Below are 124,108 nucleotides of genomic sequence, written 5' to 3' on the forward strand. Positions count from 1 at the left end.
TTGACCTTTGACCCATGACCCCTAAATTCCCTACATTATCACTGCCAGTCAGTATATGCATACATACTAGATTCCATGAAGATACCTTGAAATATTTGTGAGATATGGAGAAAAAAGTGAAATTTTAACATTTTCACTTGACCTTTGACCTCATGACTCAAAGCTCTCTCTGGGAAATCTTTATTTGGTACAGTGGAAACTCGATATAACGAGATGGTCGGGACCGAGTCATTTTCCTCGTTATAGCCGATATCTCGTTATATCAGTAGGCATAAAAGAAGGCATAAAATAAAGACATTAATTTGCACATGTGGGGCTACCCATCATATTTCAATCAATACTGATAACTTGATAATGTGTGTGAGGGAATTACTCACCTTTATGGGTAAGAAGATGTTTTTCGCCAAGGAAATCCAATATCAAGAATGTGTTTCTTATTAATTGTAGATGTTTGAATTTGTAAATTTATATAGCTTGCGATTGTATCAAGATCGTCTGTGGATTGGTATGTGGTTATCGTATGTATGTGTGTTGTGTGGAAAGCTTGAGTATGGTCTGCACAATGCTGTGTGTGTATGTGACACATTCTGTATGTACATTATGACTGCGTGTGTGTGACGACGGGGAATTCCCTAAGTAGAAGGCCAATCACAGCATCAGATTGCCTCACACCTGCTAAACGTCATGATGATGTCATGTATACATATGGCCGTCCCACGCGTACCACATTTTCTGCATGTATCAGTGTGCGTGCACACACACACTTTACACGTACAACATGCAGTGCTAGCTGGAGTGCACTGAAAAAAAAAATGATTATGAGTGTACAAGACAGTTTTTGGCGCATCAAGCTTTACAAGCTTGGAAGATGATAGCACAGGCGAAGTAAGCTTTACCGAAGGCATTTTGCTTTACCTCGCTATAGCAGGTTTGATTTACTATGTTTTTCTTTGTTTGGAAGTCACAAAATTTATCTCGTTACAGCAGTTATTTCGTTATAGCCGATCTCGCTATAAGAGTAGCATTTTACATAGACTTGTGTGGAAGGAAATTTGGGACCGAGAGAATTTCCTCGTTATAACCGATATCTCGTTATAGCAGTGTTCGTTATACCGAGTTTCCCCTGTAGTTCACGAATACACCAAGTTTCAAGAAAATACCTCCAGGCATTGCATAGATATAGGGGAAATACTGAAATTTTGAGCATTTGACCTTGACCTTTGACCTTGAGCATGTGCGCCTAAAAGTTGATAGGCACAACTTCGCCCACTCATACATTATATACATGCCAAGTTTCATTAGGATATAACAGTTTTTTAGATACGCTGTCCACAAAATTGATTACGGATGGAAGGACGGACAGGCGGACGGACGGACGGACAACCCGAAAACATAATGTCTCCGGCGACACTTCGTGGCGGAGGCATAAAAATACTGAATGCTATATGAAGTGGTCTGTTCTTTAGCAAAGAACGCACTCATTTTTGCGCATATTAACCTACATGTAACATGCAATATTAATCATATCAAACATCATAGTAATGATAGCATTCCAGATTTTATTGGAAAATTCATCAACAATAATTATACATATTTTTTTTTCCATCGGACACATGCACTAATTTAGTAATTATTCAAATCATACCTCAAAGTGGGATTGGTCAAAATGACAAAAGTCTGACATAAATCAGGCAATTCCTGAATATTTTTCATTGTCATACAAAGACTAGAGGAAATGTGTGAAAAACAAGCTCAAAAGGGATTTGTTATAAACAGCTACATGCTTAAGGACATCCAGTCACCCAAAACAGCCAGTGCTAGTCATCCCTTTTTCACCTCTATTTTCTGGATTCTACATTTCATGACATGTGACTGCATCACAAAACAAACAAACAGTGGCACACCCTGATTTTACATGAGGACTCAAAATTGGTGAAATGGGTCAACCTAGCCAGTCTTAAGATTTCTATATTTTCTGGAAGAGCAATTCTTTTATATAATCATAAAGTTTGGTCTCATAAAATGAATGGAAAATTGTGATTTTTTTTGCAATTTTTCCTACATGTTCTTGTAGAGTAGTGTGATTACAAATGTTGTAGTGGCCCCTTTGGATTTCTTAAAAACCCTCTACATACACTAATATTATTACTCTTATTTTAAAGAACAATGCTACTTTGAAAGTTAATTTCACTGATGACTAGAATTTGCTTTATGAGTGTGGAAAATTTCAGTTTAATTCAATAAACTCTTCATTGTGGTTTACTATGGAGTTCTACATCCTGGTCTTGTCCCATTCATTACATGGAGTGCAGAGTGGCAAGGATAAAACACTTAAATAGATCCTAAATTTTTCTCTTTTCTCAGTAAACAATATTCTGGAGTGTGTACTTTCTATCCATTATTTAGAAAGGTTAGGAAACTCCATAATGTATTGAGTGATCTGCCCTTAACTATTAAAAGATCCATGTCTGGTGACTTTTAGGTTGTTTTGTGATGCAGGGTCACATATTACTCTAGCCTCAATGTTTTTAATATATCATTAATATTAGTTTATTCATTTGAACCAAGTTCACATGAGAATTTGAACTGTCAACTGCAACTACACCTCTACTAATGGCTGAAAAAGCAGTATACATTATACAAGGCAATTTGTGACTACACTGCCACATCTCAAAAGCCAAAACGTACAAAGTTATTATCAAAGTTGCACATATGTGAAATTGACTAGGTGCGTAACTCCAGCTGCACTAAATATTACAAGCGTAATGAGAACTGCTTATAGTACAGTGTATAAATGAATAATTTCCTAGTTGCCATTTTGATGAACCAAGTAATTCTGGAGTAATGCAAATCTGAAATGAAAAAAAAAAAAACCAAACACTTCCTTATATTAGTAATTAAACTTGTTTGTCTGAAGAGCCATAAACCTCTAATGAATGCAGTCAAGTTAGCATTGGACATGCCTATTAGAACTAAAAAAAAAATGAATTCAATCTGAATTCAATGCACAATGAAAGCCTTGTTTAGTTAGTCCACTAAGCCAAGGATTCAGTTTTTGACTGAATGTTGTGTGGACTAAATTTCAATTACCAAGAGACTAAACCAAGTGCATGTCACGTAGTCTCAGCATGCCAGTGTACCACTTTATTGGGTACTCCGCTTAATTTATGCACAGGCTGAACCGTTCAGATGCAAGTTACAGTAGGCCCTATACTTGAATATCTTTTACAGTTTCCCACAAAATATCTTTGAAATGGGTCGAAATATAAATTCTGTAGAAACTCTGACGTGCTGAGAAGTGAAAGAGTGCTTAGTGTCATATTTTAACATCTTGAATATGCAGTGTATGATTGATTACCTAGGTAGCCATTATCTCTACAAAGTATATGCATTTACGCATGCTGTATAGAAACCCTCGACCAGCATTATACACTATTCAAACTACACACACAGTGACACACTGATCACTACACATGTCAAGTTAACTCTTTCAAGAAACAAAGGATGAGCTTGCTCCACAAGCTTTAAAACTGGGTAAGAAATGCTCAGCCCAACACTACCTGATCATGTTGAGACGACTTACTGTATATTATTTAATCAAAAGAAGGGTGGAATGAACAAGTTTGGAACAAATTCAAAAAGTAAATGAAATTTTATTTACAGCAATGTAATCTCTGCCCCATTTAGCCACATGAAAATTTGTAGCATCATTTTGCTGTTATACTTGGGTATTGATAGAAAACCACATACCGATACTTGTATACGAAGAGTACAATGAGCATACACTACTATGATACTTGGAACGTGCAATGTGATGCATGTAAACAAACTGACAATGGGTGTACCATACTATACTCTGCAATCATAAGAGGAAAAATCAGCAAGTAAGAGGTGGCAGTCAATTTCTGATGCATGAAAATACAATATCTGGCTTAATATATTTACTTGGCTAGAAAAATGGAGAAGTACATGCTGTGTGATATGAAACTAGTGTACACACCAAATATGCTGGTGCTTGATGATCACTTGTACTTGGTCTACAAAACTTGAAATTTGGAAAAGTACAGCACTTCAAAAAGTACGTCTATACTGCAAAGAGTATGACACATTTAACTGGCAAATCATAATTAAAAAGCCACTGTGCACAATTCAGTGCAACTGTATTCTTGATCACTGCATTTAAGAAATTTCATTGGTTGTTTTCCATGTATATATGTGAAGATAACCTGTACAAGTTGCAATATACTCAAAAGGAATATCACTTTCATATACAGCAAAGAGATATTTTGGAAGATGTATTCACTTGACAGTGACATAATTTTCTTGTATTTTACTATTAAAAAAAAATAAAAAAATCTACTTTCCTATATTAAAGCAATCTATGCATTGAAGCAAATACTGGTGACAAATCTATTCATCTCACACCTATTTCAAAGTACTTTTTTTTTAAATCTTGCGAGACTTGAGGTATCAAAATAGACAACATATCTTAATGTGATTATGTTTCAATGATGCAGCAAATAGACACTTATGAACACACATTCTGTGTGCCAAAAAGAAGTAAACAACTATTTCATGGTCAGTTCACACTCAATTGAAGGAAAATGGGATTTTATGGATCGTAACTCCTGTTATCATAGTGAAATATGTGTCAATGATAGTCTTCTGCTCCAGTAAAATGAAATTATCTATAACAGCAGTACTACATCATCACAATCATCGACTAATGTTAATTTATTTTAAGAGCAACTCTGGTCAATGCCACCACCTGGAAAAGTATATGTTCATACTAAGTTTACTTGTCTCAGATTTTTATTTCTTTCTGTTTTTTCACACAGTGTGTGGGAAAAAAAAACATGAAAAAGATGTTAGGTACTTGGATGCTTTCCCTTTCACAACATAGATAATTTTTATGAAGTAAGAAGAGTTTAATACATGTATTCATAAATGTCAAGCTTGTCCCATTTTGCAATATTCTCTACATTTTGGTTTCCCATGTAGCCACATCTATTTGGAGATTTAAAAGAAAAAGACAACTGTCAACCAACCACCTAATGATACACTTGTATAAAGAGGAGGGAAGCACCACTTGTATATTCCTCCATATTTCATCGATCTCTTGCTTTCTTCAAGAATTTGCCAACTTTGTGTGATGACCTCACAGGTTGGCAGTAGTGGTGGTCTGGGACTGTGAGGAAGAGCAGAAAATATTTAGAGAAAAATGAAATATGTAACAATATCACTATGCACTGTAGAACATAAACAGGAAGTAAACAGCAATTTGAGAATGGTGACAATGCTAAAATGTAAACTAAAAGAACCTGAATACTACAGCCTCGATCCAGGAAGCAATTCTCAGTATCATAAGACAGGGTTCCCACAGAAATTTGAAAACAGAATTCCATGACTTTTCCATGACTAAATTGCTGCTTTCCATGACTTCCTTTCTGGCACGGTTTCCAAAATCAGACACGTTATGATGGCCTCCACCTCCCCTCACAGCCATCTGTTCCCCCCACTGTCTTACTCATGACATGTACATGTACATCTATTATCATTAGTATATGTCCCAGGAGTTATGTAGAATTTGGGATGTCACAAAACTGGGAAAAATGGAAATCATGAACACCAATTATAATAGCAGAGTACGATCACAGAGTATGAGAGTTGCGAGACACGACAAACTGGAAAGCTGCCATAGCCAAGAGGTAAATGCAATTCCATGACTTTTCCCTGACTTTCCATGACTGTGGGAACCCTGATAAGATCCATCCATTTCAAACTGACTTTACCTGTTAGCTACTTGTGGAACTCTTAGACCCCATTGCTAGAAACTTTGCGTTTTAACGCAACTCGAAAAATCAAACTCAAGTCCCCAAAATCGCATGCAACTTTGTGCGTTTAAGAGCAAGTGCATTGCTGAAAAGACTTGTGTTTGATTTCCTACACAAATATCAAACACAACTTTGATGAATCAAACACGACTGCCACCACTGTAGCAAAAAGCAACATTGGCACCACCAGTATGCTGACATTTTGTTCAGCAAAACTTTACTTGTGTAAAATAAAATCAGTTGCAAAAAAAAGAAAAAAAAGATGCAGAACCTAGAATACACACATTGTACCTCTGAGGTTAGTTTTCATTAACTACATAGAAATGCAGTCCACTGATGATCACCTCCCTGTGATACAGTTACTCTTTTCTGTAATAGTATGGAAGGGAACAACAACCTGACCCTCAAAAATTGTCGTCTCACTGAGATAGCACTGCATACTTTATACACAGCAGTGTTCATAGAGGTACGCCTACATGCCTAATCTGAGCAACGTCCACTTTTTTTTGCAATGACAACCCTGCAAAATTGAAATCATACCCTGTCGCAACATACAAATTTCTTTTTCACTACATCAGAATTTTACAGTCAAATTTATTAAATGAAAATCTCATAATTCACGCATCAGAAATTACTAAAAATGTAAACGGCAACGAATGGCAAGGATCAAACACAATTTGCAGCAATACTTTTGTCTGATGTAAAAGTACATTTGATCACAAGTTGAGGTTCTAGCAACGGGGCCCTGGTGATTCATGGGGAGAGTTTCTCCATCTTTAAAGCCAATGGGAGGGCTGATAAGGTTAGGGAGACAGAAAGTCTTCAACCCTTTATTACCTGAAAACCCTTTTGGCACACCCTATATGTGAGTTCATGTATACATGTGCAGATGTGAGTGGTTGATAGTGTGTGTGTGTGTGTGTGTGTGTGTGTATGTTTCTCTGCCCAATTCATGCCACGAAAAATCCTATTTGGCAAGGCGATTTCCATATATCCATGATGAATTAGTCTGAATCCATGCAAATACATGTGTAATTTATTGCTTTCTCCAGTGGTCATGGACATTGCAACAAATATTCTGGAGAGAAAAGGCAAAACCTGGCTCACCTTGTACTGGGCAATCTTCCTCTCAAGCCGCTTGCCCCAGTCTGGGTCTACCTTGCTCCACTGCTCCACCTGTGCGAGACAAAATACATATAGAATGAAATGCTGGAGAAAAAAAAAGTACTGCACATACCAAGCATATCTCGTGACAGAAAACTTTCATCAGTCCTATCTCCTATTGTAAGATCTTGCTTGTGACAGTTTGGTGGTAAATTCAATGCATTCCAACAACCTTAAATGTGACCTCCAGGCTAAGGAACACTTATTGTTTATCTGGTATTACTCTCAAAACACAAGCGAGTACTAAAGTGTCTACAGCATGTCGGTGATTTCTGTAAAGGGAAACCAAGAAATAATTGATGCCATTTATGAAATATAGTGAGTATATCTATGTATTATTGGGTACCACTTTATTGTGTACTCTGCTTCATAAAGGCTAAACAAACAGTTCCGATGCATGTAATATCTGATAACTGGGAAAGCATTTTGAGGACGGACTGATTTTGCTACAACACGCATTTCCCATTGACCCTTGCCCGATATATACTCGAGACCCGTCCTCACTGGGTTAAGTTCAATGGGTAGAAATTTAAATTTCCAGACAAACGAGATTTACGTACACAGTTTCCTACAGAAAGTCTTGACAAAAGTGTACTAAGGGGGGGGGGGGGGGGTGATTCACCTCCCCCTGGCCATTTTTGGGTTAATACTGGCCTCCTTTTCATTAGAATGTATTTCTCCCGTGCATAGTAATAACAGAGTGACTACACTATGATTCACAGAGAGAATGTATGCAATACATATGTGATTGCCCAGCTCAAAACCACAAAAAGTAAGCCATAATAAATTTCCCCATTTCTACATAGTTTAAAGGGGAAGGCTAGTACCTGATTAGTGGGAATCAGTGCGAATGCTGGGGGATGATTGTTCCAATCCTTGTGGGATTCATTTAAGAGTACATAATATATCTACTGTTGTGTGAAAATTATTTGCTTCAGAACGGTCTCATATTCAAGTAATGTGCAGATAAATGCCCCGTCACTGACCAGGGACGCTTACCTGGAAACATTAAACTGCACATTACTTGAATATGAGACCATTCTGAAGCAAATAGTTTTCACACAACAATAGATATATAATGTACTCTTGAATGAATCCCATAAGGATTGGAACAATCATCTCCCAGCATTTCCACTGATTCCCACTGATCAGTTACTAGCCTTCCCCTTTAAAGGTTTAAGTTCTCAGCTCTAAAATGATATATAACTTGTTAAAGTTGACCCATCCTAACTCAATAAAAAATTGTTTGAAATACGAGTTAGGTGATCTTGTTTCATAGAAAAGGGGGGAAAGGGGATTAAAAGACTACGATCACTCAGGCATGGTGTACAGAAGTACTTGTATCAATAGAATATGGTTCAGAAAAAGCTGCCTACATTTGTATATCATGATTTTGACTTTGTTTTTAGCTGCCATATTTTGACAGTGGGTAGAGAAAAGATTACTCTCTCAAGTAAGGCAAACTTGAGTGGGTCAACACAAATTACATATTTTAGTCCATTACAGAGAATCCTGATCTGCAATTTGGTGGGGATGGACGTTCTGTTTCATATAAGAGCCAACATAATATCTGCAATATCCCTGCCTGCCTTGCATTTATTCTCAACATCTCAAAGGTAACAGTTCTGCCATGGTACAAATGAGCAGAGCATTGAAACACACTCACAGCCCTCTTCTGGAGGAAATCAGCAGCACTGACAATGTGGGAGGCCATGTTGTCAACAGTAGCCTCACGGTCCGCTTCAGACAGGACATCACGCCAGAAGATGGCACACTGGGAGAAATTGTCCTCATCACAAGTGTTGTAGCGGCAGGCTTCGCCAGACACAGTGAACTTGCTCTGTGCATAGCTAAGGCTGTCTGTGGGCCCACTAAAGCTGTTTGGGAAGTAGTTGGGCAGCCCACCTGGAAAAATTTTTTTAATGAGATATTTACTCCTTGAAATGCTGCATTTTCAAATTCTTTTTCTCATGAGACATTTTTTTTTTCTCTCTTTTTTTGGCATATGCTTATGGTTCTATCAACACTCAGTCACAAATAAAACCAATTTGAATAAAATCAAGCTTTCAACTCTTTCAACAACACAAGCACTGGAAATTTTCTTCTGCCGAACTTTCTTCTGCCAAACTTACAGAAATTGTAGGAACTGAGAGAGCAAAATGATAAAACTAGTTTCCCATCCTGCATATTTCACTTCTTATTGACATATACTGTGTTGGCTTGTATATATGCAAAACATTCGAAGTGGAGCACCCTCAAAATTCTGGTGGTATGACAAGTGAGCTAAACCATACCCAAGTTGTCAGTGACACACTGGGGTCCATCCCGCTGGTAGTTGCGGGTTCTGGCAGCAAAAGGGCAATTTACTGGAATCTGCAGGTAATTGGTCCCCAGCCTGTGACGATGGGTGTCCGAGTAAGAGAAGAGACGGCCCTGTGAAGAATATCAATAGAGACAAATTGGCTACGATCAACAAAGACTTGATGACTCCCAGCCCAAAGTTACCATAAGAGTCCTGACCTCTAGAAGAACACAGAAGGGAATGGTAAAAATTATCTGCAAATACAAAACACTTTGAGCAGGATGTGCAAAAATTACATGCTTATAAACCTCATGACTAGTTAGATTAGTCTTGAGCGCGCAGCGGCCCCCTTTAGACTATCGTGATGGGTTCGCCATCTTGCAAGTGCATGCACAATTTCGGACACGACATAAGCCTGACAATTGAGTATATGAATATAAAAACGATAAGTCCAATGTTTGGCCAAGTTAAGTTTTAATAGATGGAAATAGAAATTATGGAATTGTGGAGGCTTAACGTAAGTTCTAGGCCGTGGCAGTGCAGCAGTGCATGCAGCGCATAGCGAACAACACCACTGCACTGTGTAATGTAATAGGCCACTGTGAATTCGCCGTTGTTGATTCCTCTGAGCGAGCTACGCAGCGTAGAACAGCGAGAGAAGGAGGTCCAGGACTAGAAGTAGGCCTAAAGCCGCTTTGTTATCTAGATCATCTTCAAAATCGGTCTCAGTTTCTTAGAATAAGTCCTAAACCACACCTGATATGTAATTGTGCTTCTGCTGCAATTTACGAAATTCCTCTGTTACTTGAAGCAGTCACTTTGTCAATTGAGGTTGAGCTGAACTGCATTGATTACACACATACACACACGCCATCGCATCACAGATTTCTGTGATGACAATGGCACTGCACCATGCTGGCGTACGAGTAAACACCAAGCGAACTGGAGTTTATAATTCGAGTCTACGTGCAATTCTTCTTGTGCGAAACTGTTAGTGATCAATTTGAAGCTCAAAAATTATTGCGCTCATTTTTCACAAATCTTGAATTTACAAATCAGTGATATTAACTAAATACTGAAATATTACTAACATATATATATTTGATTGGAATTATTATCACAAATACGCCAAAATTGATTCAACAAATCGAGTATATATGAATTGTATTTATGGTGAAGCTTGACCAATGAGAGACTGATACTGTCTATTCCGCAAAGACGTCACACTTCCCTCGACAAGCGGCGGCACCTTCGAAACAATGGCTGCATGCAGAGACGGAAACATGCCCACTCGGAGCTCTCAAATTCTCCGATTTTTCTCTCTTTGAAAAAAATCTTATAAGATTGTTCCCTGGGCAAATGTGGGAAGTTATCAACACCCAATCTAATGAGCAGAATTCATGTTTTGGGTTTATTTCCACTTTAAGCATGACATAATTATACATGTATATTAAAGTCAGGAATGTGCAATACATCAAGATAATGATGTCATACAGTTACTAATAATGCAAATCATAATTCAGTTTCCATTATATGACATGAAAGAAGGGCAATGATGTCATATAAAAGCAATCCATTTCCACTTTTAAATAACCTTGTGATTAACCTTTTAGGAATAATCAGATAGCATTTGCTGGACAGTGTTCAATCTTCAGAACGTCATCATCCTGAAGGGGATCAATATACTGTCACATGCCTAGATAAGGAAATACCTGGAGCATCTTGTCTGGAGAAGGCTCAATGCCTGGGATCATGTGAGCAGGGGAGAAGGCGATCTGCTCCACCTCAGCAAAGTAGTTCTTGGGGTTGAGGTTGAGGACCATCTTCCCAACAGGAATCAGAGGGTACTCCTTCTGGGACCAGACCTGGAGGCAAGCAGAATGTGCACATGGGAGGACTCGATGAATTGCGCCTGCAAATACTCTTTTAATAGGCAAGTGAAAACAACATGCAACATGTACTGTGTGCTGTTGTGCAACAGTATGTCCTAACCAATGTTTTGGTAGTAGACATACATGTAAGTCTCAGCTTTTCAAAGTACAAGTAATACAGTGCTTTCAATTATTTGCATTAATGATTGTTCCTGTTGTTGCATGATATAACATTTTAAAGGGTTATTCATTATTACAGAATATAGTGTCTTTGTGTGAGCTTTGTCAAATTAACTCACACAACGCTTTACACATTACAGCTTTTTGAAAACAAAATGCTTTAAAAAAAAGGGAACTATCACTCAATGTGATTAATACCCCCACCTAAAACTGAGGGAGTTAGCTCAACCAGCAATAATGTTGTAAGCTTTTGATTGAAAAAAAAAAAAACTTATGGAAGCAATGCATTTTGTTCAACATTCAATACTGCATTTTGCTCACTATTAGCCACATGTGCCATATCTCAGGTAATGTGCACAAAACGTGGGTAAGTAGGATAAATGAACTGGCAATTTCTATGATTTTCATTTAAAAAATGTTACACTGTACCATGGCAACACAATATTTGACATAAAATGAAGTTTGCACAACTCCAATGTAAATATATCATAGTGGTCACATGTGCCAAATTTCAAGCCAAAGGGAGTAAGCTGAATTTACACTATTATTGTATGATTTTCATTCAAAATATGCTGTTACCATGGCAACACATTTCCCAACATTGACAAAAGATGAATTTTGCACATCTAGGTAATAAAGTGGTAATATGTGCCAAATTTGAAGCCAAATGCTCCAGAACTGAGTTAGCTGAATCCAATTTTTTGTATGATTTTTGTTTAAAAATACTGTTACCATGGCAACACATTGTTCAACAATGACGGTAGCATAAATTTGCACATGCATGTACTATGGCAGTCGTATGTGCCAAATTTCAAGTCAAATGCTCAAAAACTGAGGGAATTAGCTGAATCCATACCATTTTTGTATGATTATTCATTCAAAGTATGCTGTTCCCGCGGCAACGCATTGTTCAACAATGACGATAGATGAAGTTTGCACATCTACTACTATAGCACTCACATGTGCCAAATTTCAAGTCAAATGCTCAAAGACTGAGGGGGTTAACCGAATCCACAGTATTTTTGCCTGATTTTCATTCAAGCATTGTTCAACAATGACGATAGATGAAGTTTGCACATCTACTACTATAGCACTCACATGTGCCAAATTTCAAGTCAAATGCTCAAAGACTGAGGGGGTTAACCGAATCCACAGTATTTTTGCCTGATTTTCATTCAAAATATGCAGTCACCATGGCAATGCATTGTTCAACAATGACAAAAGATTAAGTTTGCACATCAACATACTATAGCAGTCACATGTGCCAAATTTCAAGCTAAATTTCTTCAAGACTGAGAGAGTTAGCTTAATCCAAAATATTTTTGTTTGCTTTTTAGTGAAAAAATGCTTGTTACCATGGCAACGCATTGTTCACCATCAACAGAAGATGTGTTCTGCACATCTACATACTGCAGCGGTAACACGTGCCAAAAATCAAGTCAAATACTCAAACACTCAAGGAGTTAGGTCAATCCACATATTTTTGTATGATTGGTATAAAAAACTGCTGTTGCCATGGCAACAGATTTATTCACACACAAAAAAAGGTGTCTTGCACAAGTACATATTACATTTCTAGTAAACACCAAATTTCAACTGAAATGCTACAAAACTGAGAGTAGTTTGATCCACAACATTTGAAAGATTATGAAAATTTGCCGTTGCCATGACAAGGCATTATGCAATACCAAACAAAAAAGGTGTCTTGCACATCTACCTTTTTTATGGCCCGACCAGACGCTGTTAGTACGCTGTGCGAATACAGCGTCTGACCAACGAGGCATGCACCTTCAAAGTGGGGAACCACAACACGACTACAAAACTTGTTAAAATTTATACGTTTCTTATAAAAATGTATACGTTACTCACGTTAAGTGCATGCTTGTATTACAGAAGGTTCATAAGTCCATAGAGAGCCTTCACGATAAGTCCATTGAACAGAAAAATGGCACTTTCTAGCGCAGTAGAACAGCGAAGAAGTCCCCGACCGTCGGGGTTCATCATCGCAGAATTAAAAAATGGCAAGTGACTACTCAGCATATTATGCGTGCGCGTGTGTGGCTGGAAGTGCAGCGATCTATTGCATGTGTGCGCTCTATGGTGCTAGCATGCACGATCGACAGATCGAGTGAACTGCCGATTATCAGATGTACCGTTCGCACATGCTGCATATTAAATCATCATTTTCGGTAAGTTGTAAAAGTGAATTTCAATATTGATAGTGTAAGGGGGTCGCAATTCAAATAAAAGATCTTGTACAAAGTGCAAGTTTGGGTTCTCAGCACCGTTGGGTATAAGGCCCACTTTAATTTTTTTTTGTAAAAAATCAACTCCAACAAAAGAGGGCAGAAGATGCCGCTTACATAACCAAACTAAAGGTTCTCCCTGTCCTCCACAAACATGAACAAATTATCACAACTGGAGCACTTGAGTTGTACACCTTGCAGTCGCGAGCTCACATAGCAAAAATGAGGGTATGAGGACAATGTCAATGCAGTGGCCAGCATGAGTAAGGGGACAGCTCTTTGTCTCCTTAGTTTGATATGGCTGGTCATAAACTTCAGGGTCACAATAGATACATAGACATTGTTTGGCAATTAACTTCATGGTCACAATAGATGCATGGACATTGCTTGCCCCCTTCTTAATCCAATACCCACAGTGCATGTGTTGTAGGTATGGGTAGGGACTAAAATTTATCTCTACCTGTATTCCACATAGAGACCTACATATTGTATGAGTACAAGGGAGATATGTTATAGTGACTTATAAAAGTGACACCATATTCCGGGCATCTAATCAAAGTGCTATGGCTGAAATAAAGTTAAATTATTTAGGTGAAAGTGCATTCCCTTACAATAGCATAGATATGAAGTCTCATTATTATTTTGTTCATCAGATGAGTTTGAGGTGACAAAAATGATCTAAAGTATCAAAATTCAAAGCGATCGCCATGCGATCGGTGACCTCTCTTCATGTTTGTTGGTCCGTTGGTACAGCCCTGTCGCGCTACGTACAGCGACTGGGCTGTGAATAGTTACCTCTTATAGTGATCACACATGCCAAATTTGGGTTTAATTGTTAAAAAAATGAGACAGTAGTTCAATCCATAAGTTTTTATGAAAATCTGCTGTTGCCATAGCAATGCATTATGTGATACTAACGAAAAAGGTATCTTGCACATCTACCTGTGATAGTGGTCACACATGCCAATTTTGGGGTCAATTGCTGAAAAAATGAGAGTAGTTCGATCCACAAGATTTTGCAATGGACCGACTGACCAACTAACCGACGACCTGGCCACCTGACCTCAGAGTGATTCCTTGTACCACCATACACACTATGTGGGTGGGGGTATAAAAAACATGAGATGCAATCTTTACTCACACTTTAAGTAAGTTTCCCTTCTTCCACCAACAGGGAGCTTTAGATTTTTGCAATGGGTATGTTCAGAGGGAAAAAAACCTGTTCTGAGCATGCGCAGCATCGCGTATCAAAGTCCATCTATTTATAGCTTGCATCGTGTGAGTTTTCACTACGCATTCTGTGCTATTTTTACATTCGCTCAATTCACGATGTAGAGAGCGACTTCATGCACCGATCATATGGGGACGCCATTTTATTTTTCATAGGTTGCGTCTCTGCATAATCTAAAGCTGCTTTTCAACACAACGCAAGGAAGAGGAGAACGTCCAGCTCAAGCATCGTCTAAAACGTCCGCGCCGCAAATCTAAAGCTCCCAAATGTCTCGCACGTTCACCTTAACTGATTTAATAAAGTTAATACCAACATAATCATCCATTAATGTTAGAAATGGCATTTGTTTATGTAAATTGTAAAAGAAGAAAAATAAATCAAAGAGTGAATCCACTTTAGACATCAACAAAGGATATCAATTGACTTTCTTTCTTCCTCATTTCTATATTATGACAATATCGAGCAAATCCTTAACATTGTACTTGCACTACTAACCCTCCCTTCACTTCTCATCTCAATACTTGATGAGCAAAATCTACATCGGCATGCAACAGTGATTAGAACATTACCCATGTCATTTTATCTTTATATTTATGGATGGCAATGAACGGAATACGTGGGATTATTGCCTATATAAGGTAGTTTTACTGGGCAATTGCAGTTGGTATTTTGATTGGTCAGGAAACCACCAGTTTCCAGCGGGCAATATTAGTACATATTTTTCTTCTTCCGGGTTTCGCCGTTAACTTTACATGTAAACACTAAGGTCAATCACCAGGAGAATATATGCACAAACATATGCCGCCCGCACTCAACAATTACAAGCACACTTACAACCATGTACTTTTGTCACTCAATTTTGTAAACAACTTTGACCGATCGGTTTCGCGTACATATGTACGAACACAACACATGGTGACTGCGACTGCGGCTTCTTATTCATCTTTCACAGAAAATGGTTGCCATTTCTGTGCTAAGTTCAAGAATCTGTGTGGACCACATCTATTGATGTTTGAGGTGTGGAATAAAACAAATAGTGTATGATCTTTACTTGTGCAATGGAACAAGAGTTCACACTCGGTGAAAGACGAGGCGCACTTTATAGTCACATGTTGATGATTCACAGGTAAGTCAAATGTGGCTAGTGGGCTAGATCAATATCATAGTGTGTTCACATACCATATTGCCCTCGACTTTGAGTCGGGCAATATTCTTTCAGTTTGGGCAATATTTTCAGGTATCTCCCTCAAGGCCAGTCAATATATAAATATTACACAAGTTACACAAGTAGTGCCAATATTGCATGAATCAAAGATGAGTGCAATATTGGCATATTTCTTGCATGTTTCTGTGATAGTAATGTGACAAACAAAAGACAAGTTACGCTGACTCGAGAGGAAGGTGCATTCCAATGTCTTTTTTTAAACATATCAGTGATTGACAGATGAGGTCACAACAGGAATATTGGTTTGGAAGGATTTTTTGTGGGCATATCCAAGTAATCTGAAGAAAAATAGAAGAAAAATTAGTTAAAAATATATGGAATGTTTCGAGATATTCATTTCACCACAAAAGTGATGTTGAGGGTATCATAAATCAACACAAATCAACATGCATTTGTATTTTAGAGTAAACTAGGTTTCATTTGGATAAATGGTTAAATTTTTAAAGAGAGCAAGTATTTGTGAATTTGAGCATTTTCACTTAACCTTTGACCCATGCCCTTTGACCCTATGGCCCATAATTCTTCAAATAATCACTAGAGCCTCGGTCACAACTCGTGCGTGTTTACAGTACGTACATTTTTGGCGGAGGCCACGGTCGCCACGTTTTTCTAAAAACGTTGGGAAGGAGTAGCAAAAGCAGGAAGGGAGCACGGTTGCGCAAGGTGTAAATATGTGCCATAAGCGGTTGCGTCCATCATACGTTGCACACGTGGTAAGTTGTACATGCTTACAATGTGCTTACAACGCACGGTTTCCATGCGACTGCCACGTATGTTGTAAGTGCATGCAAGTCAGCTGTACAGAGAACGCGCGTCACCTGTACTGAAGATGAATCCGTTGCACAACCGCAGCTCCAACGCAGAGAAAGTTCTGCATGCACTAAATGTGCTATGTCATGTTTGCGTGCTCCAAAATCCTTACTGAGGCAGTATTTACTACTTACGGATCCCCAAATTTTGCCCACATTTTTCCAGGTAGACAGCACCCACTTGCAAGTATGGCGAGTTGTGACCGAGGCATAACTGGCAACATCCATTTTTATGACAATACTTTGAGCTATTTTTAGAGTATGGGTAAAAATCATGACATGTTCATTTGACCTTTGACCCCATGGCCAAAATCTTTCCCTACAAAATCATTGTGCAGCAATGCATACAATAATGTATAACCTAATTTCAGTAAGTTTATCTCCACAGTATGGAAAGAGAGTGCAATTTCAGCATTGAATACTGTAAAAGTGGTTTCTTTCGCGGTGGTTTTATTTTCGCGCTTTTCCCGCTTTGAGGTTGAACCGCAAATTTAACATCACGCGAAAATGTTTTGAACTCGCCGCTTGTTACAACGCTATTGCGCAATTGCACACACGAAGATTCCGCGAATTCAACATACACACAGCGATACCGCGTAATGTAGGTACAAGCATGTTATAAAGTACTCGAGAGACGGAATTTCAGGTAAGCCTGCATTTAATTTTGATTTCTATTTAATAAATAAAAGAATACTTGGATTATAGTTTGGGTTTTCATGTGCAAAATAAAACAGTTTTTGCCAACTGTGAATTCACAGATTTTGCCAACAGCGAATTTAAACACATGCGAAAAAGTCGGCACCGATGGAATCCGCGAAAGTATCTGTACGCAAAAGAAACCACTTTTACAGTAGTAGACTTTCAGCATTTTAACCCGATCTCTGACCCATGACCTTTGAACCCATGACCCCAAAAGTCCCAAAAGAATCATTGTCAGGCAGTATATGCATACTTACATGTAGTTTCATAGAAATACCTTGAGTGATTTCCAAAATATGGATAAAGAGTGAAATTTTAGCATTTTCACTAAATCTTTGACCTTCATTTGACCCCATGGCCAAAAAAAAAAAGAAGAAAATATTCATCTGGTATACAAGTATACACTAAGTTTCAAGAAAATATCTTCACGTTTTGCAGAAATATGGGGGAAAACATGAAATTTCAAGAATTGACCTTGACCCTTTGACCTTGAACATGTCCACACAAGAGTTGATAAGCACAACTTTGTCCACTCATACATACAGGGTTTGTATAGACATATGCCAAGTTCCATTAGGATACCTCAAACGTTTACACTGTCCACAAAATTGATTATGGACTGATGGATGGACGGACAAAAACATACGGACTGATGGATGGACGGACAAAAAAAAACAACAATGCCTCCGGTGACACTTCGTGGCGAAGGCATAAAAAGAAAATGCTTGTATGTAGTTTACATACTAACCTTGGTAAGGTCAAACGGATTGTCACGGTGCTTCTCTGCTTGCTCATTGGTCATGACTTGGATGTGGAGTGTCCATGATGGCTAAAGAAAAATATGACACTATTGAATATTGTAGCTTTATGATCTGTGAATTTAGTGAATTTAGTGAACTTTATTGACTCTTTCGACCCCCTCATGGGGTATGAGAGTACAAAGAATATAATAAATAACAATATGACAAACCAGTGAATTCAATGTTCTTCACTCACATGAATAACTACTTTTTTTATAACTATGACCTATTTTCACCACAATTTTTTTGTGGCACTTTAAAATGGTGATTGAATGTCAATTCAGGTGGTCCAAAGCAAGTGGTCGACATGTACAGTATTAGCACATCTCATTTTTGTCAACATACCAATTTGTACCTAGATCTTCAACAAGATTTCTTACTTTGACTGGGTACATGATTTAATGGTGCAAAATTCAAAGTACATCTATGCCTTTGGGAATACCAGGGAAATGTCCTACTGCATCACGAAATATTTGTGACCCACTACAACAAAAGGATCCGAAAGTCGAGGGAAGTCGATTTTCTGAAAGTGACATGACATTATTCCCTTATTCTTCCACTTTGATTTCATATTGAACACGACTCATAAAAAGGACTCGGTTGCGGAGATATTGATGATTTTAGGGGACCATGTTCAGTGGTCTAGGAAATCAGCGTTTCGAGAAAACCACCTTGAAAGTATGCTTGCCGACGCAGTCGTGATCAAGGGGAGGTACATGTAGGACAGTTTTCACCTTTTGACAATAGGTCTGCTTATAGCAACATCCGAGATGTTCATTCAAGCTTAGTGCCAGTGGTCTATGCACGACCAATCAGTAACCAGGATGCTATGCACTGACCAATAAGATCACACCCTTGTTGCTAGGGGCGGAGTATATCTGTGGCGCTAAATCCAAATCTTCGGACACGTTTCTGTTCCGTTGAAAGTCGGAAAATCATGGCCCAGAAAAACGCTAATTTCTTGCCTTTCCTTTGATCATTTAGCTTCGAAACTTCGGCAGATGATAGACAAAACACTATACCACAACATTATGCCAAAAACAGAAATTCAATGGTTTTGACTGATTTAGACTATCAGACTTCAAACTCGATTTTGACGGCTCTGCCTTCAGGGACTTTCGGATCCTTTTGTCGTGGCGGGTCACATTTTCTATCGCATATGCTGAGGCAAAGAATATGACAGAAAAAAAAATGTAAAACAAAGAATGTTTGGGTGCAGCGGATGATGCAATGGCATCACTGGGGCTACTCACAAAGTTGCCAGTGGCAATGGCATTGTAAAGATCACGAATAGCGTAGTCTGGATCAGTGGATGCCAACTCCCCAGCGCGATGACGATTGAAGTTCTTGATCCCCTGGTCACACTTCCAGTGGAACTTGACCCAAACAGACTCACCATCCTTGTTGACCATCCTGAAGGTGTGGCTGCCGTAGCCGTTCATGTGTCGGTAGCCGTCTGGAGTGCCACGATCTGTGAACAAGAATGACACCTGATGGGTGGTCTCCGGCCGCAGAGTGATGAAGTCCCAGAACATGTCTGGGTCCTACAAATTGGAAAAGATAGAGAAAAGTAGAATATATATCAAGTCTGAAGAGCAACTTCACACCTGCAAAAACAACAGCATTCAGAATCTCTACTCATTAAAGGACAAGTTCACCTTCATAGACATGCGGGTTGAGTGCATGGAGCAATATCAGTAGAACTAATCAGTGAGAGTTTGAGGAAGATTGGACAACCCGTTCAAAAGTTATGAATTTTTGAAGTTTCTCCTCACGCAAGGCTGGATGAGAAGACTACTATAGCTTGTGATGTCACATGAGTACAACGATATCAAGACAGAATAAAGAAAATTCAACATATTTTCACTTTTCTCGCATAACAAAAGAACACTTGACTTCTCTCTTTCAGAAGGCAGGGGGAATAATATTACCCTTGACATATGTCAGTAACAAGTCAAAGAAATGTGCACTTTATTCAAAAAGTGAAGTTTGGTGAAATTCTCCTTTTATTTTCTTTAAATCGTTGTATGCATATGACATCATACACTGTAGTAGTCTTCTCATCCAGCAGTGACTATGCAGAAACTTTAAAAATTCGTAACTTTTGAACAGATCGTCCAATTTTCCCCAAACTTTCTCTGATGTGTTCTACTAATATTGTTGCATTTACTCAATCCACATGTATATGAAGGTGAACTTGTCCTTTAAATGATATAATCTGTAACTCACTTCATAGAGGTGCCATTTGATAATTGTGGTAGCATAATCTTGTAACATTTAAGCAGTTTCTACAACAGTTCCTTCAATGACCCATTTTAGTGACAAATACACATTAATGAGCCAAAGAATGATGGATTTGCTTGGTCATTTTTCACTGGCTAGTCCTTAATCTTTTTATTAATTAATTTCTTTCTAATTCATGGCAAAGATGAGGCAATCTTGTATGTGAAAAACGAATACAGTCAAACCTGTCTATAGTGGCCACCCAAGGGAAGCAAAAAGAGTGGCCGTTACAGACAGGTGGCCGCTATAGACAGGTTATCCAACCTTTGTATGCATTGCTTACATGTACATGTATGTACACTGTAAATACATATGAACATGTGTGTTTCATGCATTGAACAATGCCGGTATTGATCAAGTTGTACGGTTGCACAGTAGCATGTGTACACTACAGTCATGAAGAAAGCTTTATACTAGTGCATTATTATGACTGAATGGGTGATGAATGCAGTGGTGGTGATTACTGAACGTTACCCATGAATGACTGCTACAAAGCAGAAAAACACGCTGAATTATTGGCTCGGCTACAGCAGCGGCTCTGTGTGTGTCTGTGGCTGCTCCTGGAGGCCACTATTACATACTTGCCAACATTTTGAAATCCTGAAGAGGTAGATTTTGCGAGGGAGCGAAGTGACCAAGCCCGAGCGCGCTTGCGCGCGAGGGGGGGGGGGGGAGGGTGTGGGAGGGGGGTGTTCCCCCTCCCGCGGTGTGGACTTTTTTTGTTTTTCAATATCAAAATATGAGATTTGGTGCATGATTTTTAACCTTTTTAAAGGGTTCTTGGTATTGATAAAAAAACATATAATCCATGTAAATCTATGAACTATTTTGTAGACTATGCATATAAAAATAAAATCAGACATATTGGTAAATAATTTTTGTAGGCTAAGCATATGTGAAAAAGTAATCAAACATATTGGCAAATAATTTATCCCCTTATAGTGTACTTTCTATTGTGGAGCTAGTTTGATGAATAAGACATAATGTTGCCCTCACCAAATCTAAATTAATTAGCAGATGACCTGGCTGTGAGATTCCTGTACGTGGCAGATTTTGCTCTCTTCTGCTGTGTTTGGGAGGGTTTCCATTCGTAGCATTCACTCTTGCAGAACGTGAGCTACCAAAACATTACTATTATGCGTGGTTCTAGCTACACGTACACGTGTACAGTAAGTCTTGCACGCACGTTATGATAGAGACTAGTGCGCCACTGCAGTGTGCATAGTCATGTGTGCATATTAAAAGGCTGAATACGACGTTTTTGAGAAACGAGTTCCTTGAAATTATTATTAGTATTCTAATTACTAGCTTATTTTAGGGAATCAACGCACAATGAAGGGAAAATATGACTTCCATTTCATTTTATGGTACGTTTGCTACAAAATCGGTAGATCAGAAGAGAAAATCGGTAACCGGTCAAAACCTCTAAAAAGCGGTAGTCTACCGCCCAAAGCGGTAGAGTTGGCAAGTATGCTATTAGTCCATGGGCCAAGACCCCGAAAAATGGGTTATTGGTACCATCTGAGGTAGCAAGTTCTAGTTGTGCATTTTGAAATGGCATATGTCTAAGGATTATTTCTTTGCTATGATAGCATTTCCAGAGTAGTAGCTTAGTCATAGATTTCAGCCATTTACCCGAACAATACCAAATATTTTCTGACGCTCCGTGACCAAAGACAGGTACACTTTGCCCCTTGATAATTTCCAGATTTTTCAACCAATCCCTCTGAAATTTGGCACATATGTACAGTATATGATGCTCTACAAAATGACACCATCAAAATTTATTTAAAAACACCGGATGGGGTGCATTCAGACAAAATACCCTGAAAACAAAGACAATTTTTCACGATAATATTCAATTGATTTGTTCTAAATAATGAATTGGACATGTGGAGTAAAAAAGAACCAAATTGTACTGTTAGTTCAAATCTACAAAGTCAAAGGAACGCATTTTTAGCCTTGTTTTGACAAATTTAGTGCATTTAAGGGTCCAAAGCTTACAAGAAAACAGTGCTTACCACATTACATAAAGACAAAAATCGAGAGGGCGCTACAACCGTTTAAACAATTTAATGAATATTTCCTTAAAACAACCTTAGTTATGGTTATGACTGTACACATGTATTGTTCTGAAGCAGATTAGGAGTTATCGCAACTTTTGTGGTGAGGCTACTAAAAATTAGTATTAATTAGGCAAAAAAAAATCACTTCAAAAAATGTAAAACAAATGCACAAAACTTATCAAATCATGTTTCTTATCTCACGTGAAGAAATCATATTGAGCCATGCTTGTAACTTTTTCCCAACCATACATCATTGGGAAAGCACTTAAGAGTTATTGACAACTTGCTTTTGTATGCTGGTTGCAGTGATAACCAGAATGGGTTAACGTAAAACATACGGGTATTTTGTTTGAAATAATTTTCCAAGGAAACTCACCACATTTGGTGGTCATCGGATAAGAAACTTAGCAAAGGACGTATGGTAGAAAGGGAGCCCCTCACTTAAGTGCCATTGGCTCGATAAGCATTCAAAAGCTCTTTTCATTTCGCTTTTGAGCAAGCAAATGTCGTAGTACAGGTATACTCGTAACTAACTGTATATCAATAAGCAAGAGTGATTACTGACTAATCATTGACTCAGTAATTATTGACTAATCATTGACTAAGTAATTATTGACTGTAACTTTTACTTTTCATCTTAGATTTCATCATTATGATCAGCAATAGCTGTTTTGAATATTCATTTTTTCTTTTGCCACACACATCATGTCGACTACAGTTGTAAGATAATCCCCATTACATGTCATTCATTGATTTCTTTATCTCTAATATTCATCTGTAATTGCATTGTGAACTTCATATTGTGTTTATAATCTGAATTGACATCTTTAGTTTGATCCGGATCATCAAATTCCCTATTTGTGATATTCAATTAACTTATTTGCATCATGTGTAATCCACATGTAGACTTTTCAACGTCCAATTTAAGTTCAAGTGATGTACAGTCAAACCTGTCTATAGCGGCCACCCAAGGGATACGGGAAAAGTGGCCGTTATAGACAGGTGGCCGCTATAGACAGGTAACATGTATCATCGTTGTATACATCTATATATACTTACATGTACATGTATGTGTGTACGTATGCACATGTGTGTATCATGCATAGAACAATGCCGGTGTTTATGAAATTGTTGCACAGTAGCATGTGTACAGTCATGAAGAAAGCTTAACACTAGTGCATTATTGTGACTGAATAAGTGATGAATGCAACGGTGGCGATCACTGAACGTTGCCCAGGAATGACTGGCACTGCTAACAAGTAGAAAAACACGCTGAATTATCGGCTCGGCTACGGCTCCATCAGGTTTTTGGCCGCTATAGACAGGTTAAAATCTACCGCGGGAAACAAAATTTGTGGCCGCTGGCCGCTATACACAGGGTCTTTAATATTGCTTTTCTCTCAGGGTGATTTTTCAGTGGCCGCTATAGACAGGTGGCCGCTAAGGCAGGTTTGACTGTACTTTTTTGATGGACAGGTTTAATTTGAATACTCTTTTTATGAACTTTTTTTTTTATTCATAAGCGAATTTGAATACTCGGAAAGAATTGGGGACAGGTGCAGGAGTTGAATAACCTTTGCCGAAAATGTACGAGCATTCTGCCACCAATAATTTAGAGTGCGCAAATCGGTTAACAAATAAGTTGATTTGAACGATGACAAACGGTTTTGAATAACAATATTTTGATGCCTGAGCAAATGTAGCAACATTGAATGCTCAGTCTAATATGAAATTGAATGACAAAACAATTAAATTAGCCGAAAAAAACCTATATCATAAAGGAAATTTACTATCACTTCACTTATCCAATCTCGAGGAAGTCTGAACTAGGTTTAACATAAACTTCGATATTCACTTACAACAAATATGGTCTTCGAATTAGCTGTAAAACATTTAGCCTGTTTTCTGAAAACATAATTGAATTATAATATTGGCATATAATATGAACCAAACACACTGTGAAATGTAACAACCTCATCTTTTATCGGGGATGACTCCTATACAAGCCATTACTTGTCCTAAAGCTGGCGATTGAGTTGCGTGTGGTAAGATCTCTCTTATTTGCTTTTTTGGTCCTTCTTTTCTCTCTCTGACCTTCATATCATTATACTGATCTTCTGTTCCTAATTTCTGCTACAGTACTGCGTCTTTTGATTGTGTGTCAATTCTTTCTGTTTCTGTTCTTTCTTTTTGCCTGGACAACAACGATATTCTGGTTAACACAGCTCAAAAGAATACAGAGCTGTCACATTTATCATATCCAAAGTTTGGATATATTATCCTCAGAATAAAAAAAAGCACAGTATATGCTGTTTTTTCACATTACCCTCAACATGTAATAATAATAGTATTAATAATAGTGGATACTACATTGTATAGCGTACAGGTCCACGTATCAGTGCTCAAGGCGCTTCAAAAATGAAAAGATAGATATAATTATACATGCATACATGTTCAATCATGACAACAGAGAACACTAGAATTATCACTGAAGGTGATTAATACCCCCGCCCCTAGTGTTGCTTTATACAGTACTCTCCGCATAATCGGGTAGGCTCGGGCAGAGCGTTTCTTACCCGATTAAGCGGAGTACCCGATTACTAGTAACAGAAGAACATGTCTCATTCACAATTGACACACACAATGTTTATGTACATTGTACATAATTTATGCATTGTACACTGCACCAAATACCTACACTGTGTGCTTAACATGCGTGCTTGCACGGCACATTATACATACCTTACACTTGCTCAGTCACGAACAATAATTTACGCTCTTTTTAAGGACAAATATGTCTTCAGAAAACTTTGTCGTTTGACTATAGACACCTCGCTAACACGCAGGCGTTTTCCAAAATGAACACATCTCTTTGCGTGCACTAGTCATGTTGAACGTTGGGTTACTTTTCAAGAAGTGACTGGGGAAAAGCAAAATTGTGGAGCTGGTGCATGGCCTGATTTTCGTTGCAAACTTCTCGTATTGTGAATGTTGTTGCGGAGCAAGGGAGGAGCGCAAGTGTGTTCAACTCCTGTCTGTCTATAAAGTTGTGAGTGCCAGGTACATGTGCAATGTTCGGTTACGTGTGGCAAGTCGGTACTGGTACATGTGTTTTCATGTTCAATCACTCCCCAAATGATCGGTCTTCTCTGCAAATTAAGCAGAGAACGCGATTAGCCGAGGAAAATTTGGCATTCATGATTTGTTAAAGTGTTATATCTGCTATAAAATGTGGGTAGAAATTAGATACGAAGACAAATAACTACCCATTTATGCGGAGAGGCAACCCGACTATCAGGTAATTTTAATGTGTATTGGAACTGATTTTGACAATACTACCCAATTAAACGGAGTACCCGTTTAAGCGATACCCGAATACGCAGAGAGTACTGTAGTATGTGATGTCATGAGGGCAATGACGTTAATACCAAGTTTGTGCATTTGTCGAATTGGAAACAGAATAATTTTAGTTTACTGTACAATTAGAGTTGACACTGAGTATAAAACTTACAGCAAATGGAAACATGCTTTCCCCCAGCATCACTACACTTAAAAACCATCATACACACCAAATTTGACCTTCATAGCTTGAATGGTTTATTTTGATACAAAAATGAGTGGTTACCATGGCAACACATTTTCCTTAAACTAACACATTGGTGTCTTGCAAAACTACACTTCTAGATCATGATACATACTAAATTTGACTTGAATGATGGAAAAGTTATTCGATCTGCAAGGTTTTGGTAAAATTGTGGTTACCATGGCAACGGTTTGTGTGACAAACACAAAAATTATGTGTTCCACATCTATACCTCAGGGCCATAATGCCTACCAAATTTGGTTTCAATTGCTTGAAAACTGTGGAAGAAGTTCACTCCACAGGATTAAAAAAAAAATGCGGTTACCATGGCAATGCGTCCGATACAAATACAAAGGACATTTTGCAAAACTACACTTAAAGAGCATCATACACACCAAATTTCACCTTCATAGATGAAATGGTTCAATTTGATACAAAAATGAGTGGTTACCATGGCAACACATTTTTCTTATATTAACACATTGTTGTCTTGCGTAACTACACCTAACGATCATCATACACACTAAATTTGACCTTAATTGCTTGAATGATGTGGAAGTTATTTAATCCACAAGGTTTTGGTAAAATTATGGTTACCATGGCAACGCTTTGTCCGACAAACACAACTAGAAATATCACTTAAGGTGATTAATACCCCCGCCCCGTGACGACAGTCTTACCCAAGGAATGATCTTTCCTTGATCTTCTGCCATTTAAATGCCATTACCATGGCAACGCAGCTTCCGACACATCCGAAAAATATGTCTTGCACATCTTCCCACCAAGACTATTGTGTGTGCCACATTTCATAAGCTTTTGTCAAAAACTGAGGAAGTAGTTCAATCCACAAGATCTTTCCTTGATCTTCCACCATTAATATGCCGTTACCATGGCAACACAGCTTCCGACACGTCCAAAAAATATGTCTTGCAAATCTTCCCACCAAGACCAATGTGTGTGCCACATTTCATGAGCTTCAGTCGAATAAAGAGGAAGTAGTTCAATCCGCAAGATCTTTCCTTGATCTTCTGCCATTTATATGCCGTTACCATGGCAACGCAGCTTCCGACACGTCCGAAAAATATGTCTTCCACATCTTCCCACCAAGATCAAGGTGTGTGCCACATTTCATAAGCTTTGGTCAAAAAACTGAGGAAGTAGTTAAATCCGCAAGATCTTTCCTTGATCTTCTGCCATTAATATGCCGTTACCATGGCAACGTACTTTCGGGTACTGTCAAAAAATGCGTCTTGCACATCTACAACCAAAGGCACACATCTGTACCAAGTTTCATGGAAATTGGGCAAAAACTGAGGAAGTAGTTTGCAACACAAAATTTTCCATCATTTTGGCTCATAATATGTGAGCTGTTACCATGGCAACATACTTTATGTCACTGTCATGAAATGTGTCATGCTGACCTATATCCTAAGACAAACATTCAATATGAATTCCATGAGAATTGGAAGAACACTGATGAAGCAGTTTTTCCATGAAGCATTTTGCCCTATATTTTACCAATAACATGCCGTTACCATGGCAACGCACTTTTTGCCACTGCGGAAATATGTGTCTTGCACATTAACATATTCAGATGAACATCTGTACCTAATTTCATAAAAATTGATCAAAAACTGTGGGAGGAGTTCGCGACGCAAGATTTGTACCCATTTTTGCCCATAATATGCCGTTACCATGGCAACGTACTTTTGGGTACTGTCAAAAAATACGTCTTGCACATCTACAACCCAAGGCACACATCTGTGCCAAGTTTTATGGGAATCGGTTGAAAACTGAGGAAGTAGTTCGCGACGCAAGATTTGCAACGGACCGACCGCCCGCCCCGACCGACGCCCGACCGACCCCGACGACCGCCCCGACGCCCGACCGACCGCCCGACCGTCCGCTGATTCCTATATACCCCCTTCAAACTTCGTTTGGCGGGGGGTATAAAAATTATGTGTTCCACATCTATGCCTCATGGCCATAATGCCTACCAAATTTGATTTCAATTGCTTCAAAGCTGTGGAAGTTGTTCACTTCCACAAGATTTTGAAGAAAACATGCGGTTACCATGGCAACGCTTTGTCAAGTACAAAACACAAAGAGTGTCTTGCATAACTACACCTATAGATCATAATAGATACCAATTTTGAAATTGATTGCTTAAATACTATGGAAGTTATCCAATCCACAAGGTTTTGGTAAAATTATGGTTACCATGGCAATGCATTGTCCAACAAACACAAAAAACATGTCTTGCACATCTATACCTCAATATCATACATTTACCCTAAGTTTCATTTAAATTGCTTCAAAACTGTAGGAGGAGTTTGTGACGCAAGATTTTGCAACAGACCGACCAACCAACCAACCGACCGCACCGACCGACCAACATCACGGTGATTCCTATATGTGACCCACTATAACAAAAGGACCCTAAAGTCGCTGATGGGCTGAGCCAAGAAAATTGAGTTTGAAGTCAGATCATCAAAATCGGTCAAAACTATCGGTTTTTCTGTTTACTGCGCAATTTTGTAGGTCTAATCTATCGTCTATCAACTGCCGAAATTTCGAAGCTGAATGGTCAAAGGAAAGGCAAGAAAATAGCGTTTTTCTTGGCCACGATTTTCCGACTTTCAACGGAACAGGAACGTGTCCGAAGATTTGGATTTAGCACTGCACAGCTAGACTCCGTCCCTAGTAGACAAGGGAGTGATCTTATTGGTCAGTGCATGGCATCCTGGTTACTGATTGGTCATGCATAGACCGCTGGCGCTAAGCTTGAATGAACATCGTGGACGTTGCTAAGAGCATACCTTCTATTGTCGAGCGGTGAGGACTGTCTTGCCTCCCCTTGATCATGATAGCGTCGGAAGGAAAATTTTGAAGGCGGTTTTCTCGAAACACTGATTTCCTAAAACCACTCGATATGCGCTATGAAAATCATCGATATCTCCGCAATGGAGTACTTTCATGAGTCATGTTATATATGAAATAAAAGTGGAAGAGTACTGGAATAATATCATGTCATTTTAAGAAAATTGTCCTCCCCCGACTTGCAGATCCTTTTGTTGTAGCGGGTCACATATACCCCCTTCACATTATGTGTGGCGGGGGTATGAAAATGGCAAACAACAAACAAACATATACCAGATAAAGAATACAGTTGTTCCGAACATTACAGACAGCAAGTAGACCTCATGCAGTGTGAGAGGAACAGATATGTTTTGAGTTTGGATTTTAATGTTTCTGTAGATGACAGTTGCGTTAACTGAATAGGTAACTGATTCCACAATTTTGGTCCCATAACGGAGAAAGCACGATCACCCCATCCATTTTTTACTCTGGGTATTTGGACTAACAATGCATCTGATGATGAACGTCAGTTATAAAAAAACAAAAACAAAACAAAAACTCAAATTCTAAAAAGCTAAATATATACAATATTGGTGAAATATTTTTTGAGTGATCCACCCTTCATAAGCCTTGTTTTTCAGTAGATTAATCTTTTTACGTCACTATATCTATTTACAATATTATTATCATAATGTAAGGCCTGTACACTGTATTTCCATTATCTTTCGTTGTTGGCTGGAAATAAAGCGAAATTGAATAACGTGGAATTGGTGTTTTCACCGGAAAATGATAACTAGTTGAAAAATATCAAAATGCGGCAATATCTACATCGGAAGGATTTTTTTTTTCTTTGTTGTTGTTGTGTCGTTGTTGGTTTTTTTTTTAGAGACAGGGATATACATTGTTTCCTAACCTTTGGATATTCCCTTCGCGGTCTTGAATAAAGACTAAGCGCACAGCAGAACACCTGGGGATAGGGCTCTTCATTGTATGGCCATTAGTCTCGATTCAGAAGTATAGGGATATAAAAACGAGACCAAATTGGTTAAAAGTACTTATATCACGACTAAGCTACTCATTTGGAAATGCTATCAAAGCGTAATAAGCATATCTATGCCCAACAAACAAAATGACACCACAAAGGATTTGCCACCACAGGTGGTACCAATATCTGGCCTCGCCCATGAACTATATAGACAGGCTAAAATTTACTGCGGGAAACGAAATTTGTAGCCACTGGCCGCGTTACACAGGTGGCCACTATACACAGGGTCTTTAACAGGGCCTTCTCTCGGGGGGATTTTTCAGTGGCCGCATACGTCAGGTGGCCGCTATAGACAGGTGGACGCTACTAATGGCAGGTTTGACTGTATGTCAAATCTTAGTCTCAGACTTATTGACAGCACAACCAGTCACCCCGATTATCAACAAATTAACAGACAAGGAATAGATATAATTACTACATACACTTTGCATCTCATGCACTCACAACCGTGCAATTAATGTTTCTCTCAATCTCATTTCTCTGAAATCAAAAGCAAAATGGAATTTCAAACATCATGTCTTCTTGTTGTCTGAATTCAGCTTTAAGGTTCACAAGAAAGTTTTCATGATTAGTTATCCAGTAAGTTTCTTAGGGGGATTACATAGGTAGACATGATTATGAACAGATCTGGACAATGACAATATGTCCAACTTTTTTCCTTATTTTTTTTAAATGCCACGTACACAATTTGTTTATTCAATAAGTGCACAGTCACTACATACAATTTTCAAAATCTCCAGGAACAGTGATTAGTATCAGGTACATACAAGAATGTACACACTTCTTTTTTTTTTCAAATACAAAATAGTTATAGTAGTTTCTTCAATCCCTATGACAGCCACCAATATAATAACATGAGATTGTTTCCCCTTTACCAAGCATTATGCCTGGTTTGACTTGGATGACAAATAGAGGGACTCCATGCTTCATTTCTGCATGCATTAATCCAGGGCAGGCTTGCCCAACAGTGTTTGCTTGTACAATATGATCTATTCTGCCATCCTGTCTGCAGTTCAACATTTTTTTTTTTTAGACCTGCGCACAATTTCAAATTTCCTTCCGTTGATGGTCACAAGGTCACGTGTTGTGCAATTTTTCACATGACAAACAAACCTATTAATATGTTGGTACTTCATACTGAATTGTATAAAAGTGAATTTGTTTTGTTGTACACTGTCTTTGTGATTCACAGAATTAAACGGGGAGTCAGATGTGACAAAACAATTGTGTCAAGCCTTGATCACCTGAATGCTTGTATCCATTGCACTCATAAACATTCATTATTTGTATAATAAATTTGGTTGTGCTATTTACAAATAACAACTTTCATTACACAATCTTTTACATGAATAATGGTTATAAGAAGCTGATCTGATTGAATTATCTAGCTTATTCCATTCAAGTAAAGAAGATATGACTGGGCTACACTTACGACAATTAGAGCGAAATCTTGGCACACACAGACTTCCACTGCCCATTTGCCTTGTGTGATGTTCATGAACATCATTAGGCTTAGGTACATTAAAGAAGGTTTCTATTTATCCAGGGTAGCCTTTTCAGTGTTGCCACTGCTTTACTACAGGGCCTTGCCATTATTATTGTAACCCTAGCGTTGACAGGAATCCATTTATACTCCTGGGTCCAGAAGGGCATTGTGGGTAAAAACATCTTGTCCAGTGGATGTAAGCACTGGGCAGAAACCAAACTCGGGTCCTCCGACTTGGAGTCCTATCTACTCTGCCACAGCCCCAACTAAATATCTGTTATCAGACAAGGATTAATCCATCATTCAGAGGACTAAAGAGAAATCATTTTTAGCAATCTGCATGCAAACAATGCTTGTAATCAGTAGCCACAATACAAACTACATGACAGTCATGCAATCATGAAAAATCCATTTCTTCGATGCCAATAGGAAGCCAGATCAGGTACTCGCAATTTATTCATATTCCAACATATCAACTTGTATGTTTTCTGTTTCACACCTTTTGTAACCCAAATATTCTTTACTGTGTTAGGAGCTTTTAACATTGCCTGCAGCAAATGATGCTGGTAGATACTCTGTAAGAATGCAGCATTCTTCAGTGCTGCAACATCATGCATTACACAACTTCGCTTAATGAAGTCTGCTAATACCTTCATTACACTTTGTACCCAAGGGTTACAAAACATTCTAACTTAAGTAAGTAAATATTAGTTTATACTACGGGAAAAAAAAAAACAAGTGACTGTTTAATGACACAAAGAATTATATAAAGGTCATTTGAAGAGAGATATATGCAGGTCTCTTGAGACCCTCACAATTTATGCTTTCCATTTTTTTTTTACAACCTCGTGCTCAATACCTCTTGCATATATATGTCAGCATGTGCAGGTACTACAATGTATTACAGAGGGCACATCATACAGTACCAGTACTATTCACTAACTTAATGCACAGAACCTACTGTACCTAATCCAACCATTATACTACCATTCTTGCTCTGGGATCTGTACAAAATGCTCTGTTTTTTTTATTTTAAAAAAATGAACAAAGCAGTATCGGTCAACTGCTCACCCTTATCAAATTTCCTTCTTAGTTCTTGTTTATCATCAAAAAATGAATAAATGAATAAATGATTAAATCTATCACTGAATGTGATTGAGGAAATCGTCGTTAGAAATTGATAAGCATGTTATAGAAGGAACTCAATCACATGACCACATCCCACCCGCAGGCGTCCGGATAAGAGAGATATTATGCTCAAATACAGCACTTTCTACTACATCATGCTTTTTTTTTTTTTTTTTTTATGGTTGGCAGCTCTGTGCACTGTAACCATTGCTGTGCACTCAGTGCCAGTGACAAGCACAGCACCGTTCTTGACATCATCTCATGAACTGATTTAAAGTGACAAGCACAGCACCAGTCCTTGACATCATCTCACGAACTGATTTAAAAGTTGCAGTCCACTGCAATGATGGGAATTATTGTTTGTTTTGAGTGAGATTCGGCACTGAATATACATGAAAACATGAATAAACTAGAAATGTTGCTATGGCGACTGGTATGCCTCCGCCATAATGCATGATTCTCCTAATAGGTCTATAGTACATGTGGACAATGTGTGATAAAATTTTCAATAAATCGGCAAAATTGGCAAAACAAGTTTGTCACAAATGTGTTGAATGTTCACCTTCCTTGACCTAGGTTTAATTGGATGAATAGGAGAGCATGTATTTGGGATTTAAGGACTTTAACTTGACTTTGACCCATTCATACGTTTATGCATTGAGTAATTTTCAAGGTATGGAGAAAAAGTGCAATTTCTGTATTGAATAGTAAATTGTTACCATTTTCATCTGGCCTTTGACCCTAAAATTCATAAGATAATCACTGTCAGGCAGAACATGCATAAATATGTAGTACGTTTCAAGATAACTTGAGCCACTTCCAAGATATGGAGGAAAAAATTAGTTCGGCACTTTCACTTGATCTTTGACCATTTGACCTTTGAGGCAAAAACAAAAGAAAAAAAAAACTTTCCAGAGAATCTCTATTAGGTTATACATGCATACACCAAGTGTAAAAATAAATAATTCTGCTGCCATTGCATAAACATGAGGAAAGTAGTAAAATTTTGAAGTGTTGCCCTAGACCTTTGACCCCTGACCTTTGACCCCATGAACCCTTAATTCTCTAGATAATCACTGCCAGTCAGTACATGTATATATACTATGTTCCATGAAGATACCTTGAACAATTTCCAAAGTACAGAGAAAAAAGGTGAAGTTTTAATATTTTTACTTGACCTTTTGACCTTTGACCTCATGACCCAAACTTTCACCAGAGAATCTTAATTGGGTACTACATGTATACACTAAGTTTCAAGAAAATATCTTCGGGCATTGCATAGATATGGTGGAAAAAGTGAAATTGAATGTATTTGACCTTGACCTTTTGACCTTTGACTTTGAGCATGTGCACCCAAAAGTTGATAGGCACAACTTCACCCCCTAATACACATACATGCCAAGTTTCATTAGGATACCTCAAAAGGTTTTGATAGTTACCATGTCCACAAAATTCATTACGGACGGACGGACGGACGGACAACCCGAAAACATAATGCCTCCGGCGCCACTTCGTGGCGGAGGCATAAAAATGTCAGCCAGTCAGTGTCCCAATAACAGAGGATACCAATAATCAATGGCCGGATATTCATGAGGTCCTACTGTATATTATAAACAACGTCAGTACGTCTGATCACTACTCAGGAAAGTGAAAGCTGAATATTACTCCAAACAGGTTAATGACTGCAAAAAGGAAATAAAGAAAAGTATCTCCTTCAAGTAGTCAACAAACTTCTCAGCGGAAAACAAGACATCCCCTCTACCTAAGCATGATTCTGACAAAGAATCGCAAACCAGTTTAATCAGTTTTTCTTAGATAAGATAGTAAATATATACATGCTTGTCATGGCAATGCATCCATGTGGGTCAAAACTGAAGCTGAAGTTGCAACTTAGACTCGTTTTATCCAGCCACTGTAACTGAGGTTAAGAATATAATTATGAAGTCTCCAAATAAGTCATGTGAATTAAACCCTATTGTACAGATCTGATCACAAAGTGTGCATCAATGACCGCTCCTGCCATTACAAGCATAATCAATGCCAGATTTGAAGCAGGTGTTGTGCCAAATGAATTAAAAACAGCAGTGATATTTCTAACCTTTAAAAAGCCTCATTTAAATAAAAAATGCTACACAATTATCCACCAATTTGAAACATTCCATTTGTTAGCAAACTTGTGGAGCGTGTTTCCTCCCTACTTTTTTTTTAAACCCCGGAAGTGCCTAAGTGGCACAAGAAAGAAACAGATAGAAACCTTGAAGTGTGAGCATGGTAAACCCTTTGATTTTGCGCTGGAGACCTTTACTTTTTTTTTTTTTTTTTTTTGCTTGTCAGCTGATGAAACCTATAAGAGGCACAAGAAGTCTGAAGTGCCCCCCCCTTTTTTAAAATGTGGTGCCAGCCATGTGCATTACAATGGTTCTAATCTTTTACCTTACCAGCCATTCACAATATGTAAGATCAATGACAGTTAAAAGTAACTCTAATCCTTCTACACTTAATTGCAGTGTCCCACAAGGGTCTGCATGCGGACCACTCTTGTTCTCTCTACAAGTATATATCTTTCAAGGATTAAGCACATTCTGAAAGACATAACATTCAGTATCACTGTTATGCAGATGATATACATATATTTGAAGCTTTAAAACATTTAGAATTATGTATTGATGATGTTAAGACATGGATGGAAAGAAATGGTCTGAAATTTAACGACAGTGAGTCAGAATTTATTCTGACAGAATCCAAACAGATATTTTCCAAAGTGAATACTGATCACATTGAGAATTGGCAACAGTAATATAAAGCCTTCAAAGTTTGAAATCTTCGTGTCGTATTTGATGCACATCTGTCATTCAAAGACCATATTTCATTATGTATCCCAATCTGTAAGTTTTCATTTGCATAACCTCAGCTCAATTCGGAGATATTTAACTAGATCAGCAACAGAAAAATTGATATGCATGCTCTTATTTCGTCATGTCTAGATTTCAGCAGTTCTGTTATGCAGCCTTGCTTAAAAAGAACTCAGTAAACTGTAATGTCTTCTGAATTTTGCCGCTAGATAACTTATCTTCATTAAAAAAAAAAAAAACACAACACCACATATAACCCCAATACTTCAGTCCCTATACACTGGTTCCCTGTAAACAAACATATCAACTTCAAGATTCTTCTTGTCTACCATTCATTGCATAGATTTGCCCCTGCCCTACCTTCAAAATACTTTTCATCTTCACCAACCACCGCAAATGTCCGCTCTTCGAACTTACAAAAATTACAGGTACCTCGGATCACACATTGTTTGTTCACTTTATTGTTCTTATGTGATATCTTCTATGACACTCTGTTGTAGGGTAATATTTTGTTTCCACCGTGCCATGTGTATCTTTTTAGGTAGAATGAGCCTTTATAGGAGTCTCAGTCTCTATTATTATTATTATCATTACACTCAAAAGAGATGTGTCTGGTGGGAGGAGCTAGTGCTCTTCAGTAAAGTTGCATATCGTCGCTGGGGCGACAAGACCTCGTATCTACAAAATGTCAAATGTCAAGGAGAGCAAAAAAACATGGCGGCCAAAGCACTGTGGCGAATGGGATAGCCTTTCCTTTGACATGCCGTGGTGGCTTCATTTTTGGAGTAAGACAGTTGGGATTTGGACAGGACATCACTTAAACCCATTATTTGACCATTAATCCAAAAAAGTCATTTTCACCAAAATTGCAGATACAAGCTAGGTCTTGTCACCCCAGCGACGATATGGTATGATCATGCATGCTTTACCCTGCACTTTGTCATGTGACTTGGACACATGACAGGATGACTTTGTAATGCCTTCCCCATATATCAATAAGGGGTTCAGAGTTCACAGACATCAAATATTTGATTTTGGGGGGAGGGGGCAATGGGAAAAGTCTTGTGTAACTGATAGCGATCTACAGATACAGATATGGGCTTGGAAAAAAAACAAGAGGTGGGGGGGGGGGGGAATACAACTTGTCAGTTACCCATAACATGCTGCAATGTTTTATCCTAACAAGTGTAGCTATTCTTTTCCAATGATATACTGTGACCTGCCCTGATACAAATTGCTCTGAAGGACATGTCACTCCCCCGCTCAAAATGCTATTCTTTACAACACTTCACAAATACTCTATACTGCGGTCTATTTAATATGCAAACCCCTAAATCACTGTGCAATATAAAACAATCCATTTTCACTTCATTATTTTCCGCCTAACAAATAAATCACCACCATATATCACGTCCCAGATTGGTACATGTATGTACACAATAATAAAAAAGATATGGCAATCAAAAATACCACAGTGACATGCTGTGAATCTTGAGCGAGAGAGAGAAATAATGACAACATTAGGAAGGAAGATGATGATAGAGGATGATATGACAGGAATGATTGTTAAAGACAGTGTCGATGGCGACATTACCACATATGAGGTTTTCTTTGGGGAATTATTGGTTTCTACCACACATACAATGTAGGCCTAATGCTATGCACGTGAGAGTCCCACTACGAGTACAAATGCCAGCAATAAAGTAAGGTATGATCTGTTTCCATTGCTGAACTAATTGAGATGACAAAGGGAGATGTAGGATGACATAATATCAAAAAGTACTGTACACACTCAATATTTCATTTCGTTTTCATTTTCACGAATTTAACAAGTCAGGGTGCTGTTCGCAAATTCAAAAACATGCAAAAATACTAAAGCAGGGTTCCCACTTAGCCGAGTTACAGTGCCGAGCTTTGACGAGTTGTGGCGAGTTGCCTCAAAGGGGCACTCGCGCTAACTCACGTAAAGCTCTTCATGTAACTCAGGATAACTCGCGACAACTCAAGTAACTCATAGTCAATCTGCAAAACTCCCTGTGAACTCGCGAGTGGTTCAAAAATTTTTTAACATGTTCAAATTTTCCCTAACTCGAAGTAACTCATGCTGAACTCTTTTAAACTTGTAATATACTCGTACTACTCGTAACAAACTCTCAATACTCGGATGAAGCTCGCGATGAACTCTTCGTAACTCGCCACCTTCAAGTATATACGCGAGTTCTGCTCGAGTTTTGAAGAGTGCAATACGAGCACTACGACCCTACTACCAGTATGTGTAAGGGGGAGTTGCCCTCGAGCTAAGCGCGAGTTCAGATCGAGCTCTGCGACTTACAACGAGTTTTGTGTTAGCTTATTCAGAGTGCATTGCACTGACCTATTGATATGGAATTATTCACATTTCACAGGGATTGCGCGAACTCATAACGAACTCGTAATGGGCTCATAACGGGCTCCTAACAAGCTCTTTATAACTCGATGAAAGCTCGATTTAAGTCGTACACAGGTCATCACAACTCGCCCCAAGATCGGTGTGATTCGTATCACGCTCGGATCACTCGTACCGCTATCGTAGTGCACTCGATGTTGCCTTGTAAATCACTCATGCGCAGCTCATTAAAATTGACAAATTTCATGCGAGTTCAAGCGAGTTCACGCGAGTTCAAGCTCGCGCAGCTCGACACAACTCGGGACTCCAACTCGGCTAAGTGGGAACCTTGCTTAAATCTCATCCCGTCATGAATGTGACGTGAATGCATACATTGAACATTTCTCCACAATCACAAATTTAACTGCTTTTACTGCTCCCCCTCCCCCAAATACTGCAGGTTTCATGGAATACAATGGATTTTTTTCCCCAAATTTGTATACAGTGCATGTCTATTGCAGGAAAGGTGAAAATACTGTTATCCACCAAAAATACACTTTTTCAGCCATCAGAATATTGCAATGTCATTTACAATATTGGCGTCCCTGCATGTGTCTGCTTTCAGTCTACGGTCCCACAAACACTCATTCCTTCAGGCATACCAACAAACAAATGTTGGTACGTTGTGTAAACGTCGACAACACCCACTGCTTTGTACGAACACAATGGGATGCAATTTGTTCAATGCATAGAGTCCAAAGGTTGCTGGTATTAGACTTATACAAGTTCCTGCCCTTGTCCTGATTTTAAACCAGAGCGATCCTTCACATCACTTCAATATTACCTCAATGTAGGCTTACTGTTTTCATGCAAACACTCCTATGATACTATTGGCTCTACTTGAGACATTCTGCTATCATAATTGCATGACCATCATAAGGGGTCAATAGGGCAACCTTGGTGATAATCCACAAACAATACTTATTTGTCACACACCAAAGTACTCTGATACAAATAAAAAACAAACTTTGACAAATTTGACGAGCTTAAGTCTAAAAATGTCTAATACTTGTATGAACTGAATTGGGCTGCTGTGGCACCATCCACAACTACTTTAACACTGCAACTATCATGTTATCCACTGGAAGCTATTACTAAAGCAGGTCCTTAATATTGCTGCTGCAGTTTGCAGGCCACAGCTCCCTCCAATTAGTGTAGTTGGACACCCCTTGCTTTCAAAGTAGATAGGGCCATCCTGTGCCTGTATAGTTTTAGTATTCATAGCTGGGTCCAAGGTTCTCGATCACAATAAATGGTTCTGTTATAACAATAAGCAGTGTCAGGGAAACATGCACTCAAGTTCATATGATGTCTTGTTCCCCCACCCTCACCTCCCAGCCCCCCTCCCCCCCCCCCCCCCCCCACCATGTCGATATCCTGTGATATTCTCTGCCTTTACTCATTCTTATTTTTCCTTTTTGCAGAAATGGTGTCCTTGTGATCAACTTGTCTCTAAACTTCACTTCCTATCCTAGTTGAAATGGCAGGATGTCTTTCACAACTTAGCTACATGGAGAGAGAGAGAAAAAAAACAAACAGGCAGGTATGAGTATGGCTCCTTATCAGATATCCCTCATGCTTCACGTCCACATCATGGGATATGATCATTGTATTGTCTACAGATTTAGTGAAGCATGCACAAACCTGCAAATGAGGTGAGAAAATACTGTCTCAGCATATGTTCTGTACCTTATCATGGTTTATATTCTACAACTCCTTGAGACAATCAATAGATAAGTGTCATGTGGGGGAAACAAAACATCAATGTTCAAACAGAAAGATAATGACTGTTGAATCATTAACCTTATCCAGCAAAAAACAAAGAACAAAAAACCAAACAAAAAAAAACACAATTTGTGACATGCATTTAATGGGTAATACCTACCTGAAATATGGCATACATGCGGTGTGTGTTGATGCTTCTTTTTCTGGAGTTTTGGCAAGTCAACTACAACATTCACTACACTTCATCTTTGGGTGTCAGCCAGCATCACAAATCAAACTTGAGATCATGGTGCCTTTGGGCATGAGAAAGTGCATTAAAATCTATTGAAAAAAAAAAAATGGATAAGCTCTGTAACACACTCTCAGTATTGCTTGAAGTGCCCTCAGCTGGCTTTGTGGTTTCTTTGTGTTTCAGAAATTACTCACACAACCTGAAAGGGCTAAACTGTTCCAAAACAAACATTAATACACATGGGGACAGTTTTTCAGTGATTCACATGAATAAATTTGTGATTTATGGGCCATAATTACATCAATATTTCCCCATAGGTGTCGTACCCACAGTACCTCTTTCAAAAGCAAGATCTGCAAGCGTGCCACTATTGCACTGGTTACTCTTTGTACAGAGAGAGAAAAAAAAAAGTTGTATTCTTTCCCTTTCTGTAATCTGAGAGTTAAAAAGATTGTATACATACACAAAGTGTTCCCTTGTGAACTCCAGTGGTGGTACTAAGCAGTTGTCTTTACCTCAAGCAGAGGTTTTATGTTTCTGAAAATGTAATTACTTTTATGTCCTTCTGCACTCAGACATATGATACTATTCCCATCAAGTCTTCAACCTTGATCATGTGATCATACAAGTTGAGGGTGTACCTGCATGACAAGGTGTGATTTGCTATACCATTTAAACTGAAAGAGAGTTGAATGTCAAAGTGTTCATCTACACTGTACATTTACCATGCACATCACGCACTACTTTTGTAATCTTCTACACTCCATAATTCATGTTATCAATATATACAGTGGCCTTATGTGATACATGGTATTAAGTAGCAGGTGGAGTATTCCAACTCATTCTAATCTGATAGCATGCAACAATGAAGGGTCATTTGTCTCTCGATAAATTATCAATCATGCCTTGGACCTTGTGACTCAAGAGAACATTTTGTGCATGCACACAAAAATCATGTCATTCTCTCATGGGTATATATCATAAACTGAAGTGGAACTGCCTCATCAATAGTCCCATAAATACCTATAAAAGTATCTACACCACAGAACAACTTCACCAGTACATTTACCACTTGTGGACAGTGTGAAAATGATGTTTGAAAGTTACTGTGTTTTGGTACTAACGGTCCCTGCCCTTAGACCTACACAGAGACAACTAACCCGTTGAGGACAGGCTGATTTTGCTACAACATGCATTTCCCATAGACACTCGCCCGAGTATACTCAGGACTCGTCCTCAACAGGTTAAAACATCCAAGGAGGTGTCAAAGAAGGAGTGGAATCTCTTCGCAATTTATGCAAATTTATGCATAGGTTCAATAGCATGACAACTGATGCTTCGCATATCACTGGATTTTAGATGAAATGTTGAAGTCCTGCCTGGAACTTCGTGGAAATCTTGTACAGAACTATTACGTTTTTCTTCAATCTCCCATTTATTAATACCCCAGACAGAACGAGGCATATTAGTATCTAGTAAAAAGTTGAAATATAACCATCTTGCGCACATTTGTGCATAATATTGTTCGCCAAGTTTAGTACTTCAGTATTAAAGGACAAGTCCACCTTCGTAGACATGTGGGTTGAGTGAATGCAGCAATATTTAGTAGAACACATCAGCGAGAGTTTGAGGAAAATCGGACAATCCGTTCAAAAGTCATGATTTTTTAAGTTTCTGCTCAGTCATGGCTGGATGAGAAGACTACTATAGCTTGTGATGTCACATGTGTACAACGATATAAAGACAGAATAAAGAAAATTCAACATATTTTCACTTTTCTCGCACAACAAAAGAACATTCGACTTCTCTCTTTCAGAAGGCAGGGGGAATAATATTACCCTTAACATACATCAGTAACAAGTCAAAGAAATGTGCACTTTATTCAAAAGGTAAAGTTTTGTGAAATTCTCCTTTTATTTTCCTTATATCGTTGTATGCATGTGACATCATACACTGAAGAAGTCTTCTTATCCAGCAGTGACTGTGCAGATACACTTTAAAATTCATAACTTTGGAATGATTGTTGGATTTTCCCCAAACTTTTACTGATGTGTTCTACTAATATTGTTGCATTCACTCAATCCACATGTAATATAAAGGTGGACTTGTCCTTTAAATCTTTTGAATTAAGTACTTGGCTAATGTGTGTTTTTTTTTTCATGTTATGTAGCATTTTACAGTTAAAAAAGTATTTTTTACCAATTTTTTTTTCGCATGTCCTATATTCTAAGCACACTTAACAACTGCTGTCAAAAACATTGATGGGGACAGAGAATTGCTGCTGGTTAGGTATGTTGTATTTCAGGAATGATGAATATTCAAATAGAAGTGCTGTCTTTTGTCAAAGTTATTTATTTTCACCTGGGAAAGTGCACATAACTTCTCGGCAGGCACGGAACATGGGTACTAAGGAGAGATTCTTGTCTCCTCTCCTTCTCCTACACCTCCCTGAAAATAACCTAGTATTCCCTACCCCTCATGAAGACATTTGTTTAAAACTCCCAGGTAGTTTGAAGTAAATCATGGAAATAAATAATATTCTATCACAACTGACTGACAATTTGTTTATCAATCTGAATAGTGTTCTATCCATTTCCATTTGGGCCATCCCAGGCACTGCTGTCACTACTTCTCATCTTTCACCTGTACCATATAGCTATTATACAACTAAGGTGTACTACCAATACTTCTCTGCATAAAAAATATGCTTCTATGAACATGCAGTCTTTTAAAGCAGCTTTGCATCCCTCAGCCATTCTAGAGAAGATTTTTCAAGATTCCTTAATTTGGAGGGGGGGGGGGGGTTCCCTGGGGCCACCAAGGGGAGCATGGTGCTCATTGGAACGAACAGAGATCCTTTCCTATCCCCTAGGAATGCTACCTGCAAAGTTTGGTGAAAATCTATCCAGTTGTTTTCAAGAAGAAGATGAAATGTACAATTATGGCCACCATTTGGAGCCCCTCCTCAAGGCTCTAAAAAGAAAATGGTCTTTAAATATTCCTTGATTTCTTGGGGTCCCCTGGGACCCCCAGGGAAAGCATGGTGTCCATTTGAACAAACTGAGATCCTATCCCCCAAGAGATGCTTACTGCCACGCTTGGTAAAAATCCATCATGGGGTTTTCAAGAAGAAGATGAAAATGTACAATTCAGGCCCCCACTTGGACCCCTACAACCCCCCTCCCCCTCCCCTGGGCACTAAGGGGGAGAGGGCACTCCTGCAGGGCCCCGTTTCATAAAAGATGTTACGATGTCAACTCTTGCTGGAATGACAACTTCCTATAGCAACAGCCAATCAGGAAGCTGCATTCATGTCATTACCATGACAATTGACATTCCAGCAAGAGTTGTTATCATATCAACTTTTTATGAAACGGGGCCCAGGATGCACCTTGAACAAACTTGAAACCACATGTACAGTCATCAATATACTATTAAACTAATAGTATTAATTTTAAGCTCTATCACTTCTAGCTCTAGAGAAGCAGAGTTTTAAGATACATTAATTTAGGGGGTGCCCCTGGGGACTCCCAAGGTGGGGGCAAGGCGCCCATTTGAACAAATTGAGATTCTATCCCCCTAGGGATACTACCTGCTAAGTTTGGTGAAAATCTATCATGGGGTTTTCAAGAAGAAGATGAAAATGTGAAAAGTTTACGCATGACGTATGAAGCACATCGGGTGCCAAGACGCTGGATGATGAGTGATCGTAATACATTGTAGCTCACTTCAGCCTTCGGTTCAGGTGAGCTAAAAAGAAGTATAATAATGTGATCCTCCTCCACAGTGTTACCCCTATAGGGCCAACATATTAACTCTTAATGTGCTCACCTGCGACTTGGGGAAAATAGCATGTTTCTATATAGAGGTAGGAATAAAACGATAAGCAAAGCTCAACAAATGATGTCAATACGTAAATATACTTTAATTCTGTGTCTCACTGAGCGATGAATGTTTGGAAACCTATCAGATTTTAGGTTTCGAGCTTCCTAAACAGTTGCAATCAAAATAAAATCATAATAAAGAATAATCAAAAGCCCCCTGAGTAGGCCTGATTTGTATAGCAAAATTGGTAACAAGAAGACAAATCTGAAGGTGGTGATATATTGAGCCTACACGTGCGTAAACGACAAATATGAAATCAAGTTTTACATTGCTGGTATGCTTTTTCGATGTTTCCTGTCTTTGATTGTCTTTAGTCTCATTCGCTAATCACATTTGATTATCTGAATATGACATTATTCAGCGGCACATTCCTTACTTTCGCATGGCGTCGGAAATCTTTAGCGCCTGTCAATACTGGTTTCACCGAGCGATTTGTAACCATCAGAATCATTTTGATCTTTCATGAAAATTGTAACATCACTTTACTACTGAAGTTCCTTCATTGGTTTATGATAGCCGGCGGATGTTAGTTCCGTACTTGAATTCAAACCTATCATTTACCTTCATTGCGCTGTGACACAGTTTTCACGAAGCAGCATCATCCGACATTTCTTTTTCCTTTTTTTGTGTGATCTCCAACACTGATTTACTCCAAGGACTGAACAGCGGGATTAGAGTTTGAAGTTTTCAAGATCTGCATGCTAACAAATAGTTTGACGTTACTTTGCATTGGTCATGCTCTCTCTATCTCTCATCTAAAGTTCTACGTAATAATAATCTCGACGGATTTGCTTGAGTTTGAACATTTTCCCCTTCACCTGCGACTCGGGGAAAATAGCATGTTTCTATATAGAGGTAGGAATAAAACGATATGCAAAGCTCAACAAATGATATAAATACGTAAATATACTTTAATTCTGTGTCTCACTGAGCGATGAATGTTTGGAAACCTATCACATTTTAGGTTTCAAGCTTCCTAAACAGTTGCAATCAAAATCAAACAAGAAAACCCGTTTGCGATTTTGATATCGACTGTCTACGAATTTCTGATCGAATTCTGTTCTACTTTACCGAGTCTGTGCTGTAGGCACGCTACTCTCTCCAACATGTGTCTGCATCATCGCTTGGCGATAAACGATACTGCTTCGATTTTCGTCATCATGAAATGATAAATTGATCATTTTGCGTGGTTGAATGAACAATTACTATGATACACCAATCAACAGTCGATTGTTCTTTTTTGTTTGTTTTGTTTTTGTTTTTGTTTGTTTTTGTTTTTTGGCCAAAAGAAATAAAATATATATTCTTGACGTTCGCAACGATTCTGGTCGCTAATTCGAGAGTACGTAGTTGGAGACATTTGCTGTTCCCATATAGCCAAAGTTGTTTACACGCTATTTATAGCCGGAAAGCTACAAGAACCAAAACATCCTTCAAAATATGGCAGCAAAATGACAAATTATACGGAGACATGCACAATGCGCGAAAACTAATTTTCTTCAAAATGTATAGGGAAAAGAAGAAGCAACATAATATTGAAAGAGAGAAGGCACGCCGAAAGAGGTAGGTACCCTACAGGATATATGAAGACCAACTGAAGAGAAACTCTAAAAGAAAAAAAAATGCAACGGTGAACGCAAGCACAAAAACAAATACTAGTACATGGAAAACAACATAGTTTGACCGCTTTTCACGTGCACATCGTCACATACAGAGAATCACTGGCAGGCGCTATAATGTATTTTCATATCCGTGGAGTTGAACCAATACAGCCAGTCTGCCCCAAAATCACAGAGAATACTAGATAGGTTTATTTCTAGTCACTCTCGTAAGTTGATTAGTACTTGTACTATTTGCATGTCGTCACTCAAAACAACAGCTCTCTTCGCGCTTTGAGAACGCTGCCTACAATGAATTTTGAAACTGAACTAAGCAAAATAATGTTCATGGGTTAATGCTCTATATTTTGTCTGAAATTCCGAAATACTAGATTTCTACTTTGATTTTTATTTCGCTTCAAACTAGGAGACAACGATCACGCCAAAACAAACTAGGAACTACGTGCGGTCCCAAGCGGCATAGTTTACAGGTCTACTTTCCGTTCACTGTACACGTGCATAGACAAGAACAAAAGCGTTTTCTTCTTTTGTATGCCAGCGTGGGGACAATTAGTGAAGTTCACCAAAACAAAAGGATGAAAGACTTGACCAACGAACGAAAGCTTACCGTCTCTATGGGACAAAATCAAAGCAGCTTCCCGCCGGACAGCATCCAAGCGGAACAATACAAGTGGAACCGAATAGACAATACACGCAGATTCAATAGCATACACACGCGTGGTTTACCAATGAGTCTTTTGATCTATACACATCACGCAGAGGGTGCGCTCGCTGCGGATTTTCCCGACGCGAAAAAAATACATCTAGCCAAAATATCACGTATTTACTCGAAATTTTCCAATGTAAGCATACTCATATTTCTAGTGGAAACGATGGCTATGCTAGTCAGCTACCAGTACATATCATTGTCAGTTTCTTGGTGTAACACATTATGGTACCACAAGAACTTAAATGATCAATGTTTTTCGCGCTCTTCTTATGATCGGCGACCATGGCACGTCAGGACTAAGGTCGCCGTTCGGCGACCATGGCACGTTTAGAGTTAAGATCTGATTTTGAAAGGCTGTCCATCTGCCGCCCTTTGAGAAGATGGTGTTTAAATTCACATGTTTCTATGCCGACATGAGACAGGCATTTAGCCTAGTTGGTACAAAACGATGACCTGGATTCTGAGTAAATAATTCAGGGGCCTGTCTTATAAAGACTTGCGATAGAAATCAATCATAAGTTTTGTGTGTGCTGCAATGCAAGTTGCAATTGATTTGGGGACTTGTGATTGATTTGAAGGCTTTATAAGACAGGGCCCAGGTGTTCAGTATAATTTGGCTAAAACTGAAAAACTTATACTTACCACCTTTTTTTTTTTTCACTCATTCATGCAAGGATCATTTGGGATCTGGTATGACCCTGATTATCACCCAAAGCTGACTAATCAAAGGGAATAGAAAACAAGTGTGCTTTTTACAATGTGATGACCCGTTTGTCAGCATAGCTTATCAGAAAGAGAGAGAAAGAAAAAAATATGATGACTTTGCTATTTGTGTCTGAGTGTGTGTGTGTGTGTGTGTGTGTGTGTGTGTGTGTGTGTTTGTGTGTCCTTGTTCCTGTAACCTTAGCACAGGTTCATGGCAGTGGCCTGGATTGAGAAAGTGCAGGACAGGTTCAATGTGAGTAGTAAAGGTATATAATTTTATAAACAGGGCATGTACGGGGGCAAGGGCTATGCATTCACATGCAAAGTCATAGGGATGATATGATAGGATGAGAAAACAAAAGATTGAAAGATAAACAGTTGCAAGTTCATTTGAACGTCATACAGGTCCACTATACTTAACAACAGTGTACAATATTTTACAATATAGAATCAGTATTTATATATTAAATTCATTGACAAATCATACAGGAAGAGTAAAAGGAAAGAAAGCTCTCAACTTTTTATCCTCTCATCACATCCTTCATTTACTGCAATGCATATGTCCATAAGTCTCATCAAAGAAAAAAAAAAGGAGGAATTATAACAAGGACAAAAACAAGAACAAAATATTAAAATAATATTCAGACCTATCTTGAGCCAAGCAGTAGTCTCTCCTGTGGGTGATATAGGCTTCCCTTTTTCGGGCCAGAATCAGCGTTTTGAAACGTGATTAGTGCAAAACGCCGTTGCGTTCATGCTCACTTCGATAGAAACGCTGATTCAAAACGCCGATCCAAAACGCACAAAAAGGTGCATTTACCATCGGTGCTTCTGACTAATCACGTTTGACGGGGAAGCATAAAACGCAACAGCGTTTCTAAACGTGTTTAGAGTGACGTCATCTAAACGCCTTTCCGGTTCACGTGAAAAAGCGCTGCCGCCCGGCCAGCCAGCTACCCTGGCCTGTGCAGTTTTCCCATGTACTGTGCATACGCATTTTCCCAGCTGCTCTCCCAGGCCAGGCCATCGATCGCCCCAATTTGACCTGCCTCTGCTGAGGTCAGCGAAGCAATCGCAAACGCTCTTTCCAAGGCTCGAAGAAAGTGAGCAGAAACAGTGCTCCCGTGAACGGCGTTGGTGATAAGCACAATCAGGGTATGCAATCATGACTTTCTCACTTTAAAAAATTGTAACTTCTAAAAGAATGCACCAACTGACTTAAAAGTTCACATGCAGCATGGTAAGACATCAGTAATCACTAGGGTAAGACAATAGCTAATTTCTTCTCATTTACTGTTAATTATTAAAGATTAATTACCAAAAAGTCCCCCAAAACCCACGTAATGCGTCAAAAAAAGCGTTTTACAACTTACGTAAAATCAAGATTTGAGGTCCATATTTTAAGTCTACCCCTATGTGTTTGGTATCAAATTAATGGATTTTTTCCTGGCATTGCTTGCATGCAATAAAAAACAGTGGTTCTTTCAGCTGGAGAAAGTTATAAGGTCTGAAGTCCCATCCTCGTAGGAGTGTAATGCTGGCTTATTTTTTGTGACATTGTGACCTTTTAACCCATGCTGTACAGCTATACATGGAGAAACAGCTTATTTTTCTGCTTTTCCTGAAAGTACTGAAGACACACTACAATATGGTGCGCTGTTTGCCAATAAATGTTCAGCCAGTTTTGAGTTTTGAGCCATTTTCAAATGCTGAGGAAAATAAGTGCAGCCGTTTTTCAGTATTTTCAGTGAGGTATATCCTAATTTGACTACTTTAAAGAATCTTTTCCCCTAATTGAATATCCTTGTTTTTTTAACCATGAATTGTACATATGCAGAAATCTATTGTGGAAAATTTTAGCAAATATTTTTACAAATTGCTGAGCATAGAAAAGTGCGATACACGCCCATGTTATACTGCATGAAGGTCATATGATAAGTGTTCAGTGTTCATATTTCAATGCTTGTTCAATTTCTAAAGATATCATAAGCAAAAACATAGTATTTTGGCTTAATATGTCATTGTTTGAGTGTCACAGCTTGGATATCAAGTCAAGTCATCATAAATCTCACATTCATTCTTCTATCTGTGTTTGCAAGTATGAGAATTGATAAAAACACTGTGCACACATTCAAGGTCAAACTGTACAGATAATTTTTTGATGAAAAATATCATATCTTCCAAAGTACCAGCCCTAATTTCATAAAAATTTGTAATAATGGCCACTATATGTCTGTTACCTATTCCTGAAAGTTTCGCCTCTTCACTCTTTGGTAAAAGTGAAATATGATAAAATATGTAAAAGTGGTTTTATTTGAATTCAAAATAATGCCTACACAATTGATCATCCATTTCGAGAAGTGAAAATATGAAATCTATTCATATTTTGTGATATGTCATGGCTATGTGCTGGTGGTGAATGAAAGGGATATTTATCAGGAATATCTAACAGCAATATCAGATGAAAAAAACATTCTCCTTTTTTTTAATGAATTTTTCCAATATATTAGTCATTTCAATGTAATTAGACACCCCTAATTCAAATGCTAATTTATGCGCAGTTTAATGCAAAATTTTGACTCTTTCTTTACATGCAATGAAAATTTGAACACTCAGCTACAACAAACAACAAAAAAAAGCATTTTCACCAAGTTTTTTCATTTTTGCCCTATTACACAATTGCATACCCTGATTGTGCTATTGACCCATTTTGAATCAGCGTTTTGAATCAGCGTTTCAAAACGCTGATTCTGCCTTCGCAAACTGAGCATAAACACACCCTTAGATCCATCCAAGCAGATAGCCGGTAGCGTTATCAAGGCAATTACCCCCCCCCCCCCCCCCCCCCCCCCCGACTAAATACTTTTTAGTAATTAGGTTAGAGTAAAGATCAGGGTTAGGTTTAGGTTTAGAGTTTGGGTTTGGATTAGGATTAGGTTCAGGATTAAGATCAGGGTTAGGGTCAGGGGAAGGGTCTCTGGGGTAACTGTCCAGGGGGTGATTACCCTAGAACTGCCTGCAGTTATGAAATAATGAAATCATGCAATGTTCACTTTACCTTATGCATGTACCTTTACATAGATTGTAACTAGGATCTTGGCACAGGCAGCAAAGCACTAAGGGTTGGAAAATAGTGTGTGTGTGTGTGTGGGAGGGGGGGGGGGGGTTACTGGTAATTAATGACATTTAACATGACTCTCTCACTTCTTTGTGATATTTGTTCATATTTGTTCTTAACAGAAAATTAATATCGACATGACAAATACACCTTTGTAGCACCTGCTTTGCTTTGAAGCTCAGCCATACAAACCTTGAGGTGAGTGACAGGGTTCCTCTTCTGAGTGTGGATGAAACTGGCAAAGAACATGGGGTCTCGAATGAAGAAGATGGGTGTATTGTTGCCCACAAGATCCCAGTTTCCATCTTCAGAGTAGAACTTGACGGCAAAGCCACGAGGGTCCCTAGCAGAGTCGGCAGATCCAGCTTCTCCGCCTAGTGTCAACATATCATGTAAAAAAAAAAGTATACAAAACCTCAAAATTTTTTCTTCCAAAGAAAATTCAAAAAAGTACAATTATATAAGACATAATATCTTATCAATTTTATGTGAGCTGCAGGTGGAATGCGATTAGAGTATGTGACACTTGCCTACACAGAATATGAAGCAGTATTTGGTACCCCAGGGTATCAACGAAAAATTTGCTAATTTCAGGGTTGATGATATTCATACACCAAAATCAGGGAGGTTCAAAATAGGTTGAAAAGAAATCCTTGTGTTTTGTGTATGCATCTTAAAAAGGTGAAAGTAATTATGGAATAAGGGAAGATTTCAGATCCTTTTGTTATGACATAAAGAATTTCAGAGAGCCTCCTGCAGAAACAGGAGCATAATCAAGGCCCCTTGAACAACATCCTCATAATTCTCCCGCACATAGCTCTCCGAATCTACATGTGTGGCGCCCTAATTTTTTTACCTTTAATTCTTGGAATATAAACTTTTGGTTATGAACGCGTGATGTGTTAATGTACGCTTTTAAGCACATTGAATGCCACTGTTCTACCTAGTATTCATAGATCGTACCAAAATCTGTCTTATAATCTCGTGAATAATAGAGAATAATAAAGCTCGGTGGTCTAGTGGAGATGACGCCTGTCTGGTGATCAGGAGGTCGTAGGTTCGAATCCTGCTCGAGTATGCACGCCCATGATTTTTTTATTATGGCTACTACTAAAACACTGATCAATTCAGTGCTTATTTACGTTGACATAGGGCAATTTGTCAATCAGTTGCAATAATAGAGTTATTTTCTAATCTGTGACTTTATATTTGATAAATGGGATTCTTCTGCTAAGCGGCCCAAGGGGGACTTGGGGACACTGCAATCACTTGTGAAAAAACAAAAACAAAAACAAATTCCCGACATCCCCCCCCCCCCCGACAACTTGAGCCACTTCCAAGATGGAGGAAGAAGTAAAGTTCAGCACTTTCACTTGATCTTTGACCTTTTTGGCAAAAAGACTTCTCAGAGAATCTCTATTGGGTAATATATGTATACATCAAGTCAAAAGAGAAAATCCTACAGGCATTGAATAACTATGAGGGAAAAAGTCAAATTTTGAAGAGTTGACCTTGACTGTTGACCCCTGCCCTTTAACCCAATGACCCCCAAATTCCCTAGATAATCACTGCCAGTCAGTACATGCATATATACTATGTTCCATGAAGATACCTTGAACCTTTCCAAGATATGGGGGAAAGAAGTAAAATTGTAACATTTTCACTTAACCTTTGACCGTTGACCTCATGACCTGAAACTCTGACTATAGAATCTTAATTGGGTAGTACTTGTATACATTAAAGGGATGGTACAGTATTGGTGGAGATGAGAATTGGGCTTTTAACTTCTTGCGAGATACCAAGAAAACACTTATGCAGGGCTGCACACTAACCCATTTTTTCTGCCGGTCCAACCTGTCTCTGTCGGACCGGTAAATGCCCCGTTTTAACATTTTTTACCGGTCTGAACAGAAAATTTACCGGTCAACAACGACAACCTAAAAAATAAACTTATTTTCTTGTTTTTTATGGACGCACCCCCCCCCCCACCCATGTACATTTTACAGATTAATTTTTTTTTTTTAAACTTGCATTATCTATTGCACAAGAAATTTTAAAAAAAGATAGGAAAAACTAGAATGTTTGTTTGTGAATTACAGTGTAAAATGATAATGAACAAAATTAGATTGTATCAAATGCGTTTGTGACCTTTTCTAAACATCGGCGCACGAACTTGCTGCGTAACCTGCTCTTGGTGGTCGGTTGGATTGCGACGATTTAATGAATTATTTTCGCCGTGAAATTTTCTGATGCACGCGCTCCAAGGAGTTCTTTATTTTTCTCCCGATAATCTATTCGCTTTTGTGCATGCGTTCTTGAAAGGCACACGACATGCAGGGCCGAATTTGCAATCCTTTTTGCGCCCATTTCCACCCCAAATATTAGCGGGATTGTGACGATTTCATGAATTACTTCGGCTGTAATCTCTTATGATAACGCGCCAAAATGGGTTGAAAAGGTGTCCTTTATTTTTTCCCGATAAACTCTTCGAATTTCGTAAGTGCGTTCTTAAAAAGATGCACCACATGGCCGAATTCATGATACTTTTTGCGCCTATTTCTACCTCAAATAATCAGCGGGATTGTGACGATTTCATAAATTACTTCGGCTGTAATCTTTTATGATAACGCGCCAAAATGGGTTGAAAATGTGTCCTTTATTTTTTCCCGATAAACTCTTCGAATTTCGTAAGTGCGTTCTTAAAAAGATGCACCACATGGCCGAATTCATGATACTTTTTGCGCCTATTTCCACCTCAAATATTAGCGGGATTGTTACGATTTCATAAATTACTTCGGCTGTAATATTTTCTGATGCAAGCGCCAAAAGAGGTTGAAAATGTGTCCTTTATTTTTTCCCGATAAACTTTTCGAATTTCGTAAGTGCGTTCTTAAAAAGATGCACCACATGGCCGAATTCATGATACTTTTTGCGCCTATTTCTACCTCAAATAATCAGCGGGATTGTGACGATTTCATAAATTACTTCGGCTGTAATCTTTTATGATGCACGCGCCAAAAGGGGTTGAAAATGTGTCCTTTATTTTTTCTCGATAAACTCTTCGAATTTCGTAAGTGCGTTCTTAAAGATGTTCCACACAGCCGAATTCATGATGCTTTTTGCGCCTATTTCTACCTCAAATATCAGCGGGATTGTGGCGATTTCATGAATTACTTCGGATGTAATCTTTTGTAATGCACGCACCAGAAGGGTAAAAATGTGTTTTTTATTTTTCTCCCAACAATCTCGTCGCATTTGTGCATGCGTTTTTGATGAACAACACGGCATGCAGGACTGAATTCAAGATCCTTTTTGCGCCTATTATTTCCTCAAATTTCAACGGGATTGCATTGATTTCATGAATTGTTATTCGGCTGTAATCTTTTATGATGCACTCACCAAAATGTTTCCTTTATTTTTTTTTTCTCCTCTATAATCTCTTCGCATTTCGTACATCATAAGCTTTTGAAAGATACGACGCAGCCGGTCGAATTCATGATCCTTTTTGGGACGATTTCTACCTCAAATATGTAAGCGGGACTGCCATGATTTCACGATTTTTTTTTCTCCCTGTATTATCTCTTCACATTTTGTGCATGCGTTCTTAAAAAGTTCACGGAAGGGCCGATTTCGTGATCCTTTTTTGCGCCTATCTTCATTATGAGACCATTCTGAGCGAATGAAAATATTCATTTGTGAAATGACTGTGTAAAATGAAAATAAACGCAATCAGATCCATTTACTGTATCGCTGAATATCGAATGTGTTTTTACTTTTTCTAAAAATCGACACTAGTAAATTAGTTCTAACATAACTGCCACGCTGCAGCGAAGCCGGGATCGGATCGATCTTGCGTTAAAAATCATGAGTAAAATGACCCAGAAATGCGTGCGCTTCTATCAATGCTTCTTGTCTGGCATGACCGCTGATCACAAGCAAACGAAAAGCAGTTACACTGTACATGCTTTGCATGTATTGCATTGCATGCAGTGCGTGAGCAGCGCTAAATGCGCAAGCTAGCGCGAATAACTGGTCGACTGCTAGTGCTCAAAACTAATCCCGTTTACTGTACAAATTGCACCAGTAGACATAAACGAAAACTTGCGTAAAACTTGTTGAACAGTGCGATATCTTGCATTCTGTTTCTCCCTGATCGGGGCTGCTCTTTTTCTTTCTACTGACCCCACCAATGTTTTGTTTTGTTTTGTTTTTTTACTGGTCATGTCGGACCGGTAACTTGTGGATTTCCTGAAAAGTTACCGGTTCGACAGTGACTTTTACCGGGCTTTGACCGTCGGACCGGCGCCAGTGTGCAGCCCTGACTTATGATATAGTACAGAGCATACCATTTTAAGAGGAATTCAAAGTTTATTTGATGAAAATCGGGTTTGGAATGACTGAAACATCCAAAAACAAAGTAAAACAAAGCAATTGTAATAAAGTGTGGGTCCCACACTTTATTGGAATTGCTCTTTTTTCTGGATATCTCAGCCATTTAAAAACCAATTTTCATCAAATAAATGTTGAATTCCTCATAGAGTTACATGCTCCTTCATATTTCACAAGAGGTTTCTCATTATTTCACCAAAAAAAATGTTAGAAACCTGAAATTAGGTCTCAACCAAAACTGTACGATCTGTTTAAGTTTCAAGACAATATCTTCAGGCATTGCATAGATATGGGGGAAAAAGTGTAATTTTCAGCATTTGACCTTGACCTTTTGACCACTGACCTCAAGCATGTGCACTCAAAAGTTGATAGGCTCAACTTCACCCCCTCATACACATACATGCCAAGTTTCATTAGGATATTTTAAAAGGTTTTATAGTTACGCTGTCCACAAAATTTGATTACGGACGGATGGACAACCTAAAAACATACATGCCTCCGGCACCACTTCGTGACAGAGGCATAAAAAACTAGAAATATCACTTAAGGTGATTAATACCCCCCGCCCCGTGACGACAGTCTTACCCAAGGAATGATCTTTCCTTGATCTTCTGCCATTTAAATGCCATTACCATGGCAACGCAGCTTCCGACACATCCGAAAAATATGTCTTGCACATCTTCCCACCAAGACTATTGTGTGTGCCACATTTCATAAGCTTTTGTCAAAAACTGAGGAAGTAGTTCAATCCACAAGATCTTTCCTTGATCTTCCACCATTAATATGCCGTTACCATGGCAACACAGCTTCCGACACGTCCAAAAAATATGTCTTGCAAATCTTCCCACCAAGACCAATGTGTGTGCCACATTTCATGAGCTTCAGTCGAATAAAGAGGAAGTAGTTCAATCCGCAAGATCTTTCCTTGATCTTCTGCCATTTATATGCCGTTACCATGGCAACGCAGCTTCCGACACGTCCGAAAAATATGTCTTCCACATCTTCCCACCAAGATCAAGGTGTGTGCCACATTTCATAAGCTTTGGTCAAAAAACTGAGGAAGTAGTTAAATCCGCAAGATCTTTCCTTGATCTTCTGCCATTAATATGCCGTTACCATGGCAACGTACTTTCGGGTACTGTCAAAAAATGCGTCTTGCACATCTACAACCAAAGGCACACATCTGTACCAAGTTTCATGGAAATTGGGCAAAAACTGAGGAAGTAGTTTGCAACACAAAATTTTCCATCATTTTGGCTCATAATATGTGAGCTGTTACCATGGCAACATACTTTATGTCACTGTCATGAAATGTGTCATGCTGACCTATATCCTAAGACAAACATTCAATATGAATTCCATGAGAATTGGAAGAACACTGATGAAGCAGTTTTTCCATGAAGCATTTTGCCCTATATTTTACCAATAACATGCCGTTACCATGGCAACGCACTTTTTGCCACTGCGGAAATATGTGTCTTGCACATTAACATATTCAGATGAACATCTGTACCTAATTTCATAAAAATTGATCAAAAACTGTGGGAGGAGTTCGCGACGCAAGATTTGTACCCATTTTTGCCCATAATATGCCGTTACCATGGCAACGTACTTTTGGGTACTGTCAAAAAATACGTCTTGCACATCTACAACCCAAGGCACACATCTGTGCCAAGTTTTATGGGAATCGGTTGAAAACTGAGGAAGTAGTTCGCGACGCAAGATTTGCAACGGACCGACCGCCCGACCGACCGCCCGACCGACCGCCCGACCGACCGCCCGACCGCCCGACCGCCCGACCGTCCGCTGATTCCTATATACCCCCTTCAAACTTCGTTTGGCGGGGGTATAAAAAATACAGACAAAAGAACTGCAAATTAGCTCACCTGAGCTGTTCAGCTAGGAGAGCTTAAAGCTTATAAAATTCAGCTGATACAATACCAGATAATCTTCACTATGATTTAAAGTCATGCAACACATGCACCACTTTCTCTCTCACATGGCAGCCTTCATTGATCTATGATTCTCTCTTGAAGTATTGGTTACAAAATACATTCATGTACAATGTACACACAAGAGTACCCACAAAACACTACGGCTAAAAGATTACCCTGGCACCTGTACATCCTTTCTTGGCATCCTTCCAAATGATGCATCAGCATATTATCAACAAAACAATATAAGAGGGAGAAATAAACCGGCGTACTTTTCCTCTTTATAATAATAGGTTTTTTGTTATAACAGCAGTTACAACAATCAAGCTCAGGTCCAAAGTACTGCCGATGTCAGGCAAATCATGCAAATTTCTTTATTACATAGGGACTACGTGCAGACGTTACATCACTGCATAACAAGGGTTGTGAGTACGTGCCTGTTTTTTATTTGTAGGTATCAGCATGGAGCTACTAGCTCCATGGTATCAGTAAAGATTATCCTTGGATGCACCACGCGGTGGAGCTACCGTAGCTCCATGGATGCACAGACTATTTCCTCATTACAGCTATCATTAGATTAAGCCATGAGTACATGAAATCTGTACAATTAACTCTTGTAAGAAATGGATAGGTATTGAAGAATAATGTGGAGAACAAATCTATATTTGTGCAAGATTTGTATCTCATTAAGAAAGAAATAATATGAAGCTAAACAAGGAAAAGTAGAAATTACGCGGTGCGTAATATATGTCCCCGCCGGAAGTAGCATTTTGTAGCAAAATGTGCAATGTAGGTAAAAAATCAAGGTCAAAGGTCAAAGAAGTCAAAGGTCAAAATTATGTGTAAAAGGTTTGAAGCCCTCACCTAGTGCCATCACATAAAGCAAATAGAATCGAAATCGGGTTAGAAATGGCGAAGGAGTAGCATTTTATAGCCAATGTACAATACAGGTCAAAAATCAAGGTCAAAGGTCAAAGAAGGCAAAGGTCAAAATTCTGTGTAAAGTTTTGAAGCCCTCACCTAGTGCCATCACATAAAGCAAACGGAATCGAAATCGGGTTAGAAATGGCGAAGGAGTAGCATTTTGTAGCCAATGTACAATACAGGTCAAAAATCAAGGTCAAAGGTCAAAGAAGGCAAAGGTCAAAATTCTGTGTAAAGTTTTGAAGCCCTCACCTAGTGCCATCACATAAAGCAAACGGAATCGAAATCGGGTTAGAAATGGCGAAGGAGTAGCATTTTGTAGCCAATGTACAATACAGGTCAAAAATCAAGGTCAAAGGTCAAAGAAGGCAAAGGTCAAAATTCTGTGTAGAAGTTTTGAAGCCCTCACCTAGTGCCATCACATAAAGCAAACGGAATCGAAATCGGGTTAGAAATGGCGAAGGAGTAGCATTTTGTAGCAAAATGTACAATATAGGTCAAAAATCAAGGTCAAAGGTCAAAGAAGGCAAACGTCAAAATTCTGTGTAGAAGTTTTGAAGCCCTCACCTAGTGCCATCACATAAAGCAAACGGAATCGAAATCAGGTTAGAAATGGCGAAGGAGTAGCATTTTGTAGCAAAATGTACAATATAGGTCAAAAATCAAGGTCAAAGGTCAAAGAAGGCAAAGGTCAAAATTCTGTGTAGAAGTTTTGAAGCCCTCACATAGTGCCATCACATAAAGCAAACGGAATCGAAATCAGGTTAGAAATGGCGAAGGAGTAGCATTTTGTAGCAAAATGTACAATATAGGTCAAAGGTCAAGGTCAAAGGTCACAACTGAAAATCTGTGTAGAAGTTTCAAAGCTCCCATGTAGTGCTATCATATAAAGCAAACAGAATCAAAATTGGCTCATAAATGACAGAGAAGTAGCAAATTGAAGATTTTGATCACACACGGACGCACACACGGACACACGGACACACACACGTACGGAGCCCGTTTCATAGTCCCCTGCTCGAACTCGTTCGGCGGGGACAACAATTCAAAACAGCAATGTAAAAAAATATGTATCATAAACATATACGCTGATTTTATTACTTTTTATTTCAGTTTCGTAAATTCAACTGTACTTCTTAATCATTACGGAGCCCTGGATCTCCACAGTAGCATTAGGGGTGACGGGGACCAGAGTATCCTCTGTCATTTAATCCTCGTTAGCCATAGGCATAGAAGTGCATATTACAGTCCACTGGTATTTTAGGTACGGGCACAGGAGAGACTGCTGGCACTTTAAGAGGAATAAATTCAAATGTAAGCATGGATTAAGTAGATGCAGCAATAGTTGTAGAGAAAGTTAATAAAATAATTTCAAGAAAAATCAGTCAATCAGTTGAAAAGTTATGAATCCTAAGATTTTGGTGCTGCTATTGCTGGATGAGAAGTGTACAACATTTTGTGGCGTCACCTATGGAAAATGACAAAAGGAAATTATAAGAAATTAGAAATTTCGCTATGGCGACTGGTATGCCTCCGCCATAATGCATGGTTCTCCTAATAGGTCTATATAGTATACCCGGTAAGTACAATGTCTTGACAATGTGTGATGCCAGTTTCACATAATTGGCAAAATATCAAAATAACAGGTTTGTCTCAAATGTGTAGTAATTCTTAAAGGTATGGAGTGTAACTTCAGTTTTAAATAGTAAAATTTTAGCATTTTAACCTAGCCTTTGACCCTTGACCTTTGACCCTATGATCCTAAAATTCCCAAGAGAATCACTGTCAGGTAGAACATGCTAAATATGTACTACAAGGTTGTAAGTTACATGATACCTTGAGTCACTTCCGATACATGGAGGAAAAAGTGAATTTTAGCACTTTCCCTTTACCTTTGACCTTTGACCTCATGGCAAGAAACTTTCCAGAGGATCTCTTTTGAGTAATACATGTATCATATTAAGTTTCAAGACAAATCCTGCGGGCATTGCATAAAAATGAGGGAAATAGTGAAATTTTGAGGAGTTGACCTTGAATTGACCCGACATTCGATTCATGACCACCCATCCCCCCCCCCCCATTCCCTAGATAATCACTGCCAGTCAGTTCATGCCCACACTAAGTTCCGTGAAGATACCTCAAACCATTTGCGAGATATGGAGAAAAAAGTGAAATTTTGACATTTTCACTTGACCTATGACCTTTCACCTCATAAACCAACACTCTCTCTGGAGAATCTTTATTTGGTAGTACATGTATATACTACACAAAGTTTCACGAAAATACTTTCAGGCATTGCAAAGATATGGGGGAAATAGTAAAATTTTGAGCATTTGACCTTGACCTTTTGACCTTTAGCATGTGCATCCACAAGTTGATAGGCACAACTTTGCCTACTCATACTTGTACATGCCAAGTTTCATTAGGATACCTCAAACAGTTTTTTAGTTACGCAGTCCACAAAATTGATTGAGGACAGACGGACAGACGGCAGGACGGACGGACGGACAACCCGAAATCGTAATGCCTCCAGCGACACTTAATGGCGGAGGCATAAAAAAATAACATACACTTAGCAAAAAAGGGAAAGCAAACACTTTTTCGTGTTTATATTTCTCAGAGAATATTTGGCTAAAAGTTAAAGGAATAGTATAGTATTGGTGGAGATAAGGATTGGGTTTTTAACTTTTTGCAAAATACCCAGAAAGTAAAATAGTATAGGGCATACCATTCTTAAAGGTGGGTCTCACCTTTTATTAGATTTGCTCTATATTGGGTGTCTCAGCAATTTCAAAATCAATTTTCATTAAATAAACATTGACATCTTTTTGGTTAATGCTCTTTCATATTTCATCAGACTTTTCTCATTATCTCACCCCAAAATGTTAGAAACCTGAAGTTAGGTCTCAACCAAAACCATACGATAACTTTAATGTACTATTCTATTAATACCATATGAAAGGTAATTTAATTGGCTATCAACCTGGCAGGCCAATAAAAAGGGAAACTTTATGCATGAGTGAACACTTTTGCTTTTCTCTTCAAAGGCACAAAAGTAACAAGAGACCAGGGGGTCTCGTGCTCACCTGAGATCGCAAGTTCACCTTCCATGCATTCTTAGAGACTCTTACCTGAGAACACTGGAACTTGGGGCGGGGGCAGCTTTGAGAGCTGGGGGTATGGTGTCCATTTGCATATTCCATCACACTAGTAAAAATACCTGCCATGTACATTGTACCGCCAGTGGAACATTTTCAAAAGTGGGAGGGGGGGCCACTTCCCGGTTTCTTCAGCTGACAAGTTAAAAAAAAAAAAAAAAAAATGCTCATCTTTCTCATTCCACTTCCGCGTTTCTTCAGCTGACAAGCAAAGAAAAAAAAAAAAGAAAGGTCTTCAGCGCAAAAGCAAAGCCTTACCGCATTCACACTTCAAGGTTTCTATCTACTGTAAAAATGGAAATTTTCGCTGTGTTGAAATTTCCGCACATTTCGCGCAACCAGACACAGGTGCGAAAATTAAAGCACGCGAATATTTTTTGGTTGCCATATGTTCCTGTGCGTGTTGTCTTGATTCTGTGGAATTAAAAACACACAAAACTCTTCTTACCCAGCCAAGCACCAAAATATAGTTGTGCGAAAATATCCACTTTTACAGTATTCCTCTCCAGTGCCACTTACGCACTTCCGGGGTAAAAAGAAAGTTGAGGGCCCAAAGTAGCGACCCCCTGGTCTGCCGGCCCTGCATTGCACTTGCAGTTTGGGGGGAAAAAAAAAACTTACAGCTCTTCTAATTCTAGAGAAGAATATTATTGAATATTCCTTAATAGGAGGTTTGGGCCCCATGGGGCCCCCACGGAAAGCATGATACCCATTCAACATTCAAACACTTTCAGATGCTATCCCTCTAGGAATGCTACTTGCCAAGTTTGGTTAAAATCCATTATGTTGTTTTCAGCAAGAAGATGAAAAATGAACACTTTAGGTCCACGTTTGGATCCCTACCTCCCCCCCCCCAAAAAAAAAAACAAAAAAAAAAAAAACAGCAACTTGGGGGGGGGGGGCAGCCTTGGATCTGCACTGAACAAACATGGAACTACAGTCGTAAATGTACAAACTCACAGTAGCTTTGCTTTATCCCTTCTGGTTCTAGAGAAGAAGAATTGTAAATATTTCCTAATGTGGGAGGGGGTGGGGCTGGGCCCCCTAGGGGTCCCCAAGGGGAGCATGGTGCCTTGTTGAACAGAGGTTCTAGAAAAAATCTTTAAAGATTCCTTAACTCTTTATGTGCCACGTTCGCATGCCCGACTCAGTCGACGGCGTGCCAACTTCGTATATTCTGCTCAAACGCACAAACCCACCCGAACTGATCGCTAAATCGCCAAATGCCATAGCAGTACAATGAAAGCGTTCCACATAGCTTACATTTCATGTGGTTAATGACCAGCAGGCGGTGTTCCCTACTGGATTCTGTGTTTAAATTCTAGGTTTCTGTCAATAATGTTTTGTGCGTAAAAGTCATGCCTTTACAGTAATGTAGCTGCCGGCCATTTTAAAGAAGAGCAATCAGAGATTTGTCATACTGTAACTTACATCAAAGCAAAGCTTGCCATTTTCTCTACAACATTGCTCACTACATGTCCAGCTCAACATAAATCTATAAAAGTTACATAGATTTGAAAAACAGAATCTTTTAATGGGGGCAGGGGGGAGGGGCATGGTGCCCACTTGATGGAATTGAGATTCTATCGCCCTAGGGATGCTACGTGCCAAGTTTGGTGAAAATTCCACCCCTCACTCCTGGGTCCCAAGGGGGGCACCCCCGATTCTTTGCTCTATCACTTCTGGTTCTGGAGAAGATTTTTTAAGATTCCTTAATTTTAGAGGGTTTGGGGCCCCCTGGGGGCCCAGGTGGGGCATGGTGCCCATTTGAACAAATTGAGATCCTATCCCACTTGGGTTGCTACCTGCCAGGTTTGGTGAAAATCGGTCATGGGTTTCTCAAGAAGAAGATGAAAATGTAAAAAGTTTATGAACGACGCACGACGCACGCCAGACGAAGAGCGATCGCAATAGCTCACTTGAGGCTTCGGCTCAGGTGAGCTATTGCGATCGCTCTTCCCTTTATATTGACCTATTACGTTGACAGCCAATTTAATTACCTTTAATATGGTATATATATACATTGATTTTCATCAGAATCTGCTATGAAAAATATGAACTCGAAAAAGTGTTCACTTTCTTTTTTTTTGCCAGGTGTATTTTCACTTTCCTGGCATCTAATAAGATCAGTTTATTTCCCTTACTCAAAAAACAGGGGGGGGGGGGTAAATTTTCTCTTACCAGATGTCAGTAACAAGTCGAGGGAATGTGAACTTTTCACCAAAAAAAAATTCTATTTTGTGGAATGTTATATCGTTTTCCATAAGTGAAGTCGCAAAATGCTTTAGTCCCCTTATACATCAGTAGCGGCAATGAAACTTTTCAATTCATAACTTGTGAGAAGATCGTCCGATTTTCCTCAAATTTTCACTGTGTTCAACTAATATTGCTTTATTCATTCAATCTACCTTTTTATTTACTTAAAGGTATAAACGCAAACAGAAAAACTGACCAGAATGAATATCACTTATTAGTGGAAAATGGAATTCCATCAGGATTCGAACCCGAGACCTCCAGATGCTAGCCCAGTGCTCTACCGACCGAGCTATAGAAAGCTCTAGTTCAGTGTTCGTCCCAGAAACCCTCAATTCTCAATGCTCGAATGGTCAGAAGCTATAGCAGTGTGTTTGTGTGTGACACACACATACACTTGAACCTGGCATAAACCCTAAGGATAACTCAACTTGGGGATAAATGCGAGGGATCACCAAAGTGATGCAGCTGCATCATTAGACTGTAATCCGATAAATTTCGGTGGGTGGCCAAATGCAACAAACCTTGCTTCCGACAAGTGACCAATGAGAAAAAATCTCTGTGGAATGGGGGTATTATCTACTTGTTTTCACACATCAACTGCATTTGTGCTACATGTACATGTAGTTTACTACATGTTTCCTGAGAGGTCACTTAGGATTTTCTGCTCCATAACCCACAACAGATCTAAAATCAAGCACAGTATCCCACATAAGTTGGCTGCCCATTCATAACAATCACATTATTGGTGAATGAACATTCAGTTGTGACAAATTGAATCCATTGAATCAAAAAGAATTAGGGTTTGAGTGGGATACAGAGGTAGATATGACTGTCACCTCAGACAAATCAAAGGCATTATTTACCATTTGCCGATGAAACAAAAACCCAGCATAAGTGCTCAAAATAGTTCTAAAATGTGAGTTAGGGATAGAAACTATCAAAGTAAAAATGTTAATCAGTATAACTATTGAGAAAAACGGTATGGTTTATCGAGAAAAATAGTGATATATCCTTATACAGTCAAACCTGTCTACAGCGGCCACCCAAGGGACACGGAAAAAGTGGCCATTGTAGACAGGTGGCCGCTATAGACAGGTAATCCAACTTTGTGTGCATTGCTTACACATACATGTATCATCATTGTATCCTTACATGTACATGTATGTGTGTAAGTATGCACACACCATGTGTTTCATGCATTTAACCATGCCGGTGTATATGAAATTGTTGCATAGTACATGTAGTATGTGTTGTCATGAAGAAAGCTTAACACTAGTGCATTATTATCACTGAATGAGGGATGAATGCAGCGGTGGCGATCACTGAACGTTGCCAGCACGGCTACAAAGCAGAAAAACACGCTGAATTATCGGCTCGGCTACAGCTCCATTGGGTTTTTGGCCGCTATAGACAGGTTAAAATATACCACAGGAAACAAAATTTGTGGCCGCTGGCTGCGTTAGACAGGTGATCGCTATACACAGGGTCTTTAACAGGGTTTTTCTCTCGAGGGGATTTTTCAATGGCCGCTATAGACAGGTGGTCGCTATAGACAGGTGGCCGCTATAGACAGGTGGCCGCTAAGGCAGGTTTGACTGTATATGAGTTTTCTTGTTGTTGTTTTTTGTTGCAAATCTTTATATGTAGGATGTTTTGTGATACAACAATCCTACATACATATATCTGCATCAAATGAGATTGCTCAAACATTTGTGACCGGCGACAACGGTTTCAGGCAAAAGTCAGGGATTTTGAAAATTCATTTTTTCATTGAATCACTTTGCCCATTTCCTAAGCTTTACATTGATATAAAATACTTGTATTCTCCGGTACTGTAAGTGGCTATATAAGGTGAAATATAACACACTTTTTGATTTGTTAGCCTGACAAAATTGCAAGAAAATGGGCTTTGAAGGTTCCCCTCATGCTCAAAGACAGTGCCTAGCGGCGATGCGAGGTGAGAATCACCCATCCGTACAATGGTGCCAATTGAGATTAAGCTCCGCCTCTAGCAACCATAACAGCTTCTGATTGGCTCACTGAGAGAGTCAAATTTCCCGGGCACCTTCCTCGGAACTCAGTGTATGGAGCAAAATGCACAATGCGTTTCGCTCGGGTTTGTTTACCGGTATGTCTTCCAAGATGGCGGATACGATAATTACAAGCTGCTGGTTGCATGTGTATGGTGCACATTACTCAATGGCATCCACACGCTATGCATGTGTGTATACGTCACAGGAGCGGGTGGCACTGTCCACGTCTTTACAAATCACGTTTTCATAGCGGTTGATCTATCTTGTAAATTTCGTCATTGGGACCCTTTCGAAGGCAGAAATATGAAAATGGTCACGCTTCCTGTTGTTGTTTTTTAAGCCGTGAATGTGTTGCATTGTGCAGTAGAAAAGCAAGCAAACAAACACACAAACAAACAAACACGACTTTACTTAGTTTTGTGCAATTTTGACGTTTACTACAGTGTATTATTTGAATACTGGTCATTTATGACCACTTCTTTTCTCTCTTCTGCTGTCTTTTTGAGTAAACCTGGTGTAATATTTACTACAAGCACAATTAAAAAGTCAGTTTCCGATCGTATGTTGCACGATTTGTGTGGTGATTTGTCACTCTGATACGCTTAAACCATGTTCCCTATCGTATCTATTTTTCACGTTAAGTTAGTGTTGCTGTTCACTTTTTGTTTCACTTCCGTTGTCGAACATTGCGGTAGAAAAGCTCGGATAGAAAGCCAAACGAAGAGCATACACTAAAGACCGAGCGTACTGATATCTATTGCAGCAACAACAATGGAGCATGCATGCGTGGACAAAACATTTCCGACACGCTGCGAGGCGTATCGCCGAAAGCCGAACTATGTAAATGTGTGCGAAGCACTATCCAATCGCACGTGAGATGCCTCGCCGTAACAACACTGGGCATAGTGGCGTGGCGTTCGAAAGAAGATCGAAACTGACGAGTGCGATCCAACATAGGGTGTTTAAAATTCCATTTTCGGTAGGAAAAACTTAGTGTTACATGTATGCTGTAAAATTTAGTGTAGATGTACAAAACATCAAAGATTCAATTTCTGAAAAACCCCAAATCGACAAAAATAATGGTCAAAATCTTTGTACCCCGCCTAGGAGGGAATTTGCTCTTGCCACTTTTGCCTGAAACCGTTGTCGCGGGTCACATTTTCTCAATCACTGCTCCCAATGGTAAACAGTACCTCCAACCCATTGAAGATGAGTCCCCAGAATACTTGGGCAGGTGTCTATGGGAAATGCATGTTATAGCAAAATCAGTCCATCCTTAACAGGTTAAAGGCAAGATGGCAAAAGAACAAACATCACCACAAAATACAACAGGCACAGACACAGACACATACCCAAAAATATCAAACCTTTCATATTTCTATAATCTAAACAGAATCACAACAACTGTTTTGCCAAAAAAAAAAAAAATGACAGTGTGAAATGCACTCAGTAATAATAATAACAATAATGATGATGATGATGATGATAATGATGATAATGATAATAATACTAACAACAATAATAATAATAATAATAACAAAAACAACACCTGTGAAAACATCTAAGTTTGCTTTCTATGTCATTAAACTTGGAATTTGTGCTTACATGCATGGTTTGAATATGGTTTTTAGTTAGGTCTATCTCCTTCAATAAAAACACAAACAACAAGGTATCTAGTTATGTCAGCAACACCCACAAGGGCTGGTAGAGCCAGGCAAATTCATAAAACCCATGTTTCCAAACCCCATTTTGGAGAATTGAACATTTCTGGCACAATCATCATACTTTCTGTTTATAATGTTCTGTCTTTCTCTTTCTCTTTCTAAGATGTGGCCACAAAACTCACAAAGAGTGATTCAAAGTCAGATAGCCACATGAGTCTGATTACTCTTGATTGTATTAAAAAGCAAAGTCATATCAAACCACAGAACTTTGGTGAGAAGAGGCAGCCACTTTGACATACCAACAGTAGAGAACCTGATGGCTACTGGAGTCTTCTTCCCAATCGATTCAAAGGGTGCTGCCTTGCAGTACTTTGTGATGTCATGAGTGACCTCAAAGTAGCCAAAAGCACCTGTTTGAAGTGAAAAGCCCATGTTAACACGGATTGAGCACGGATTTACAATACGTGTAGCACTGGACATCAAGAGTGAGCATTTCTATTTAACAATAGAATACATGTTGTTCTTGTTCAGGAAAACATTTCCATAGCTGTTACATGCGGCATATTCAAAAATAAAATTACAAGTAGAGGTGGGCTATAGACGGTGACATTTTCAGAACATGCTCATCACACCTTAGTTTGATGACTTTGTGCCTACTGACACCATTTTTGAGAAAAAAGAACAAAAAAATGCGATATCCAGATTGTCTCGGCCGAAATCGTAAAAAATCCAAGATGGCCGCTGTTTCGGCTTAAAAAAGACATTTTTCTCTATAACTCGACTATTTTTTGGTCTATCGTGATGGTTTTGGTGTCTTTCCCCATGTTTTAGGGGTCAAGGAAATGGATTATAATGATAATTTTAGTGTAAAACCTAATCTTCCGCATGATACTAACCTTTTCCCATATTTAGGGTTAGATTTTCCTTTTCCTTTAACCCTACCACAACCGCCATTTTTTTTTTCATTCTTTTCTGTATTTTTTTCATTTCATGTTAACTACCATACTCTTAATAACAAGTTCTAGCTATCAATCTGGTGTTTTCCACCAACAATACAGCAAGAAACATACAAATAATCTACATTATACATGTGTCATGCAGATGCTGGTATGTGGCTGGTGCAATTCAAAAAAAAAAAATCAAAAATGGTGTCAGTAGGCACAAAGTCATCAAACTAAGATGAGCATTTTCTAAAAATGTGACCTAAAATTGACCCTCTATAGCCCACCTCTATTACAAGGCTAAAATATGGATTTATGGAACGTCAGTTCAGTTTGTTTACTAGTGCGCTTTGAAAACAATGTAATATTTCAACTAAAAGTTATAATCCTCCATATTATTTATACCCTTTTCGTAACATTTTTTTGTTCATCTCAAATGATGTACCTGCATATCATCATGGTTGTTGTTTTTTTATGTACAATGTATTCAGCAATTACAATTTCCTTTTCTTCCAGACAACACACATGAGCATGGTTTGTATAAAATTGTAAAATGAGTATAATCTCTGACATATGCCAACAATTTACTGAATTCCTACAACTGATGGGAGGGTTCTATGAATTGTGTATTACTCATAGCGTTAGGTACAATATGAACCATCTAGATACCACACAATTCCTTTTACACATTCTAGATCTAAGAAGCATCTCTTTACCTGCTCCCTTGGCATGGACGACTCTTTCAGGAATCCTCTCACGGCCAAAGTGAGCCAACTCGTCTGTGAAGGTAAAGTCTTGCATGAGTAGGGGGCCACGAGCACCAGCCGTAATGACTGCCTTCTTGTTGTCGATGGGACATCCTGTGGATGTGGTCAGACGGTCAGTCTTGCCCTGCATCACAAAACCCAACATAAAGCCAGAAAGATTTTCATCAATTATAATTACTCTCTTTCACGGGCGTGTTCTAGTTAGAATAGCTCAGTTCGATAATGTGTAAATCCACATAACCATACTTCAGGTAGAGAGAACTTGTGTGTGTGTGTGTGTGTGTGTGTGTGTGTGTGTGTGTGTTGTTTTTTTCTTTCTTTTTTGTCAGGGTGAGAGGCCTTTTGCTTTGATAAGGAAACAAAGGGAAACATTATCTTCCAGTAGGCCATAAACATTCAACTATCAACTACAACAAACATGAAATAGGAGAATACTATAAGCAAAAAAAAAAAAAAAAAGGAAATATTCCTCCATATTTATTTTTCTAGATACAGACTCCTAGTGAATCACTTGTTAAATCATTATATTAGCAATGACCATTCAGTAAAGCATTATGTATCCAGGATGCATGTTATAAGACCATTCATGAGATTATCGTTTACACTCAGCACCAAATAGACACATTTTCAAATAATGAAGACCATTAACTTACATGCCGTACACTTTTTTTTTGGTTTGTTCTGTTTTTATTTCAGATGCTTCAGTACGGACACTTACAATTATATGTAATATCTGCACACACACACACACACACACACACAGGCACACATAGTTCTTCAGCTGAAAACTGCCCAGAGATTTTGCTGCTGACTGATTTCATATTGATGCATCTCACAATACAAGCGATACAATATAACAAGAGACCCAAGGGTCTAGCACTCACCTGAGTATCGCAAGTTCACCTTTCACGCAGTCACTAATCTAAATTATTCACAGCTCTACCAAAATTTGACCAGGCATTCTTATAGAAGATGAAAATGTACAATAAGGGCCCAAATGTTTAAAGATTCCTTAATTTTGAGGGGATTGGGGACCCCCTGGGGCCCTCTGGGTGGGGCATGGTGCCCATGTTGATAAATTGAGATCCTAACCCTGTAGGGATACTACCTGCCAAGTTTGATAAAAATCTATAATGAGGTTTTCAGGAAGAAGATGAAAATGTACAATTTAGGCCCCCATTTGGACCTCCCCATCACTCCCCCCTGCCCCCAAGAGGGGCACCCCTGGATCTGCTATGAACAAACTTGATACTACAGTCATAAATAGTATTAACTTAGCTCTATCACTCCTGATTCTAGAGAAGATTTTTAAAGATTCCTTCATTTTGGGAGGTTTGGGCCCCTTGGGGCCCTCCAGGTGGGATACGGTGCCCATTTGAACAGATTGATATCCTATGCCCGTAAGGATACTACCTGCCAAGTTTGGTGAAAATCAGTGATAGCGTTCTCAAGAAGAAGATGAAAATGTACAATTTAGGCCCCATTAGGACACCCCCACCCCCCTCCCCTGGGTCCCAAAGGGGGCACCCCTGATTCCGCCATGAACAAACTTGAAACTACAGTCATCAATGTACTAACTAATAGCTCTATCACTTCTGGTTCTGAAGAAGAAGATTTTTAAAGATTCCTTCATTTTGGGGGGTTTGGGCCCCCTGGGGCCCCCTGGGTGGGGCATGGTGCCCATTTTGTCAAATTGAGTTCCTAACCCCCTAGGGATGATACCTGCCAAGTTTGGTGAAAATCGGTCTTGGGGTTCTCAAGAAGAAGGTGGAAATGTACAATTTAGGCCCCATTAGGACCCCTCCCCACCCCCCTCCCCTTGGTCCCAAGGGGGGCACCCCTGATTCTGCCATGAACAAACTTGAAACTACAGTCATCAATGTACTAGCTCATAGTATTAACTTAGCTCTATCACTTCTGGTTCTACAGAAGATTTTTAAAGATTCCTTCATTTTGGGGGGTTTGGGCCCCCCTGGGGGCCCCCTGGGTGGGGCATGGTGCCCATTTTAACAAGTTGAGTTCCTAACCCCCTAGGGATGCTACCTGCCAAGTTTGGTGAAAATCGGTCTTGGGGTTTTGAGAAGAAGATGAAAATGTAAAAAGTTTACGCACGACGGACAACGGACGCCGGACGCCGGACGCCGGACGCCGGACGAAGGGCGATCGCAATAGCTCACTTGAGCCTTCGGCTCAGGTGAGCTAAAAACACAGCACTTGATGAACAGTTTACATCAAAAGGCTGCAAAAACAGGCCTTGTGGGTGGGCAGGTTTGTTATAATGCCTGCTATTCAGTAATAAATACATCACTAACTATATCAGACTAGAGCAGGGCATCTGTGCCTAGTACCAGGAACAAACCACTGCTGTTGTTTTTCTATTTTCTTCCCCACTCCATCTTTTCATCAGTCTGTTATGCTTCACTTATAAAATACACTGTATGAGAAGGATCATTGTAGTTCACCTTCCTAGCATTCTTGCAAACTATACTAGTACTACCTGAGAACACTGTGAACTTGCTGGGGGGGGGGGGTGAGGGCAGCTTTGAGCGCTTTTATGGGGGCATGGCATCCATATGCTAATTCCATCATACTGGTAAAAATACCTGCCAAGTACACTCTCTTTAGAAAATTTAACTATTGCAGTTTAAAAACAACAACAACAACAACTGAAATGTAACTATTGCCCCCCCCCCCCCCCCCCATTGATCCCTGCCAAACCCCTGGATCTACTTGAAGGTGCATGCATTCACTATTTTCAAATTTTACTCCGAGTATTTCCAGTTTTGAACAATATTTTTTTCCCCTTTTTTTGAAATGGTCGAGACCCAATGGGAAGCATGGTGTCCTTTTGTACAAATTGAGAACCTGGCCTATACCCATAGGGATGCTACCTGCCACTTGATTTAATATCAGATGGTCTACTTCCCAGTTCATCTTAACACCACTATGGCTGAATTCATCTACTATCAATTTCACCTAATGCCCATTTGGTCTACATGTTATCCTCAATTGGTTTATAACAAAATGTCCAGTTTGGCTAATCATTATTTTTTTTGTATGTTTTATTAAATCATATCACAAACATGATCAAATGATTTACAAATGATTTGTAATGATAACAAAAAAAAAGAATAAAACACAAAAAAGGGAAAAAAGGTGACAAGACGTTGAAAATAAACTCCAATATCGAGTAAGTAATACACATGTATTAATTAATTGCAATTGCAATTATGTCTCCTTGGATTTTTTTTCCATTTTTGTCTTATGAACTGTGGGTATTAGAAGAAATGGGTATAGCCCATATGGAAGTAGATCAACTGGTAATGAGGCTAAGAGGCAATTCGATTGAATGGTCAGTAGACAAACTGGTTGTAGACAAAACAGGATTAGACTACATGGGTAGAGACTAAGTGGCTATTAGACAAAGTGGGAGTAGACCAAGTGATACATCACCAGGACACCCCTTGAACCGCCATGAACAAACTTGAAGCTACACTCATCAATGTACTAACTCAACTTTGCTCTATAACTTCTGGTTCTAGAGAAGAGGATTTTTTAAGTGCTATTTTTCTTCTCTTTTTTTTTTGGGGGGGGGGGGAGGAGATTGGGTCCCCTGGGGGCCCCCAAGGGGGGCATGGTGCCCATTTGAACACATTGAGATCCTATCCCTCTAGGGATGCTACCTGCCAAGTTTGGTGAAAATCTGTCATGGGGTTTTCAAGAAGATGAAAATGTAAAAAGTTTATGCTCGACATACAACAGACGATGTACAACGGACAGTGAGTGAGATCTCCGATGTAGCTTACTTGAGCCTTCAGCTCAGGTGAGCTAAAAATGCTGTATCTGCACCTCTTGAGGTACAGCTAGAGCTACAAATTGCCTCTTAGATTATGTCTTTTTAAAAGTTTTTTTTTTCCATTGACATAGGGATCAAGAATAGAGTTTTATCTAGCAATTAATGCATAAATGGAGGTTTTAAACTGAAGTAGGCCCCTGAAAGCTATAAATGTAAAAGACCTTTACTGCATATCTAGCATGCAAGATATAGCGATGTCAGCGAGGTCGCATTTAACACATTTCCTATTCTGCCGACGTGCTAAAAGGTCAATTTACATCAAAGCACTGTGGCTACATATACAGCTTTAATTTTAAAAAAAAATATCAATAAAATGCACTGTAAATAACTAAAAACAAAAAGTTTAATTTGGATCACCAAAATGATCGGGAAACTTGCATTCGATGACATTATCGCGGAGCTCCACATTACATGAAGTACGTCATGCAAGTCGCCATCTTGATTAAAGTGACCCCACATTATTTCTGCTTCCGGGTTGGTTTTTTCTCTCTTGCCTGGTCATATGACATAGGTGTGTAGAGATATTTACGTCGGTACATCTCCACATGTTGCACATGTATGCGAAATGACCAGTCAGAACTCGACAAGCAGTTCGTTTTCCCCCTAGAAATCTTGTATTTTGGTGAAGTTTGGATAAAGAGGCATCGATTTTGTGACTTTGGACCCTGTTTTTTATGTATAAGATCTCAAGGGTTTTTAAAAAAACGGTCTTTATTTGATTTTTGTGGATGTTTTAACCTAGAAACCACTTGCATTTACAGTAAAAACCTGTCGCATTTTGTCGCAACAGGGATAAGCAAGCCAGTGTCAGGAGATCTCTCGGGCATCTTTCGGGACGCAGAATCACGGTTTCGGAGGTGATTACGTAGGTTCGTATTTAAGGCCACCTTACGTTTTTCAAGTATAGACTCTATGTACAATTGTATGTGTACAAGAGTAGGGCCTGCTACTACGTGTTGTGCTAATTACTTCATTTCTCTGCCGTTTTTGCCCATAGAATTTAATTGATTTCCACAATGATCGTTTCCAAAATAAGTTTTCGTTGTCAGCCGGTTGTTCAGTACTTGTAAAGCATTTTTTTTTTTTCAAACCACCTTAATACTCCTATAACACTAACAGTATTCCAATAGTTCTAACCAGTTACTAAATTAATAGACTTTCTAACGTCAGGTCTACAGAAAACTTTATGATAATGTATGTTTCACTTTTCAAATTCAGATCTTTAAATTCTAACATTACATGTAACAGTTAGACAAAGTCCAAGTTTAAATCGGCAAATTACAAGTAATTCAATCTTGTCTTGAGTTTAATTTGATGAAGAAGATGTTGGGTTTTGACTTTGAAGCACAAATGATTACCAGTGCCCCTCTGTAGGCTTACTATGTATGAATATGATTGCTGTTAGATAGGTTAATCATTAATTATTATCGTTGGTCTATTCTTATTATAATTATTATCATATAATATTCAACATTAGTATTATCATTAACAAATGCAGAATATCTCACAAAGATTTTTGAGGCATGCACGAGATTTTCTTGTGCACTGTGTGCGTAGTATCCCGGACGAAATAAAGCACAGTCAGTATGGTCGGGAAATCTCGTCTGGAGATCTTGGCGGAGTATTCTGCAGTTAAGCCAATTATTATTAATATTTATCTTAAGCTTATTAGTAATATAAATGTTTTATTGTCAGGCCCTAACTTGGTAAATCATAACATTGGCATAGAGTCTATGCCTAATTGACGTACATGTATAATAAAAAGTTGATTAGAATATTATGATTTTAATTTAAAATGTAATTTTGCAATATTTTCAGGCCATTTACATAATTCAGCAGTGGATCCAGGATTTGAAAATAGGAGCAGAGGGACAAAATTCAACGAACTTCACTTGTAAAACTCACGGAGGAATAGTGGAATACCCACCAACTCCACTTGACTTTTTGGAGTCTTCCTCGATCAGTAACATTAACAATGTGAATGAAAAAAATATAATCGTATGAAAAACAATAGAATGAATTAAGATGAAGTACAGTTAACTTGCTATTTAATTTGTGTGTGTGTGTGTGTCTCTACACGTATGTCCTATAGAAACAGCTTCATTTTGGTGCATAAAACCATCTTTTTTTGTTTCAAAAACCTGCATAGGGGGGTACTAGAGTAAGGAGAAGCAATTCTCCATAAATTGCCGCAGAAGACATACAGTTGAGTGCTACATTCGACAAGCCATAACTCAGTAAAGAAACATCCAATTTCAATTATCTCTTCACCATTGGATTTGTCTCGCTGAGACCTTTAATATGATATGGTTTGGCCATATTTCATGAAAAAAAAAAATTGGTCTAACATAGCTCTACAAGATATCTAAATGTGGAATTTGTCTCCCAATCTGTCTTTACAGAACAGGATCCACTACATGCAACATACAGAGTCTAAACCCAATTTAGCCCATATAGTTAATGAAAACAATGCATTTGATTACATCGAAGAAAACACATTTACTATTCAGATGTATTGTATCCAGACATGCATTCAAATTAGGGATGTTTATTGGGTATACATCTATATGGTACACTGCCATTACCAGTACGGTATTCTCTACGGTTACTGATAAGCTCTCCATTCACTTCGTCTTCAAGTGTTATACAATGAGCTTCACTACAACGCTGTGGATTGGATTCCACCCTTTGAGGAACGGGTAACTTCCTAGAGATTGTTACAGGAGTACGTGAAGGGAAATATCTGTCAAGAATGCATCAGATTCAAAGCACGGAAAGTATCAGGTTAATGGGGAGGGGGTTGATTGAGGTGTAGACTTGACCTCGTAGCAACAACAACAAAATCAGTGAATTGTGGCTGCAAACAGGATGCTGCATTTAAATTTACCTGTTGGACTTTTTTTAAACGTTTCGATAAAATTTTTAAAAACAGAAGATTGCTCCAAATTACAAATCTTCTAAGGGTGGGTTTATGGTCTATTTGCGAAGGCAGAATCATTGATTTAAAACACTGATACCAAATGCTAATCCAAAACACCATGCACAAGGGTACTGTTTAACCCGTTGAAGACTAGTCCCAGGTAAACTCAGGTAGGTGTCTATGGAAAATGCCTGGTATAGCCAAATCAGCCCGTCCTCAATGGGTTAATATGCTCTTCTTTATTCTTTTAACCTCAAGAAAGAGCATTTGCAGTTGCTACATGTAGGTTGACCTATGCAGACAGGTCAAAGTGGGGCGCGCTTTCTCTGTGGTTCTGAAGAGAGTGTGTGCATCGTTCATATTTTGACTGGCTACGTGTTCAGCATGTCTATTATCAATACAGTTTAATAGAATTTCTATTATTTACTATGACACTTAATTTGTGCTATACTGTATGGGCTCCATACAAAGATACGAAAAGGGGTATTTATTTTGTCGACAATTATTGACAAAAAATCATATTGTATTGTAGGAGCTGTTCATGCATTTACATGTATACATGGGTCATTCCATCGGGTTGGGGCAAAAATTGTGACATCAGAGTAAAAAAATAGAAGTGTGATAAATGGACTATTTTGTTTATTCCAAGTTTTGTGGGACAATTCTTCAACTAAATCCACTCAAGGCTTCATAATACTGTCCTTCATATTTGAGTAAACTGAGAAACAAGATTAGACAAAATACCACCATTACATGGACATCATTTATCATCCTCGCTAAGACTATACTTGCTTACCTTCAAAATAAAAGGAGTTGATCTCAATCACTCCTAAGAAACTTTTTACTAACAAAATTGTTAATCACTTTGTTCCACATTCTTCAACATGGTACAAGTATTTTGACAGATAGAGCATCAATAAATGGAACATGAGACTCCTTGTGTATAGCAGTACCATGTTCTGTGTTGTTCTTTTTTCTCACCAAGCAAAGAAATTCAATTTATGATGGAATGTAGAACTAGGTAATGAAGAGAAATCATGCCTAAACAGAATGCAATAATTTTCTTTGGAAATACTTGACTACTTTTTCTGGCCTAACCTTCCATTTTTGATGTTACCACCAATACATGGACATCATGTCTCTGTAACAGAGGTATGATTAGGAGCATTATAACTAAATGTCCATCAAGGGTCATTACATACCAAATTTCACTTTTTGCCACAGGACCAATTAATACTACTACTATTGTACTAGCAGATAAAAAAACCTTGAATGTCAAATTCTTTGCATGGAAATAAAAGAACTAAATATTAAAGTTGAAACGAGGAGAATGTAAGAAATTATTTACAAGTGATTTTCAAAATCATACTAATCCTGTTCAAGTTTCCACTTCAGTTGGTCTCTTGAATCATGTCTTTTTCTGTGTAAATACAAAAAAAAACTGTGTTATCTTATAATTTCTAAATCTTTGATTACTTTAAAATGTCAATATCTCTTTCAAGACATTACCTTAAAATGTGCATGCATCTGTTACATGGACATAATGTCCCCGAAATGGTGGTACAATGGCAAAGAACTAAAAGTCTAATAATGATATGATACATGAAATGATATCGTATGTACAGTAATGGCAAGATGCATCCTGGTGAAAAAAAATGAATGAATGCATGGCAAAATGTTTATTTAAGGCACAACGTGTGCATTCCCCCCCCCCCCCCTCTATCGCTGTATCCTGTTAGATGAACTCTGAGAGAAGTTGCTGATGGCAGTAAACATATATTGTAGTAGAGTTAAAGGGAAGATAAACCCCAAGAGCAATGTGGATTGAGTGAAAGCAGCAACATTAGTAGAACACATCAGTGAAAGTTTGAAGAAAATCGGACAATCGATGCAAAAGTTATGAATTTTTAAAGTTTTGGTGTTGGAACCGCTGGATGAGGAGACTACTAGAGGTTATGACGTATGAGTGGACAAGAATACCAAGAAAATATAAAAAAAATACTATAAAAATCAATTTTTCATGAAAATTACAAATTCCATCAACTTGATATTGACATATGTTAAGGGTAGCAATTATTCCCCCTGCTTTCTGAAAGCGGTTGGTCCATTGCTCTTTCATAATTCTAGAAAAGTGAATTTTTGTCGAATTTCCTTTATATTTTCTTTGTATTGTTGTCCACTCATACGTCATATCCTCTAGTAGTCTCCTCATCCAGCGGTTCAAACACCAAAACTTAAAAAATTCATAACTTTTGCATCGACTGTCCGATTTTCCTCAAACTTTCACTAATGTGTTCTGCTAATGTTGCTACTTTCACTCAATCCACATTGCTCTTTGGGTTTACCTTCCCTTTAATGAGTTGAAGTACATTATGTTGTAGTTTGTAGCATGGAAAAACAATACAGAGTAGGAACAGATGGCAGTAGAACACTCTATGACTGCAGTTACACAAAATTAGATTGTGGATACCACCATTTCATGGACATCATGTCTTCATAATCATGGTACAAACAACACAGAACCCACCTTCTTTGTTTAGTAACTTTAAAAAAAAGACAGTTTGCATGTTGAATAATTCATTACACAAGTAAAGATAAATGAACACATTCATAAACCAATGTATAGTGGGAAGGATATTTTGTGCCACAATGTATTTTCTTTTTCTATAAAACTGCAAACATTTAGATTTTATGACTTTGTCCGAGCAGTAGATGTGTACAACATGTTACTTTATTCTCATTCACATAACTTTTTCTTGACCTGGTAAATGAAGGAGAGTAAGAACACATAATGTTAGAGTACTCAATGATTGGTGTTTGACAAAAATAACTTATTCAACTTATCATTTTGATTTGTATTACTGTTACATGGATATCATGTCCCTGTAATAGTCATATCCAATGGTATTACATTACTAAATTTTGATAGTAGTCCAGTATCAACCACCTGATGCAAACTCAACATAAACTCAAGCGTAGGAATACATCACATCCAGGCAAGCTTCTAAAATGTGTAGCAATGAACAGGTAAGAGTTTGTCTTCCATACACAATTATAACTCTGAGACCTTTGATGCATTACCGAAGAGATGTACGAAAAAATGTACTAGTTTATTTCTCCTAAACTACAAGTATGTCAAGACATGGCATTACAACAACAGCACATGGTCGATACGTTCCAAAAATACTGACATAGCTTGTTCAATTTGATTACTTCAATTTTCCTCACTTACATGGACATACAATAGAATTGAATATTAATTGCAGTATAATGATGTCATCCCTGAACTTATAAGTGGATAAAACTTCTTATAAGTGGATAAAAAGTGGATAAGTGGATAAAAATCCACTTATAAGAGGATTAAATGTGAACATACAAAAAAATAATTGTTAAGCACAAATAGTTGTTAAAATGAATACATCATATTTGAAATCTATACATATTGCATTAAAAATTAACATTGAAAACAATCACACATGCTTTTCCTTTTTGATATAACAAATACCCACTCCAAATATAAGATAAATTTCAAGGATAATGAAATGAAAAAAAAAAACACGCGCTGACAGGTTGATCAACAATCTTCACGAAGAAGTTGTGAATCCATCAACTTTCAGCACTCATCATTCTTCAGTTGTTGTTTTTTTATTACTAAAATTGTATTTTATATCAATTAATTTGTTTGGAGAGGGTGTAGTTTGGGGAAGGTTACCAAAATTATAGACCGATAAATCTAGCTCTTGTTCGGTGGCCTAATGTAAAATGTACTGTCGGCAATACAGTCAGATCCACTCCTGACCACAAAGTTAACAAGATGCTACCAAGCAAGAGGAACATTGATTGGTCTACCAGAATTATAGCTTAAAATGAATTGGACTGTGGCCATGCATCATTATGCACAAAGTAATATTTTTATCCTGACACAAATCCCACAACCAGAACTAATGTTTCACAGGACATAGAGAGACTACCTGATCTACTGTAGTGCCAGTAGACTACCTGATCGTAGTCGGTTTCTGAGGATTCAGTCCATACTAATGCACTTGTCAATGTAATGATGCACCCCACTACCCCCGGACATGGGTGCATCATGGTCATTTTTTGACTGACCACACGGGGCTTTTGACGTACACCACAGTCACTTTTTTGACTGACCATACGTGGTTTTTGACGCACACCACAGTCACTTTTTTGACGGACAACACGTTGAAAGTGACAAACACCTCGGTCACTTCTTTGACGGACATCCCTGGTACATTTGACGCACATGCGTAACTACTGAAATGATATTTGCATACCTTTTATTCAAGCAATTTCATTTTCTTTTGGTTCGTAAACATAATTTGTAATAGTTTCGGCAAGTTTCCCTTACCCTGTAAGTACCGTCATTCACTGTAAATCACTCTGCCACAACGATATTCCATATAAGGTGGTAACTGTGCATGCTTGCAATCCATACATGACTCGTGTGCATATGCGCTGTGTGTGCGCGGCCATTGCTAGCCCGGCTGAACGCAACACATGGACTACGTATTTGAGTAGTTTCCGTTCGATGAGGAATCATCGTGTCTTTTAAAAGCAAAAAACAATCGACTGGTGACTCCGGCCCCAATTTACACGCGCGCACAAATTCCTCTGCCCTGTGGTTTTGTCTGTCACACAGGTGTCAAGTTTCCCGCTGGCTACTATTCACATTGGGTTTTTTTTCATGTCCTTGTTAAACGAGGGAGGGCCACCACCCTACTTCATCTGTGAACATTTTGCTTCGATAATCACCTCACAAGAGATAAGTGTAGTCATATTTGCTGCTAGTTGTTTGCTGTTTTTTTTTGTTTTTTTTTTATCACTCTTGTGATCGTGGCCATGGTGGGGAAAGAGTGGGTGGTGTTTGTTATTCCGAAGGTTCGCTATTCCGAAGGTTCGTTATTCCGAAGGGTCGTTAATCCGAACGCGCATATTCCCTATACCTAGAGGTTGTTAATCCGAAAATGAAAAAGGGTTCGTTAATCCGAAAATTTGTGGCGTTATTCCGAAGGTTCGTTATTCCGAAGATTGGTTAATCCGAAAATGAAATTCGGAACAATGAACCTTCGAATAACGAATCTTAGGAATACAGAGCCTTCGGAATAACGAGCTGTTAACCGAAAGAGTAGGGTGAGCCGAGTACGAGTGAGAGTGGACAGGGAGAGAGAAATCGAAAGATGGGGGATCCTCTGCTCACGATTTGTAAATTGTCAACAATTTTTTTCAGTTATGACGGGTGTTTTGTTGGTGTGTCAATGTGTTGAGTTTTGTGTCATAAAAAAGAAGGAATAACTATCATAGAATACCGACCAAAAAGGAAATGGTTTTCACCAACATAGCCTGCACATTCGACCAAGTATTAAAAAGAAAAATTACCCCCCCCCCCCTTCAAAAAAAAGGATTGTTCTTCGTTATTTGGATGTGCAATATATTTTCTTTCTTCAGCAGTTGCGCGTTACGTTGCCTGTTTGGGCTCTTTTTTTTTTATTGAATCAGAAAAGGAAAAATAAACAAAAAGAGAAGAGATATTCAAAGCAAGACAAGTGCAATTCTTAGTTTGACATCGTTCATTTCTTTATTGGCCAGCGAGAGACAATTCAGACAGTGATACGTGACATTTTCAAAGCGGGTAATTCAGACTATTATAAGTTTTGCCTTGGATCTTTTTTTTTTTTTGTGGAGGGGGGGTCATGTTCGTTGTACCCACCAAAGGTTCGTTAATACGAAAATGAAATATTCCGAAATACGCGAATTCCCTATACACCTTAATAGGCTGTAGATGTTAATTGTAAATAAATGTGAAAGTCATGATCCAAAAAATGCAAGAATGTTTGTGATTCCATGGATGCGTTTATTTCATTGTCGGTTTAGCAAACCTTCGGAGTATCGAACCTTGCTTTATTCTTGGATAAACGAACTTTTGAAATAACAAAGTTTATATTCAAAGCAAAAAAAATAAGTTTAATTTTGATCGATGGTTTGACATCGTTTATTTCTTAGTTGGGAAGCGAGAGATAATCATAGTACAGAAAAGAAACACAGACGGAACGTGAAATATCTAAGGCAAATAAATAAGATTAAAAACTTAGTATGTTTGTTTGTTGTTGTTTGTTTGATTGTTGTTGTTTTTTTTTGGGGGGAGGTCATTTTCGTAGTACTCACGTAAGGTTCGCTGATGCGAAAATGATATTCCGAAAACATGCAAATTTCCTTGAGATGTTCATATCATACATAGTGTGAAAAATAATCCGAAAGAGCACTAATGTTGTGATTGCGTTTATCCGTTCGTCTGGAAACGGATTACAAACTTATCATTATGATGATTATTATAATTATTAATATTATTGTCAGGAACCTGTTACTATTTGATTAACGAGCATCTGTTTGTTTTTTTCCGTTGTCAGATTAGCAAACCTTCACGGAGTGCCAACCCTTGTTTTGTTTTCGAAAAAGCGAACTTTTAGAACAACAAAATTTCAGAGCAACAAAACTATAATCATTTTATTTGGGCATTGGGGATAGTTCAGAAAAGAAATATAGATGGGAGGAAAATCTTAAGGGAAGAAATACGTTGGATTCTTAGTTTGACAATGTTTATTCATTTTCGCAGTGTTCATTATTCAGAAAAAAAAAAAAATACATGCACAGGTTCGCTATTCCGATGCGTCGTTATTCCATATACGAAACACGCATATTCCATTATGCCTACATGTTTTTTTTTTCTTTTATTCGAAAATGTAATTATGGTTTATCAATCTGATTTGTGGCATTATTCTGAAAGTTCACCAATCTGAAATGAATTACGTGGCATACAACTAATTGGACCTACTTATCTAACTTTCGGACTCAGAAAACGAACATTCAGATTACCAAATCTTCTTTTGTTTTTGAGTGAAAAAAACCCTTCGAAAGAACGATTTTTTTTTTCTTTTTTTTCCCCCCAATTAACGAACCTTTGGAATTCGCGAATCTTTTTTTTCCTTTTTTGAATAAAAACGAACGTTCAGAGTATGGAACTTTAAAAACGAACAGTACATAACATATTTTTCTCAGTTTGTGTCCATATAGAAGGGATTGATTTTTTGAAAGGCAAGAAATAAGTTAAATTCATGTTTTTACTTCGTTTCCTCTTTTTTATCGGGAGTGAGTGATATGGCAGGGTCGGCGTAACCGGGGGCCTCGGCCCCCACTTTTTTTTCTTTTTTTTGCACCCGTACGCTTACCTGTGGGCTTTTGAAAAACGTGGCGCCGGATATGTGATAGGCTACTTCAGAAGGAGGTATTATTTTGTTAAAGAAAGAGATTTATTTCTTAGTTTCGTTTATTTCTTGTGTGCACGGTATTTATCATTCCCTAAATAATTAAGAAAAAAGTTCGTATTCTGATGATTTGTTATTTCGAACTTGAAAAGAGCAAAAATCCCTGTGCCGATATTTTTCCTCCAAAAAATGTCATTTGCAGCATTCATAATCTAAAAAAAAAAAAAAAGAAGTTTCGTTAATCTGAAAAAGATTGTAATTCATTTTCAGATTAACTGTATTATTTCTTTATTGGTTTAACGAACCTTCAGAATAAAGAACTTTCAGAGAAACAAACAGTAGCAAACTTTTTTTTTTTCTCTTTCTTCAATCAAGCAATGGGCGGACAATTCAGAATCCAGAGGTATTTAGAACAGGAAAATAAGTTATAGTTTACTTATTTCTTTTATTGGTTAGTACAGATAATGGTGTGAAGAAATGATTAAAAAAAAAAGAAATAGCCTTAATTGACGCCAAATAAATGAAATAAATAAAGAATCATAACGTTTGTAAGCCTGGCTGGGTCTTCGCCCTGGGGCTTCGACTTGAGCCAACTTCTTTCTCAGTTCATCCCCCCAGGCCCCAGACTGTTTACGACCTCTGAGAATACGCGCGGTTTTCTTTCGTTGAGTGCAGTAGAATCTTAGTACCTACGTTGTAACCTCCCTCCCCTTTCCCGAAGTCTGGCACCGCATTTTCTTTTTTTTTCTTCGTAAAAAGCCCGGTCACACAGCACCTTACGGCTTAAATCACGGCCAAAAACCCGTCAAAAAGTGGTCTCCCGTGAAGCAGACGATGTTGTTTGCGTTGATATCGAGTTTAAGACGAGCTACGGTCGATTTATAGACGTGGCAGGAAGCGGGGAAAAAAAACGGAACGGCGTCGGACGCGGCAAAAAAGTTTTGAACTGCTCAAAATTTTAGCCCGCGGACAACCACGGGCAGCACACGTGGTAAAGACGTGCAACACACGTGAAACACACGTGATAATCCGTGTTCCGGCAGTGATTAAAACTTGGGGGGAACGCGGTAAGACGCGAAAGTTTAGCGGTCTGTCAGGGGCAGAGCACGGTGTTACGCGTTGGTATCACGGGAAATAGCATGTGTTTAGCGGCTTATCACAGACAAATGGAATTTTCTACGTACATACACGTGGTTAGCCGTGCTTAGGCAGTGCTTCAGCAGTGGAACAGCCGCCGACGGCCATACCCCCGCACAAAAGCACGGCCAAAACCACAACTGACCAAAAATTACCACTTACGACCACGTCCGCCAGATTTTCATAACTTTTTGTATGTGATTTAGACATGGAGTGCTGTGTGACCGGGGCTTAAAATTGGCGTTTAAAAAATACTGTACTCTTGACTGCACGTTTGTTTTGGGTTTTTTTTTTTTTCATTTCTATGATCTGAATTACGTCGAGTCTAAACGTTAGTAGTAGTGCTGTGTTTCTACCTACCGTCGTACACGTGGAGCACACCCGCTCACAGCGAGTCACGCACCACGCTACTGCAGCGCAGGTACGCACGCCACGCCACGGCATTCCCGCGAGCAGAAAGTGGCATGCGGCAGGCAGTTTCTTCTGCTGCCGCTTCTTTTACTGTCACAAATTCGCCTTTGTCACCACAGAACATTATCTAGATGCAAATTGTATTGGAATATAAACGAACTTTCTTCGATAGCAAATGAGTGTCGGTGTTGCATCGCAATATGCATTAGGCACTAGGGCTTCTTCAAGTAAGTGTTCGACAGTAAGGTTGAAATCATTACATCGCTAAACAGTCGTTCAGGTTTGAGCTTGCGTATGCATTATTTCATGGTTTTGTTGGAGGGAATATGTGAGGAAAAAATGTGGCTTTTAAATCATTTGCTTGCCAGATTCGGGCAAGCATTTTTTTTCCTCTTATTCCAGAACGCTTCCCGACTTTGATTTTCACTTGCCGCGGGAAAGCCCTCACTGTACTTCCTCACTGTACTTGCGATACGTGTATCCGGTACTGGTTGCGTGCAAAAGTGCGTGCAGTTTCCATAGCCAAGTGACGTACCATGCCGCACCCTTCGGTCCAGAATAATTTGTGTTATTTTCCATAGCCCAGTGACGTACCATGACGCACACCTTGGTCAAAATTTGACTGACAATGATGGGATTTTGACAAACACCTGGGTCAAAAATTTGACGGACACACCTGGGAAAATGACGCACACCCGGGTCACAAATTTGACGGACCAAACGCGGAAATGACGCACCCATGTCCGGGGGTAGTGGGGTGAGTCATTACATTGACAAGTGCATAACTTAACATATTTTGGTGGAAAAAATATGCCTAATTGCAAATGAAACATGTTGGGTAACAATCAAAACCTGTCTGTACAGAATTCTAGTAATAAAGATATTACTTTCTTTGAGGCCTTTATAGCAACTCTGGAATAAAAAGGGCAATGTCTCACTTACAGTTTTCACTTACACGAAAAGAGGTATGTGGGACAGTTATAAGAGATTCTGGAATATTGGGGATAATTTTTTTTAACTTAAAAACACTTTCTCCATGATAATATGTTTACACATTTTCAAGGTATAGGTTAAATTGATGTCATGAAACAAGTGTCAATATATATCGCCTCATTTATGTCACTTTAAAAAGGAGAACTTCTTGGAAATCCAATCCACCATTACAGGGACATTGCTGGAAGATCAGCCACTGCAGGGCTCACACGGGTAAATAATTCCCCATATCACATAGAGACGTGTGTTAAAATTCAAATTTCAAAAAATTCTGTAAAATAGCTGGGAGAAATGAGGTGTTTCATCTTCACTAACCTGAATAAGTGAGATATTACCTTTCATCCATCAGATTGCCAGGGTGGGTTGTTCTGCTCTAATTCTGTCCAGGGGGCCGCAAAGCCAGACTACGAGTTCTTGTCACTCAAAAAATCACCTATTTTCCGTACACGTACCCAATGAAATATAGTCCCCTCAAATTCCATCAGAAAAGCTTTCATCTTCCAACCAAAATGCAGTTTGTAGAGGAATTCATACTCAATATCTACAGCTATTCATTTTTTTGCCAAACTACATCACTGATTTTTAATTAATTTTTTTCTTCATTTATTTTGGTATCTTTGGTACGAATTTGTGAAGGGGTCTGGGACAGTCCATTTTATTTACAGGTGTGAGCCCTGCAGGGCTTCAGAGGGCACAATATCAGATTAATTTATGTGCACATGGTTTTCAGCTTACCTCCCATCCTCCTGATACAGCAAGGTCTCTTCTCCAGTCTCTCTTTTTTTTTTTTTTTTGTGCATGCCATGAAATGTGATCCACCATTACAAAATCGGCCAGGACATCGCTCAAAAACACCGGTGCACTCCATTAATTTACATAACATAGACCGACGTTTTCAAAGCTAATCTTTTGGTGAAAAGTTGCCTACCACCTGCCCTTTATTTCTGACACATAACCATGGAAAGGATAATTTATGAATGCAAGTAATCTACCACAATACCACCATTACCAAAAAAGTTCAACTAGGACATCGCATGTAATGGTGGTATGCCTGTGGTTGAGGAATGATTTATGACTTGAAGTCACTTTTCATTTGCTATCCTAATACTGTTTTGCTGATAAACAAATGTTGCTTTATCAATTGTGACCATCTGATTCTAACTTTGTTTATCTGTCAATCAAATATCTTCAACTGAAAACAACCTTTTTAGATGTCACACTTGGTACCCCAAAAAAGAGCATGGACATCATCACTAAAAAGCCCTTTTTACACTTGTGTTTCTTAACCCCGTACTTTCTCTGACCCAGGACTATCGTTAGTCCCGTAGCAATTTTTTCAGCTTTTTACACTCGCCAATAAATCCCATACTAAGCTCTTGTCTAGGGCTAAGGAGAAAATTGACCTTTTTACACTTGTATTTCTTAGTCCCGTACTTTCCAAACCACATGAATATTCATGATTACGCTGTGCACTGCACAAGTACACACACGCACTGGCAGCACTTGATAACCTCGTTTCTGATTGGTCAGTGGGGGTCGGACTTCGTCTCCGTCGCTTAGCCCCGGATTATTTTTTTCGTTCCGTTTACACTCGCTTGCTTGGCACTGCAATTGCGGTGCTAACCCTGCTATTTTGCAGGGCCAGATAGTACGGGATTATCGGTGGGGCTAGCCCACTTTGGCAAAAACAAGTGTAAACAGAAAGTGGGCTAAGGAAAGTCCGGTACCAACGGTGGGGCTAAGGCCATCCCCCCCCCCCCCCTTAGCCCCACCGTTGGTACGGGACTAAGCAAAAATTTGCAAGTGTAAAAAGCCCTAAAGACACACCGGCACCAACTCTTGTTATTCAACATTTTTATTACTGCGTCAAGTAATCACCAACACAACTACGTTCCCACAAAACCACATTGCAACATCAAATACCAAATGAAATTTTCAGGATAAAGCGAGCAATTCCTTAGGAACACAAAAAAGCGCTGTTGCCCCAACCCTGTGGAATGACCCACATACAGTACCAACTGGAAGCTCCAGCTAAAATGCACAACATGCGTGAATTGTACCAGGGAGGTGGAAACACATTGCACAATAATTGAAAGGGTGGCTGGCCAGGGGCGCGCATTTTCACACGAACCAGAGCAAACTGAGAAGGCATTAAGATGATATCATTGTAAACATCTTTTTATGTGCTTTGTGTTTCAGCTTCCCCTATAAATGTAATTAGAGTGATATGAATTGTTAAAACACTAATATGTGCATTTTGAATCTGCATTTTGAAACGCTGTTTATATCGAGGTGAGTCTGGACGCAATCATGTTTTACACTAATCATGCTTCAAAACGCTTATTCTGGCCTCAAAAAGTTAAGCATAAACGCAACCATAAGAAACAATCACTTTCTGATATAACTCTCCATTCCAACAAACATGTCTGGTATTGGTGCACTGCATCAACATGGCTAGTGTTACATTTCAGCATAAAAGCTTAGCAGCTGAGAAATTATATATCAAATCACTCTGTTTCAGTTAACTTTTCTTTGGTCATTCTTTAATTGAAGTGTTCACTTTTCAGATTGGCCTTACATGCTTCATTGCCACTAAAAATATGTTTGACACTGTCCTCTGAACTGCTCTCATTTTGCACACTCACAACATCACTGAATACATTATGGATGAAATGTTAATTTTTTTTTTCTCTCTCTCTCTCTGAATTTGACCCACACATTATCTAAAAACTTCAAAATTCCAGCCAAAACTTCTTGGCCAATCCTGGATTCCTGCATGATGATTTGTGCTATTAGAACACAGACATGAAATAGATGGAAGTATAATGGGATAGACCCAAACAATCTACAGTTTTGCAATTAAGGGCTGCATATTGTGAGCTATTGTACAAATATGTGCTGTGAAGGAAACATGGTCCAATGCATTTCATATAGTCTGAGTTGTGATATGCCCATGAATTGACAGCAGGGTGGGTTTTCCAGCATGAGGATTTGTGGTAGGCAGAAGTCAAGTGTGAAGAGGGAAAAATAATCTGAAATACCCTAGTAGCCTTGGACACGACAGCTTTGCATGATGCTGGCTTCCTGCGGATATTTTGGCATGAATCAGAGAGGACGCTGGCACTGAAGCTATAGTCAGATAGACTTTCATCTACCAAACATGACTTAACAGATATCTGCTAACTCAAACTATACCCTGTACAAAAAGATTGAGCAGCCAAGAAGGCCAATGAATTAGTCAGGAATGAAAATGAAGGATAGTTCATTTCACAATATGTGATTTTATCACAATATGTACACTGTATCAAAGAACAGCTGTTTAGCACCACCTTGGAACAATTAGCCCATCAGGTCACAAAAAGACAAACGGTCCAAGATTTGTATTACATCAGGCAGGAACTATCCCTTGAGGCAAGATTTTTCCACTTTACTCTGCACCTCACACCACACCATAGAAACTTCCACCAAGTGTGTTGACACTTCATCCTGCCTCAAAGCAATTTTGACAAAGCGAGAAATCGGGAGGGATATTTTCCCCCGGACTGAATCTTTTAAGTAAAATTTGTGACAGGATGCCCCAAGCCACAGACAGCAGGTACTGTTTCAGGGGTGATTCACCCGTTATCTTGCACTTCAAAACGATATCACAGTAGTGATAATGGCCTAGTAATGCTGTCACTAAAGTCAAATGCGGAGACACCTGGCCACTGAACGTCAACACTGATTTCCCATCTGTCATATATTCTGATGCAGAGAAGAGATGGGTAAAGGGAGTTTATATGGCACTAACCTGGCAGTTCTTTTTACAGCACTCCTTTGCATGTGTTGAGGCTAATATTAAAGTTAGTATAAATGTGTATAGTAGTTAGTACTGTACTGTATACTCCTTCAGGGCTTGAATTAATCAACGGCCATCAAAGGCATGGCCCGTCAATGCCTCTTGAGATGGCTGTGATACCCAAAGAAAAACTAGAAATGTCCACTGCCGCGCAATGCGATCGTATCCCCCAGCACTAGCACACGTTTATGCTTCATCTTCACGTTTGAGCGAGGGACAAAGATCCCATCCCCTTCTTCAAACATGAAGGTGAATATTCACTGAGGGCAGCACTTCCAAAATATTTTAACTTATATCATGGTAGACCTTCATACCAAATTTGAACAAAATCCGTCATGAAATGTAGCCTATAGAGTACATAAAAACCATCCACCAACAACATGACCTTTGACTCTATAAAAGACGGAACACTGGGGGCAGCACATCCCAAATCTTTTGGCCTGTAGCTTGTATCATGGTAGACCTTCAAACCACATTTGAACAAAATGCATTGAGAATTGTGGCCTAGAGAGGGCACACAAACCATCCACAAACAATATGACCTTTGACCCTATAAAAGACGAAAAACTGGGGGCAGCACTTCAAAAATGAATAGTAGGTTTGTAGCTTACATCATGGTAGAACTTCGATACCAGCAAACCAAATTTGAACAAAATGCATTGAGATTTGCAGCCTAGAGAGGGCAAACAAACCATCCACCAACAATATGACCTTTGACCCTATAAAAGATGGAACACTGGGGGCGGTACATCCAAAATGTTTCGACTTGTAGCTCATATTCCAACCCGGCTCCTTAGGGAAGCTCAACAGGGAAAGCCTGACACTTTCTTTTCTTGTGTTTTGCTTGTTTTATTTGTTTCTCTGTTATCACTTGTATTGTTTTGCAAATGCCAAATAAATAATAATAATAAATATAATAAATATCATGGTAGACCTTCATACCAAATTTGACCAATATCTGTTAAGAAATGTAGGCTATAGAGCGCACACAAACCATCCACCAACAATATGACCTTAGAAATGACCCTATAAAAGACAGAACACTGGGGGCAGCAGATCCAAACTCTATAGGCTTGTACATTATATCATGGTAGACCTTCATACCAAATTCGCACAAAATCTGTCACGAAATGTAGCCTATAGTGCGCACACAAACCATTCACCACCAACATGACCTCTGACCCTATAAAAGACGGAACACTGGGGGCAGCCCTTCCAAAATCTATAGGAATGTAGATTTCATCATGACAAACATCCATACCAAATTTGAAAAAAATCCACTGACATATGTGACCTCTAGAGTGCACACAAACTATGCACAAAAACATGGCATTTTACCCTATAAAAGACGGAACACTGGGGGCAGCATCACCCAAAGGTATAGGTGTGGAGATATTACCAATATGAACCTCCATACAAAATTTTAAAGAAATCTGTTAAGGTTTGTAGCCGCTAGAGTGCACACAAGAATGTGATGCGGCAGCATAACGCTGCTGAATCCAGTATCCTTCGGCATACACGCTGGGGGATACAATTAAAAAACTAGAAAAGCACTCTGAGAGCGCAGACCTCCGCCAAGCAGTTAATTTCCACCGATGATCTTGCTCTTCCATAGAGATCAATGATTTCCACCCACTGAAAAATCGCCCGATTTCCCAATATAAAAGCCTTTGTTACGTCATAAACCCTCAGATGCGCGGCGCGCCTCGCCCCAGCAGAAACTAGAGCACGGTCGCACTTTAGTGTGCGCATGCAAACCTCAAATACGCGCAGCCTGAACTCCCAAGTTCATTGACCCTACCTGCCAAAATATCAAAAACCCTCCATAAATTCCCCAAAAATTCTTGGATCACTACCAAAATTTAATCATCTGTTACTTGTATCATTCTAAACCTTTCCTGCAAGTTTCATCCAAATCCGTTTTAAAAAACTACTATTTGAGTTATTTTGCACATGGACAAACTAACTGACAAACGAACACACAAACCAATGGTAACGAAAACATAACCTCCTCCCTTTTTTTTCCCTGAATGTCAATAAAGATACAAAGAATTGATGTTTCACGTCCCTGTCAGCACTATTACCTCCGCCAAGGGAATAATGCTGACAGGGACGTGAAACATCAATTCTTTGTATCTTTATTGACATTCAGGGAAAAAAATTAATTGTAAAGAGTAAAATATTTGATGTGGTGCCAAAATTTTATGCAAGAAGGGACGAGAAACTAAATCATTTTTTGCTTGGCCCTGTGTGTGAATGTATGCATTTATACAAGGGGGAAAATTGAAGTTTACCAGCTTTATGCCATCAAAATTGGCATATTATTATAAGAGAGTACACCGTATTATAATGTGCATGATTTGCAAACTCAAACATACAAGTATGTGTAACCGCACCAGCAGCCTGAACACTTCGTGTCCAGACCGCGGGTCAGCCCTATCCTACACTGTACCAGTGGTACCTGATGTATACAGATATGGATGAGTATCACGGGGACCAGAGACCAAAATACAAACAAAAATATCCTTTGGAAGATTTTGTCTGGGCCTTTAGATAGGGTCTAATTCCAGTCCTTGCTGCACACCTAATTCAGCTGCCAAGTCATCTTACTGATGCACATAACATGTATAATGCATGATCGCGCATTCACTGTGTATAAAGAAAGTTGTATCAGATGATGTACGAGGACTTCTTTCTTGTACGATGAAATCTTTCATTGCACTCTTCCTAGCAGATTATATTTTTAATCAATTCCTCCATTGACAAAAATTGTAAGTAGAGATCTATCTTATCTACAGTAACAGATCAGCTGCGAATTTTAGAATGCAGTCTTGTAATTTGGTCTCTGGTCTCCATGATAATACTATTGAAAGCCATAAAGAGATACATCACGTGGGATGGGGTGGCCCAAAAGCTGCTTGTTCAGGCTGCCAGTGTATGCAAACGCGCAAGTTACACTAACATTAGTTGGACTACAATTGTAGATCAGGTGCAGGGACAACTCCAGACCCCCCGAGCTGTACAATGAACAAATCTTTTGTTCTCTTTACGACTTCAGAGTGCATGATCACATTTTTAAAATCTCTCACTACTAACATGTTAGAAGTTTCTAATCAAAGGACAAGTCCACCTTCCACAGTGGCAAATCCAGGAATTCCGTAAAGGGGAGGCGCCTTTACAAAATTAAAGGGGGCGCACGTACCCCCCCCCCCCCATTTTTACTTATTTCTTTTGTTTCAACAAAAAATACAAGGGCCCTCCCCCCCCCCCCCTCTTAATCCACCTCTGTACATACATGTGACATGTGGATGTAATGAATGCAGCAATATCAGTAGAATACATCAGTGAAAGTTGGGGGGGGAAATCGCACAATCCGTTCAAAAGTTATGAATTTTTAAAGTATCTGTGCAGTCACTGCTGGAAGAGAAGACTGGGTCTACTAGTACTATCCAGTTACAGTGTATGATGTCACATGCTAGAACGATAAAAGGAAAATATAAAGAGAATTTCACAAAATCTTTTTTTGGGGGGGTTGAAAAAAGTGCACATTTCCTTGGCTTGTCACTGACACATGTATTTAATAGAGGTATTATCATTATTCCCAAGCTGCCTTCTGAAAGAGGCAAGTCAAGCGTTCTTCTACTATACGAGAAAAGTGAAAATATGTTGGATTTTCTTTACATTTTCTTTATCTAGAGATCTATTGTTCCACATATGTGACATCACAAGCTGACTAACACAAACAGTACGGTTGTCTTCTCATCCAGCACTATGGTAACGTTAGGCCCTATGATGACTATGAATGAATGTAGATGCTATGTTTGTGTTCATGTGTGCTCTTGCGAACCAACTGCAACCAACCTTGGGCCTTGCTATAGTCTAGACAATAAATCAGGTATATTACCGTTTAATAGAGTAGGGCCAAGATCCTACATTTACTTTAAGGTCCACCATAGAGAGTCTAACAGATTGCCGTCTCAGTCAACCGAAAGATCGGTCTGTATCTGGTCGTTGGGATATGTTCTGCGGAGACTGCGTCTGGCTTCACGGATCCCCTCAGGAGAGCGATAACGTCAAAAAAATAAAAGACTCCTCCCGACAGACGGATCTTTTTCTGTCTACAGAGTAGCCTATGCCACAAAACTCAGGAAGAGCGAGGATTGGGAAAGAGTTCCATATGTCCCCCCCCCCCCTCACTACTTTGCACAAAATAAATAAATTACTATTTCTTTTTACTAATAATAAACTAAATAAAGGTTATGCTAGGGTTATGTCTCAAAAGGATGTCTTCCCATAAATGGCATAACCTTTATTTACTTTATTATTAGTAAAAAAAATGGTAATTAAGTGGGGGGGACATAAGCCTAAAGGAACTCTTTCCAAGGCTTGTTCAGATGTTATGAATTTCGGCGCAAGCGATGGCTACCCGAAAAAGTCGGCAATGTCGATGTCAATGCTTCTCGCTCGCCCTTTACCAAAATGAGTTACACCCTTGTATCACAGTTTATGCCCTAAATAGAACTGTTATAGATCTATCATGCTATCATTTCCTGTGATTCTATGTTCTAGTCTAAAACGTTACATGGTAACCTTAGCCAACAGAACAGTAAGTTCACATTAGCGCAAAGATTGAGAGGTTAGACTGTGAGAGCCTCTATTGCTGGAGGTGTAACATTAGTTATCTAGCGTCTAACGATAGACTGGGGCCAGTGGAGGCTATTGTCAAGATCATCATGGGCCTGGCTATGTTTCCCTTTCCCTTTCCTTAACTAACCTTAGATTCTGTATTACCGGGTAGACCTACCTGAATTTCCCTGAATTAGACCCTCTACCTCACTACCTACTATGATGCCCAGTATTAAAGTAAGTTGAAGACTTGTAGAGGGCCATCAAAAAAAATGGATTCAATCCTGAGCCCGATCGAGGAGATCCAGGTGATGACGATGTAGGCCTATCCACGGGATGGTCAGTTATCGCTAAATGCAATCTGGGTTAAATGTGTTATGTTTCTGCTTCCAGTGATCATTAAGCTTAACATTTGAATAGACTTGAAGCTGTTCACTGATGTTGCCTCGGCAGTTTCTGCACAAAGGCTATTCTAACGTAATTTAATTAGTTCTAGGCCCTACTAGAATCTAGTAGAGTAGTATAGGGCCTACTAACGTTACTCTCTGACTGAAAGATTTCAACCTTTCGACACCGGCCTTCCTTTATACAACTTACCGGTAAACTTATGCATACTGTAGATGCCAAGTTCAAAAAAATTTTATGAGTGAGATTTTCATGACTCAGCATCTCGGGGCTCACGCGTGTTCGTGAGCAAGGGAGCGAAGCGACTGAGCGAGGGGAGGGTGTGGGAGGGGGGTGTCCGCCCTCCCACGGCAGGGAGCTTTTTCAATTTTTAACTCTTAACGGTTAGTCTTAACATAACACAGTCATAGTCTTTATCAGTTCGGGAAACCCACTCACAAGGGGGGCCCCTCCTTATAAGTAACCCGTCCCCCTTATAAGTAACCCCGTCCCCCTTATAAGTAACCCCCGGGGCACCCCTTATAAGGAGTCTCCACGCTTTTTTGCAATGCAACGCGAAAATGAAAGGACTGCGGCAATTCGCTTGATTATGTCCATAAAGCTTCACAAGTTTCCTAGTTACTCACGAAATTTGAGCAAAATCGGTTTGAGGCATCATATCTAAAACCATGGATTTAAATGCGATGTCAAACGACCCATGCGAATGCTGAAATGCGAGCGATTACTGGCGTGAGTGTCGCCAGGGGCGGCGGCGCGGCAATGCAGACGTGGCGACTGAGTACGAAAGTCTCCGTACTCAGTCGCCACGTCTGCACTCAAGCATTGCCGCGCCGCCGCGCCTGGCGACACTCACGCCAGTAATCGCTCGCATTTCAGCATTCGCATGGGTCGTTTGACATCGCATTTAAATCCATGATTTTAGATATGATGCCTCAAACCGATTTTGCTCAAATTTCGTGAGTAACTAGGAAACTTGTGAAGCTTTATGGACATAATCAAGCGAATTGCCGCAGTCCTTTCATTTTCGCGTTGCATTGCAAAAAAGCGTGGAGACTCCTTATAAGGGGTGCCCCGGGGGTTACTTATAAGGGGGACGGGGTTACTTATAAGGGGGACGGGTTACTTATAAGGAGGGGCCCCCCTTGTGAGTGGGTTTCCCGAACTGTTATGTATGGTGCATACTGCGCTTATTACTGCTGGTGCATACTTAAAGACCTAATAAAATGGTTTAGGCATTTTTTTCTCAATGATGTAATAATATCAAATGTTAAATTCTAAGTAATTCTATGGTTGTGCGGGTTTTTTTACTGTTCTGAATTTTGTTCTATATTTGTTAACATAATGGATGCAATTTCCTCGGTTTTGGAAAACTTGCTATACTTTCGCCGCATGCGGCGCACTATCACTTCTAAATTGTGATGACGTCTAAGAACGGAGTCGTTCACGACCAGTCTAGCCGTAGCCAGCGAGCTGGCAAGGCTATGCTAGCGCAGCGCAGCGACAGCCGGCCGGCGGCTGCACTGGCTAGCGCTGGCGGGGGAGCGAGCTAGCGAGCGCATAGCAGGTGCTGCACTGCACTATTGCCATTGGCTAAGCCTTTAGACAAAAGAATATTTAATGAACTGTATCGGATTTAATACTGCCAATAATACAGATTACAACTGTGGTACGCTTGGATATCCATTATTTTCGGCAAACTCGTGAAATAGGCCCTACCACTGCGTGTCTGTACTAATAGTAATACTACGGCGACTCGCTTGTTTCAGCCCCACCGTGTGGCGTTCATCTCGGTAGGTAAGCACGGCGGTGGGGCTGCCTTCCACAGTGAATACTCGTGAATGCGGCGAAAATGACTTCATAATATGGCCCTCGACTAATTTAACGGCCAATTTAACCATAAATACAACCCTACCTAACCCTAAACCCTAGGAGGACCTACCCTTGCTTGCTATAAACGCACGGGTACGGTGCACGCGCACTGCGGTGGGGCCTATTTCACGATAGCCCCACCACCACTGCGTGTCTGTACCTGGTACTAATAATACGGCGACTCGCCTGCTTTATAGGCCTAGACCTACTCGTGAATCCAGCCCCACCGTGGCATTCATCGGTAGATAAGCACGGCGTTTGGGCTTCCTTCCACAGTATGATTTTTAGCATAAAACAAAAACTACTCGACCAAAATTGACGATAATTCTTGGTATCGTTTTTCTTAGAAAATGGCGCATCTAAATTACTGATAACAAATGTTGCAGAAACTGACTACGGGAAACTGGTTAGGCCTTTTTTTTTTTTTTTTTTTTTTTGAGCCACGACCCACCCTGTTGATATCCCCCTAACCGTTAGGCGTTAGAGTGTAGCCTCTCTACTATTACTACTACTACCAAAGATTCTGCTATTAGGCCTACTACTCACTAGTCTACTAGACCTAGTGCCGTAGTGGTAATAGCACTACTTGTACTAGTAGTAGTACTAGTGGACTACTACTACTAGTAGACTACTATAACTACTAGTAGACTGTTACTAGATCTACTACTAGACTACTACTGGTAGTTTAACTTGTAAGCGCCGGCCGACGGGCCAGGCCCCGCTTGCTTGCTGCGGCCGGAGTAGCCGCTCACTTTGTGAGCGAGCTGGGCCTGTTCTTCTAATCTACTTACGTACTAGACAAACAGTTAGAAATCTACAACTTACAATGTCAATCATGTAGAATACAGGTTGTATATCCTTTCTAACGTTAAACTATATGGGGGCATACCAGACATACCACTCTGTATTTCCCAGGCGATCGTTTCCGTGAGGTCTATTCTCGGGCTTGGTGCCATGTTCATACGCTCTTGCACTGGCAGCGGGGGAGATGCAGCTGGTTCATATCGGTAAGGTGCAGCCCCACGATAACGTTCTGGTTCATCGGCTGCCTCTCCCTCCCCATCTTCCCCTTCAACTTCATGTGCCTCCTCTTCTTCTCCGCTATCGTCAGAGCTGCAGTCTTCATCATCATCATCAATGTCGAAGTTTACCCATATAGGGGAAGACATTATGCTCGAGGTACCAGGTATCTGTGCAAGCTAACTTAGTGATAATGTACGTGGTATAATGCGTACATGTCGACAGTCAGTGGGTCGACCGGGAGCGCACATCCCGCGGGGCCCGGGCCTGGCCGGGCTAGCGCTAGCTATCGTGTACGCGCGTGTACCAAGCTAGTAATCTGAGTGCTTGTGCTGAGCGGCGTCTGCTAACTGAGCACAACTCCGTGCTTATACGTCATCAATCGGTTCAGGGGTGTTGGTCACGTGACTATCTTTTTCGCAAAAGCTGCAACGGGGTCCTCCAAAAATGTGATATTTGGGGGAGTTTCTAGAAGCGATAAAAACCGGAACGACACTGACAACATATTTACATTGATAATCATGACATATATTTTACATTTCTTTTGCATATCAAAACATTTTGCAAGCATTTTATTACCGTTGGTAGGTCTTTAAGTGATTATTCTTTAGATTTACTTATTTTGAAAGACAAAAGGGAAATATTGCCGCCTTCAATTGCAACTCTCACTTTCGTCCTTTCAGCTATGCTCCCAACATGCCCAATGCGTGAGAAAAATAGGTGTCATGCGTGAGATCGTGAGACAGACCCTCGCCCTAAATGCTTGAGTCTCACTCACAATGCGTGAGACTTGGTAACTGTTAATGTTAGCTCTGCTTATGACAGAGTCTAACATGGGTAATTACATCGAGGGTTTGTACGACTACTTGCCTTTGCTGCACCAGCAAATTCCTCAAGCTGGCGTGTAGCTTTGTCCCTGTTTGCCATCTTTCCGTGTTCAGTCTATTTGCTACCACCACGGTGCAGAGAGAGGTTGTCCGAGAGCTTTAAAGTCGACGTCTATTTCTAACTTGTTAGCTGTTAGCAACAAGCTTTTGCTTGAAACACAAGTCTTTGCTGGCCTTATTAGCTGGTTCAGTTGAGCTGAGCTGCCCCGAAGACGGACGACGAGGCAATCTCGAACCTTTTTATACGGTGTCTAGCCAAGCCGCCGTCCGTGGTGGTGTTGTTGTCGTACGTCGACGCGCGATATAGCAAGCGCTCGGTGAATTCTATTGAAACCAGTGGTGCTGGTTTTGTTGTTGTTGTTGTGTTGCTTTCTGGTTTTTCAGCACGATATGCAGTGTTTTTGTGCGTGGGTGTGCGTTGCTCGTGCGTGTACGTGTCGTGGCGGCACGGCGTGCTGAATCTAACGTTACTGCTACCATTGGTAAACACCGCCTTTCCTATTCGATAGAGAAATTAGTGGGCTGAACACCATATGCGCGTCTACGATCCATATTTCGATCTGCGCAATATATTTGGCCCGATGGCACTGCACTGATCTCTACGTTTTATTTTGAGTGCCCTATTGCAATGACCCCGGGAGACAAGTCACGAGGTAATGGGAGTTATAAAATAATCACATGGGCTTCAGGCGCTGATTGGTCAGTTGACGGGGGCTCGTCAGAAGGGGAGTGGCCAAAGATTGTCTGGGCTTGTTTCATAAAGATTGAGCGTAGGTTGCAATCAATCGCAAATTGCGTTTCATAAAATAAGCCAGAGACTCCAACTCTCCCGTTTTCGACGGGAGATATCTCCCGCCGAAAACCCATTTTTGCAAAATCTCCCGTTCTCCCGTTTGAGATTTAATTTCTCCCGCCCTGGCTCTTTGTCTCCCGTTGGAAAGGATTTCTTACTTATTTCTATCGTGTGTTGAAAAAATAAGCCTTAGATAGCACAAGAGAGCATTTAGAACCCTTTATAGGAACTTCGCGCTTCGCACACATCAAGTTGGAGTCTCCCGTTTGCTAGGGGTTTCAGGCGGGAGAATCTCCAGATCAGAAGGTGCTTTGGGTTGGAGTCTCTGATAAGCAAGTTTGGGACGAAGAAGAGAAGTAACGCTCAATTTACTAAAAGTTACGCTTGATTTTTCTTGAAATCAAGCCCAGACCCAAGTGTCTTTCAGAAATTAACGAGACTAAATTGCGCTCAATATTGAACTTGATTTTGACTACTTAGGCCTACGCTCCATTCATCGAGTTACGATCAATAAATATTAGTCGAGCGTAACATTACGATCAATAAGTCGAGCGTAAGATCAATCGCAACTCTTTATGAAACAGGCTCGTTATATGCCTATAGTATTGTACAATGTACTACTTTGTATATCTCTTTGAGGCAGGTGTAACCAGTGAGGCGGAAAGAGGATCATGCACGTATAGGCCTAGTACGTAATCGAAGATAATAGAAGTCGCGAAATGTTCAAAGTTTTATTTTCCCAGTCTTTACTGTTATAATTAATTTATGTGCAAACATATTATCCTGCAATTTTCTGGGCATATCATTTCTTTCATCTGAAATTAGTTTACTTCAATTGACAATTTTTGAGTAAGATATAAATTCTCTGTCAAAGCGGCGCCTATAATAGGCCTGCACCGTATAATTTTTAGCTTCTTCGAGATCCCCATTAGACCGGGGGCCCAGAAGATTTATTCAGCTGAAAAGGGTCACACTTTTTGATAATCTCATCATATTAGGATGTGGCCAAAGGTCAATAAAATGAATTGCTGGCAAGTCACATCCTGTACCGTAAGCCTATATAGGGGCCACAAAAAGGGGCCCCCAAAAATGCATTTATTCAGCCGAAGGGGGTCACGGACAAAAGTTGGCCCCAAAGGGCCCCACCCATACGGTGTTATTCAGCTGAAAAGGGTCACGGCTAATTTCTTTTGCAATGGAAGTAGTACCCATCAGAGATATCCGAAACACCAAAGCCAGTTATCCTGTACGGGGCCCCAGACAGTACCCCCCCCCCCCCCCCCCCTACATACACACACACACAGGACATTTATTTTATTCAGCTGAAAAGGGTCACGGCTGATTACTTTTGCAATGGAAGTAGTACCCATCAGAGATATCCAAAACATCAAAGCCAGTTATTTTATCCTGTACGGGGCCCCAGACAGTAGCCCAAAAGTGCCACCCACACACACACGTACACACACACACACACACACACACACACACACACACAAACAAACATTAGTTTCATTCAGCTGAAAAGGGTCACGGCTAATTTCTTTTGCAATGGAAGTAGTTTACCCATCAGAGATATCCAAAACACCAATGCCAGCTATTTTATCCTGTACGGGGCCCCAGATAGTAGCCCCAAAATGCCCCCCCCCCCCCCCCCATTGGCTGGTTTTATTTTGCCCCCTAAATTATTTTGAAAGGAGTCGTGGCTAACTTCTTTTGCAATGGAAAAAAGTACAAACAAGATACCCAAAACACCAAAGCCAGTTATTATCCTGATAATCATACGGCTAATTTCTGTTGCAATGGACGTAGTACGCAAAAGTGATAACCACAGCACCAAAGCGAGTTGTATCATGCTGCACGGGGCCCCAAACAGTATAGCCCCAATGTGCCCACCCATAAGCTGTTGTTGTTGTTGTTTTTTTCAGCTGAAAAGGGTCATGGCTACTTTCTTAATTGCAAAGGAAGGAGTACTCAACAAAGATGCCAAAAGCACAAATGCCAGTTATTTTGTCCTTTTTACGGAGATCACAGTAGCCCAGAAATGCCATCTCATGTGATTTTGTTAAGCTGAAAAGGGTCATTACTATTTCTTTTTTGGCAATTGAATTAGTACAGCTGAGATACACTAAACATCAAGGCCAGCTATCTTATCCTGTACAAGGCCCTTTATACAGTAGCCCACGATTAAGCGCCCCCCCCCCCCCATGCCACGTTTTGTTTTTTCAATGAACTGGAAAGAGTCATTACTAATGCCTTTTCAATAGATGAAGTTCACAACAGAAATGCCCATAACACCAAAGTCAGCCATTTTATCCTGTACATGCTGAATACCGGGCCCCTGCCAGTAGAGAAGAAGTACCCCCATATGATTTTTAAAGAGAATCATGGCTGGTTTCTTTTGCAATGGAAATTGTAGACAATAGTGATACCCTACACACTGAAGCCAGTATTTTTAGGTTCTACGGGGCCAAAGACAGTTGCCCAAAGGTGCTCAACCCATTATGGTGTACTAGTATTCATCTTTAAGAATAATGGTTAACTTTATTGCAATGGAAATTGTACTCAACAGGGATGCCCGGAACACCAAAGCCAGTTATGTAATCCTATACATAGTACCACTAAAGAGTTCCCCCTCTTTCTGGTTTTATTTACCTATAATAATGATAATAATAGTAGTATAGTAATAATAATGCTAATGCTAATAATAATAATTATAATAATAATAATAATTAGAAGGAGAAGAAGAAGAAGAAGAAGAAAAAGAAAAAGAATCATCACCATCATCATCATGGCTAATTTCTTTTGCAATGGAAGTAGTACACAACAGCTGAGATACACGAAACACCAAAGCCAGTTATTTTATCTTGTCCTGGTCTCGAGACAGTAGCCCAGAAGTGCCCCAAATGGTTTTTAGCAAAATGTCATGGCTATTTTCTTTTGAGATGGAAGTGGCACACAACTGAGATATGCAGAGCATGAGGCTAGTTTTTCTTCCAACATTTGGCCACAGACAGTAGCCCAGAATTGCCCTACATGCGTTGTAAAAAGAGTCATGGCCAATTTCTTTTGCAATAAGCCAGTTCGGAGATAGGTCATGTGCACATGGGTAGGCTACACGTAATGACCTTTCATTTTTCTTAGTTGGTTAGGCACTTCATTCAATTCAAAGCGACATAATGCAGCAGCTTGCCCAACATAGCAATTTATGGAACTCGTATTCTAACAAAGAATGAACCTGTGTAGATGAAGTGACCAGAATGGTTCGTCAATCAACACTTTGGGAAGCATCTATTTCATTGTGCTGTTTTGAATACATTAACAAACTTTTAACAATGTCAAATACCAGGCTTTGCTGTCAGGTGGATGTACTGGCAGGCTCCATTTATAAGGACCATGAATAATCATAGCATTACAGATGCTTATGTCAGTGAAATTAAAAACCAACCTGTCTCTCGGTACAAATGACCTTTTTCTGCTCATGCTCAAACTGGAACCCCGAACTGGTTTATTGAAGTAGAACACAACGGAGATACTCAAAACATCAAAGCCAGTTAATTATTTCATCATGTACGGGGTCCCAATCAGTAGCCAAGAAGTGTCCCCTATGATTTTTAAAATGGAGTCATGACTAATTTTTTGATTTCCTAGACTATATCCAGCTGATGAATTTTGTAGATTGAATTACTTTTATGCTCGCTATGTTTCTTTCCTATGTTCTTTCTAGGCCATAAGAACTCCATTTCCCTATTTACCTTCAAGGTTATTGAGATGATATAAAAAACAATCTATTCAGACCTGTCACTTCTACAATGATCATTTTGAAGTTCACATTTCTTCATGTGCTTACAAGCTTTCATTTGTAAAATTCTAGATCATAGGTCGTCTTATTAAGCAACTATTTCAGACAAAGTTTGTGAATCTCATATCTACAATTTAAAATGATGTATCATAAATTCTATTAAGAATGTCTACCTTTACAGAAAGTATTAAATCACCAGTTTTGTTGAAGGGGCTATCGAAACATCATCAGGATTACAATTGGATGGGGGTATCGGTCACATTAAGTGATGGCTCAGTTAATGATTATTTGGATTTAGAATAGAATAGAAAGCTAAAAAGTACTCGATGTGCCCCGATATACCCCGATTCGGCTGCCGACTCAGTAAGTCAACTTATTAGCATGCAGAACTAAAGGATTACACTGCAGACATCGGAGAGGCTTATCAACTCGCGGTTCTTCTGCTGCAATTCATTATTTGACAAAGACGTATAGTGATCTTTCCAAAAAGGCTTTTTCTTGATGTCCTTGCTTTTATAGTCCCTCTTCTTCCTGTTGTAGAGGATTTCATATTCTTCAGAATTCTTCCATGTCCTCCTCTTCTTCCTCATGTTACCATCTATCACGCGCAGTCCCTCTTTGATTTCTTCGCCTTGAGGGTGGCTGCTTTGCTGCTTTCTTCTCTTCTTTGTCTTCATCGCTTCTTCTTCTTCTTCTTCTTAAAAATGCGCTCCTTCGTCTTCGACAACGACAACGTCCTCCTCCTCCTCATCAGTTTTGCTTCTCGATATTTTTGATCTTCTTCTGGCAAACATATATTCCATTTCCAGCGTATTGGCTACAGCCACGTTCCATTTTAGAGCGGCGAGAGCGGAAGACGTGCGTAATTGAGTCTGGGAAAGCGTACAAACAGCATAGCTAAAGCGGCCAACATCGAAATCAAAGCGGGAATGAAGCGTACTAAGAGCGTCGTAGGAACAGTTCTTGATTTTATATGAGAGTAGAGAACTTAGTGAGAGCTTTGACCAAGAAAGCGGCGCAGCAGCGGGACCACGTCGCGTCGGTGTCTATAGTTTACTTCCCGTTCTTGTGCCGCTGTTAGAACGCTAACGCTCATTCCACGGTATTTACACTGTCACTGCGCTCTCCCCGTTTGAACTACGATTCAAAATAGGTCAATCTTGATAGGGGGGGGGGGGGGGGGGGGAAGGGGAAGAAATTTTAAACAAGTTCAAATTTCTTCCCGATCTGTAAAATTGCCAGATCCAACCCCGTTACCCAAACGCTGCTGCTACGATGCTCCCGGTCCCCTTACATGTGGAGACACTACTGTGTGGGGCCCTGTACAGCTATACTGGTTTCGGTGTTTTTGAAACCTCGTTGAGTACTACCTCCATTGCAAAAGAAATTATAGCCATGATTCTTTTCACTTAAAATGGAATAATACGGGAGCACTTTCCAGCTACTGGCTGGGGGGGAATAAAAATAACTGGATGGGTTTGGTGTTTTAGGTATCTCAGCTGTTACTTCCACTGCCAAGGAAATTAGGCATATACACGACTCTTTTCACCTAAAAACTCTTTAATTCATATGGGGTGGGAATACCTTGGGGCTATACCTGTCAAGGGCCCTGCACAGCATAATATAGGTTTTCCGGGCCAATTTCCCACCTCTTTCAATCCAATTCCTTATTGCTGCATTCATTTACCAAATTTAGCCTAGATGACATGATAGTTCAATTTTACGATCTCTTCATTCAAATTCATTTTGGAACATTCACGTTACCTCTAACCTTATATTCTAAATAACACTTTTTCAACTGAAATTCATAAGACAAGCACCATTTCACTATCCGTTCATTCATAAATTCATAATTATATAGTCACGTGATCACGTATATGCTGCGCTCGTTCATTCAAATTGATTTCTGGGCATCTAATTTAACATGTTCTGCAGTCAATCAAACAGATATGTTCATGCTTTACGTCTTTCCTTATTTTCTTTCATCGTATAGTTTTTGTTTTGTAAGCATTATAACATTCATGTTTTCGTATTCGTTTAAGAGACTTTGACAACCGTTTTCGTTTTTGTTTTTGTTGTGTTTTTTTACTGTGCTTATTGAGTCCGAAAAAGCACGTAGCCACAAGTTATCTGGCCGTTACGAGTGCTTTATTCCGAGTGGTTGGCCAGTTCCAGGAAGTCAAGGTTATGATCCTCAAATATTTTTTGTAACAATTTTTTCTTTATATGTCTTCTACACTGTAAAAACATCGGTGTTAGATCTAACACCACGGGTGTTAAATCTAACACCGATCACACTTCAATAGAGGACCACACCCACAGGTGTTAAAAATGCACTGTGATGGTGTTGAAAAGTGTTCACCTGACACTTCGTGGTGTTAATTTGACACTGTACCTGGTGTTATTTTGACACTGTACTGGTGTTAATTAAAAAACGACACCACATGGTGTTGATTTGATATTTGTTGGTGTTAATATCAATGGTTTAACACCCGTCCAGCTTCAATAAGAGACCACACCAGCTGGTGTTACTTTGGTGTAGATTTATTTTCACATTTTTTCAAAAATCTAGTATTTTAATGTAAAATTCTTGATCGTCTTGTTTAAATTAAAAATCAACAAGAAGTGCAGTTATTAAGAAACTCTTCAAAAAACAATTTAAAATTTGGAAATGACACCCGTAGGTGTTAATTTAACACCATAAATGAGCACCGAAAATTTAACACCAGCTCGGTGTTCACTATTTAACACCGGACTTTTTGCAGTGTAGAGATATAATTATGTCTGTATCTATTGTGCTGTCATGACTATAAAAAGGTGAAGTTAATCTGCAGTACTGGTACACGTATAAGCCTATAATGACATGTATGAAAGAGAAGGGGCGTTACAGAACAACCAAATCGAGTTATAGTAGGTAAGAATCTATGATACTTTTACTGCTTAACAGTATATGGATGAAACAAAAAGTCACCAAGAAAGACACGTTAAAATGTTCTCACCTTTAAAAGAAAAAAGAAATAGCATGATGTAACTTTGAATGAACACGTTTGGAATTTGACTGTCTTTCGCGAAATTGAATGACTGAAATACCCTTTTCGGCAAGTCAAGGCGAATTTGAATGAACGTAGGGTACCAGCCAATTTGAATACCCATTTTACGGAATTCGAAAGCCACATGTACAAATTTCATTGATCGAAATGCTAAATTGAACGCACAAGTTATAATTTTGAAAGACAGACTGTGCGATAACGAGGGTTGTTCTAAAAATTGAATGAACCTTCTATCAAATGAACCGACAAAAGTGCGAAATTGGCTGGAAAACTTAACTGGCTTTGGTGTTTTGGATATCTATGATGTAAGGCCTGCTTTGATTGTAAAAGAAAAACATCTATGACTCTTTTCAGCTAATTGATGTTATAATATGTGGGGGGGGGGGGGGGGGGGGCACTTTACGGCTACTGTACCGGGCCCAGTACATGATGAAATGACTGGTTTTCGTAATTTGGTCATCTTGGTTGTGCACTATACAGAAGTATGCTTCCTTTGCAAATTTCTTTGGTGTTTTGCTACTATAGCCTATAGGACCCCGTATACCGGATAAGATGACTTGATTTTGGTGTTTGTGATATCTCCGATCAGTAGGCCCTAATATTTCCATTACAAAAGCATTTGTAAGACCATTTTCAGCTGATTTACAGTACGGATGGGAGCTACTGTCTGGGGCCCCGTACAGGATAAAATAACCGGCTTTGTTGTGTTGGATATCTCTGATAGGTACTTCTAGTTCCATAGCGCAAAAGAAATACCCGTGACCCTTTTCAGCTGAATAAAATCAATGTGTGTGTGTGTGTGTGGGGGGGGGGGGGCACTTTGGGGCTACTGTCTGGGGCCTCGTAAAGGATGAAATAACTGACTTTGGTGTTTTGGATATCTCTGATGGGTACTACTTCCCTTGCAAGAGAAATTAGCCGTGACCCTGTTCAGCTGAATGAAACTAATGTTTGTGTGTGTGTGTGTGTGTGTGTGTGTGTGTGTGTGTGTGTGTGTGTGTTTTTCAAAGCTTGGGTCTTGGTTTTAAGGTAGAAGAATTGCTTAAACTGAATGATATATTTAATGCTATACCCCAGAAATGGAAGGATTCTATGAGAGCAGGTACATTTCAGCAAGTTGATTCCATAAACTTTGACTTAAAATTGATTTTTTTCTGGTCAGAGAGTAAATTTGCAAGTTTTAAAATCGAGAAAAATATATGAGGCTATGGTGGAAGATTTACAGTCATCTTATGTTTTACAAATCAAAGATGACCACAGTAGCTATGATTATACAAATAAAGAAATAAAAGATCTTTTTATTAAACCGAGTAAGTGTACATTGATAAGAAAATATAGAGAATTTCAATTTATGATGTTACATGGCGTAGTTTACACTAAGGAACGTTTAATGAAGTTTGGTTTTGTAACAGACAGCCTTTGTTCCTTCTGCCAACATGAGCCTGAAACTTATCTGCATTTATTTTTACACTGTGTTAAAGTGAAACCGTTATGGGAATTCATAATTAATTATTTTGATATAAATGAGTTAAGGAATATGAATTGGAGAGATATATTTGGGGGAATCTCTGGTTATTCAAATAGATCAAAATGTGTAAATACTTTGATTATCTTAACAAAATACATCATTTTTAAATCTAGAACGGGAAAAAAGTTACCCACTGGAGAAAAGATGCAAAAGATTATTGTTGAATTAATAAATGAGGAAAAAATCCTTGCGACCAAGGCTGGGAAGCTACATGTACATTTACAAAATGGGAATATTTTGAGACTTCGTTGAATAAACCAGTCTGAAGCTACGTGCAACGTCTGTGACTTTTATGAAAATAGTAATGTTTCCATAGTATTCCACTCTTTCTTTTCTTCATTTTTTTCCTTTCCTTCATTCCTCCTCCTCTTCTTCTTCTTCTTCTTTTTTTTCTCTTGTGTTGTTTTGTATTTTCTCCCCCTCCTTTCCCATGCGTTCCTGTCAGCCTGTTGGCGGGCTGATTATATAACTATATTTACTATATTGTGATGTGTAGGCAAGAGCAGTTAACCAAATTAGGTGCATGTGTATGTGTGTGTGTATGGGTGTGTTTGAGTGTGTTTGTGTGTTGCATGTGTACAGATAGGGGTGGGGGAGGAAACAGGAAGGGAGGGAACTGGTGGGGGTGGTCATAGGGACTCAGTAAGGGATATGAGTTAGTAGGTGGGCGGGTATTGGTTGATAAATAATATGGTTCCATTATTTATTACTGTATAATTTTGCTGCATATTCATTTGGATGATTATTAAGATTAATGCTAGAAGAATTGAATTATCACTGTTAAATTTAAGCAATTTTTTTGAGAGCATAGGGGAAGTGACTGTATGTAAATTGATAATTGTTCATGAAAATGTAATTTTTGTTATGTCATTATGTACAGCAATAGCAAATTTGCTATTATGATCACAAATGTATATTTTCGTCATTTCAATTGTAGCAAATGAAAATTGTTATTTTTTTCTATTACTTTGAATGGAACAGAATAAACATCGTTGAAAAACAAAAAAAGTAGGGGGGGGCACTTTTGGGCTACTGTCTGGGGCCCCATGCAGGATAAAATAACTGGCTTTGGTGTTTTGGATATCTCTGATGGGTACTACTTCCATTGTAAAAGTAATCAGCCGTGACCCTTTTCAGCTGAATAAAATCAATGTGTGTGTGTATGGGGGGGGGGGGGGGGCACTTTGGGGCCGCTGTCTGGGGCCCCGTACAGGATAAAACAACTGGCTTTGGTGTTTTGGATATCTCTGATGGGTACTACTTCCATTGCAAAAGAAATTAGCCGTGACCCTTTTCAGCTGAATAAAATCAATGTGTGTGTGTGTGTATGTATACCCTTGCAAAAAAGTACCATGGCTATAAAATGGTAATACCATGGTATGGTAATGAACCATGGAACCTGGTAATTTTGCCCATGTAAAACCATGGTACATTACCATGGTATTACCATGGCAAAATACCATGGCATTACTGCTCTTACCATGTACCATGGTATATTACCATGGTATTACTACCCTTACAATATACCATGGTACTGTACCATGGCAATACCATGGTATTTCTAAGGTGAATTTACCATGTGCCGTGGAACATTACCATGGCATTACCATGGTGTTACCATGGTAAAGTTACCAAGGTATTACAATATTGAATACATTAAAAAGAAAAATAACATAAGTGGTTGTGTTTTTACAACATGCATTACTAGCATATTATCTATATAACCTCACCCCGAATCACATACACCTGTTTCTACACTATAAGTCCTACATCCTACTCTACACCTACACTGTAAAAACATCGGTGTTAGATTTAACACCACGGGTGTTAAATCTAACTCCGATCAAACTTCAATAAAGGACCACACCCACAGGTGTTAAAAATGAACTGTGATGGTGTTGAAAAGTGTTCACCTGACACTTCGTGGTGTTAATTTGACACTGTACCTGGTGTTATTTTGACACTGTACTGGTGTTAATTCAAAAATGACACCACATGGTGTTGATTTGATATTTGTTGGTGTTAATATCAATGGTTTAACACCCGTCCAGCTTCAATAAGAGACCACACCAGCTGGTGTTACTTTGGTGTAAATTTATTTTCACATTTTTTCAAAAATCTAGTATTTTAATGTAAAATTCTTGATCGTCTTGTTTAAATAAAAAATCAACAAGAAGTGCAGTTACTAAGAAACTCTTCAAAAAACAGTTTAAAATTTGGAAGTGACACCCGGGGGTGTTAATTTAACACCATAAATGAGCACCTAAAAATTTAACACTAGCTCGGTGTTGGACTTTTTGCAGTGTACCTATCTACATACCTAGAGTATACTTTCTATTCCTAGATACATTGCTTGTGTATCAGTTCTTTATATATGGGCTGATATCTGAAAAGGTTTAAGGCATGGTTACTAACTACATGTCATACATAATATTAGTCCTATCAAAATATGAATATGCATTGTTATAACACAAGTTAAAATAGTTGGTAACAAAAGAGAAATTCCAACACATTCAGAGTTTAAACCCAGAGTTGTTGTTGTTGAGTTTATTGGCGTTTTTCAGTCAGACTTGACTATTTACGCCACTCTGTACGGTGCGTTTGCAGCTGTGCTTGTACAGTGGCTAACTGACTGGGCTGAGGCTGGGGGTGGGTGTATGGGTTGGCTTGTCGAGTCCTGGTTCGTGTGTCTCACGTCGTCACTGCTGGTTGAAGTCGTTTGATGGCGCTCTTTATTCTGTGTCCTTGCTGCGCAACAGCTCCCGGCAAATATTTTGTTTCTTGTATTAGCATAAATAACTTTGTTTTTGTAGTTAATTAAAACAAATTGCTGTCAACCTGAAACAGATTTTGGTTTTGAGGCATACACACCGGGCACTTTTATCATTATGCATGCTATTCCATAAACAACTAGTGTTAACATATCAATACAAACTATAATATCCAATATTTACCAGTGCATCTAACAAAACATATGATATATTTTTGTTGAGGATGATTCAATATATTACCTATAGTAAGATTACTTACTCCAAGATAACTTTGCAACTGATTTCTGTATTCTTTATAACCCGGACATTCTAAGAGGAAATGTTGCACCGTTTCTAATGTACCGCACTGAGAACATTTACCATCAATATGTTTTCCTAACTTAAACAATGTTTCATTCAGTAAACAGCTTCCTACTCTTAATCTGTGAAGAATGTTCTCATCACGTCTGCAATACAGATTGCTTTTACATGTTTGCGTTATGTTTGGTTGTATGTGAAATAAAAATCGACCTCTTTCCGAGTTTTCCCATTGTAATTGCCACTGTTTCATATAATGATTGAATATAATAATATTCGTCTCACTTATGCTGCTACAGACTTCCGTTTCCTAAGTGTTTTTCAGCGCGTTTTTTGCTAACGTGTCGACTTTGTCATTCCCTCTGATGTCACAGTGGGAGGGGATCCATTCAAAATTGACTTTGATTTGTTGTTTTGTTAATGCGTATAATTTCTGTCTAATCTCAATGGTAAAAGGGGATGTATTTGAATCTTTCAAGTCACACAAAACGCTCAAAGAATCACAAAAAATAACTGAGTCGGTTATTTTGTTCTCTTCAATCCAATCTAATGCTAATATTATAGCTAATTGTTCGGCTCGGAATATTGAAATTGGTGAAAGTTTATGAGCGATTTTTACTTCGTGCTTTGGTATGTATACCAGGCCCGTAGCCAGGGGGGGGGGGGGGGGGGGGTGCGTCGGGTGCGTACGCACCCCCCCCCCCCCCCCCAAATTCTGAAAGGTCCACTTTTTCATAATAACGGTTTTTAGCAATTCTCAAGATAACAATCCAAATAAATATAAAGACACATTATATGCTACGTAAATGTGGAAGAGTACGTTTAACAATGTTAAAAATAATTGTACGAAACCCTTTTGTTGTATGAACCATCGGATCGTCCCCATGCACACAAACACAAATGTTATGTATCAATTTGTGCGAGCTATTATTATATTGGCACTGCATGCCATGGCCCTTGGCGCGTGTGACCGGTGTTTTTTTTTTCCACTGGCCGCCCGAGTACGTGCGATTCGTGGATGACATTGAGGTTGACGCTTGCATTTTTCACAGGAACAGAGGTAAGTGGATGAAAATCTAATAGCCTCAAGTTTACATATATGATAAAAATTAAAGAAATTTCCTCGAAATTACTATAATCGAAAACCTGAGACATTTTATATCTACGTCTCACAAAGATATAGTACCTTTAATAATATTATTAAATCTAAAATGATTATTTGAAAGTTCGGAAATGCTGGAAATATCCTACCACAAGGAGGCAAAATATAAATGGTTCACATTTACAATTCATTTTGTTTTAAAAATTTTCTTATTTATTTTCGTTTTTGACAAACTCGCATACCAACGGCTGATATACTGTATAGTAAAGTGAATGTTTCATCTTCCAAACAGCATCCAATGGGATGGAAAACTCCAACTGAAAGGTGGACACCGTGACCATATATACTCGCTAAAGAAAACGCGTAATAGGGGTCGTTTTTTCTCACGGATTAGATGGAAAGTGTGATGTACGAGCGTATATAATCAAAGGGTATCAAAAAGGCCGAAATTTGGGAAAATGGTATATTGTTCAATCATGATGAAGTACTTCTTTAGGGTGCAGGAAACATTTAAGGAATACTTGTTTTTAAGGCCCGAAAAAATCATATGATCATTACTCGTTTAGGGGCCATTTTGAAAGTCCATGTATGAGCATGGTGTCCACCTTTTAATTGTCGCTACCCCTCCCGGGACAGTGTCAAAGGACCGTTTTGTTAATTAACGCAATCCCCCCTTCCTTTAAAAATCCTGGCTTCAGGCCTGCTAACGCGGGTATACAATAGAAAAAATAAAAGTTAAAACAACACCAGGAAAATCACTATTCTCAATTTTGCGGCGCGCTACGCGCGCAGAGTCTCGAACACAATTAAACTTTGCAACTTCCTGGCAAAATGAGTTTTTACTATTTCCTAGATGAAATACCGTAACGCGATTGCATGCAACAGACAAAAATACAAATTTCCTCGAAACTTTAAAACGTCATTAAAACAGTCAAATTCACAATTTGCGGCGCGCTTCGCGCGCAAATTCTTATACAACTTTTGTAGTTCGGTCGTCCAAAGAATATATATATATATATATATATATATATATATATATATATATAATTGTGTGTGTGTGTGTGTGTGTGTGTGTGTGTGTGTGTGTCATCATTGGTATTGGTACCGAAGGTCCGTTTTTTTAGTGACCGCACCCCCCCTTGAAAAATCCTGGCTACGGGCCTGTATAAACTGCTGCGCTGGTGTTCTGGTGTTGGTCTTTTGATCCATCTGTATAGATGTGGGTGTATTTGTTCCATTTTTCGTGAATAATGTTGAGCGTTAGGTTCGTTATGGCTGCGGTGGGGTGTGTTTCTTTTCCATTTCGTCGTGGAGTTCGGTGGATACTAATGGGGGAGGCATGAGCCAGGTTGGTACATTTGCATGGGTTGACATGCGGCTTTCAGTTTCCCGAGTGAGATGAAGGACTCTTTTGATAAAAGGAGATTCGTCTTTGAAAACTAAAAGTTCGTAGTGCCAGCAAGGAAGTATGGGTTCCTTGATTGGGTGATTTACTGGGTAGCTTTTTAACTTTGCTAAAAATTTCGAACTCAACATTTTTCTTCTTAAGTCCAATGGCATCTCACCACACTCTGTTTGAAGTGCTGAAAGAGAGGTGAAGAACGTTGTTCCGCTGCAAACTTTTAATTCTGAGTACTGTATAGTGTCTAATGTCTTGGTTGTAGTGGTTTTCGCCGAGTCGTATACTTCACAACCGTAATCTAAAACGGGCCTTATAAGGGCGCGGTAAAGTAGGAGCATAGAGGCGGTATCGGAGCCCCAGTCTGTGCCGGTTAGACACTTGAGAACATTTTACTCTTTTCATACATCTCGTCTTGATATTGTCTATGTGTGGCTTCCATGAGAGGTGCGAGTCAAAAATCATTCCCAAAAACGTGAAATCTGATACTACTTCAATGTCCAAATTTTCGATTTTTATTGAGGGGCGCTGATACCGTCGGTGAGAGAAAACCATACATTTTGTTTTACTAAGGGACAGTTTTGCTCCCCATGTCTTACACCATGCAGACATTTATGTTATTGAGGTCTGACTGTATTTGGTGACTTACAAAAGCTATATTTCTACTCGATTTCCAGATTGCTACATCATCGGCGAACTGGGATGCTCTTGAGTGTTGAACTGTCGTAGGTAGGTCATTGACAAAGACATTGAAAAGAGATGGGCTTATACGCTACCCTGTGGAATGCCATTGATCTGGGGGGGGGGGGGGAGACGTTGGACAGACAATTCCTTACCCTTACTTTGAATGTACGGTGTTTAAAGGGATCGTACAGTTATGGTTGAGACCTAATTCCAGGTTTCTAACATTTTTTGGTGAAATGATGAGAAACCTCTTATAAAATGTGAAAGAGCATGTAGTTCTATGAGGAGTTCAACGTTTATTTGATGAAAATTGGTTTTGAAATGGCTGAGATATAAAAAAAGAGCGATTCTAATAAAGTGTGGGACCCACACTTTATTACGATCGCTTTGTTTTACTTTGTTTTTGGATGTTTCAGTCTTTCCAAACCCGATTTTCGTCAAATAAACTTTGAATTCCTCTCAAAATGGTATGTTCTGTACTATATCATAAGTGTTTTCTTGGTATCCCGCAAAAAGTTAAAAGCCCAATTCTCATCTCCACCAAAACTGTACTAGCCCTTTAAGAAAAGCTCCGAGCCACAAGGTTGTATGTTTTGAAAGGCCAGTGTTTAACGCTTTAATAAGAATTGCGTTGATGGGTATAGTGTCGTAAGCTTTCTCGAAATCCAAAAACGCGGCAATCAAGAATTCTTTGTTGGCAATAGCCTTTCTCGCATCTGATTCCAGGCGGAGCAGGTGTTCGGTTGTATTTCTGCCTGCCCTGAACCCACTTTGAAGGGGGTTATAGTTGATGTCGTCAAAATACCAAGAGAGCCGGTTCAGAATAATTCTTTCCATAATCTTACAAAGGATACTTGTCAGAGCGATTGGCCTGTACGAAGTGACTTTAAACCTGTCCTGGTTCTTTTTGAGAATGGGGACAAGTATAGAAAACTCCATTGTTTAGGGATTTCACAACTTCTCCAGATTCTATTCAATAGTTTTAACGGTATCCTTTTGGCTGATGAGGAAAGGTTGGAGATCATAGACAGGCTAATTCCATCATTTCCCGGGGTAGAGTCTTTTGATTTTTTAATTGCTGTTTGTAGTTCACTGAACTCAAAGTTTTTATCAATGTCATTTTCTTTGATACTGCTTGAAAGTTTATCTTCTAATAGACTCTGTAAATTGTTTGCCTGGTCGTTTGACAAGCTTGTTTTTTGAGAAGCAGTGATGAAATTTTTTGCAAGGGCGTTTGCCTTCTCAACATCTGTGTTTGCCTGGTCACCCCCGGGCAAACATAATGTAGGTATTGTGCTCTTTGGGTGGACATCAATAGCATTGATGCTCTTTACTGTCTTCTACGCTGCACCAAGGGGTGTAAATCTGCTTATTTTAGAGCAGAAATCGTGCCAGTATTTAGTCTTTGTTTCCCTTAATATCTTTTGTGCCATTGCCTTTTCTTCTTGTATTCGATAAGAAGTTCTTGCGAACACTTTTTTACTAACTTATTCTTAATTTTGTTCCTTTCTTTTACTGCATTCTTGCATGCTTGATTCCACCAGGGTACTGGATTTTTTCCCGTATGTGCGTGCGGGCCTTGTCTAGCTTTGGGTAGGCATGCATAATTTGACTGTCTCGTATATTTTCGCTGTGAGTTTGTCATACGAGCCCTGGATATCCGTCTCTAGGATATTTTCAGTGATATACTTTGTCGAATATGCTTCATATTCTCTTTTATTCGCTTTATTAAAAAGTAGATGTATTCTGCTTGTGCACTCATCTGCTTTGGCCTGTTTCATATAATTTCATACTTGGATGTTTATCATAAGATGATCACTTCCAAAGTTATTTTTTGTTACCTCCCATGTGCACTTTAACGCCAGATGGGGGGTGGCTAGGGTTAAATCGAGAGAAGAAAACTTTCCCGATGAGGAGTCAATTCTTGTAAATTCTCCATTGTTAAGAAGAACTAAATTTGCCTTGTCAAGAAATTATTCTATTAATCTCCCGTTTTTATCTGTTTTAGCACTACCCCATAAAACATTGTGGCTATTAAAATCTCCGCAGATTATTGTATTCTCCTCGATGTTGGCAGCAATATATTCCATTGTTTTTTGTGTGAATATTTTACAGGGATTGTACAGATTAATAACACATATCTTTACTCCATTAATAATGCATTTAATTTTTTGAATATCAGTTTCTATACCATCATAGGTTATGGTTTCATAGGTTTTTACTAAGATATTTTCTTCAACGTAAATTGCAATTTCCCCTCATTGTCCCTTTTCCCTGTTCTTAGGGTAGCATTTAAAACTCATGATGTTCATCTCTTTGTCGTTTGAGAACCAGGTTTCTTGAACACATATAATTGAGGGCTTTTGTCTTAAATCAAATAAAATTTTTTTTTTTCAAATTCATTTCCGTGACTTTTTAATCCTTGTGCATTCCATTGTAGGATATTGAAACCTATGTGGTTTTGAGCCATTATGTTATGGGGTTGGCCCCTTTATCCAGTAGCTCTATCAACTGACTTTTGTTCAGTTGACAATTCAGGAATAGTTTACTGGCCTGGATTATCACATCGAGTATCATGTCATTTTTTCCAGAGACGATAGTTTGTAATGTTTTGACGAGAAATGCTACAAAATTGGCCAGTCCATCGTTCGTGCTTGGGGGGAAGGTATTTGTGTTTGCGGCTTCAGCACTTTTGTCTTGTAATTCCTTCGTGGTTTCGGCCGTCTTTTTACTTTCTGTTGCTTTGATTTCTTGTTTCTGCTCTTTGATTTCTTTTCCTGTCTCGTTTTCGCAGCTTTTTGGGGGAATGTGTCGAGCGTTTGCCGTTTGTTTAGTTTGCACGTGCTTGACTGCATCTGCGAAAGAGATTTTCTTCTCGCTTTGAACTTTCAGTATTTCTTTTCTTTCTGAGTACTTTGGGCAACCTTTATATGCCGCTGAGTGGGACCCTCCACAGTTTGCACATTTTGGCGTTTCGTTTTTCTTGTTGCATTCTTGGAATGTATGTTCCTCACTGCAGCGGGGGCATCGAACTTTTGTCGATTTGCAGTACTTGGCAACTTAACTACCTGCTCGTTGTATGGCCTGACTTGTATCTGGTCATATCCAAGTTTTATCGATTCTGGCATTGTTTTTGTCCTAAAGATGAGCAATATTGCCCTTGTAGGTACTAAGTTTCCGTCTTTATCTCTTCTCTTCAATCTCTTGCAGAAAGTTACTCCTTGCCTTCTCGTGCTCTCTTGTATTTCTTCCAACATCTTTTCATCATTTTCTGCATCTACTGGTATGCCGCTTATGACCCCTTTGTGTTCGGGGTCTGGCGTGTTTCTGACTGTTACTGTTTTCTTACAGAACTCTGTGATGCCGAGGAATGCCTTTGCCTGTCTGAAAGTGTAGCAGTTTAGGCTGCGTTCACATAGAAGTATTCGGTATTCGGTATTCGGTATTCGGTATTCGCTATTCGCTATTCGCTATTCGAGCACCGAATACACCATCACCCGCACCGTCAACTCACCATCCCATGTAGTGAGGATTTCTTCCTCCTATATCGCAGCAAATCTTATTGACAATTTCTAAACTGTATCAGAATGTCAGTCTACATGCTTATTTTTGCTAAAGGGCAAATCCAGACCAAAAGTGTCATTATTTCATAAACGAGAGACGGTATACGCTGCAAGAAAATCGAACAAGCTCGATTCCCACTTTGCTATACTTTTCGCAGCTGTTCGTACTTTCGAATAGTGCCCTCCTATGTGAACCGGTGTGAGGAAATCCTATCGTTCGATTCAAGCTATTCGCGTGCCCTCGAAAAACGAGCCCGAATACCCGAAAAGTATACTTCTATGTGAACGCAGCCTTACGATTAGCTCTGTGCCTTCTCGGCCGAGGGATCTTATGGTAGAGGAACCAGTGATCTTTCCTATTTCTTTTGCTATTTCTAGCGGGCCTAGTTTGGTTATGTTGAAACCAACTCCTCTTATTCTAACAGTATGTGGGTTATGGGACGAGTCATTGCTGGTGCTAGGTTGGTCTGTTTGTTCTGATGTACTACTTGAACTCTGTTTCTTTCTTTTGGCTGCTCGACTAGTAACTGCGGTGAAGTCCATAGGACTGCTAAAGACCTCTTCTGTTTCGTTTTCGTGACCTTCCATATTCCCTAAGCTTTCAGCCATAGGGCTGGCCGGTGTGGCTTACCTGTATCCGAAATCTGTCTAAGGTATATAATCCCGGTTTATTTCCAGTGGTATATTCCTGAGGTTAATAAAATGTAGTACAAGTGTAGAAGAAAATTCGCGCGCAAAAGAGCGAGACGAAACTATCGTCGGGCGTCCGCCCGGGAGTCCCCGCCCCTGTCCTGTCAATCACGTCCCACGTCCTGTCAATCACGTCGCCAGTCGCACGTCCTGTCAATCAATCACGTCCTGTCAAACACGTCCGTCCGTCAGCGCAACCCAACTCACATATAACCCAGATTATAAACTTTGAGTTTTTATGTCTTTTATCTATTTCCTCTCCTTTTTGCATGTTAAATGCTCTCTCATGAATATTCATGAGCAATACAGAAACCCAGTCAAAACAAGGATCGTGCAACTTGAATCAACTTGTATCACATTTTCCAGTTGGGTAGATGAGGTTTAAACTGCATGGGAAGTAGTCAGTTGTGTCCATGGATATAGTACTAACCGGTTGTTTGCACTCACCCACACCCACACCCACACACATACACACATACACACATTCACATATATACTAAGTACAGGCTGTACATTTATTACATGAATGTACCGGTATAATATTTTGGGTCGTACTTGGAATTTGTATGAAATAAAACACAATGTCAATGAGTTCCAAAACAAACGAACTGTTATATAAGAATTAATTAGTTTGCTTATCTTTAACGGACCGGGCTTATTTGGCTATAAATGCTAAAGCTTGTATTTTGGGATGGAATTTCGCCTCCACCCCCCACCCCCCACCCCCCCCCCCCCCACGAGATCTCGACCATTAGTGTTACCATCGTAGCGAAATTTGGCCCGTGTTACAACCACATCGTAGTCTACAAGATTATGTCTTATATGTCTTAAGATTTTTTCTAATTATCAATTTCTAATTTAATTGATCACTAGTTTTTTGTGCAAATTAGGCCCAACATCTAATTTTAGCCTAATTAAAAGCATCAAGAGTCTATTTCTTAATTATATGTAAGTCTGTTTTTACATATTTAAAGACTGTATATGCATCAGACACTAAAGGACTTCCAAAAACCATTTTCTTATGTATATAATTGTTTTTGGAATTTCAAATGTATTTCTTTGTTTTGTAATTTTTTTCCTTTGTTTTCTTATTGGAGATTGTCATTGACCACTTTTATACCATAATTAGCATAAGATCAATCAATCGCAGCGATTAATGTTTCAGCAGTGATAGATCCAGGGGGCCCCTTCTTTAATTTTTGATAAAATAAAATAAATGAATAAAAAGAAAACAAAAATGAAAATGGGCGTGTGCCCCCTTTAATTCCGGAAGTGGCACCATGACAGATCCCCCCCCCCCCCCCCCCCCATTTACGGAATTCCTGGATCCGCCCCGGTAAAGAATAGTTAGATTTTTAAAGAGTTTCATGACAGAATACTTTCTTCCATAAGGTGAACACACACACACACACACACACACACACACACACACACACACACACACACACACAAAATCACACAATTGTGGCTGTTCTGGGGTGACATGCAGTTGTTGTATGCCATTTCATACAATTTCTTTCAAGTGGATCATCAACTGGAAAATCTGCCAGTTGTGTCCAGTTGATCCCACTTTGTCAAAGGGCATACTTTGGTCTATTTTTTTTTTTTACTGGAATCAACCAATAGGCTTTAATGTTCCAATATACACAATAGACCTTTTTTTAATCTGTCATTTTCACCAGAACAGTTCAACCGGTAGTGGTATGGCAGGGCCCTGTGGTCATGGTGGTAGAGAGCAGTGGCAACACTGGAGAGGCTCTCCTGGATCTCCTGGATAAGACATTATTATTATTATTATTATTAGTTGTAGTAGTAGTAGTAGTACTACTACTACTACTACTATGCTACTACTATTACGTGTATTATTATTAACTCACTCAGTTTGATCCATTTGTTTAAACTGGAGTCAGCTATGTTTTCTCAGTGTACCAGTCCATTCCATCGCTTTCCAGTGGAATCAACTGGTAAATCTGCCAGTTGCGTCTAGTCAATTTCAATACAATTATTAAGGGCCTATTTATGTCCAGCTGTTTCTATACATGAATTGGGTAGTTGATATTTCAGTATTACACTTTATTCCGTTTCTTTTAATGGAATCCAGTGGTGAATCTGTCAGTTATGTCAAGGAATTCTAACTGGTAGACAATTGCCCAGTTTATTTTATTTGTTTCAGTTGGAATGAAATGTTAGTTTGGAGTCAACTTGTCTAAGTGGAGTCAACTAGTGAATCTGCCAGTTGAGTGGCATGGTTTCCAATTGGTACAAATAAAACTTCATAATCAATGATTTAGAGCCTATATTCAACTGGAATTGATCGGTGTTTTTCAGAGCATGCCAGCTCATTCAATTTAGTGTCAACTGGAATGGCGTGAGTTGGTATTAATTTTCATCTTTAATTGTATGGTAATTCACACCATGGTAATGTGAATGAGTATCAGCCTACTTCCAGTTTGCAACTATTTGAACAAGTTGGGTCAAATGGATCGCTATAATGGGACCATTTTTTTTCTCCATGTGATACCAGTAGAGAATGTAACTTTTTTTTTTTGGTCTTATTTGACTTTTAAAGGGAGTGTACAGTACTTGTTGAGATGAGGATTCAGCTTCTAACGTTTTGCGAGATATTTAGAAACCACTCTTTCCAAGAATATTCATTTTGGCAAAAATTTGAATAGATTGCTTCTTTGAAGCAATTATGGGACAGAGCTATCTCTCATGAAAGTGTTCTACATGATGATATTGTATTGGGATAATGCATATTATCGGAAAAAAATAACCTGACATCCCAAAAATGTACAATTTTACCAATTACCTTATTACATGTTGCTTAACAACTATCATTAAGTGTACTGTCTAAGCTACAATGTTTATATTACCATAATTTTTATATTACCTTGAAAATATAGCACAACTCAGTGTATCAAAACTATCACACAGTTGTAAGTCACAAATCAATACAAACACAAGCCTTACACATTAACAAGCCAGTTGAAATTTGTGCTTCCGTTGCCTTGTCTTGTGCATGCGGTGTGGTCGTCAAGTTACAGAAATGCCAGTAACAGTTTACACGGTATCCCGCCCTTCCATGTCATTTGCTAAGCAGAAGAAAGAAATCATTAAATCTAAAATACCATCTTAACAGTGGAGATTATATGTACATGAAAAACTGAAAAATTTTACGAACTAGTACATACTACAGTACTAAAATGCAAAGACATAACTCAAACTTTCAAATAACTGTTGCAAGTGTATGAACAAGATATATCACATACTCATAGTGTACACCTTTTGTACAACCAGAAATTTTTGTGCGCACAAAACTTTTGTGAATTTTGTACGGAGCAAATATTGGTGGAAGTAAAATGTGAGCAAAAGTTTTTGTCTGAAATATGCATACGTTTTTTATTGGTAAAAATTTGCAAAAGTTTCATGCCCAAAACAAGCTTGTTGGCTGGAATATGCAAAAGTTTCATACCGCCAATGTCTGGTTTCCACAGTAGGAACGAGATTATAATAAACATTAATGTACAACCTATACAATGCAGGGGCGGATCCAGGAATTCTGTAAAGGGGGGGCGTGACTCTTATTTTTGGTGCCACTTCCGGGTTTCATTTCATTTTTTTTCTTTTTATTTCTTTTGTTTTTAACGATAAATAAAGGGGGGGCGTGCGCCTCTTGCGCCCCCCTCTGGATCCGCCACTGCATTGCTACAGAGCTAAGTGTGTGTTTATGTGGCCTTTCATTACTTCGAATTTTGACCAAATGCCCCTCCCCCTTTGATAACAGCGTGAAACTAGAAATATCACTGAAGGTGATTAATACCCCCACCCCGTGACGACAGTCTTACCCAAGGAATGATCTTTCCTTGATCTTCTGCCATTTAAATGCCGTTACCATGGCAACGCAGCTTCCGACACGTCCGAAAAAATGTCTTGCACATCTTCCCACCAAGACTATTGTGTGTGCCACATTTCATAAGCTTTTGTCAAAAACTGAGGAAGTAGTTCAATCCACAAGATCTTTCCTTGATCTTCCGCCATTAATATGCCGTTACCATGGCAACGCAGCTTCTGACACGTCCAAAAAATATGTCTTGCACATCTTCCCACCAAGACCAATGTGTGTGCCACATTTTATGAGCTTCAGTCGAATACAGAGGAAGTAGTTCAATCCGCAAGATCTTTCCTTGATCTTCTGCCATTTATATGCCGTTACCATGGCAACGCAGCTTCCGACACGTCCGAAAAATATGTCTTCCACATCTTCCCACCAAGATCAAGGTGTGTGCCACATTTCATAAGCTTTGGTCAAAAAACTGAGGAAGTAGTTAAATCCGCAAGATCTTTCCTTGATCTTCTGCCATTAATATGCCGTTACCATGGCAACGTACTTTCGGGTACTGTCAAAAAATGCGTCTTGCACATCTACAACCAAAGGCACACATCTGCACCAAGTTTCATGGAAATTGGGCAAAAACTGAGGAAGTAGTTTGCAACACAAAATTTTCCATCATTTTGGCTCATAATATGTGAGCTGTTACAATGGCAACATACTTTTTGTCACTGTCAAGAAATGTGTCATGCTGACCTATATCCTAAGACAAACATTCAATATGAATTCCATGAGAATTGGAAGAACACTGATGAAGCAGTTTTGCCATGAAGCATTTTGCCCTATATTTTACCAATAACATGCCGTTACCATGGCAACGCACTTTTTGCCACTGCGGAAATATGTGTCTTGCACATTAACGTATTCAGATGAACATCTGTACCTAATTTCATAAAAATTGATCAAAAACTGTGGGAGGAGTTCGCGACGCAAGATTTGTACCCATTTTTGCCCATAATATGCCGTTACCATGGCAACGTAATTTTGGGTACTGTCAAAAAATACGTCTTGCACATCTACAACCCAAGGCACACATCTGTGCCAAGTTTTATGGGAATCGGTTGAAAACTGAGGAAGTAGTTCGCGATGCAAGATTTGCAACGGACCGACCGCCCGACCGTGCCGATCCGCCCGACCGCCCGACCGCGCCGCCCGACCAGCCCGTCCGCTGATTCCTATATACCCCCTTCAAACTTCGTTTGGCGGGGGTATAATGAAACTTAGATATTCAATGTATAAAAATGTAGATATACTAGTCAATCAGTCAAGATATTAGAGTCTCCTTTTCACTATGTTCACCTCTACTGAGCAGCCTCAACTCCCCTGATGTTATCAGATGAGTTATTCAGTAAATGGTCTACATCTTGAAACCTTTATTTGCTGTGGACTGCAAATCAATTTCAAATTCTATCACACTATCACATGGTCATTGGCAATAATGTACATTCTACCTAGTGAGCTAGACGATAGTGTCTTAGTGTCTTTGTATTGGAACTAAAGTTTAGGAGAGTAAGTTTAAAGTTTTGAAATGGCCGAGATATCAAAAAAAACAAGGTGAAACAAAGAGATCCTAGTAAAGTTGTGGCATGTCGCCTTTCATCATTAACACTTTTTGGGATATCTCAGCCATTTCAAAACCGATTTTCATCAAATATACATTAAATCCTTCTTAAAATTACATGCTCTTTCATATTTCATAAAAGGTTTCTCATTATCTGCACTTAGAATTGTTCAAAATACATGAATCCCTTACCTCAACCAGTACTGTACAGTCCCTTTAAAGGAGACCTCCGGATGATTTTTCAGATTTTTACATTTGAACAACTATAAATTAGTTATACTGAGGACAGAGTTTCAGAATTTATGATAATCGGGATAAAGAATAAGAATATTTTTGAAATTCATAACAAATTGTACAATTTCATGAACAAGGATGATGACACGGCAGGGTCACCATAAGAATGCATGCGTTGGGGCTCAAGGAAGCAGAACAAAAGAAGAAGGCATGCATAGATTATACACAGGTGAACTCGCAAGCAAGCAGTATTGTAATGGAATTACACTGCTACATTTCTGAAATATGTGAACCTCCTATGTCATCATGTTCAGTGTAATTTGTTTAAGGTTTTTCAAAGTATTGTTTCTCTGCTCAAGAACCACAATAAATTCCGCATATCTATACATGGAGCTGTTGATTTATATACTACATGATGTGAAATTATGAAAATCGTCTGGAATGTCCCTTTCTAAGGAATTTTGAAAAAATCTTGGAACAAATAAAACATTACATCAAAGATTCATAAAATTACAGACCAACTGTACTAAATTCGGTTGACCATGACCCACCTTCATATTCGGCACAACTGTGTAGTGGTGGATGGTGTGCTATGCTGTGGTCACGATTGTCCAGTTTCACGTTTGTTCTGCACACTTCTTCAGTCTGTTTGTGCCACGATGCCACTTTCTGGGACATTTTTTATCTGTTTCCATGATGCAGCACCATCGAAACTTTTATCTGAATAGCCACTTGAATCTGGGAGAACTCTTCCACAAGTCTTAATCAATGTATGTAACAAAATGACGAAAATTTTCCAACAGAACAGTCTGCACCATGGAGTGTACAGGGTCACTGTAGGCCGCCATTAATTGCTTTAGCAGTGAATGCAACAAGGCATATGATTGCTGGTCGACATAGGAATCACCTTCCAAAATGCAAATGAAACAACCAATTAGAAGCTGGTTAGTTGATGGTTATCCTGGACAGTTATTCATTTTCCCTACATTTTCTCAATTTTCTATAAAATGTGCAACTACCACGCTAGACGAGTTTGTGTGATGAGTTGTACAGTGGACTCCCATTATAACGAAGTCCTCGGGACTGGCAGATTTCTTTCGTTATATTGAATTTCATTATAACCGAACAAATAGACAATGAAAAACATATAGCGGATAAGGATGCGCCCTGAATGTTTACTTCATTGTAACCGGAATTTCGTTATAACGGGAGTGCTCTGTATTGTATTTCTAGATGATATGTGAGAATTTGGGGTATGGTAGTTGCCTGATGGTGGTCACAAAAAGTTGACTTTTGGAGCTTTGTATGTCGACCTCTACCAACATTTCGCATGATCTTTGTGAAAATTTGGCA

General features: G+C 39.1%; 1 protein-coding gene and 1 non-coding gene across 2 annotated transcripts; one reads left to right on the forward strand and one right to left on the reverse strand.

Annotated features, from left to right (window-relative positions):
- Positions 1 to 1,542: 1,542 nt before the first annotated feature.
- LOC139731430 (catalase-like) lies at positions 1,543 to 97,845 on the reverse strand. The gene is made up of 11 exons (XM_071642313.1): positions 97,376 to 97,845; positions 68,097 to 68,271; positions 66,739 to 66,849; positions 50,274 to 50,455; positions 19,615 to 19,905; positions 18,310 to 18,390; positions 11,013 to 11,165; positions 9,293 to 9,431; positions 8,665 to 8,903; positions 6,942 to 7,010; positions 1,543 to 5,188 (listed from the first exon to the last, which is right to left on the reverse strand). Exons 1-11 carry the CDS (start codon positions 97,430 to 97,432, stop codon positions 5,159 to 5,161), a joined length of 1,527 nt encoding a protein of 508 aa, XP_071498414.1. The 5' UTR covers positions 97,433 to 97,845; the 3' UTR covers positions 1,543 to 5,158.
- Positions 51,087 to 51,159, forward strand: Trnat-ggu (transfer RNA threonine (anticodon GGU)). The gene has a single exon. It is a non-coding gene; the product is annotated as a tRNA-Thr (tRNA).
- Positions 97,846 to 124,108: the final 26,263 nt, after the last annotated feature.

The sequence above is a fragment of the Diadema antillarum genome, unplaced genomic scaffold, assembly GCF_040938485.1.
Source record: "Diadema antillarum isolate AM-2024a unplaced genomic scaffold, OU_Dant_1.0 seq00000371_RagTag, whole genome shotgun sequence".
Taxonomy (NCBI): domain Eukaryota; kingdom Metazoa; phylum Echinodermata; class Echinoidea; order Diadematoida; family Diadematidae; genus Diadema; species Diadema antillarum.

Bases quoted from the DNA above. Each gene is read 5' to 3' on its own strand.
- LOC139731430 (XM_071642313.1), bottom strand. From the start codon at position 97,432: ATGGCAAACAGGGACAAAGCTACACGCCAGCTTGAGGAATTTGCTGGT. The intron at 50,456-66,738 runs GTATGTCAAAGT...TGTTGACACTAG, and splicing joins CATCAGGTTCTCTACTGTTG to GCGGAGAAGCTGGATCTGCC. The intron at 8,904-9,292 runs GTATGGTTTAGC...AAATTTTTCCAG, and splicing joins GTGTGTCACTGACAACTTGG to GTGGGCTGCCCAACTACTTC.